Source organism: Strigops habroptila, chromosome 10 (assembly GCF_004027225.2).
Source record: "Strigops habroptila isolate Jane chromosome 10, bStrHab1.2.pri, whole genome shotgun sequence".
In the NCBI taxonomy this organism is placed as follows: domain Eukaryota; kingdom Metazoa; phylum Chordata; class Aves; order Psittaciformes; family Psittacidae; genus Strigops; species Strigops habroptila.
In genome coordinates, this window is record NC_046359.1 from 11,328,969 (window position 1) to 11,473,147 (window position 144,179).

General features: G+C 40.8%; 4 protein-coding genes across 6 annotated transcripts; 2 read left to right on the forward strand and 2 right to left on the reverse strand.

Moving 5' to 3' along the window:
- Nucleotides 1–4,563: 4,563 nt before the first annotated feature.
- Nucleotides 4,564–9,750, forward strand: CCR6 (C-C motif chemokine receptor 6). Its single transcript, XM_030499766.1, has 3 exons — nt 4,564–4,644; nt 7,712–7,785; nt 8,665–9,750. Exons 2-3 carry the CDS (start codon nt 7,777–7,779, stop codon nt 9,748–9,750), a joined length of 1,095 nt encoding a protein of 364 aa, XP_030355626.1. The 5' UTR covers nt 4,564–4,644; nt 7,712–7,776.
- Nucleotides 9,751–24,090: 14,340 nt separating this feature from the next.
- LOC115613768 lies at nt 24,091–54,299 on the forward strand. Its single transcript, XM_030499687.1, has 19 exons — nt 24,091–24,184; nt 25,431–25,526; nt 26,221–26,359; nt 28,107–28,215; nt 29,222–30,641; nt 31,756–31,879; nt 36,025–36,190; nt 38,359–38,574; nt 40,305–40,451; nt 47,114–47,272; nt 48,103–48,217; nt 48,654–48,760; nt 49,024–49,179; nt 49,702–49,800; nt 50,606–50,746; nt 51,454–51,538; nt 51,891–52,011; nt 52,765–52,982; nt 54,101–54,299. Exons 1-18 carry the CDS (start codon nt 24,091–24,093, stop codon nt 52,952–52,954), a joined length of 3,684 nt encoding a protein of 1,227 aa, XP_030355547.1. The 3' UTR covers nt 52,955–52,982; nt 54,101–54,299.
- A 1,757-nt stretch (nt 54,300–56,056) lies between these two features.
- TTLL2 (tubulin tyrosine ligase like 2) lies at nt 56,057–59,403 on the reverse strand. The gene is given in 5 exon segments (XM_030499949.1): nt 56,057–56,145; nt 56,148–56,987; nt 57,764–57,774; nt 58,270–58,331; nt 59,362–59,403. Coding segments are annotated over 5 exon segments (1,044 nt in total).
- Nucleotides 59,404–60,331: 928 nt separating this feature from the next.
- UNC93A (unc-93 homolog A) lies at nt 60,332–78,623 on the reverse strand. Of its 3 annotated transcripts, none has more exons than XM_030500065.1 (8): nt 78,430–78,623; nt 76,625–76,806; nt 75,601–75,830; nt 72,489–72,608; nt 69,132–69,349; nt 67,866–68,001; nt 66,301–66,432; nt 60,332–60,883 (listed from the first exon to the last, which is right to left on the reverse strand). In XM_030500065.1, the coding sequence occupies exons 1-8, from the start codon at nt 78,514–78,516 to the stop codon at nt 60,618–60,620; spliced, it is 1,371 nt and encodes a 456-aa protein (XP_030355925.1). In that variant the 5' UTR covers nt 78,517–78,623; the 3' UTR covers nt 60,332–60,617. The 3 variants fall into 3 exon arrangements, with proteins under 3 accessions (XP_030355925.1, XP_030355924.1, XP_030355927.1); XM_030500064.1 differs by having other exon boundaries at nt 72,489–72,635; XM_030500067.1 differs by lacking the exon at nt 76,625–76,806 and having other exon boundaries at nt 72,489–72,635.
- Between the last annotated feature and the right edge of the window lie 65,556 nt (nt 78,624–144,179).

Sequence of the window (144,179 nt, forward strand, 5' to 3'; positions counted from 1 at the left end):
TACTTGCTCTACCCGAAGATAGGAAATATAATCTGATTTGTAAGCTCAGACTACAAAAGAGAATAAAATCATAAACTGTATAATAACTCATCTGTGCATCTTGATGTTTTTTTCTAAATTGGCATTTTTACTACACATACTTCCATCAAAAAATCCATTAATTTTTTGCTTAAAACTTGTGTTTTTCATCAACATTTTCTCCAAGAAAATATTTTTAACCAGCTTTCTGAAGCCAGTGATTATCAATGGGAGGATACGCTTACTGCTCTTTATGCTTCTTTCTGGATGCCAGGCCAGCTGGGAACTAGACTGGTTCTAAGAAGTGATGCTGCAGTGGAGCAGAGGAGTACTTAGGGTATGACTGTGCTCTTCCTGCAGAAATTCCATGTCCAGTATGAGAAAAAATCACCTCTGAATCTTTACTATTTTCACATGACGATCAAACTGTTTCCCATCAATTCTTTTTAGTTTCTCTCCATTTTCAAATTAAATAGCAAGTGCATTGGTTGAAGAAAACTGACAGATTGTGAGGTTTTACATATGCAGTCTCCGCTAGGGGCGAGACACAAACACTCGTTATGCAGTCTCTTTCCTTCCCAAGTACTCTGTTTAGAACCACAGACCATTTAATCTCCTGAGTCCTATTTGCTCCCATGGCAAAAGCCCTGTAGAAAGCCTTCAGGAGGGCTCCATCTTCTCCAACTGGTTTGGCAGAGGTGATCAAGTAATTAAAACATTGATGGATAGCAGTCTAGCAGTCACTGTGGGACAGAAGTCAGTGATGGGATCATGTTATTTCAGTCCCTGACACCTGCATGAGGAGGGCTGCAACTGACGCCAGAGGCTAGATGGAATCAGGTGGGAGTGAGGCTGAAAATGTGAACAAAAAAGATCAAAGGGAAAGTGAGTGGTACTACAAAATGCAATGCTGGGGGGAAATTATGAACACAAGAGATGGAAATAAGAGAAATGTAGAAAAGCTGAACAAAGAAAGAGGAAGAAATAGGGAGAACAAAAAACTAAATACAGAAATACCAAAACCAGAAAAAACCATGTTTGACAGGGAATGAAAAGCCAGATGCAAACAAAAGAAGGAAAGTTTTAAAGAATTAATGAGAAAAAAACCCTACCATATTGCCAATACAGGATGATAATGTTAAAAAAAAAAAAAAAAAGGTAAAAAATAGGTAATAACCTGAATGTAAATATATAGTTTACATTTTGTAGTCTGGAGAGACTAGAACCTCAGCTAGATGGCTAACTTTCTGAATTAGATCAGACTGATCTAAATTTAACTGAACAAACATTAAAGCAGGATGGAACAGCATGGGGTGTGTGTGCCGACTTTCTTTTAGAATTTAACCCACCCCCAAGTCATTCCAGAAGAAGCATGTGGATTCTGGAATAACCCAGATGATGGTTTTGTTTTCCTTATCTTTCAATATTTTCTTTCCTTAATTAGTAGTGACAGAAAACTAAAGTGGTGAGATTTGAGAAACCACAATAACCATTAGCTAAATGAGTGTAGATTTCCTTTCAGGGCTCTAACATATGAACAAAAACTAACTATATGTGGGGGCTCCATTTGCATAACATGCAGATTTTCAAATAGTTGTGATGAAAAGAAAAAACCCTTTCCACTTGCAACAGTGTGAAGTGAAGCACAAAGCATCTGCAAGGAAGGCTGTCTGGGTTTTGTAACTGGGTCAAAAGAAAACGTGCTGAGAAGGTAAGTTGAACTAATTAACTTATATTAGCTTGGGCATTCACCTACATGGTGAATTCTTCACCTTCTGAAAGACTTATTCATGCTGAATATTGAATATATTGCAGACTAAAAGCATGAGATACTCAGAAAACAGCTGAATACAGAACAAGATGAGCAATAGCTTTTGCAATGGATAAGCTAAAATTCTGATTTATCTTTTAATTAACCATGAAAATTCTTATTTATCTTTTAATGACTCTCATTCCATGAATTAGTGTTGATAGTATTCAGCTGCTTCACAGGCTGGTCTGTCAGTATTCCAAAAGCAGGCTGTTGTCTGAGTGAGGTGCTGGAAGCTGTTACTAGCAGCAGAAGTGCTTGTTTGAATATGGACTACAATCATCATGGATTTAGTCGGTGACTTGAAGTCACATACATTTTTGTAATACAGAAGGATTTTCTACTTCTATTACTTATTATTTGCTGCTTACATGATTGCCATGAGATAGGTTCGTCTGTGTGTAATGAAGTTTGCTTTACAAGATGTAGATCCACTTCTTTAGTCTCAGTGTTATGAGAAAGCAGCTCTTAAAAGGTTCACAGTGAAATGGCTCACAGTGAAATACGGGCAAGTTCCTTTACCAACATAGAATGTACTCTTACTCTGAATTTGCTGTTTTTAACAGGATTTGAGCCCATGTTTCAAAATGTCAGAGACTGTGATGAAAATGTTATGATGGAAATTTTTATGAATTATGAAATCATACAGTGCAAAGTACTTTACCATTGTGATTAAGGATGTCTCGGAAGAGTCATAAGGTCTGGGCAGCTTTCCAATCATCTCAATGTAGACAACCAAAATGCAGTGCAGTTTTTTTAGCACCCTTCACCACATCACTGCTCATGCACCCTTCCCACTCACCCCCTGCCTCTGTGCTGCCCTTTCACATTGCCCAACAGCTCAGCTCTCCTTGCTTATCTTCATAGGCCAGTTAAAGCATAGGTTTCCTTCAGCAACTGCTGCAAGTCACTAAACCTGGACTGCTTCAGGCATCAAAGATGCACTGGCGAGCATGGTGGCTACTGTCCCATGTGGCTACTGTCCCACAGACCACAAAGGTCCATTAAGTGCCATGTCCTGCTTCTGAAGATGGCCAGATACAGACACCTGGGGAGAAGAACATCTGCCTCTTGACTTGTTCATCCTTGAAGCTTTTAGGAATCTGTTTTTTGACCATTACTGCGCTCTGGACTTTTAACTGCAGCTGCTAGTTTGATTTATCAATAGAAATTCAAAATAGAGATAATCTTTCAACAATTGTTTCTCTTGGCCTTCTATTCACCTCTTCTGCTCTGCACTGAAACTTACACATCTTCTTTCCTCCATGTAACTTTACCAGGCCATATTTCAAATACACAACTACATTATGGATTTAATCATAACCTTTCCCATATCTGTAATGACAGGGAACAGTTTAGTCCAAACAGCAATAAGGAGGCCAAATTAATCTTACAGTGAGTTATCTGAACCACAGTCCAGACAGATTTCACACTTTTTTGGCTTTGTATGCATCAAACAGTGAAGATGGCTTTTCAGCAGTAACAATCAAAGCGTGCATGCACTGTGTTCACACACGCTCACACACACTCACACGTATAGGAAAAAACAAAACTTGCATTTCAGGGTTTTTAAGTATCTTTGTGTTGATCTATGCAAATATGTCGGGATTTTGTCATAGCTGCAGTCAAGGTCTTGGTTCCCATGAAAATCAGCCATTGAGAAAATTAAATGTGCCTGCTTAAATTAGAATGAACCATTATGACATGATACTCTAAATCTACTAGGTCATATTTTGACACTGTGCAGCATTTTGGTTTTGTTCCCTGGGTACGGTTAGCAGAAATCAGTGCCATACTGAAGCTGTTAGGAAGCCACTGCTATTGTTATATGCTCAGTTTTGAAAAAGAGATGAGTGTGATATCTAATACCCTGCATTTCTTTAGCTCCAGCATTCTACTAATTTACTCATATCTTACAAGGCTGTCTGTATTAATGCCATCTGGTGTCTCTAACGAGTTCTCAAGCTCCAACTGAAAGTTCACACACACAATTTCTGAAATAAATGAAGAGTTTGAAGGGTTTTTTTACTAGTTGTGTTTTTCCTGCTATGCAACATCTAAGTTGTCATCAGAAACTAAGGTCTGGAAAAGAAACATCATAAAATAAAATATCTTCATGTTTACTTTCAACTAACTTTAACAACAGATCTGAACAGAATGCACACAAACAGCAAATGTTTCTACCAAACAGGCAAATACAATTGCACGTTCCTTCTTCAGCTTGCATATTTTGTGTTAGCAGTTCAGACAAAACGTTGGGATAATGTGCACCTTGAAATGTACCAGATTATTATTTTTTTCTCCAGAAAACCAGCAATTATTCAGTTTGGTAGCTAACACTTGTCTCAGTTACAGTAACTACTGTAAGTGATCATGCTGATTTAAGTGATTAATGATTAAACTGCCTATCTGCATGACATGAAGCACACCCTTTGCAAAAATAGACCATCATTCAGCATGTGTTTTGAGCACAGTGAAATTAACGCCCTACTTTTTATGATTCTAATGCTAGCACATTAGCCGTAGGTAGCCTAATTACTAAATGACTTGCTTCCAGGTTGCATGCTTCCAGCACAGATAAGGTTAAATATTTTCCTTTACGTAAAAAAGCAGGTTATTGTTATTGCTTGTCAGGAGGAAGTGGTGATTATTTCAATTTAACTCTGTACCTTTAACTATTGCTTTTATTTCTTGTTTTTCAAATTAAAGTGTGCTCCTGTTGAGGCTGATGGTAAATGTGCTTGAGGCAGCCACAAAAGAATGTAACAGAATCACACATCCTCTTTCGCATGATCTTCAGACCATTTTCAAATCTGGTAAGTACTAAAATAAAATAGGTGATCTATAATGTATATCTATATATGATGAATGTTTTAAACCAAACACGTTAAGTTGGAGTGTTCTTACAATGGAGGGCAGTGCATAAAAAATACTTCTTGATTCCCTCCAAGTACTGAGAATTTTTTACCTTATAGAATTCTGTCTGTTTCCTGAGGTCTTTCTTTATCTATTGTCTTTTGCTTGTATAGTTCAAATGATGTATTCATATTTAAGATTGTAGTTTAGTCTTACTTTTGAGTACTGACTTATTGCTTTCATAGTGAAAAGAAATATGATAATGTGGATAAAGTGGAAAAATAATAAGTTAAAAAAAGCAAGGCTTCTATACTTAATAGTCAGAACATAAGTATGTTTGTGTCCACATACACAGACATTTGTCCATATGTAGTATACGAACAACGTTAGATCACACACACACCATATATATGTGGAAATGTATTTTTCATAATTACCTAATACATTAATGTTATAAAAAGCCATAAATATGCAGATTATAAATCATAAAGGTGCATATTGAAAGTCTGTTAGAAAGATTTAAATTTAAAAGAAAATTGTGTTTCTAGAGTTCGGATTTCACTTCCTTTGCAGCCAGTGCATCTTTTTACTAACTTCAGTGAATGCTGTTTTAAATTCAGAAAAGGAAATCAGCTCAAGAGCTTTAAATCAGATTCTAAATCTGATCTGTGTGATTCTGGTTTCAGTTGAGTCCTTCTCTACTACTCTCATACCAACCATTCTCATGAAGTTTTGCCGGACAGTGGAAGTCCTTTTCTGAATAAATGTGTTACTGGTGATGCCTTTGTGAATTCCTATGGCATCAGGGAGAGCACAGAGTTCTCCTGTCATGTGTAGCTGTTGTTCCCTGCAGGCTTCTGCTGAGCTCTTCTGAGGGCTAGAGATCCCTTCTTCAGTGCTAATCTGAAGAGACCTCCTTTCTTAGCCCTGCTTGCAGGCTGCAGGCATTTCTTGTAAATGCCTTCACCCTGTCTTCTTCTACACATTATACTTACTTATATCTGGCTAAGTGGAAGGAAGATTGATTGTTTTATAGAGAATATACACTCTCAGGGCTCTCTTTGTGCATTTTAACCATGTATGTCCTAGAAAGATATGAATATTGTATACCTAGAAAGATATTTTTCTTACAACAATAAAATAACAGTTTCTAAAATAACAATCTAGACCAGTGCCCATTTAGTGCTGTCTCACTGAAGAGTTACTGTAGTTGCAGCCAAGTGCAAAGGGTAACAGAAACATCTAGCAAGGGCATGGGCATCTGGCTGGCTGTGGTCAGAGGACGGTAAAGCAGCAGGTGGAGACTAGAGTTGCTCAAAGATGGTCTGGGGGGACCACAGCCCCGGGTGAACTGTACAACCTACCTGCTTGCCTTATCTTTCTACATGTGAGAGACACTTTAAAGTGTTTAAAGCCTGCTTCAGAAGGTGTTCACGCGCTTTCAGGCTGTCATATGCCTGCAGCTTCTAAAAATCAGCTTTGAAAAACCAGCAGAGGAAGCAGAGGTGGTTAAAGATTTATTTAAAGGCAAGGAAAACCAGAGAAGCTGTGATGCTTAAGCAAAATCATATAGTATGGCTCTTTACCCATCTGCAGCCTTCTGTCATGAGCCAGCCTCCCCGAAAGAGTCATAGAGAGTCTCATCCTTACTGTGCTTTTGGAGAGTGTTTGGTGCTTTTCCTCCCCAGCTTCCCAATTATATCTGGGCTGCATCTGCCCCACTTTCACAGATTATCTGTCTTTCTCTCTCTCCCTCAAAATTCAGGTAATTCCCAGACAGGAAGGATTTGTTTAGCTAGACTTAAAGTTGTCCTGTGCACATTCCCTAATTAGCAACACAACTAACAAAAAGCAGACGAAGTCTAGACAAAACTATCATTCACAGCATTAGCAAACACAGGACCTCATGTCATCCAGTCCCTGCAATTACTGAATTGCTGGTATGTGTCAGTCTCACAGAGCAGCTGATGGAAAGGAGGACTGAACTCATGCAGGGGAATGCTGAGGAACTACATCTCCTGCCCGTGGGTTCCTGTGTAAAGTTAAACAAGTCATTTAAGCCCAGCTTTGTGCATGTAGCTGCCAATGGCATGTTCGTCATTTTATCTGTCTGTGACTTTAGACTCTGAGGTCTGATCTGCAGAAGTCTGAGCTTGGCTGCAACCAGAGTCAATGGATTTAATCCTTTACACAACTGAAGCCCTTCATAATGCTAAGCCCTCTTAAAAGTGATGTTGAGGGGGACAGGCATCTTAAACTGAATATTTCAAGTGGATACTTACTCTAATGACTCAGTTCTCAGGTTGTTTCCCTGTAAAATAAATGTAATAATAATTTCTCACCACAGGCTGTTGTGCAAATTAATTACCGTTTGTAAAATATTTCAGTATCACAGTGATGAAGAAATATATTATTTTCATAAAGTGCAGCCTATAACACAAAGACCCGAATGCTGACCAAAGGAAAAACAACAGTAGTGCTCAGTCTGTTCATATGTTGTATACTATCCTTTACACAGAAGAATGCAATTATCCTGGCAGTCATAGTTAACCTCAATAGTGTAATAAAAAACATCAAGTAATGTGATGTTAAAAGTGCTGAGACACACTGATAAAATGCCAGAGCAAAAAATCAAAAAGTAGCAGTGCCATATTACTGTTAAGGCATATACTAAGTTAGTTCTGTTTATTTGTGCTGTATTCCCCTCAAAACACTGATTTCTTGTGGTGCAAAGTCAACGTGAAGTAGAAGTCACATATTCTCATATATCATTTATTACCTCCATAAATAAACATTCCATAGGTAAGACTGTGCTTTCAATGATACTGATACAAATCACCCACTTTCCACAACTGCACGTTGTGCTGCAGAAATGTGTGATTTGTTGGGATGCTCCTCTGTGTTGTTGATACAGTCAAAGTGATGAGATTCTTCTTTGAAGAAAAGTTTTATTTCCAATCGTTGAAATAAATTGTTCACATGTCTTGTGCTGGTTTCCCAATCCAATCTACTTTATTTTCTTTACAGAAATACTTGGGAAAGTATTTTGAAGTTCTCAACATATTTTACTTTCTGAGAGGTGTACTGCCAAAATGAATTGTGTAAGTACTTAATTGATAAACTATGTTAGCACATCAATAAAACAATGGATCTGGAAGTCCCAGCTCTTTGAGGTTGCTGGTTCAAATGCCCTAATCGCAGGAGTGATTAGCTGAAGAGATGTTTCTGACAGCAGAGTTTGATGTCAAAGCACACTGTTTATTGGGTTTGCACTCTCCTAATGTAACTATAGGTTTGGCGTTTGTGGTGTGTGTCTCAGGTTAGCCTTCCTGGTTTGCCTGTCTAGCTGAGTGGAGAGAAGTAATCATTCTGGGGCTTGATTTAGACAAGCTACATTAGTATGAAATGTAGAACATGCTAGAAGATCCTGTTCCCACCCCTTGATGACACTTAAGGAAGTCTAGACCCCAACTTCAAATTCAGACTTTTATACTATAAGGTCTTCTGTGGCAGCAGACTAATCCTTTCTGCATAACATATACAACGATGGAAACCTTTGGTCCACCAAAAAAGATTATCTCCATGTTCGTATTTTAATTCAGGTTTTACGAAATTCCTGAGTTAGTCTCCTCTGCAGTGCTAAATGCGTTTGTAATTGGGCTGTGTAATTGCTGTAAACAGTGTAAAACAGTGTAAAGGAGAAAATAGTGATGTGGACTATCTTTAGATGAGTTTGATACTGGCTTGAAGCTGAGACATGGGAAGGACTGAACAGAAGTATTACAGTTATCATAAGGGAAATTTCACTTGTATTTCAGATCAGCAAGCCCTGTTTTGATTTCAAATCAAAACTTTTATACCAAGTTTTGAAAGATTTCCAAAGTACTGTATTTGTATGACTTTGTTATGTATCATCTTTCTACTATGTAGAAATTAGAGATTAATACCTCTGTGTTAATTGGTGACCTTTTCTTTTACAGACAGAGTCTTGTACCGCAGAATATCAATATTATTCAGACTACGCTTCTCTAATCACACAACCTTGTTCTAAACTGGAAGTCAGGAACTTCACAAAAGCATTTCTGCCAGTTGCATATTCATTGATTTGTATCATTGGCCTAGTTGGTAACATCTTTGTAGTGATGACCTTTGCTTTATACGAAAGAACCAAGTCCATGACGGATGTGTACCTCCTCAACATGGCCATAGCAGACATACTGTTTGTTCTCACTCTTCCACTGTGGGCAGTGAATTATGCTGCCGATGAATGGATTTTTGGTGATTTCGTTTGCAAAATCACCAGAGGTATCTATGCAATCAACTTCAGCTGTGGCATGCTGCTTCTGGCCTTTATCAGCGTGGACCGGTACATTGCTATTGTACAGGCAACAAGGTCATTTAAACTCAGGGCGAGAACACTCGCATACAGTAAACTCATTTGTTTGGCCGTGTGGGTATCATCAATTTTAGTCTCTACTTCCTCTTTTCTATACAGCGAAAGTTACAGCTTCTCCACCAATGAAACCAAAGAGATTTGTGATCAGAAATTCGATAGAATGTCTGAAAGCACGATGTTGAAATCACTGCTGTTGTGTCTACAAGTTGGATTTGGATTTTTCATACCTTTCATATTCATGATTTTTTGTTATACATTCATAGTCAAATCCCTACAACAAGCTCAGAATTCCAAAAGAAACAAAGCAATCCGTGTGATTGTATTAATTGTAGCTGTTTTCCTACTTTGCCAGGTACCTTATAATATTGTTCTTCTTGTGACAGCCATAAATATGGGCAAGATAGACAAATCTTGTGAAAATGACAAGATAATGGCCTATGCAAAATACACCACTGAAGCTATAGCATTTTTACACTGCTGCATGAACCCTGTGCTTTATGCGTTTATTGGAGTAAAGTTCAGAAGTTATTTTGTGAAGATAATGAAGGACCTATGGTGCATGAGGTACAAGAAATACAATAAACGTAGTTCAAGGACAAACTCTGATATTTATCATTCAAGACAGACCAGTGAAACTCTGACTGACAATGGATCTTCTTTTACTATATAATACAATTTGAACCCCATTACTACTGAAGGACTCTTCTCACTGAGCAACCCATACCAGTGTCACTGTGCTTGTGACTGCAAGTCGTTTGAGCTTCTCTGACCTTTAAGGGACCTGCCACGTTCTACAGCTCCTCTCAGGAAAAGAATTAAAACAAAAGAATGACATCGTCCCATGGAAAATTGAAATCATGCTCACCTCTCTAACATTCACAATCTTCTAAAGTGCAGTCTCTTAGAATTATCAGGAAAATGAAGTTTGCAGAGGAACCCTCCTTGTTTTCTAAGAAAAAGTGCATTTCATGTGTCCTACATCACTGAAATATCCCCACAATATGAAGTAAATTAATCAGGTTATGTCCAGGCTCATTCTACTTATGTTTATGTTGTTTCTGTCTACTACTTCTCCTGGAAATCCTATTTAAGTCTAGGTCTACACTCTGCTTTTGCTGCAGACAGGTCACACTGTGACAATAGTAACGTAAAGAGATGGCATTTTGAGCGAAGCATAGTAAGGAAAACAAACAGAAATGAAGAAACAGGCTTAAGGATGCTGACATAGTGGTCTTAGGTGCTAGGTCTCGTAGGCCCAGTACTACGCTCCCCCTGCTCATTGGGACCTTCTTATACCAAGGCTAAGGGTGGTCAAAGCCAACAGAGAATATTAGAAGAATAGAAAATTATTAATTAAAGAGAACATTTAAATAACCATAGAAAGGTTTTATGATATCTCCAGAGAGTGTTTTCTGAACAGAGAATGGGGCTTTGCTTGAGAGATTCTTGTCTTCTTTAGGCACAGGATTCAGGTTCTAGAATAGCTGATACCCTGGTGGATGTCTCTTTGTGAAAAGTTGTTTCTTTCTAGCTGAAATTCACACTCCACTTTTTAAAAGGCAGCAAACTGTACAGAACTGCAAGATTTCTGACACTTTTTGTTGGAACTTCATCAGTGACAAAACTTGATGCATTTCTTGGTATTTAGCTACCATTAGTGAAGTTTTGTTAAGAATGGATTTACTAGCAAAAATGTGCATATATAAAATCTACGTTAGTAGCTTCACAAATTATTAAGGACTATATCTATAAATAAGAACAGCATCTGGCTTAATTAGATCAGAAGTTTTACTGAGTCAGCATTTGGCTCACTACGAATATAGGAATATTTATAATAAATGCAATTAGTTCTACCTAGCCGTGACTTTTCAGCAAATCCTCAATGGATCTTCTGCTCATTGAGTGAGCTTCACCACACCATAGCAGTCATGGTGGGATGGCAAGATTGACAGGAACAGGAACTGGAGGGCAGAGGGGCAGGGTGGAGGGGAGAAGAGGAGCACCATTCTTTGGAGTCTGCTGGAGTACCTGCCAGTCCTCCACAGTTCTGCTGCATGAAAGCATAAACTATGTGTCTGGATTTGCTGTTGTGTGGGATGTTGCACTCCTACACTGTGTAAATTAATGCAATTTGCAGATTGCTGTTTTCCTTGGTTGTTTTGTTTTATGTTCATGGCTGAAGACACAGTGGAGCTTGGATTACTAACTGACTTGTTCAGTGGCAGTGCAAAGGGCCAAGAACAACAGTGATGGAGCTGAACGTCCCTTGAGGAAGGCCATTGATATGGTGCGGCACAAAACGAGTGCTGTCTTGGATGGTGCAATCCATCCTTGCTTACAGTGCAGTGTGAGGTTCTTAAAGATCAGTGCCAGGTGTGATAAAGATTGCATAGATTTATCATGACTGAATAGCAACTCAGGCAAGAATATGATACAAAATTATGTAAATGCAGATGCATGCATTTGCTGTATATAGCACTGATGATATTCTGGAAGAGAATTCAACAAATAAAAAATGTAACTGAAAAGGAAAAAAATCTCCTCAGATCTAAGAGTTTCTTGCTAATGTATTGCTTTCAAAATATTCTCTCACTCAATGCAAAATCACTCATATCTGAACGACATAGCTCTCTCCCTCAGAGGCTTCACGAAGGAGTGTGCCCTATGGTGGGAAGTTGATGACTGAAGCCCAGTGAGTGCTATGGTGGCTCTTGGGCAGCGCCCTGCAAGGCTCCAAAGCATATGCCCGCCCTCCTGCTGGCCCTGTTGCCATGCTTGCATTGGCCTTCAGCCACTGAACAACCCAAACACCGCCCCAGTAGCTGCCAGGGTGGGGTTAGGGGATGACATGGTGGCCAAAAAACAGTCACTAACCCTGTCACTGTCACTTCAGAGAGGGCTTGCTGACAGATGCTGGGTAGAGATCATAGAATCGTTGGGTTGGAAGGGACCTTCAGAGGTCATCTACTCCAACCCCCCACAATGAGCAGGGACATCTTCAACCAGACCAGGTTGCCCAGAACCACGTCCAGCAGGGATGGCGCATCCACCGCCTCTCTGGGCAACCTGTTCCGGTGTTTCACCACCCTCATTGTGAAGAATATTTTCCCCGCATCCGACCATTACCCCTCATCCTGTTGCAACAAGGTCCCACTAAAAAAGTCTTTCCCCATCTTTCCTATAAGCCTCTTTTAAGAGATGGTGACTTCAGGGGCGGGATGAGTGCACCATGACCTTGTGCAGCAGTTCTTGGATGAAAGGACATCTTCCCTTGGGGGTGAGGGGGGAAGGGTAAGAAAGCAAAGCCGGGGACTTCCCCATGGAGGAGGCTGCCTCACAGGTCTCCAGCCCCTGGTAACCATGAGGGACATTGGCAACTTAGAAATGGCAGTGCTGGGATATCTGCCTCACACGGGAGGCAACACAGCCACCTGGCTGTTGTGCTGTGGGAGGGAAGAATGCTCACTGGAAATGATGTTGTAAGGTAGAAAATGGACCCAGCTGTCCCCTGATTCTTGTGGATGAGAAGTGTTGCTAAGGGAAGGGGGAATGTGGAGCATGTGTAGGACTAAAACAGCATGTGGGGTATGAATTGTGCTGATGTTAAGGTCTTGCTGAAAATCCCGCTTTGAGGTACAGCCAAAATCTCAATTGCCATGAATGATTGCCCTGTCTCTGGGAGAAACAGGGTGAAGGATAGGATGGGCTTTCAAGGGGCTGCTGAGCAGGCGGAACAGCAGTTCCAGTATATGGGGTGCTGGCTTTCTTGCTCAGATTTTGAGTGCAACTAGAGAACAGAAGTGTGGGTAGTTAAAAATTCAATTTATGTGCAACACCTTCTTACCACATTTTTGTGAAATCTACCATAAGGTGAAAGTTCAAGACCAGTTCAGAGCAAAAGCAGTGGAGGAGGAGAACCTCACTGCTCAATGTTCAGCAGCAGGTGGCTGCAGTGGCGAGTTGGCCAGTGGATGCTGCTGATGGGCCCTCAGATATTCTGTCTTTCCTTTGGCAAGCATGTCAACAGGACTGACAGGCGAACTGGGGTTGGTGTAAGGAGTTTAGGGCATGAAAAGAGCACAGATTTATAGGAACTTGGGTGTTACTTTCATAGTAACTTTTCATAGCTTGCTATGGATGCTGCTTTTTACTATTTTCATGTTGTGGTAGCTGTGCAGTACACTGCATAGCAAATACATAGTACAATTTTCTTTTTTGTTGCATGCATTCTGTTGGTTATTTTTAAAGAAAAAAGACTTGGCTTATGTAGGTCCTCATTTCATACCAATTTAAAGAGAGAAGTATACATGAGTCATGTCATGTCATGTCATGTCATGCACACAGAAGATGCAGCTGATAAGCTTCGAGAAGACAATACATATCTTCCTTCAACTGGGAGCTGGGTTGTGGTATTGGTTGCACGTACAAAGACTCTGCTTGTTAGTGAGTTCCATTCTGCTTTTGGAGGCTCCATGGTGGCCCTGCTTGACACTTCTCATTTAAGCAGTTTAGAAGGAAGTAGGTCATCAGTGCACAGCATTAAATAAAGGCATAGTATCTCAGTGCAGACAGCCTAAAGCTATATCTGTTTTCTGACATGTATCATCTTGAAAATGGACCTAATTTATTAATCGGCTCTCCATAAAAAGTGTCAACTTTCTTCCCGTGGTAATTAAATTTTATGTCTTACCTATTCTATTCATATATTAATTTTCTTAGAAGAATGATCACTATAATCTGGTGAACCTTAAAGAGAGTCACAGTGGACAGAAGAGATCAAAGTCATTTGGGCCTTGCTACTAGCAAGGAAAGGCAGAGGAAAGAAAATGGAAATTATATGCAAAGATAGATAGCAGTTGGAGATAATGAGAGAGAACTGAAGAGAAACGGGAAAAAAAACAGTCTAAAGAGGAACATTTTCATGATGGAATGTTATTGGTAATGATTAAGTACATATATATCTCTGATTTTATTATTTAGACCAATCTCTGCTTTGGATCTTTGTGGGGCAATCTTGTTAACTAGGATTGTGAAAATTTGGGGGGGTTTGCCACAAAAGTAGCAAGAAGATGGTACTCATAGCTTTCAGAATTTAGACAGAATTGGAAAAAGTAGTTCTAGATTAAGTTAAAATGATAACATTTTAAATATGTCAAAACAGTTTGTCTCATGAAACATCTAAAATGCTTTGACATTTCCAGTTAGTTTTCAGATACTATAATAAAAACTAAGGAAATGATTTCACAAAACCACTGAAAGAGGCTTATAATGCTTTTAATGCTGCTGCTGAGCAGTCAGGACATTATTCCTTCCTACTACCTCCTGCCACCACCTGTAGGTTAGGAGCTCATACCCTCTTTGAAGCTGTTTATGCAAAATACAGCTCTAAAAAACAAAGCAAAGGAGGATGTTTCACACTTAAATTGTACTACAATCAATAGCTCTTAATTCTCTCTTCTCTCAGCAGTGTAGTTGCAGGTCCTTCAGGCTGAAGAAGGAATTAAATGACGTCTCTTCTACTGTAGGTGAATGACATGGGACCTGGTGGTAATGATGTGACTACTAAACAAGGAGCTGTTCTCTGGGCAGCTTTGAACATAGTTAAGTTCCTTTTATGACAAGTTCCTTAAAAGAAATTCTCCATTTTTGGTTGAAAGAAGTCCGTTATCTAACCTGAGTTGAAAAGCATCTGGGTTTTATTTAGTCAAGAAAACAAAAAGTTATTTTGATGGTGAAAGTTCTTATCCACCAATTCAGGATCCTTTTTCCTACAAACTGAAAACCTTGTCGCTTGTACAATTTTCTTGCTGATATCCATAGTCAGTTTTCTTTGGATTGATGGTATCTAGATGTGCCATTCATATTTTTAGTAGAATCATCATCTTCCCTTTATTTTAATTGCCTTATTATTAGATACATACTGAACTACTTCATTGCCAATTTGATCTATATGTATAAATCTGAGCTAAAGCGGTCAAATTAATATTCTTCCAAAGCTCTAATTCAGTTTTAGCATAGCTTTGTCCTTCCTAGACATTTCTTTTAGTTGATACAAATTAATTTACCAATATATATATTTAATCTGTAATCCCACCCCATGGCGGGGGGGTTGGAACTAGATGATCTTTAAGGTCTCTTCCAACTCAACCCATTCTATGATTCTATGATAAACTTGTGATTCACTGAGAATTAGGGGAAGTAGAGAACACTCAGCTCCTTCTATAAGAAACAATGGGTGATCATTGAGGATAGAGCTTCTCTTCAAAATAGAAAATATCTGTGATCTTGGTTTACATCAACCATAGACAGTCCTGATAGTACAGTACACTGTAGTTTTATTTGTGAAGAATTTGTGCTATCTAGTGGTTAGGAATTATAAAGGAAAAAACCTATCTAATTACCAGAAAAATGTGTGATTTATTTTTTTTCTTGTTGTTGTTTCTTAGCCTGGATTGGATGATCCAGCCATGGTCTTCTTGTGTTTTCTGGTCCTGTTTCTGAAAAACTTTTAGAGAGATAAGAAGCCATTAAAGTAGTTACAATTGGAACTTTAATTGCTATCCTTGATTTTCTTAGTTCATCTTTTGTTAGTATTCAGTTTTTAACCTGTGAATTTCTGGTAGATATCAGAACAAGTTTTGCTTCTAGTCCACATAATCTATTATTATTTTTGATAGTATCAAGTATGTTTTTATAAAAACAATTTCTATGTTCCTTGTTACATTATAAAAATACAGAGTGGAAGAGAAAAGCTAATACAAGATACAGATAATGTACTGTTTGTTAGAATGCATGAATCTGGTTTCTAAGTTTGATTTCTAAGAAAGACCCATTATGAAAGTTAAAATAGTCTTATTAATGCGTCCTAAGTGAATTATGATGTATTGGAATCATCTGTCTACAACATATTGTGAGAAACTGAAACTATTCTAAGAATCCCTTAAAATTATTTCAGAGAGCATGCGTTTCTTTTAGATGTAAAATTATTTTTATTATTACATTTTAAAGAATAACCTGTGTGCTTCGATTTTAGTCTGTTTGCTCTCTCAGAACAGTGAAAGATTTCCCTCTAGTGGTTAAAACCCGTACAAACTGTCTGAAAGCATAATGCAGTATCTGTACTGGTTTTCCATCACAAGGGGTGCACAGGAATGTCAGACCTTAGATAGATGTTATCACTTTGTAGATGTCATAAAAGCTTATTTGCACCCTGAATGAACAGAGACATATTACAGAGCACAAGACAGTCACGCAGTTTACTTTTTTTCCCAAAGCCAGATCTTTTTGCATTGTTGTGGGTTTGAATTGCCTTTGTAATTGGAAAATATGTACCCATTTGGATTCTATGATTTATATCAGTACACATTACCAATTACTTGAGCTTTCTTTCTAGGATGGTGGAGATATCCTCCAGTTAACAGAAATCTTGTTTTTCCTTCATAGCAGATACCAGTGTCTGCAGAGCATTAAACTCTGGCCCTTTTTAGCCCTACCTGCAAACTTCTTTTGTTTTAAGACACAGCAACAGATTGTAGAATGGAAAAAGCATCACATGCCCATTTCAGAATTTCAGCTATTTGGTGAATTCCTCTTCTGTCTAGGGCTTAATTTATAGAAATGAACAACAGGAGGGGAAAGTCAAAGTCTGTGCTCAAGCTGCTTTTAATTACTGTTTTATTCAAAGGGTAAAGTTTCATTGAGTTGCCCATGCCTACTGTTTTGTCTTAGGGAGGTATTGGTTCTGCTGCAAAGAGAAAACAAAACAAAACAAACTGATTCAGAAGTTTTCAGCTGTGGCAGTAATTCTGCCATGGGGAAACTTCAATAAGCAATATGCAAGGCAACAGAGATCTCTCCTGTCTTTACAGAGGAGTAAAGACAGGGTACTTTCTCCTGCCTTTACAGAGGCCAGGATAAATTATATGCAGTTCAAGCACCCTTGAGTATCCTAAATGGCAGATGGTAAATGAGCTTTAATGAGAGTAACTCATGTCAACTAGATTATAACATGGAATTGTGGATACTGTTACTAAGTTGCTGGTAGTGTACACTCAAAACTAGTAAACAAACCTTACGAACAAGTAACTGATTCAGGAAGGGCAAGCCTTCACGTTAGGCAGTTGCAGCAAGGTGCTGGGGAAGTTATGAGCTCCACCTGAAGCTGCTTATCCAAAAAAAGTAGGAGCAAGTACCAGAAGCTGAGTACGGAGGTCACATTACTGCTGTGTGCTTCCACGCTGCAGCACAGGCTGGCTGGGGCAGACAGCTGACCATGCTGCTGGCTCCTGAGTGAAAAGGGGTGATTTGGAAAATAGAGGAAAATGAGTTTATGCTCCACGTTTTGGCTGCTTTTACAGACTCCATCTTGCTAGTGAGGCAGCTGGCAGCATCTTGCTGGGAGGAGACCTGGAATCCACTTGGAGAAAGAAAGGAAAATACTAGAAGCACCAATGTTAAGGTACGCAGACTTTGCAGAAAGATGTTGCCACAGCAGAGGCGGTAGCCCAGGGTTCAGCCGAGTTGCTCGTGTATGGGGGCTAGGAGCAGTGCTGCTTCACCGCACAGGAAGGGCTTCAGCACTGTTCCTTTTGACTTCAGTGGCATCAACAAAGTTCCAATAGCAAATATTGAGACAACACATGCAGAACCGACAATAGATTAGAAATAATTTGCCACTGTTTGATGCCAGCGATCACAGTAATGAGTTTTATCAGTCATCAAATAGTAGCTGTCAAATGCACCAGCCATTGTGGTCATATGGGACAAGTAAGAAATGAATACAAGTAAATGGCTATGTTCCTCACCTTAAATAAATGCGTGATTTCCTATTACATCATCAAAAAATTGCGTATTGCATAAGAATAAAAAAATCTCAAAGTATAACGAAAAATAAGCAAATATAAATATCACAAACTCATTAATAACTTTAAAACCCATCATTATCCAATACACCTTCTAAATGTATTTTTCAGCACATTTCTTACAACAAAAGGCTTGAATATTACAATTAAATATGACTATCTGGAAACTCCATTTTGTTTAGGTTGATACCAGTCTTGCTTTTCGTTTGAGTCACTCTGAAGTGTGAAGAGCTAGATACTGCTGTGGTATTACTGATAGCTGTTTTCCCTTGTAAAATGAATTGGCTAGCTTAGTATTTTTGGAAATTATTCAGTATATTTGAAAGAAAAAACATAATGTATTTTTTGTGTTCATGTATATTTTTCATTGTATCATTTTAGACATGTCCCAAAGCATACAGAAGTTGATGGGAATTAATGGACAAACTTAATCCTTTTTATGTTATTGTTGTTTTCTATATTGTATGTTCACGCTTACAGAAGCCAAGTATAACCCATGAAGCAGCTGCAAACTTATGCAAATAAGTTTGCAGAAGATTATAAAATACCTGTAATTTTGTTATGGGGTTGTACCATTCCCAGCAGAGAAGGATCAAGAGCTGTGTCTGGGATTGCTAGGTGTCAGAGCAATGCAGATATAGAATAATAAAAAATTCATCAGGTTTTGGAGAGTCAGTGGGTGCAGGACAAGTTCAGCACTTCAATTCTTGTTGATTATTTTATATTCTGTGCTGCTCAAAAGAAAATTATTCTCACTGATTCAGGTCTTGTTGTTCTGTTTACCTATATGCATCAAGTTTATGGCTGTTGCTCCCCTCTTAATAATACAATTTTAAAAAGCAAGATTTACAAATAATAACTTCTCACTGCTGTCTCCAGTAAGGAGACACTTGGGCAACTGCTCCAGGGTTTAGGAAAATTCTCCTCCCAAAAGTCTTTCAGACAGTGCTATGGAAAGAGGGCTTCCTTGTTGTGTGCCTATCACTGGCAGCTCTGGCAGGGCTGCCAGGCTGGGTCTGAGGCTTCAGCTGAGGCCTGCAGACCTGAGCACATACGGTTAACTTCCTAAAGTTATTTTGGGGGACCTTAATAAAACTGTCAGGGCTTTCAGTTAGATTTGTACTTGTTTTCAGGGGAATTTGTGAGGATTTAGCAGTATCAAAGATCAGGTAACAAATACATAGACATCCTGACTATCTGCAAGCAGTTAACACATTGAGTGCTTTAAAATTACATGGGTGGAAGGCTCTGTGAAAGTGTAAAGTATTTTACTTTTTTATTTTGTCAAATATTTATTAGGAGACTACCTGAGATAAAACATGTTAGTCTTTATAATAGTTTTTAAATGAAAGAAAATCTGCTAAAATGGAGAATCTCCACAGACACTTCACAAGGCAGTCGTCAGCCTGTACCATATTTCCTCGTTTGCTCCGGCCAGCTGTCAAGGTGCGCTGTGCAAAGGTATATCTACCTCACAGGGAGCATTTTTGCAGCTTTGGCCATATTTACTGAAGGATTACTTTGTTGCCTGGAGATGGGGAGGCTTGGCGTGGCTTTGATTGAATGGTGCAGTCCAGGAAGAACTGCGGGGATCAGGGCTGTGGGTGAGAGCTTCTGCTGACTAATTCCCTGCAGTGCTTAAAGTGAAGTATGTGTTTGGAGATACTCTTGGCAAATATTGCTGTTTACAGATCCCACCATTCTTAGTCTTCAGATTATATTTCCTTCGTTTGTATTTTGGAGAAAGCATGACCAGGACATGGAGTCTCCATGCACCTAATACAAAATGTGATGTCAGTGGGACAGGCCACCAACAGTCTTTGTATTGCTCCTTACTACTGAGAGTAACCTTCATGTTGGCAGCTGATAACTGCTCAGCATTTGAACTTTGTACTTCATGAATAGCTCAGTGATTTTTGTGGGTATGTGTTGTTTCCTAAGTTTTAAAAAAGGAAGTCAACCAAACAAAAAAAGAACGCAACAAACTTCCAAATAGCATTATATTCAGAAAAACCCCTTACAGGCTGGAACTTTTAGCTTCACTTGAGTTCGACCTGAGGTGGGGATCTGAAGGAGAAGCAAATTATCATATCCACACCTGTGCAATACCAGGATACAACCAATACTGTTGCTAACAGCAGAGGAACAGGGAGACTTGGGTCTTGGTGTTCCCTCTTAGGCTTTGGAGGGAATTGCGATATAATATGGTCTCTACTCTTTTCTCTAGATGTGATTTCTTAGCCCATCCTTTCTGATATATCCAGTTCTCTGCCTTCACTACACCTGCTTCCTTTTTTTTCCTTTTCACTCTTGTTGAAGATCCATTCTCCAGGGTTCTTATTTTAGTGTATAAGCATCTGCACAGACAGCCTGGACTTATTTCCAAAATGTTTCCAGAGGAGCTGTAGATTACTCTAAACGGAGTTTAAGCCTGCAAACAAGATAATGTTCCGTAGCTACGCATGACGCATCAATCAAAGCAGGTATCGAACCTGGTAGAGTGTGTATACTTCTTACGCAAACCGCTTACATTAAAGTAGGAAGAAGGCATTAAATCATTTTCTTGCAAGCAAATTAAGTTCTTGGAGACTCCACATTTCCCAAAAAGTGCAAATAAACCACCTTTGAATCCCTCCATAGCAAACAAGATGGGGAGCTCACTAGCTTCAGCTGCTGAAATGTATTCTCCTACTCCAATTTGTTAAGGTAAGTAGCAAACGCCTGGCCCTGGCCTCAGAAGGACTGGAGCCAAGTGCCTAAAGGGGGGAAGAAGAGTTTGTAGTGTGCAGCCATCTCAGCCATACTGGTCTCAGGGAGAATGGATGCAAGCTGTAGCCGCGTCATTCTATCTATTTGAAATAAACATTCTTCTGAGCTACTTAAATATCAGCCAGTTTTCTAGTGATGTTTTTGTTTGATTTTTTTCACATGCCATTTGTTTTCTCCTGTTTCCCCCTGTTGTCTCTACTCCTTGCTTTCTGCAGTCATCTTTGGACATTAAGCACTTTCTCTGAATTTAAAGGCTGAAGATCTAGCGGAAAGACAAGGTCAGGATACTTTAGCAAATGCTTCTAGTGGTGAATGAGTTGATTTTTATTTTAATTAAGTTACATCTGTTCCTGTTTGTCTGAACTTTAGGATTTAATAGTGAGAGAGGAGGCAGTACATCTAAGCCATCTTTGCTGGCAGAAGTATTGTGATTTTATGGGGGTTTTGTATTGCATGTGTTCTAACAGTATTTTTATATGTATATAAAAATATAAATATTTTTAAATATACTTATACATATATAAAATATATAAACATAGTTGTATGTTTTACAGTTTCTGAAGTCAGAAGATACTCTACATTCAGCGTGGGCTAAAAAGAATAATCTCTTGGATAACAAAAAAAAAAGAGAAGAAAGAAGACAAATCACAGGATTTACTATGCCAGTGTGACACAATTTTTCATGATGATTTTTACTGCACATCCTTAACATGGATTTCAGAAAGCAGGACATGGAAGCAGATGCTTTTAAGGAGGAAGATCATATGTCACAGCAGACTGCTAGTGATCTGGCAAGCATGGTACCATCTTCCGATATAATAATTGAGAAGGTCATGCCTTCCTTTACCCAAGGTTGGGTTGAGAATAGGAGTGAGTCCTCCAGCAAGCAGTGTCCACTTTTATACAGTTCGGAAGCCAATGGCATGGTGGACAACTGTAATGTCTTAACAGATGACTTGGGCCACAACCAAGCTTTTCAGCATGCAAAGGAATTACATTATTTGGCCAGCTCTGATTTTTTTCCTCAAAAGTTGGCTTCCAGTGTAACCCAAGCTGGAATTCACGATGCAAGTGACACCTTGGAAATGTTGACTCCTCCTCTGCTCCGTGTCTCAGAGCCTGGGGTGAACCACCGTGCTTCCACCTACAAAAACACAGAACAGGTTAGTTTGCAAAAATCTTTTGCCATTTTACAACTCAAAGGGTACACTGACATCGTGCAGGTGTAATGTGCCTTGCCAGGTTTTGCTACTCAGCCTCACATCAGCCACCATTTTCTTCTGGTCTATGTGCTGAGATTTCCTTCCACAGAAGCTAAAGCACAAAAGGGAGAGAAGTGTCCATCTGCATGGACACTTAAATACAAATGTCAATATTCTTTATTAAAACTAATACACTTTAAGAAATACCTACCCCTAAAGTCCAGACATGGTGATTCTTTCTGTTTAAAAACCATCCAGAAATGTAGTTTGATACTATATCTTCATGACATTTTCAGACTCCAGAGCAGCAGGACCAGGTGATGAGGCAGCAGATGGAGCAGCTGCAAAGGCTGGTGGCTAAACAGCAGAAAATCATTGCACTTTACAATCCAGGTACTTGGGGAATCCCTCCTGATGCTGCAGCACCCTCACTTGGTGATGCTTGCACTCCAGCAGTAAAATGCACAGTTCCTTAAAGAAATAGAAGGTTTTATAGTTGTTTTCAGTGGCTGGGGGCTCTTCCTCTGGCAGATGGGCTAAAACATTGATTTCTTTACACACATTACACACAAGCTGTAAACCCCAGAAAACACTTCTTTTCACCTTTGTATATTAAAATTTCAGAACCATTAAGAGGAGTCATTTATGTTTAATAACAGTTTCCTGTGCAGGAGTCTTCTGTTAAATATAGATTTGAATGGTACTGTAGAAAATTACAGTATAATGGTGAGCATTACAAAAAGGATGAAGTAGCCTTTTTTTTTCCTGTACCTATATATGAAAGTTACAGCTTTTAATAGAAAAAAGAAGAGAAAGAAAGTCAATGCACCATGTTTCTGTTATCAATTCATATATTTAATGGTACAGCTGCCTGTTCCTCACACCATGATACAACTCCTTCAACAGCTTCATTTTAACCACACCATACTAATAGCATTGCTAGAAAACATCATCTGCTCAGCAAGCAGAAAAAGAGGAGCCCCCTGCCTCCTTCCCACCCTGTCCTCAGCATGTGACCCCATGGTGAAAGGAGTATTTAGGGAAATCATGTAGACTGGTGGCAGCACTGGCTTGGCTTTGGCAGGGTCGCTTCTACGTAACAGGGAGCATCATAAGGGCGCAGGAAGATAAGGTGATCCTCGGATTGCTGCTGCTCCTCAGATAACCTTCTGAGGAGGAACCTAACCCATGCGGTAGGAGCCAAGGCAGCCTAAGAGATCCCCTGCTTGCATCTGCGATTGATTTGGCATCAGTTTTCTCACTCTAATTTCAAGCCTCATGGTAACACAGACAGAAGTGGCTCTGCCCACCTGCTAGCTGTGTGGTTAGAGCATCTGTCCAGAAGTAGCAAGTTGAGTTTTGGTGTTTTTTGAGATAGTTTCTGACAGCATTTGGATCCACAGAGCAGCCTTCTTTCAAAACGTGCCTTAACTAGGGGTGAGGCAATTCCAGTTGCAGGCACTCTCTACTGTTCTGTTTGAAGTCAGGTCACAGGACAAAGAGGAATCATGGTGTGGAGAAAGAAACTAAGAAGCGAGCCTAATCTTGTAAGCTCTTAGAGGGGTTTCTATCCTGGAACTAGTGAGCCTGGCATCTAGTCCCTCTGCAGAACTGCTTATATCTTTTCCACTTGGAAGTCTTCTACTAAAATATGTAACCAGGAATATCTTCCCCTCTTTTGCATTGAGGAGTGCCTCAGAGATACTTTGCAATACTTAATTTTTATTTGCTGAAGGACTTAAGGAATTCTAGGGGAAAACCTTGTTTTACATGCTCAGAATTTATACATGCTCTTTAATTCAGCATCCCTGTAGGAAACAATAATTTTAGTTATGACTGATAGTTGCAGCAAGCATGTTTTACAATTCAAATGAAACAACAAACACAGAATTTGGTTATTTCACTCTGAACATCAAACCACTGGGTAAATAGAAAGCAACATTGTTTCTGTGCAATACCAGTTCAGCAGGAGATTTCTAGGTTGGTACAAGGTATTTGTCTGACTCTTCTCTAATTTTTCTTCTCTGGTAATTATTTTTAGGCTTTTCTATTTCTCACCTAGTAGCCACAATGCCACCCCTTCCATACTTTCCAGCTACTTCCATTCCTGTCCAGTTTCCAGCAAAAAATTCTTCCCAAGTTGAGAGCCTGGAGCGCTTACAGACCTCTCCCTTGCCAATGTGCTCTGCTCAGCAAAGCAGATCCCCGCTGTTCATGCCAAATGAGAGCAGTTCAGAAATCTCAGGAGAGCATGTGCAGCTCTCAGATTCAGGTGGGTAAAAAGCACTGGAAATCTCAAGTTAAGACTATCATGCAACTCCTGTGAATTTTTGTGCTTGCTAATGGTTGTTACTGATTTTATTGCAGGTCAGGGGAAGGTGTTTTGTTTTGATGGTTGGTTGTTATAAAATGTTTTGGAGTATTTCAGACTTGATTTTTTTTTTACTTTTTGAATCATAGTCATACTGCCTCTCACACTGACAGAGAAACTGGACCTTATATATAAATGGAGCAGACAGTCATTAAATTGGAAAAAATAAGTGATATGAAGTAGGGAGTATGTTATATTTAGGGAGAGAAGAATAAGAAGTAGGAAGTGGATATAGTTTCCTAAGGTGAGAGAACATGTTTCTTTAACTAAGAAACACCAAGATTGATGGTTTTTGTCATCAATCTTGGTGTTTCTCACGTTGATATGGAGTTGCATTTTTAGGAGGAAAACCAATGTAAGCTGCTACTTGATGTCTTCTCTTTGTAACACTTTGCCAGCCTTGTCTTCTGTGGGTAGATACCAAAGGGTGAGAAAGAAGAAAGAGCAATTTGCAACACATTAAAAGTTTATTTCAAAATGGGGGGAAGAGGAACAAAAAGAAGTGGGAATAAAGCCACTTAAAAGGGAAGAGGATGTAATTCAGACAAGCATCCCTGACTCCTTTGAATTTTTATAGCAAGGCTTGCCCGTGATGATGTGAGAAAGTCAGTAGTACAATTGAAACTTTAATTTCATATTCTTCAAGCTAGCTCAGGACTGATACTCTCATTAAAAGAGTCTTGTCTCTTTTCTTGTGCCTGACACTATTATTTCTTGCTGAGTTAACCTGAACCCGGGTCAGTTGCTCAGTGAAGTTTATCAGAGAGCTTCAGGAATACTCCTGCCAGCACAAAATAAGGGGGGGGGGGGGGGGAGTGGATGAGGACAGCATGAACTTGACAGCAAGAACACATGAGGACAGGGGGAGGTATGACTGCTCTTTTTGACAGCAGCACTAACTTAGATCTGCTTCATGTGTGCTAAACTAAGGCTGGAAGGTACAGAGACCTTAGTACATCAGGTTAACTCCTAGCTGGAAGCTGGTCAGTGCAGTTGCCTTTGAAATATGCTTCAGCTAAATGTCTGATTGTAGACTGGGCTGAACTGAGACCTTCCTAACTTGTGACAAGCGTGGGTTTTTACTAAATGGGGATATAAACATGAGCATAACAACAGCCTCTATAACACTTCACATTCTTATTTAAAGGGATAAGCACTGAGCCACTGCTTCAGCATACTGAGAGCTCCACAAAAAAACTTACTGGACAAGAGGCTCAAGAAGAAAACAGAGAAGAAAACACAGGTGAATTCCACAACTGCTTGGACACATTGTTCTTGCCTTGCACTGGGAAGCGCTAGTTAAAAGTTACAGTCTTGGGGCACTTCTATTACATTCTGGAGACAGCATAGCCCCACACATGAGACTGTGAGGAGGGACACATGGGTTCTGTGTCCCTTGCTGCTGTCAACCTGCTGTGTCACCTCTGCCTCCTCAGCTGTATTGTGGTGCAAGGCAGCTGACAAGGTTCATTTTTGTGAAATAGAATAGAATGAAAATAGAATAGAAAATTCTCTGTTAGAAAGGCTCATGTGTACAAATACTGCTTGTTAAACTGTTTAATGAACTGGCTTGCAGGTCGCAATTACAGACACATGAGTAGCTCAGTACAGTCTAGCAAAGTGTCTTCACTGCATAGTTCAGCAATGAACACATTAACCAAGTGTTACAAATTGACAGAGGCAAGGAGTACAAATAGTGCCATCTACCCTTTCTTTATTTCCAGCAACTAGGCTTGAGGATAAGGATCCTCTTTTTTTCCATGGGTTGCATCCTTCTACCTACTTAACTCAATTGTATTCTATGAAGTGTTTTCAAAAATCAAAATCTTGCATATGTTGTTGAAAATATAAACATTTCTAATTTATTTTGTGATGTTTACTTTCATTTATTCATTCTATAAAACTTTGTTTTCATTGACCTTTTTCCTGTTGCTTAGAGAACAGTCAATTAAAAGAAAGGAGTTTCCCTGTAACTTTTTCTGCTGCCAAAGAACAAAGAGAACAAGTAAAGGAGGAGATTCCTCCACCTCCCTTTGGACTAGAGGCAAAGATGAAGATTGGAAACACAGAAGACAGGTGAGAAGTTATCTCAGTCAGTCAGTCAAGCTACAAAAGTTTGTCTGTCTTGTCTGTACACGTACTTTATGTGTTACGTTTGCACAAAGACTCTGCTTTAGAGTGGCAGGTATGCATGGGCATTGGATAGGTCTAGGGACTCACAGCTGATCTGCTTCTATGTAATGGGATGCTGGTTTAGCCAATTTAAATGAACTGGTTTTGCAACTACGATCTCCAAAGAATAGAAGTAAGGCAAAATTTGGCAGGGAAAGATAACTTCTTTTGTTATGCCATCATTTCTTCTGCAGTGGTCATCAGTTTGCAATGGCAGCATCAGTCTGAGTAGCTCATTCATTCTGGTCCTTTCTCTGCCTCTTCATCTGTGCCAAGACAAATTTTTATGTGCTTATATATCGAACAGGCCACCAAAGTAATCCTTGTTAAAATTATCTGGAGAAAGGAGAGATGTAACTTTTAACTTGGATCAGTTCTCTGGTCTGGTTCATCACTGCATTGCAGAAGGAGTTGTACCAGCACACTGAGGTGGTGCTCATGGCTAGGTAAGAAGGGGTAGGTTGGCATTAGTGATGGAAGAAATGCTTGTAGAGTTGTTACCTTTCCTCAGCTGATGAAGACAGAAGCAGCAGCTTTTTGGCACACCAAGCCCTCCATCAAGTATAAAAGCAGGAACTTTCTAGACAGGTACAGACTGAGAGTAATTTTCATGAGTGCGTTTTGGTGCATTAACCATGTGGGAGTTGGGCAGAGGAGGAAGACAGGAACCTCCAGAACAGAGGGCAGAGAAGAGGTGGCAGGACCATAAGCACCTCTGGGCAAGTGTGCCTGTCCACATATGCCTTTTTGGATCAGTAGTGAGATTCTGAAATCTGTATCTCAGTCATCCCCACTTGTTGTGCTTTGATTCACATCATGATCTTAACATGAGCTGGATGAAACTATAGCACAGAATGTATTCCAGGTCTTTGTGACACTTTCTCTGTGGGACCAGGGCACAGCTGGTTTGAAATGAACTTCCCTGAAACACATATTGTCTTAATGCTGAGTCCTGATCAACAACAGTTCTGCTCTACAAATCTTATCCTATTAAGCCATGCTGATGTTAACAGACAGAGCCAGACTGACAAACAAAAAGATTATCAGTGTAAAATGGTGTTAAATGGAGGTGGGATATAGAACGTACAGTAATATGTTGCATAACCAATACTTTTATTAAACCCAGGACTTTTTAATGTTCGGTAGAGATTATTAGCAAGTGACTAAATTAAGGCTCTAAGCCCGTTTCCTATGAAATAAGATCTGTTCATGCATGCTGTATTATGCTTCATTAGAGTCAGAGTTCAATTTGTCCCTCCACAACATTATAGACATTATTTTTCTCCTCTATCACTCTTCACCATCTAATTCAAACCAATCTGTCAGAGAGATGGTGAGTTCTTTGTGACCATAACCAGCTCTAGTCTGCTGAAAATGCCTGAAATATTTTTCCTTTTGACTACTTTCTAATTTTAAGGAAAGATTGATATCAACCAAAAAATGTTAGTTGCTAAAAGCATAGTTAATGTTTAGTCTAGACAGGATTTTTTAAAGTGAGACTTGGGCGTCACACAATATTGGGCTTTTTATTAACATGCTTCACATTTAACAAAGATTTCAGTTCTAAACTCAACATCAGCTCAATGAAAATTATCAAAAGAAAACTAATTGGACAACTTCACAAATAAGTGTCTTCCTGTTCCTTGCCTAGGCCAATCACACCGGCAATTGGTATTAGACAGAATAGTTCTGAAGAATTTGTTGAAGAACAACTTGAAGTGGACAATCATCTCCTAGAAAAACAGCAGAAGGAGCAGCAGGTACTGTGCCATTGGTGCATTCACTTTGCTCTTGACAAGTTCTTATGGTTTTGGGTGTTGAGTGGGCTGTTTTGGCTCACTGTATGGCATTTTCCCAGTGTTCTTTCATGTGGTATTGGAAGATTTTCCCCAGAACCGAATAAACTATATAACTCAGTGACAAATATATTCCCCACTGTTTCCCACTGGTTTTCTCTCTTTCCCCATACTTTCTGGGTCACAGTTTGTGCCCAAGTCTTAACATACTCAGCTAAATTAGACCTCAAGTTGATTCTGTCAATTTATTCCATAATAAATGGTCCATGCCCTCTGTCATGTGCCACTAGTGCGAGAATGTGAGTATTTCCAAATACAGTTTTTATAAAAGGGCCAAGTACAATAATACCGTTCTGGTTTTTGCCTTAAGTGCAGTTTGAGATGATTTTATGTCTAGAGGCATCAGACTCAGCATTTTGTTAGGCTTGTTGACTTGGAAGACAAACACCTTCATCAGGAATTTTCTTTATATCTCCCTGGTGAAATAAAATCTCCAACTGAGGCATTTATATATTTTTGTATCACACTGTAAAAAGCACTCAAACTTCCTTTAAGAACAAAGAAAGACAGAACTTTTGTCATCTTGTATCATACAAACAGCACCATCTTAACCATCTGACTCTATTAATGAATTAATAGAGGTGACACATAGCAAGTGCTCCTAAAAGTTCTCGTACCTTCCCCATAGACTCAAGGCTGTTACTTACATACTCATTATCCACATCCAGTGTCTCCACATCCAGAATTCTGGTGTCTCAGCTTTTTCGGCTGTCATAAATAAGGTTCAAGGCCAGGTTGGACAGAGTCTTGGGCAACCTGATCTAGTGGAAAGTGTCCCTGCCCATGGCAGAGGGTTGGAACTAGATGATCTTAAGATCCTTTCCAACCCAAACCATTCTATGATTCTATATCTTACTTTCTGGAGAATGATTCTCAGACTGTGATTGTCAGGATTTTTGGTGTTTTTCAGAGCAAGGCAAAAGTAACAACTCGGAAGGCTTTTCTGAAACAAAAAGAAGATAGGACAAGGCTCAAAAAAAATAAACAGAAACCTTTAAAAGAAAACAGCAAGCCTTCCAGAAGAGCTGGTTTGGACTGCTGGGGCCATTTCTCCCAGCTTGGCCAAGTGAATGCGGGCATACTGCAGCCAGGGGTATGCTCTCAGTTTAATCTTCAGGCTAGTAGCTCCATGAAGACTGGTACACATGAAAAAAAAGCAGACCATGCTTTAGCTGAGTGGGAGATAAATTCTCAGACTGACTGTGAAGCAAGAGTAGTTGAGCAAAGTTTAGAAGAAAAACAAGTGATCATGAAAGATGAAGACACAAAGAAAAATCCCATTGGCTCACCACAGAGAAAGTGGCCTGAAATCCTGCAACCAACTCCAGAAACATTAGTAGAAATGAACCTACAAATAGGTGAGGAAAGGGAAACTCATCATGTGGATTCTCTTGGGCAAGCATGCCGAACTGATGGAAGACCTGTGCAAGATACCCTGCAAAAGCACCTAAGTAGGGTGGATTCACCTCTGAAGGGTCATAGCACAGAGGGAGTAAAAAACCCCTTGGAAGTCCTGCAAAAGCATTCCCTACTTCAGGATTTAAAATCAGATCACATCAAGGAGACAAAGTGGAGTGCAGACTCCGCATTCACACAGGGTGAGAACCAGGTTCAGGTATGCATGCAGGAACTTGTTTCAGGGAGCCAGAGCTCAGAAAGAAAAAGACAAATCCATACTGGTTTTAAGATGGTCAATGATAAGATAGTAAAAATTACACATAGCTCACCTGAGGCTGTGGAGAAGGGAAGCTCATCCTCAGCCTTGCAGCAGGAGTGGCAAAGGAAAGGCACAGCTGTCTCAATGTGGCATGTTGCATCTTCATTCTGTGAATCAAGCTGCTTATCTTCCAACAGTGATGATGACCCCAAATCTCACCATGCTCAGTATCCCTCCCAGCATGGGCCTCAGGGAGTAGATCATACTGATGGACATTTGGATGTCTCTGATGGTGATTACGCTAGTGATGAGCCCAGCGGAACTGAAATAAAGTCTGTTAAAAAGTACAGCAGATCACCCCGAAGGAAACAAGATATTCAAGTGATCTCGAGGCAAGGTCTCTCCTGCAGCACAAGCAGCAGCGATACCAGTACCGGGGTTGCCAGGCTGAAAGAGAGCAAGAGCTGCTCTTCTCTTCAGCAGCCTCTGTATCATCCCACAAAATTGAAAACGAGAGAGCATGAGCCTGAATCAAAGGATAAGTATAGAGCCAGGGGTGTTAAAAGCCTACATCTGCCATCCTCAACAGTGGCTGATGAGGTTCCTGCTTTCAAGATTAAGGAAACCCCTGCAGTGGAGGAACCACAGAAAAAACCGTTTAGAGACAGATTAGGTAAGTGCTACCCAAGTTTTGATTTATATTTATTTTCCATAGGGGAAGAAAATTTCTCTTGGATATATGCCTCATTCTGCCTGTGCTCCCTAGCTATATGCCCACCTTTGTCAATATTTCTCAGTCCCAAGCTGGGAAAAAAAGTGAAAAGGGGAGAGGTATATCTGCAAGCTCCTTGTTATACTTGGCTCTCCATTGTCACTTGCTGTTTTTCCAGTCTGTTGCTTGAGGCGCACTTTCAGGTGCAGACTTCTGACCCCATGAGATAGATAGGTGAGAGATTCAGTGAGTCCTTGGAGTCAGTGCTAGAGCTCCCTGTAGCTTAGGTATGTTCCTCCCACTGACCCATTGACAGTGAGATGTTCACATTTTCTCTTTATCCTCCTCAGAGATGACTTTAAAAAAGGTGGTCAAAATAATTTCTTAAATTTATATGTTTTGTTCCTAAGACACATAGACCCTTACATCAATGGAAAATTATGATTTCCATTAATGCGGACCCATTTCTTTAGTCAAGCAATTTTCTAGCCTTTTGGCCCGGTGATCTTCTGGCAATGAAATGGTATCTTGCTTGAGCAGGTTTAGTCCTTTTTATTAAACTGGTTCTTGACTTTTCTTCTGTCTTAGTTTCCCTTGAAGGACTTCTCCCACATCAACTCCTCATCCCAAACCTATCGGCTGTCTCTTTGTGTAGGATCAGCCAAAATCAGATGTTCTGCCTGCCACTTCTGATGGCTTTCAATTGCTCTGTCATAGCTTGCTGGGCACACCCCACTCCATGTCAGGCTCCTGTTAAAAAAGGGTTCCTGAGGCCTCTTCAAAAGTGAAATTCAAAATAAGGTTGCCTTATCATGTGGCATCCACATTCCTGAATAGGAATTCATCTATAAACACTGATATATCCCCAAATCCATTTCACTTATAATGATTTGTAGGGCTTGGACTCTACTACTAAGAACTATGCTGGGAATGAAATACCTGCATAATTAGGCAGAGATAGATTCATTCTTCTTGATGAATTAAGCAATAAAGCCTCTTGCACTTGCACATTTTGTGGTTTTAAATGCATAGAGAGCATTCATAAATATTCACAAAATTCTGTGCACTAACATAGATGTGTTTGCAGAAGAAACCCAGAACACCCTTACCAGAGGATTAGAGACTGGCGTACACCACAGAGGAACCCCTCCAACGACTAAGGTGAAGGAAGAACAAGAGAAACCAATGCATCTGCACAGGTAAATCTGTATACATCAGAAATTGATCTGTGTGTGCAGTGAGGCAAATACTTTCTTTAGGATCCTTACAATCAGGCTGCTAAATTCTTACTTATTAACTATCATCTTTTTGAGGGCATCTGTGTTGTCTCAGAACTGAGACACTTCTTTGATTGTGTAGATTAAAAGTAAAGCACCTAACTGAAGGGGCCCAACTCTGGGAATACTGCAGTTTGGGTCTTGAAGCTGAGTAATGATAAATGCTTTTTCTAAATTGCTGAACATCTTCAGATTACACTCAAATCAGTAAAAACTCAGGATAATCTGTCATGTGGGATCAGGCCTCTGACGGAGTAAAGGATAAACTTCTTATATCACATTCACATCAGGCTAGCCCATATTTCAAAAGTTAACAAAAAGTGTGTAGCATCCATTAGTGACAATAGCATTGTTATTCAGGAATATCTATCTTCACGCTAGACTGAAGATACATTTGATTCCATATAAATGAAGAACTTGAAAATTCAGGAGAGTTGCTTTTGTAATTCATAACTATTAAATGCTGAAAATTGTTTTGTTTTGTTTTGGGTTTGTTTTACATCTTCATATTAAAAAAAAAAAATAATTCCTTACCACAAGATCCCTGCAAGAAGCCTTGAAACTATGGGGTTTGGAATGGAAGTGACTCATAACTGTAACTAATTACAGGTTATTCAAATGCCTCTAATAAACATTGAACATGCTTACAACCAAATCAAATACGTATTTTTAATGTGATTAAATTTGTTGGAAATTACTAGGTACCATCTACTGTTAACAGGAGAGATTATTTTCCTCTTTGCCTTTAAGCCTAGTTCTTGACTAGTGCCAATTAGTGTAATTTATTAATTTGGATTTCTATTTTAACATATAATGCAAAATAAGAAATTATTTTTCACATCTGCTTGTCCATTCCTCTTGATTTCAAACGCCATGGGATTAGTGTAAAAAAATATTTCTGAATTACATTTATCAGTTTGTATCTTTTTCTCCTACAGCTGTCTTTGAGCAAGATACTTTCAATATCATAAGCAGTTTCATTAAAGATCCTCCTTTTTCGTGATCTTGCAAACATATTGGAAGATGATCTCCAGCTGACTGCGATAGGTGTTCCAGATGAGAATATTTGTGGAATTTGGCAGTTCATAAAACTGCTAATGAAATTAGGTGCTGGTTTTACTTTTGCTGTAAATTTTGGCTGTGGAGTGATGTACCGGTGCAGAACTACTGCAGTGCTGCACTCTGCCAGCACTGCACTCTCCGACTGCTGCCAGTGCTGCTTCACTGGTGACATGGCTTTGATTTTGTCATAATAGTGCACGTTTTTAAAAGAGCTTTCATTGAGTTATTCGTGTCATTAGCCATGGTAGCCCCTAGCATTTCCACACAGATGTTCATCAAAAAATGCCTGCCTAGTATAATGTGTACATCTTTCACTCACTTTTTCCAATTTATGAGCTAGAACTAATTGTGAAAGGCATCTTATCCTCCTTGACTGTGTTTGCCTTATGCTGATTTATGCAATCCGAGAATCTGCTTTGTATTTTTAAACCAGTAACCCTATCAGGAACACAAGATGGATCACATTGATAGCACTTCACTTGTGCCATGTTAACAACTTGTGCTTGCTGGAAGCAGTGAAAATCCTCAAGAGCTGCGCGATGCGCCTGAACCTGCCCGGTCTATCTATTTTTTTATTTCCAAGAACTTTGTCTTCAGACCTTTGCAGGCACAAATAATTACAGGCAAGAGAGTGAAAACAGTTGGGATGTAGCGTGTTCTGTTCATCTGGTGCCTTATGGAATCTGGACCTATGGCTTCACCCTTGCAGCAGTGAAGTAGTTGCTGCTGGCTCTTGGCATCAGTCAGAGGATTCAGTGATGGTTATTTCCTTGTTCCCTCAACAAGAACAGCTTGTCTGCTTTGTAATACATAATTTCTTTGTAGTATTGAATCTGCACTTTTTCTGGACCATCAGCAGTAGCCAGCATGTTGGGGTTTTTCTCCCATCTGCATTTCCCTAAAAGACTTTTTCTTTGAAAAAAGACTTTTGCTTCATGTACGTTTTTGCCTCACAGCCAGCCTGCTGCCATGTGCCTCATGCAGAGGTGTGCCTGGGCTGCATGCAAAAATCTGAGTTAGCACAATCTGCTTAGCTTTTTTTATGTGTTTTGTATCTGTGTTGTGCACCTAGCTCCTGTTTGCAATCTGTAGTTGAGGTGTGAACTGTATCACTATATCAGAGGCTCCAAAGAAGTAATGTGTGTGCTCCTGATATCCTTGGTTATTACACTTTCTCAGGCCAGGATCTCTTTTCTAGCCTTGAGGCAAAGAGGCTGTCCTGGTTTCACCTGGGATAGAGTTAACTTTCTTCCTAGTAGCTGGTACAATGCCATTGTGTAGATTTAGTGTGAGAACAACGATGATAACACACTAATGTCTTAGTTGTTGCTAAGTAATGCTTACTCTAAATTAAGAACTTTTCAGTTTCCCATGCTCTGCCAGTGAGCAGGTGCACAAGAAGCTGGAAGGGAGAAGAGCCAAGGCAGCTGACCTGAACTAGCCAAGGGAATATTCCACACGATGGTAAACAGCAGAACACCTCCATACAGCTAACCTATCTTACCCTGCAGACCAGAGTGGCTGCGTTCGAGCTGTCTGCTAGATCTGATCCCTGGCCTGACTAACCTGCAGACCTTGCCCAGCATGGTCTAGTTCAGTGCTGGATGGCCAATGTCGGGACCAGAGGTCATGCTATCAACACAGCACTCTGCGCAATTGCACACTTGGGTTCATGCTCCAGCTCTGATTAGTTTGTTTGTACAAATGTAATTCCTGTGCAATTCTGAAAAGGCTGATATCAGCTGAGATGCTGGAAGGAATAGCTACCTGGATTTTACCTTCAGGGTGTAAGAAACTTAAGACAGTACTGTTCAGCCTTCAGTGGAAGATGTTATATATAGATCTTGCGCTTGCTTTTGTTCTAGTACACTGTATTTCAGGACATCTGGTCTGCATATGGAGCAGTTGTAGGCTGGACATAATCACACAGGGCAGGTATATTTGATAATTTAACTGTATGAGGAGAATTAATACTTCTACTGACTATGCTGAGACTTTTTTTATCATGACTTTAACCAGGATATTAAACAGGCTTATTTAGGATAGAAAACAACAACCCCACTCTCAAGAAAAAAAAAAAAAAAAAGAAAGGTAATGAATTAGGATATGAGGAGTTCATTTATCTCTTAGTACCCTTGAGAACTTTCATATATTGCTGTTGAAGGGCTAAACTCTATTACTGAGAGGAAAACATGAGGTCATGGCTGTCTCCTGTAGGTCGTGTTGTGTTTCGAAAAATAGTGAAGGCTAGATGGTGGCTGTAGGTCATGAAGTGAGCTGAAGCAGGAAGCTAACAAATAATTTAATATCATATTAAAAATTAACTAATCAGGTGTATCATAGTCCTATAAATATACTTTGAGGATATGTAAAGATTTATACTCTCCCCTTCTTGCTGAGTTTTTAAGTGCAGTTCCAGAACACTCATGCCTTGAGACATTGAATTCAAAGGCAAAATCTCTTCCGGGCACTGAGCTCCTACATTTAACTCTTGGAGCACACTTGTTTATGGAAAGTAAAGTACTTTATGCCCTTTCATTCAGGTCCATGGCTGTTCTGATTTGTAGTAATGGCAATGTAATGGCTGCTGGATGTATAGCTCAGTACCCAGCCCTGCATGATGAAGTGCTTCATAGGCGCAATGCCAGGGAACCAGCTGTGTCTTCTGCAGGTCTGCCTTAATTTAGCTATCTCTCTGAAAAGAAAATGTGCTTAAAAGCCTGTAAGTTCATGGTCATTATGTTGTCAGAAAATTTCAATACGAATTGTTTCCATCTGCTCAGTAGAATCAATTTTGCAGCTGAATACATACATGAGTGTTCTCAGTGATGAAGGACCTCAATTTTGGCATGTGCTGATAACTTGTTGCCACTCCCAGCAGTACCAGCATATATGGGACATGCCCAGGCCCACTAAAAAACATGCCCAAACAAGACACATCTAAAGACAGCCCTTTGTTATAATGTTTATGCCAAACTCATGTTGTTTGTTTACCTTCTGAACAGAACGCTAATGGACCAGCTCAAGATTGTCCAGAGCCAAGAGCTGATTCACCCTTTGGAATACAATAGGGACCAAATTCACGCACTGCAGAAAGAAAACATTGCCCATAGTGAGTTCAAAGGAACAGCTAGTGTCACTGAAGAAAATGTAAAACCAGAAGAAATACAAGTAAGCTGTCTACTGTAGAATAAATACACAGTTCTCATCAATTAATATCCTCCTATGCTTACGGTAGTACCTGAATCCTTCCATTTGTCACAGATGGCCAATTATTCATGCTGCTACTTGAGGACAGTTGTGCGTATAGTGAAGATTTTTTTATGTTACTAATACATTGCTTTGATTTGTGTTTAAAATGTACTCCCCACTTACTTTCTTTACATAAGAAAAAAACTAGGTTGTACCTTCTATTTCTTGAGGAAAGTTGTGAGGTTCCCATGTTCCTTATACTTCTTGTATTGATTTGCCCAGATCTGGGCTAGCTCTTGAAAAACTTCCAAGTCCTGCCACTGTGGGTTTTACATCTTTTTCATACAAAAAGCTGTTGTGCCAGTAACACAGAGTTATTGACCATCATTCTCTGTTCTCATCCCTGATCTGGGAGTTAGTTGATTTTTTTCTTTGAACTATCCTGGCCTTTGGCTTTGAGATATTTTGATGCTATCTAGCTGTGTATCTAACACCTAACCTGCCTAATAACAACCCTAAATCACATACTGTGGTTTCTTCTGAGTTCCTTTAGGGGATTCTGTTTGAATCCTCTATTTCAGCCTCTTTAGGGATAAAGTAATCTCTGAATATCTGTGGCTATTTTCGCTATTGAAACCAGCTAGACATATGAGTTTAAGTAATTTTCTAGAAGAATCATGGATAAAGAGAGGGAAAAAATGGTGATCCATGTGAGACAGTGATAAACAAGATGGAGACAACTAAACCTATATTTTATAGGATAAAGGAGTAGGCTATGGTAATGCTCAGAAATGTCTGGAACAATGTTCTGCTGCAAAAGGATGTCTGAACCAAGCTGACGTATTTGACACAAGACTGACAATTTCAATTATTTTCTTGACCAGAAAAGTTTCAGAACAAATAAAACTGGCAAGAAAGTATTTTGTTCAAACTTTCTATACATTCTTTATTTGTCATTTGTACATTTTTGAAATACATATTTTTGTACCGTACACATAACAAGTGTTTTCTCTGATCATGTTCCGTATTTCTCTAGAGGTAACATTTAAAACAGGAAATGATTAACTCTTTCAGTGAGGTTATTTTAGTACTTTGAATAAAAATATTTTGAAACATCAGTTTTATTTCCCCCTGGGATTTTAAAAAAAAAAAAAGTTAGGATTTTTGCCAGGGAATAATCATGTTTCCAGTCTAGGTGTAGCCCTAGAGGTGAAGTTTGGTGGAATAGTTTTAATCTTTTTTTCCACCTGATAGCATAATGAGTGCAGGTTCAGAAATTCAAATTTCCACAAAACAGTTACAAAACACTGAGTTACTATCTGTGTGATCCCCAAGTTCAGAAGTCTCCCTTTTACTGAAAGTGGCCAATGGGTGTGCAAAATACTGACCAGGAGACTCACAGCAAAGAAAGGATGGTGATTAGAACACAAGCCGGCAGATACACAAGTGAAGGGAAAGTAGTAAAGGGGTGTGTGTGATGGTTGGTTGACTACAGAGGAAACTGCACATTTCCAGTTTAACTCCACCAATATTTCATTTGCAATACCCAACATGAGTGCTCTGGGGGAAGAGGACTCAGTGTTGGCATCAGCGCAGGTGAGGGAAGGAGAATGGAGGAGGGAAAAATAATGGAGATGCATGTATATGGAAAAGTCCTCTACAAAATGCACCAAATTTCATTACTTTCATTTACCTGAACTCAGTTGAAAATTGTCTTTGCAATTCCCTGCTGTTTTGTAAGGATCATTTAACTATTCATGTGCCCTTGTCACTACATGAAGATCTGAAGAACTGGCATTTTTTTGCTTTATTTTGGAGAACATTCACATTTAATGTTGTTTGTTTGCATGATGAGTTTGCATTTCCTGATTTTTCCTTCACACAGCAAGGACTCCTCTCTGCTCACCTTGTAACAATTGGTTTGGTTTAAACATAGGAGCTTGCGCGGTAGTGATTTTTGTTTGCTTGTTTGTTTGTTTGGAATTTTTTAAGAAATAATTTCAAATGTATTCTTCTTCTATTGCACACCTTTATATTGAAGACCTTTAAGCAGAACAAAAGACTCCATGCTTCCTTCCGGATGTATAAGGTGAGCATGCCTAGTCCGGAGCAGACAATAACATGGCACACATTTTTTCTGCTGGTAGATGTTAAAACAGCAGATTGCTGGACTCCAGGAAGAATTCAAGAGAAATGAATCCTGCTGGCACGCTGCCTACAGCAAGCTGAGAGAGCAGGTTGAGATACTGACCAGGCAGAACATGGAGCTTCGAGATGATCTCAGAGTTTCAGAACATCAGAGACAGAAAGAAGAAAAACCCCCAGAAGCTGTGAATTTCATGGACAGAAAATCAGAGACTCCGGTACTGGATGATAGTATCTGTTTAATACTGTCTGAAAAAATCAGGAGTAGTTTTTCTTTGGAGCTGACATGTATGAACACTGTTCCTCCATTCCTGCCATGCTTAGCCTAAAGGGGAGGAAATCAGCTCTGTAGTAAGCCATGTTAAAATATAGTTTTTGTGTGGTCCTCTACCACTTAGCCTTACTTGTCCATCAGGTGAATACCTCAACAAGGTGTTTCAGTGAACCTATCTTCGAAACTAACATAAGTGCAGATGTCTCCCTCCACTAACTAGGGAGAGACTCTAGATAAATAATTTAAATTCAGTACATAAATCAGACAACTAAAGTCTCCTGAAATGAATTCTATTCTTTGTGTATATAATGCTATTCATCTTTTTAATAAAATAGCTTTTCAGCCAGGTGCACGCTGGTTTCTGCAATAGGTATAGTGGCACCTCTTATTAAGTCTCAGCTCAGTTCTTATTCTGTTCTGTAAGCTTTCTGGGACAAAAACACCATCTGTGACCTGCCTTACAAAGGCATGAGTTGCACTCCTTATTGGGAGTTGCATGGGAGTGGAGCAGGAAGGACAATCAGGGTGGAAAATATAGCTGGCTGGTGTAAATGTCTCTGGTGATCTCCTGTAATCAAAACTATTTAATCATAGATGTACAGATTCTCTTGTCATTTCTCATTCAGTGTCTCACACTTGTAGGGTTACTTGTTACCTTACTGTATAACCAAGTACCTGAATTTAGGGGAGTTAGTTAAAGGAAGGGAGAAGAATGTTGTTACCCATGTCTTACGCAGGATACAGTGAGTCTTGGTAAAATTAAATGGGTCAGAATAGAATTCAAAAGACAGAATTCTGGTTTGAGTGGGTCATTTCATCTCCTTGTGTATTCAAGGGATTAAAATATATGCCTCTAAGGAGGGATCAATTCCATCTTATGTTTGTCAAGGCAACTAGAACAAATAATTATCTTTTAGATGGTACAGACTGGTGAGATGAATCCTACTCTTCCACAGTGGTTGAACCTAGGAGAAAATAAAATCAAGCTATTTACTCCTAGATATTTCCCTAATTTGAAAATCTAATTTCTAGTAATGTATCCTTAAAAGATGTTAGAACTGCCAATTAGCATGTCCTTTGCTTTATGGAGCAAAGAAATTTTGGTTCATCTTTTAATTTGATTTTAATGTACTTTTTAAGTAGATTTTTCACATAACACTGTTAGGTTCCATTGCAAATATCATTTCAAGTTACATTTCAATTTATTTTTAATTTTCCCAAACCTACCTGTTCATATGACTTCTCGTTTTACAGATTGTGAAGGTCAGAAAAAAAGATTAGGGTCATTTGTACAGAATGAAAAAATACAAAAAATGCAATAAAAGCAAGGATAAAACAAAGCTAATTGACTTCTGTTGTAGGCCAGATTTCTGCATTATTTCTACTGCTTTGGGTCATTTGGTGATGTATAATTACTGCTCAAGCCACTGAAGATTTTGTGTGAGAGCAATATTAGGATGCTCTATATATAGATGCTAGAATGCCATATCAAAGATTGTTGTGTCTGATACTGGGGAGTTTCAGTTCCTAGCACAAGATGTGGAATTTCATATATTGTATTTAAATATAATAACTTTTATTACAACAGAAAACCAAATGGCTTTGAGGGTTGTTTGATTATACTAGCTGTGACTTGAACTTAAAATTATATATTTATAACAAATTCTCCATTAGGTTGCAGAAGCTATTCTGCGAGAGACAGCATCTTCATCCAAACAAGAAGAGAGATCATGGAGAGATAATCACAAGAGCTACCGCATGTCTTACATGGGACAGAAGACGTCTTTGCAAAAACACTTCTTCAGAGATGCGAATAGTGAAGTATGCATTCCTATTACCAGTAGTCATTTTTCCACAGTTTCAAATATTTATTTGAGAGAATATTCTTTGGAATCAAAATTTGTGCAAATTAAAGTGTCTGTATAAGCAGGGTCATGTTTTCTTGCAGTGGGCTTGTGCTGTCATTCAGCATAACTTTGCTTGTAGTTTTTCTTCTGGTTTTGCCGTAGCAGGAGACAAACCTTCTTTCTCCTTTTCTAGAACTAACTCAATTGTTTGCAGGTATGCTCTGAATTCATTGTAACTGCTACTTCAGATTCGTTTTACAGGGAACTGCCATACCTTGCCTCAGAAAGCCATAAGTCCAGTATGTTGCCATTCGAGGCTTTACTTGCCAATAAACACTAGTGGCCTTCTGCCTGATAAAGTCGGTGGGAAAATCACTTAGCTTTTTACAAGTTATGACAAACTAACCCAGTATGTCAGGTGAGATGCTTGTTTCTGCCTGGTATCTCTATGACTGCTCCTCTACAGCCAGCTTACCACATTTCTTATGCATCTCACTGTTTAGAATATACAGATATCTAAATATCTCATTGTGTTTTGCTTTCTCTTGGCTATGTATTTCTCACTTCTTATTTTGAGCATCTTCATTATAACAAGTCCTCTTTCTTCCTTTTGCTCGCATTTAGCAGAAATCTGTGCTTTATTTAAATGAACAGTCGCTCTGAAATCCCTCCTACTTACTTGAAACTAATCTCCTGGTTCCGTTTGCTAAAGCAAAACTTAGCTCAGATTAGCCAACACTCTGCTCTCTCTGCCTGTTTAGAGACTGGAATCAAATGTAAAACATGTCAGATGAGAAAGGAGGCAACTATTCCACTCCAGTGATTATGACAGTGTATGTCTTGAAAGTCACGAGACAGTGGCTTTAATGAATCCTACATGGTATCAGGCATGAAAAGAGACAATGATAAGAACAGCTCTAAACTGAATATGCTTGAAAGAGCAGAAACAGTTACGTGTGAAATAGCAGCTTCCAAGAGGATGAAGATATTATGCACCTGTCTTCACAAACAAATATATAGCTATATTTCTAAGCTATATGTTGTTTATAATCAGAAGGCGGATGGTTTAGCTGCAGCAAATTGTTTTATTTGTTCTATGCTAATGTCAGATCTCCCCAGTCTCTTCTACAGCTGGGATCTCTCCATTCTTCTGTGCTGTGGTGGACCAAATTACTACCCAGACAAGAAGCGCATAACATACTATCTGCAGTTAAAGTGACCAGTAAAGTAAAAAATCTATCCTTGGTAGCTTACTTTGGAAATTTTCAAGGCATGAAAGAGTTTGTTTCATCTGAACATCTAAAGCAGTCTTCTGAAATGTGTTAAAACCTGAAACATTTATTCTACATAGAGACTCCCTAAGATTCATTGAGTTTCACTGTGGCTTCAGCAACAGTTCTGAGAAGGGGGAAGTTGAGGATGTTTTCTGTTATCCGAGCTTTCACCATCTAGCCAGCACTGGAACCAATCCAACTGGAATCTAGCACAAGCATGATCTAGACTGGTGGGCATAGTGCCCATATATCCTGAGTGAACTCTGAAATGTTTGACAAAGGCACATGCTCTTTATCTGATCTGATGGCAGAAGAAGGGCCTGCAGTAAGTAGGGTGGCTGCTGATTATGTGAATGTAGAATTGAAGGCTAAGGTAAACAGAATATTGAACAGAAGCCCCAAATCTGTGTCATAGTGACAGATCTGAACATGGTGTCTCACTTGTGTTTCCTTTGTATGTGACCTCTTTTGCTAGCAGGTGGATGATTTCCCTCAAAGATGCTGCAAATATGGACAATTCTAAATTTAGGATATAGATAAAACAAACTCTCTCATGCCGTTTCTGTCCAGAATTGAGAAACTGCATGTGGGAACACATAAAAGTGAATGGGAACACATCACAGTGAATTGGGATAACCTTTAGCAACAGAAGCAAAGATGCATGCCACAGGGACATGTGTGTACCTGTATAACATATTTAAGTTAAAGGTAGCTAGGACTGGTGAGTTTCAGCAGCTGTAATTAAGAAGGCAAAACAACACTTAACACTTATTTCTGTCTTATTTCTGTCAAAGCTAATAGAATTTGAGGATAGGTACAAAAACAATTGTGGAGCAAGTCTGGATAATGATCAGTAGAGATTAAAGTCCAGAGTTTTGGAAGAAAGGATTTCATCAAAAACAAAACATATCTGAGAGATGTCTTAGCTCTCTGAAAAAGACATATTCTGGTTGCCTATAGTACTCCAAATGATGATTCCTATTTGTACTGTAACATGACCTAATTGATGAGGAACTGTCCACTTCAAGCTGTTCTTTAATGAGACAAGATAAATGTCCATTTTAACTGTATATCATTAGTGATTCTTTCAGAATATGGTTTAAAAGATGTATAGATTGGCCAAAATGGTTAATATTTATTATTTATTAATATTTATTAATATGAATTCTCTCCAAAGAAGCTTATTTCTGAATGTATCACTTAGCAGGAATGTGTTGTCAGTTTCTACCTGACGTGCAACTATGGATAGATGTTAGTAATTTCTATGAGAAAAGATACTTTCATTTGCGGGGAGAAGGGAAGTTCTACGGAAAGATATACTGATTAACATTTCTTACTGGTTTTGCTGGAAAAGTTTCAACCAAGGTCAAATGTGCTTACTTTGAATCTTATTAGAGGGATTTTGCTGTCTAATCTTGCAAGGGATTCTGCTTGCCTTTGAGCATGTTATTTCCTTGTCTACGAATGTTCTTCTTGACCATTTTCTAACTGAAGCAGGGAAGAATGAGGTATGGGAATGTGTAGAAAGACATTTGTAGCATTTGAATTTTCACTGCTTTAGTTTGTTGCTTTTACTCAGCTTTTTGATCCGTTAGTGGGAATGTAAACTCTACATGATGTAAACTCTACATAACACAAACTGTGATATTTGGAGGCTATAAAGGGTCCTTATTTATGGAAATTGACAAATGACAGATTTGATTTGTATCATAATGGTGAAGAGATGTAGGTATTAACATCTGGGAGAGAAAGCTCATTAGAAAATTTAAAGGATTATTGTTGAGCATGAGGAGAACATCATCTTTTTAAAGTTTAGATGGGCCCTGACTAACAACACCTCCTCCTGCTCTCCACTTCCTTCCTGATAATATAGATCTGTAGGACTGGAGGAACTTTGAGAGGTCACATGGTCCCTCCTTTTGCTGAGAACAGTATCAGTGTCACTGATTGTTATTCAATCTGTATGTTGCCAGCTCCCATGAGAAAGATCCAAAATGAGCTGGCATCCTCTGCTGCCTACCTGTGCTAAAATCCATCTTTTTTGTTGTCACCAGCTAATCAGCTGATTAATTTTTATTCTGTTTTCAGTGGAGATGGGAAACAACTGGTCTATCCTGTGCATGCTGGAAGGCTGTTTCTATCTCCAACCCTGCAACCCCTTTGTATCAAGGGTCTGCATTTAATGGAGATCCATGTGTTTCCAGTGAAAAAAAGTAAAAAGTTTTAATGAGATAATTTGTTTATGCAAGTGATGGAATTGAGAGAATCTTTATCAAGAACCTCATCACGTGTGATTAACCCAAAAGCTTAGTACTTGAGTCTCTTAAGAAGTGTAGAGCTAAACTGCAGTGGTTGCCAGGGTTACAGTGATTGCTATGATTTATGAAACAATCTCTTAGAATAACATCCATCTATAAGAAAACAGAGACCACACGTAATTCACTAAGCCTGTCTTCATTAATCTGACATTATTGCTTTAAAAATAGGTATGCCGGTAAATAATTTTAAAATGTGTAATATGTGTGATGCATAAAATATGAGATCAGCAGCTTTTACAATGGCATATGTGACTAGCTGGAGTACCTTTACTAACACTGTTCTGCATGGAGGCTCCCTCAACTACATGGGTTGTTCTTTTGATACATCATGAACAAAACTCATTATGTTCATGGAAACAACTCTTCTTTCTCCCTGGCTTCAACTTGCTCCTTCACTTTTGCAGTCCAATACGCCCTACTTCATGAGCTCATTAATTAAATTACAAAGAATGAGCATGTGCCTCTTCTCATCATATTTTTAAGGCCTCTAGAGGTCTCTGTCCCCTGGCAGAGACGCAATGCATCACCCATTGCGTTGCATCCATAAATGTTGACTTCTGAACATTCTTTTCAAAGGTGGCTTTTTTAAAATAGGCTTTCTAGGAAGCTCTGTGTTAAAACTTTTGTCATGAAGGATTTTCTATTTACAAGTCTTATATAGGTAGTTCTTTAAAAGCTTGAATTGCAACATTCTTTCTATAGTACACCACAGTAAAAGTGCACCCAGGTCCTTGCGCAAAAGCAATCCCACAAACGGGTTTATCCTTGCCTGAAGCAGGAATAACCATGACTCTTTTCCCTAGCATATTTTTTTGTGCACTACAGGAACCTTATCCCATACTACAGTATGTAAAAGTTTTGATTGGACCAGGCCAAACCTGTTGGCAGATCCCCTACTGTTGACTAACCAGGTGGCTTTGCTAAATTTGTGTCCCAGTGTTTGAAGGTCCCAGCACCCGTTGCTCTCAGGGCAGTCTTTAATGGTCCAATGTATTGTTTGTTTTTTTCTGGAGGCTGGTGAACTATAGGGGATATGATATACCCATTCAATGACATGCTCTTTGGCTCAATTGTCTATGAGCTTGTTTTGGAAATGAGTCCCATTGTCTGACTCAAGTCTGGGGTACTATGTCTCCATAAGACTTGCTTTTCAAAGCCCAAGGCCACATGTTAATGTCTGACTGAAGCTGATGAACATTTGAGCTGCTGTGGCCCTCTTGGCACTTTCTGATGATCGTGAGCTAGCTGGCTCAACTAACCAGGCAGAAAAAGCAGCTCATTTTTGCCTGATTCTACCCACTGAGCAAGGTCAATCCCCCTCTGTGGTTGCAGGTGCCATGTAAGGGAATGGCTGGAGACAGAGGAAGAAGAGTGGGGCTCTAGTAATCTGGGCTGAGATTTGCTTGAGCTGCTGTGAAACAGCACTGATGGCTTTTCAAGTTCTCTGAAATTGCTTGGTAGTTTCAGTCTTGAGACCTTTAACAATAAAATGATGGATTAGGAGCTCTCTCCTTCTATCAGCCTGCAATTTCTGAGATAATAAATCTTCATCAAAAATAGTTTTAAAGGTCTTTAGTACTATACCACTTGTCTCAAGCTGAAGTCCCAGGCATATTTTGACAGTTTGCCTACTCACTTCTACTTGAAATCATTATTACATCTGGAGAACTCAGGCATATTCACAGAATCTGCATGCAGAAAACACCTCCAAATTTAAAATAGATATCATACTTCTTTAACAATGAATTCTATTAATTTATGTATTTTTCTGAAAGTGCTAATCAGTCGCCTGCCTCCTGTTCAGAACTGTTTTATGCTTGGAGGAAAAGATTTAGTCTTTTAAAGTTCTACAACTTTCTGCTGCTGCAATAGGATTTATTTATTGTCTCCCTCCTTGTAAGCATGTCCGTAAAGTTGTGATGTTATTTATTAATAAGAATAAGAGATCACCATCCACAACAACAATGGATCTCCTAAATTTCATTGATGAAGCTGATGGCAAATACATTCTTTGCATGGACTGCTTACACTCACCTTCCCAAGCAGCCCCTTTCCAGTGCGTGAGACATTTCAAAATCAGAGTACCTGCTATCGTTTCCATGGGGGTTTTTGAATGTTTCTTTTTTTCTGACCATCATGTGCTCACTCCCTGTCGTTCACCAGCTCAATGCATTAGACATTCTTCTGCTATCAATCAGTTCTAATAGACATGGACATCGTCCTTTGCCATTTCTGGGATGTCTTCCACAGTGTGGGCAGTGAAACTATGCGTTTGTTTCATACTGCCAGCCATTTCCATGTTAGGTTTGGTACCTTAAGAGTTTTGATTAGGCAAGAGTATATCCTTAGTTTTCCTGTTGTACCAGTGTAATGATTCCTTTGCATTTGCCGACCCCTGGTAGTCATTATGCAAATCCCATATATCTCATGGTGGTCATGCAGGAATATTTTATGTTTCCTCTGTGCTCTGATCAAGGGTCTCCCAAGAAAAATTGAGGAAGTGCTTTTGAGTAACTGTGATCTTTCCAGTATAAATGTCTTCTATAGTTTCTTTGAAACTGGTCACATCTCATTTCCTTTCTGTGTCTCACATCTGTCTTAGAGTACTGCAAGGTTTGTGTCAGCCTTGATTGATGGGGAGGTATGAGGACAAAATGTAAAAAGGGTGGACATCTGGCAAGTAAAAATTAGCTGTCACGCAATATATTTTACTGGGGTCATCTCAGCTGTTGTATCCCAGAGAGGGACATCTTTCCTGCTCTTGGCAGGATGGTTGGCGCTGAAGGGTGAGAACCTGAGAGCAGCTGTTGGCCTCGCACTATGAGCCTTGGACTACCCTTGACATGCAAAAGTGGGAAGCAAAATAAGACCCCAAATAGGGATTTATGTATAAAATATGTGTGTCTGTGTGTATGCCCACATACACAAATCAACATTTTCCTAAAAGTTTTAAATGTTTAATGATTCACCTGTTGTAGAAGGATTTTAAATGCTATTTGAAGATGTTTGTATCAACTTAGTGCAAATGTATTCAAACCTTTTAGACAATAAAAAGCACTGTGCAAGGGGATGATCCTTTGAGATTGATGACAAAGGAACATCAGGAAAAGAAACCATCTAACTGCCCCTTTGGCAGAAGCACAACGCCGACTGGCAGGAGGACACCTCACCAAGGAAGACTGACCCCTTTTGAACCAGAAAAAGTAAGTCAGTAACAAAATCTATTTAGACTGCCTTTATTTTCTTTTTACTGTATTATTCAGAAGCTGGATTTGGATCCTGATCCCCACATAGCTGCTGCTTGGTCTTCTTTATTTGGTCCTGAAGGATTTTTGCCAGAAATTATCTTAGAGACTGTTTATACATATATAATGTATAAATATAAAATACATTTTTATGTATTTTGCTATTTGGGCACCTGCAGGCCAGATCATGGGTTAATGCTTTGAAAACTGCACCCGTTGCCCTCAGAAGAAGTTCAGAGGTGATCCCATTCACTAAGCATAAAGGCATCGCATAGGCTAGCAGCTCCCTGGGCACCAGGGGCTGGGAGCATCAGGGTCTCCCCATGGAGTCTGTTCCACAGCCCCAGCCAGGGACGAGGCCAGGCTGGGGATGGAAGTCAGAGTCAGGCCAGAATCCCAGTCATCAAAGCCCATACTGATGAGGGTGAGGGTCGCAACAGGAAGTCAGCCCATGGGTCAGGGTTGGGATATGGATCAATGCATGGCCAGGCACAGGCATGGCTGCAGCGCAACCTGACATGGACTGAGGGTGAGACCTGCTGAAATGCAGCTCTCAAGATAAGGGATGGGGTGGGAAGAAGGGGGATGAATCTGTCTGAGGCTTCTTCCATCTCTTCCTCTCACGTCTCTTTCCAGAACAGTCTGAACCAAGATTAGACACCGATACAATACCAGTGCACAGACAGCTAAACTTCTAGGAAAGGGAAGTGCACTATGGCCATATCACTAATAGCTCCCATGCTATAGTGAAGCCAGCTGTATGTCAGGACATCTCCATTTTGCTTCAGGTGGTACATCAACCCTCTCCTGCTGGAAGAAGAATAGATGACAGGAAATCACCTGGAGCTGTCTCACATCTGAGTGTTGGTTTTAAGGAGCCTAACTCATCTTCCTATGTAAAAGGTAATATTTGTGGGAAATTTATGCCTGCTTAGAGTGGTCTACAAATGACTTGGAGACACTAGTCCACAACTCTTGGTTCACAGGCAATATATTGTCACTAAAACTCTCTTACGATTTTTAGAAGGATTATAAAAATCATATTTTACAAGAGAGAGAAAGCAGATTGTGCTGTTGCCTGCTCACTCACAGAGTTTGTTGTCCTGGAAGCCCAGAAGATGAGAGAACAGATGTGGTCTGCACTTCACTTTGGTCCAGGACAAAACACCTTCGAGAGAATGGGCAAGGTGTTAGCAAACATTATCAGTATAGGAAGTAATGTTTTGCAAGAATCTGAGAGCCAGGATCTTTAAAAAACCTTCTGAGACAGGTATGGAAACATGATTCAGCAATTTTCATATGCTTTCAATGACCTCTTTTACTCTGCTTTTTCTTACAGGCAGGTCTTTACCCGTTTCATATAGCTCAGAAGCCATGCTACTCTCACATAACCACAGCAATGACACTTGCAGCTTTGCACCCAGCAGTAACAATGAAGAAACAGAGGTATTTCACTATGTAACTCTATAAAATCATTCAGCGAGTCTGTGACCTTAGTTTTTGTATATAGCATACTAACTCCCATCCAGCTGAAAACAGTACTCTCCTGGTTTTATTTTCTTGTCTCTACTCATGATAAGTACACTCTTTAAAACAATATTGCAATATCTTATAAAAAATATAGTAGATTTCTTTATCAAGATGTTCCTGCACAACTGTTGGACATTAATAGATTTATGTTGCTACTTATCTTTTTTATTTTGGCTCAGAAAGAAGAGACTCTTAATCTTATAAAGACAGAAAAATTTCTAAAACCTCAGAATAAAGGGGCTTTTGTGACCACACACAGGAGAAGTGGCATAACTGCATATGACAGCAAAGTATCTACAGACAGTTCTCCTGCTTTTCTGGATGCTGAAGCAAAGGTTTGCGCAACTTACAATTCTGGCTTTTGTGTGATCATGAATGTCTTCATTCCATTTGTGAACTGAAAATCCTGAATAGCGCTTAAGTTACACAGTTAGTATTACTTATAGCTAAGAACCACGTAAATTGTTTTGGAAGAGTGGATTTAGCTAATACAGGTACATTTATTTCAAATTAGTAACTCTATTCAGAGATAGTCTCATTCTTTGTTTTTGTATTTATTCTCTCCATTTCCTATAGCGTAGTTTCACCAGAATGCACTCTTGTCACCTCATTTTTGGACTTTCTTTATGCTATCTTTTTCTTTGCTAACTGAAGTTAACTGGAGTTAATGTGCAACATTTCTAGTTATGACTAAAAGATCAAAATTGGTTACAAATACAAGGCAACACCAGAAAGAAGGGCAGCTTTCCTCTGTGTGTGTGCAAGTAAATATCGGTTTTGCACAGTTGATTAAAATTCATGGAAATATTTTTAAAACATTTCTTTTTATGTAACACTATGATGTTTTCATAATATAGCCTCCAAAATCAGTGTTATCTAGAAGGTCAGTGCTACATCAAGAAAGAAGAAAAAGTGAGGAAGAGGTGCAGGAAAAAATAGAGTATCGTGATGGAAAGGTGAGATAAAATAGGATGCAAAAATACTTGAAGTGATCATCAATCGGCCTGCAGCACAGATGGGAATCACTGCTTCAAGCAGCCATAGACAATTACTTCTCCAATTAAATGTCTGTTCCTTAAAGGAGAGATGAAATATAAAGTTCACACCATGAATGATAGGAAATATCTATAGCTGATGGACTGAATATCAAGTAAATTAATTGTTTTCTTATTTCCTACATGGATTTGCTCTGTGACTTTTACCAAATCCATTTGTTTTCTCTCAGTTATGGGCTGGGAGGAATTATATGCTTACCATTACAAATTAAAATGTGCTAGTGGGGTAGGGATGGTGTTTGGTAGTGCAAGATTAAAGGCCATTCTTTTCTTTCCTTGGATGTGAACCTAATGGTAGTGAGATGTGCCAGCTGGACACATCACTGTGGGAGAAGCCTTTCATTATACACAGCTGGCTATGCCTGGAGTAGCATTAGCGGAGTCGGGCTCAATGCAGCCTGTCCTGTTTGCTCAAGCCACCTGTCAAAATCCCCAGTGATTCCCCAGCTGCATCTAGAGATTGCTTCCAGCTGCCCCTTTTCCCGAAGTCCCATAGCTCAGCTTGGCAGCTGGTTTCAACCCTTTCCTGGAAGTCCCTGTTTTCCAGGAGGGCATGAGCAGGCAATTCTTGCTGGCTTCCCACTGTGTCCCTCAACTCCTTGCCATGAAACTAGACAATTTGTTTCTGAGCGGCCATGTAACCTTTCTCGCACAGCACCTCAGGTGCTTTGACTTCATTAATATTAGATGCTCTATGTGTTTGAAGGTAGAAGAGGTGCTTACTGATGGACGTCGAATCATCACTTTCCGCAATGGTACTAAAAAAGAGATCAGTGCTGATAAAAGGACAATGACAATTAGCTTTTTCAATGGAGATGTAAAGAAGATCATGCCAGATCGAACAGTGGTGTGTAACTTTTTTGTTTTCTTTAAGTAAAATAGAATTATTAAGTGATTTTCCAAGAGTGTCCTATCATTTACCTTGATCTATCAGTTCTGGGAGAAATTGATGAGGAAGGATGTTGGTTTAACAACCCTGAGCAGTGAAACTGCTTCATTTATGAGGACAAAAGTGGAGATGAAAGTAGCTGGCAAAGAAGGAACAAGCAGGTAGCTGGGTAAGCAGATTAAAGGAGACTGAAGGAAGGCAAAGGGCAGGGGAAGCCAACTGAAGCAAGGACTCGGTTTTGTATGTCTGTAGGGCAGGTAGCATAGGGGGTTCTTCCCTCTGGTGTTATGTAAATATAAATAGTTAAAAATAGTGTGACCTAGAGTGGAAAAAAGTGAGGCCTTGGCAGCAGCAGAACTATTTTGAATTAATAGTGCATGGCTGGGAGCTGAAGCAAAGAGGTGGGAAGATGACTTTCATGCGTGCACTGTTCTCTTGTATGCTGCAGAGATGAAAGAAGCATCATCTAGACGCAGCCATGAGGAGGGGGGTGAATGAGAGGAAGGAACAGCAGTACAAAAATAGCTACATTTATGGATGTCAGAGGCAGAAAATGACCTTGAAATTACCTTTCTAAGATGGGTTATTTTTAAGCACATTTTTATGGTTGAATCTGCTTATGCAAATATTGTGAACATGCTACAAACACTTCCCTCTCCTTCCAGATTTATTATTATGCAGATGCACAGACAACCCACATTGCTTATCCAGATGGCCTGGAGGTGCTGCAGTTCCCTAATAATCAGATAGGTATGCAAGAGCTGATAAATGTGAACTATACATGCAGGAAGGTTTTTATTATGAAAGTGTTGTCTGATTCTGACTCCAGCAGATCTCATTTTGCTTTGCCTTTGCATTTCTCTTCCAGTATGTTTCATCACTTTACTGCTCAGTTACCTCCTACAAAAGAAAGATAATAATGGGATGTAAATGTTCTTTTTCTAATTTTGATTATCTGAATATTCAATTCTTTGATTTCTTTAGCATTACACTGGATATCATTTCCAATTTCACTAACATGTCCCCAAAAAATCTGATCTAGCCCTGTGTAAAGAAACATGGAAGAATACCAGACAGACTTTTTACATTTTCTTTTCCACAGAAAAACATTATCCTGATGGCACAAAAGAAATTGTGTTCCCAGATCGCACAGTGAAATGCCTCTATTGCAATGGATTCAAGGAAACTTTTTTCCCAGATGGTACAGTAGTAAAAGTAGAAAAGTAAGTCTCATGTTAGTGACAGGTACCAGGCATTGGACACAGGTACAAAGATACTGACATTTAAAACTCTGGTTGGATTCTGCATGGCTGGGAAATTTCCACATGAAGGAAGAAAGGATTTGTAAGATAATGAGGGATTTGCTACAATGAGGCACTGAAAATTGTTCACTTCCACCTTGGATGATAGGTGACTGAAATTTCCCTCATTTAGTTCCATGTAACTTTATACTGGCCAGGGTTGCTGGGAACTCACCAGCTGCCTGTGTTAGCTATGTGGTACTAAAGGACTCAGGATGAGGACTCCTGAGCTCTATTCCTAGATTTTTGTCTGTCTTTCTGACCTTGGGCAAGAGACAGTCATGCAGTATCTCTCTATTCCTCCATATAAAATGAGGAAAAACAACAATAAGGCTTTCTTACACATGCTCTTCTGGGCTTAGGGAGGATCCTGTTGTAAAATAGATTTCCTGCTTGCAAAATGCCTTGAGATCCCTTCATGAAGAAGTCATGTAAAAATGCAGATCTCACAATTTATTAGGTATTATTCTATGCACTGAAGTTCTTTGTATTGAAATCTTATTGGAGATCAGATCTCATGCCATTCCATGTAAATTCTGAGGCGAATTATAGCCTACCTGAGAAAGTTCCCACTTGACGTTATTTTCCACTTTCATTGTGTCACATTAGACAGCTCAGTGAGATTAATAACAGACAGTGCCTTCTCACCACTTCATTCTTTGCTATTTCTTTCAGGAATGGAGATAAAATAGTGGTATTCAGTAACGGCCAAAAGGAGATTCACACTGTGCAGTTCAAGAGGCGGGAATACCCAGACGGCACTGTGAGAACTGTGTACTACAATGGCAGACAGGAAACCAAGTACTCCACTGGACGAGTTCAAATCAAAGATGAGGAGAGTAATATCATCCTGGATAAGAAGTGATTCCTCTCCTCAAGAGGCTACACTCTACGTAAGTAGCTCAACCCTTTTTCTTGGCAGGTCAGAACTGCTAGGAAGATTTAAACCTTGTGAAAATGAATGGATGGAGCTGTAGGGCTGAAATTCACTTTGTCTCAGTGACTAGTGCTTAGTTCGGAATAAACTTACCCAAAGGAAATGTCTCTTGGGTGACACTTGAAGGAGATGCAGTCATGTCCTCTTTGTGTATGTAACATTAAAATAAATGCCTATAGTATTTCTCATCAAAGTCTTTGTTTCGTTATACTGATCACACTTTCAGTTGTTCCTCTGCTAGTTAGTTACAAAAGTGACTACAACAAAGGAGCATGGCATAAGAACCTCAAATCTACAAAGATTTTTGAATTTTAGATAAGTGTTGCCTTATGCCAAGTAAAACAAATCTATGTGTTGGGTTTTTTTTTTTCTCAGTTAACCATCACAAAAAATGTAGAAGCGATTAATGTTTTCAGTTCGTTTGGATTCTTTGGAGCAGAAGATCCCAGCATGTATCAGGCCTTATCATGAGCTGTATGTTAGACCAAAACCTGAGCAGGAGCTCTGAATGTCCCTTCTAACCTAAATTATTCAATAATTATATGTTCATAATTTAAAAGAACTCTGTCTCATGCATTTGAAGACAAAATATAATGTTTATTACGTCCTGGTCATTACTCCGGATGAAATACCCCTTTCTTCTTCTTCCAACAGTCTTTCCTCAGACCTCCTTTGTGTTGCTTTGTATTTGAATTAACCTCTCCCACTCCTGCCTTTATTCTTCCAGTAATGCAAAAATATTTCTGGTCAGTGAATCTCTCCATCTTTAAGGCTCTTTGGATGGCACTCGATACCTAGGGGGATTAATCATTTATCAGATGCTGCTTTCAAATGCTTTCCCTACAGACTGCCTGTCCATCATCTGTCTTGAATTTTTCTGAAGCATTGAAGCATTTCCCCTGTAGAGCTCAGCTCATTACCTGCCCATTGACTGAGATGACCAATTATCTCCTTATGCCCTCCATCAATTCCTGTAGCAACAAACATGCTTTCATAGCATGCTGCTTTAGCCACTTCTCACACCTAAGTGCAAAATAATTTTAAGATTATGGAATTGCTCTTTCTTGTCTTCAGTTTCCAGTGGATCGGGCTACCAATGAATCACCATTCAAGTTACAGAACATCTTTGGAAGAAAAAGATTGAATAGAGCAAAAAGTGTTGCTGATATTGATCATACACATGCTTCAGTTTATGAATTTAATTATGATGCTGGGACAATCCACACAGTTTGCTGTCAGCTGGTGTGATAATGAAATGCATTGTTTTCCTTTACTCCCGTGTAACAAAAGAACAATTTTTAAACCTGTCTTTTTCTCTAGTGAAATATTTAATATATTTTATGTGCTTTGTGAAAGGAAACTCTAATTAAAATAAATCCAAGATATCATTCTTTTCCATGTGTTTCAGTAAGAATTTCAATTCAGTGCTGCATTATGCTGACCAAAACAAATCTGTGTTGATTTTTTTTCTTAATTAACCATGCTGAAAAAAAAGAATGTGATTAATGTTTTCAGTTTGTCTGGGAAGCTAGAAGTGATACTAATGTCTTTTAAAGGACCACTGTTTTTATTTCCCGGAACTCCTTTTAACGAAAGGTCCCTGTTCACCAGTTAATAAGCTGACATTCTCTTTGTTTCTATAGTAATACGGAAAACTGGCTTTGTTTGCAGCTTTTAGCCTAAAATCACCATTTGCCACTCAAAAACCTGTGTATATAATCCCTTCTAATTGTAAATTAAATAAGGAACAATTTTGTTTGTATCCTGCTTGCTCCTTGCTTTGTTAAACACTCTCAACTGCACTGCATTCATTGGCATGGTGAATGCACACATCAGCAAGGTGTTTCCGTGTATGCATCGCTGCATGCATGGTTTTAGAGACTGACTTGCACATATCCCATGTGCATTACACCTGTGCAGGGGTGTAGGCCAAATTATTCCAGAATCAAAATGCTTCCTGCAAGTACAGCTCCACTTTCTGGCAAATCAGAGGCAAACCTTCTACTGGTGAAATCAAAGGGTGAGACTACTGAGGATTTCACAGTACTTTTGCCAACCTGTGTCTGGCCATTGCTTTTACCGACATGTTTTTCAAGTGGTGTTTTATAGTATAATAGCAAATGGATTATTGAAATAAGGGGCAAAAATTTGGCTTGAAAAGGAAGAGACAGAAAAAACATTTACATAAACAACAAGCTCTGTCAAGCATGTTATAACTGGGAATCCTTCACAGACCAGTTATGACACAAATCACATTATTTTTCACAGGCTGATTCTCACACCACATCTCCTCCACCTTCCACTTGCATTAGTTAACCAGAAGCAGTAATGGCTCTACCATCCATAGCTCATACTTGTAGGAACACAAATAATCCGAATTAAGTGTGACTGCATACATAGTTAAACAGTAGCAATACACATACCTATGTTACTATGGTTTTTGTCCTAGAGGGTGAACAAATTTTTATGAATCCTTCAGGGAGACGGAACACAGGTGGGAAATGCCCATTCTCATCTTTCCACAGGTTTTCTGGCATTAGTGGAAGCATGCTATAACCAGTATTTGGCCTCAATTTTGATTCAAATTTAGAATACGGTGTGACTTCTGAACAGTATTACTTCCATTCAGACACTTGGGGGCAGCAAATATGTACAAGGGAAGGGCAGTATTTTGCCCATCATCTAGAATGCTTCAGCTCAGTGTAGGTATTTTTCCATGCACAGCTGAGCACCAGTTTTATTACAAGCAAAACAAAGCTGCCTAACCACTGTACCCATCAGGTGGCATTTCTGAGGATGTTTTGGGAAATGCAATTCTCCGTTTTTATTCTGAGATTACTTTAATATTGCAAGAATTCCTTAAAAAAATTAGTACCTTAATTTAAAAAAAATAATCTCTCATGGTAACTGATAAATCACAATTTTCAAATTGTACATTTTGGCATATCTTTCTAATACAATTTCAGTGTATGTTTACCTCCTTCCAGCTGAAATTGTCATGATATATCTATATAACCTAATGTCATGAAGTTACGCAGAAGTTAAATAGCCTACCCTTTTCTTTGCGTTCTGCTGATTAGATGGTAACTGTTTGCTCACTAATTTGTTTATTTCCTTATGATGCTCTTTATATCTGTCCTTTCCCTGGAAGCTTGAATTGCAGCTTCCTTGAAAGGAAAAATAAGTACAAAATCTTCTACATGGGGGATAGGCCTCTGTTTTGTACTAGAGAGGATATAGAGGTATATGGTAAACCTGTAGTTGCAGAAGTCAGATGTAGGTAACCAGAGGCTGAGTTGGGCAGAATTGTGTGCAGAATGCCCACTTTCTGGGAATTGGTTATTCTTAGTTTCAGCTTTTGTTTGGGAGGGTATCTTTGGCACGCTCATCCTTTCCTGCAGCTGAAAAGTCAGTGTTTTTCCTGGATGTGCTCTGGCAGTTTTCTTGGTCCGGGTAGCCATCTTTTGAATTGATGCACTTGCAGCCTGCAGGGCATGTTGTACAGAAGAAGCAGCAGTACATTTAGCCACTTGTTTGCAAGTGAGGAAGCCAGGAGTCTCCTCAGTGGCACTCTCACCAGCTGTACTCCAGGGCATCCACCTTCTGCCAGCCTTTATCCCGGACTCTTGGTTTTGCCTCAAAATGTCAATCTGCTTGTAGTTCAGCAGTACAACAATATCATGAAGCAGTTTTCTTTCCACAGTGTCATCAGTGGAACAGTCTAAACACAAATCTGGACTGTAGTTGACTTCTAGAAGCCACAGCTTGAATTTGTCATCAATCAGGATGTCAAAGCCAAAGAGCTCAAAGCAATTGGAGGCCACTGGTAAGGGTGTTATAGCAAGCAGGGCGAGAATCACTGTGTTACTGATCTTCCAGTGGACCATGTCATCAACCCCAAATACTCAAAAGTAAGAATGAAATTTGCTGAAGGTCCATTTGCAGACACAGCCAATCCCTTCTTTACATATTTAGATTTCAGCATTATTCTTTCTCTCAGTTTTGATTTCCTGAAACCCCACAGATCTGCTCCCTGAGGATTAGGCTTCATGTTCAGAACAGAGAGCGTAATGGACAGGAGAAGTGTGTGCTGAGGACCATTCTGACATAACATTAATATACAGATCTCTGTCTCCTTTCTGAAAGTAGCAAGGAAAAGAAATAACAAAATCGGCAGAACGCATGCTACACAGGACCCCTTCATATCCTATTACCAGAGTGACATCCTTGCTCTTTCTTTTCAGGCTGAGTTTTAGATTCCAGAATGAGTAGCCTCTGCCTTCCAAACTATAGAAACTAAGGGAACGTGTCACATTTGTGAATTACTCTATTCAGTGTGTAGCTGAGTTGGCCAGGGATACTTTTTCTGTGGAAAAATTACAGTTTGTTGAAATGGAAAGCTTTTTTCCAGAGAACAAAAGTAATCTTTTGCCAGCTTTTTTATTTCATCTGAATTTTCTCATTTTGAAATTGTTACAATACCTTATTTTCATTTTTTAAATGACAATGGTTCTGATTTTTTTTAACGCTAATTTAGTTTTAAAATGAAAAGGCCAAATGTGGAATTAATTATCAAAACGTAAATTAACATAATTCACAAGTTTTGCAAGTCACAAAACCATTTAAGATTTTCATTATTATTTTGAATGTGAAAAACAATTCAAAGATTCTCGCAGGATGAAAAAACATGTTTCTCTCTCCACTCTTGACATTGGGTGACTCTTTCATATGATGTACCTATGTCTTGGCTGTCCAATGCATTCTGCTGCTGCTAACAGACTCCGAGGAAGAACCAGAAAGCAGTCACAGAGCTCTTCTACAAGCAGTGCTGTCAAGTCTGTAACAAGTGCTTTACAATGCAGAGAGCAAACCCAAGAGTCTCAACAGGGGCTTGATGGGAGGAGGGTTTTAGAGAAGGGAAGGCTGGGAGGCATGGCAGTGGCTGCTTCACCATAGGATTCTAGTGTGCAGATCAAAAATAGCCCTGGATCACCTTATATTCTTTAGTGAGGGAATCATGGCCTAAAAATGAAGGGGTCTGAAGCAAGCTTTGGTTCAGGATGTGAGGAATGAGGTTTCTACTGAAAAGGCCTCATTAATGGGCTCTGACTGTGGCCAAAATTTGAATTTCTATATGCAATGACTTTCCATGTTACAAAGTAATGTGTAATTCTATATTCCAATAGTAATATGTATATTAATATAATTAGTGATGTTTTACTGTCACACTTGCAATACCTTACCATCTCAGGTTTAAGCTAGTGTTGGAAAGGAGCAAGTTTGAAACTGCACTGGGATTATTTCTCTGAATCCCCTTAGAGATCCCTTTGGTCAGTCTGTTTCAGCTATCCTGGTTGCCTTACCTCCCAATTTCTTGAGCACCTGCAACCTACTCACTGGGGGGGCAGAGTGGGGAAAAGAGAAAACCTGTAAGCTGTGCAAGCATTGCTCAGTAATAGCCAAAACACTGGTGTATTAGCAACACTGTTTTAGTTACAGAAATCCAAAACACAACACCATATGGGCTGTTATGAAGAAAATTAAACCCATCCCAGCCAGACCTAGTACAGCAGTGAAAAGTAAAACTTATCAAAGGATCCCTCTGAGGGAGGATTTATCATCTTTTTTGTTCTGAGGTTGTATAGCACCTCATGTAGTGAGATCCTGATTTCTGCATTGGGCTGTTACAAGTGAACAATAAATGATTATGTTCATACAGATCAAATTTTCACTGATGTTGATCTCCAAAATCCTCTTTGCTTCACTTGCTGTTGAACATTGCTGTGCAAAAGAGAATTGGAGGAGGATTTGGTGTTGTGTTTCACTGCCTATTATTGACGTGAAATCAAATTTCTACATCAGATGGAAGCAGGGCAGGGCGAGAATCAGCAGCAGCCTAGCAAATCCATCTGTTATCTCTGGACGGCTGGGAGGCCATCAGGATTCTGCAGAAACAGTAGTTTTGCCGTTTATATTTCCAACATAGAGATTAACAGCATGCCTTTGAGCTGGCAGGGCAAAGGCTCAAGAGAAAGGTGGATCTGTGAGGGAACCCACCTACTGCCTTCTTTTCTGCAGGACATAATGAACTCTACGTAATTGTATGAGACCTGGAAAAGAAGCTTATCATTTGAAAAGCCATGAATCAACACAGGTGAAGTCTGGAGTGGAGTCCAGATGCTTGAGAACAAGAAATGTTAGAGAGATAGCAAAGTAGCATGAAAGGTTCTTTGTTTAAAAGACATAACAATTTGCTTGGGGGGGGTTTCCACATAAATTGTATTATTTATGTCTATCATGTTGTTGCAACATATGGTGCCTCATCCTCCCGTTACGGTTAATAACTGAGAAGAAGTAGTTTCAAATGTTAGCTCCATGACGTGCAAAAGCTTAACTAGCCATGTAGTTAATTTCCAGGGGCAGCAATAATCTTGGAGATGAACAGCATTTGCCTTCAATTGCTTTTATGCTGTCTGCCTCACACAGAGGATCTGATCATAATGTCATTACCAGTAATGATCGTGATATCTGTACAGTGTTTTCTCACCAAGATGTAGGGACACTGCATAGTAATTGCACTATAGCACTCTTCTCCTTGCAGCAAAACCACAAAAATCCAAATCTGGAAACAATATATTATGGGTAAAACTCAACAGAAGTTGAAATTAAATGAGGGAAATCCTTATCTGAGACCCTACTAGATGCATATAGGTCTCAAGGAGATATAACAGCATAGGCACATCATCCTTTTCTCCTCATTTTGTGACTTGCACTGTTATCTGCATCCTCTTTGTGGCTGCGTTACCCAAGTAACATGCCCTGGCCACTTCTCTTGAAAACAGCTCTGTCTGTGGATGAGAAAGTGAGGAAAGTTCATCTTGACTGAAGTATTTGGTCATCTCTTTTGGGAGAAAGCTGCTGTAAGTGGTGATGGAAAAATTGGAGACAGGAAACCCAAAAGGGAAAGAGTGCTGGGATAGAGGGGTGATATGGGCAGAAACACAATTGTCTGCTGACCTAAGACAAGTTGGTGGACTCGGTGGTTGGTGGGTTTTGTGGTGTTCAGACGGGAGCTGTAGGTACAGCCAGTTTACAACTTGATGTTATTTACAACAAGTGTTAAAGAATGCAGGATAAGAACCATATAAATATTTATTAGTGGTTCCATGAAATGATGTGAGTTGTCTGCAATCACCTGAGCAATCCCCACTGCTGCAATCTTCTGATTTTGCACACGGGCTTTTCGTGTTTAATTGTAAATTTATGGTCTGATGCACAGATACAAAAATGTGAGGACCTCAGGAGTCTTGTTTACATTTATTAAGACTTTATTAGTTAAAAAAAAAACAAAACCCAAAACAACAAAACATTTAGTTGGTCATACGTATGAAAGGGTGAAGTCAGACAATCTTCCCTTATAAAGCTGAGATTTCAAAAGAGGTTTTTACTCCTAAGACATTTGTATTATACTGGCCTTGAAAGCTGTCCCTTTACCATCTTTCTGGAGATAGTACAAGCTGGAATACCTTTGGAGACATGCCTATAGGAGCTAACCAGTTTGCTTTGCCTGCATCGCTCTGACCCTGTTGGATTACACATGTGTATCCTGGGTGAGGGGTCCTACATCTTCCTTCTTTGTAGCAGTAGGTGTCCCAGGAGAGCTCTTAGCTTTGAGGTATTCAACTGCTCCATAAGTCACCATAGACAACACAAGCACAGACAATAAAATGTACAGTTTGATGTAGACTTGCAATTTGGTGCTATAAGCAAAGGCGATGACAAATCCTAACGATTCCCAGAGACGGTAATTTGCGAAGGCAGCCTCCTTGTGTTTCTCAAATAAAATGCCATAGAGTCCTAGAAGGAAGGAGAGACATGGCTTGTGAAGATTAAGTCTGCAACTATGTATTTTCTGCAAAGGGAATAAATAGATGACAATCTCCCTCATAAATGTCAGAGAAAGGAAAACACAAACATTGTTTTAAAACATACTTATGCTCCTGTGAATTGCTGTAAGTGAAATAACAAAACAAAAATGACAGAATAGAGAATATCAGAGAAAAAGAGAAAGAAGACAGGAGGAAGAAAGAGAGGATGGGATCTACTGAAGTGAGATGACAGGAAGTTAATTTCTCAAACTATCAGCCACAAAAAGGAAGGTTCTTGCACTGATGAGCAAGTAGGTAAGGAAGAAGAGGAGATGGCCAGAAATGGCCCTTGACACTGTAGACATTCCAGGTAACCTATTGAGAAGGTTATACCAAGTCCTTACAGGCTTCCAGTTAGTTTTGTCTAGGGACAACATGGTCCTTAGGGACCAAGTTGCTCTTTCACTGTGGGGTAAAAAGGATCAAAGAACTATGAGGACCTCCCACTGCCATTCTTCACCACTTTTGGGGGCAACCTGCATGGACCCTGCATACACTATCTACCTGTTCTTCCAACCATTTCTTTCACCTGCCTAAGAACATGCAGAGACTGTTCATGTAAAATGCATGTCACTTGTTTTCACCATAGCTTGGCCTCAGAAAGCCCCCAGGTGAGGCTCCCAGTGTTGCCAATGGTAGTAACACATGTGTAGAGGAGATTTGCTCTGAGATAAATAGGTTTTCGAATTTTCAGCTCCTGGATGATTTGGCAAAAAGAATATCTTTGATGCATACAGAAACTCTGGCCAGCAACTGGAAAATGTTCTTGACACAGAAACTTGGTTACACTGGTCATCCTAATGCACTTGTGTTCACTGGGAAGTTCCCACTGGGTTCAATCAGCTGCACACCCACAGCTGGGAGTCAGGGAGGGATACCCAGCCTCCAGGTCTGACTAGTCAGGCACACAGGGAAGGGAAGAGAGCTTGCTTTCCTCTGGGTGCTGAGCTAGCACCAGTGGTGATAAAGAAGCAGGTATTTCCACTGACTTAGCTGTGGTGTGCAGGGAGGAGGGCAAGGAATATAATGAAACTTGACTCTTCTCATCCACTTCTCTACCTAACAGCACATCAGTTTGAAATATGCACATTTAGCCAAAAGGCACAGAGGAGTACAAAGTTCTCTAAAAATGTGGGTTGGCTCAACTAACCCTTCAATTTTGTTAAGGGGAGATATCATCTGTATGTAAAATCTTACTGCATCCTGATGACTGTAAAAGGACATTTACTGAATTTTTCAATTTAGACATGATGGAAAATCTGGACAAGTGCATCACAAAATGTACTTAGTTCATTAAACTGGCAGAGTGTAGTGTAGTGTGAATTATTCGATAATAATTCATTATTATATGCCCTGTGCTATCTTCTGGAAAGGGATTATTGAGGAGAGTTATTACAGGAAGGTTTCTGATGCCATGGTAATTCTATGTGTTGAGATTCTGGCTTGCAGCTGGTACCTATTTTCCCTTGCTATTTTGAAGCCTTCTTTTTTGATCAAAGCAATGGGAGAAAAGAGTGAGGATTTAGTCCAAGGTTCAGCTATAGGAAAAGCTGATTTGGCAGGAGAGATTTCATTTCCAGGGTGCAAATGTGGTATTAACTAGCAGTTATATAGAAGCACAATGGTGGTTTTGCCTCGAATCTGAACGTTTGTCTTTACCACGAAAAGTCAAGTTCAGTGTGGTGCAAGTTGCCTGGCTGAAGCTTTAACAGGACCTGCGGGGCTGGCTGAGTGGAGAGACTGCTAGGTCTGAATTTTTGCAGCTCACTTCCATGGCAATTATCCTCCCTGTTTACCACCAACCATTTTCCCACTCCTTCCCCTGGTACTAGTAGGCATGGCTATATAACACGACTGCTGGAAATTACTTGAGTCCAGGTATATAAACCTTCCAGACTGATTTATATCCTTCCTAAAGATACATGTCAGCCTGGAAAGAACTTTATTTTACTGTAGTCTACCCAATAGCTTAGCTCTGCACTATACAATTGTTACACCCCAAGCATAGTTATTGCCGGGGAGATAATAATAGCATCTGTGTTCAGGATAGATAAGAGAGGGCACTACACACTCTGACATGAAGTAGCTTTCTTTGGAAATAAAGGAGAGTGTCCACACGCATACACAAACATGTTAGGAAAGCTTTAAAAAATTGATTCACCTACTGTGAGCCTATATATCCTCTAGGGGGAACTCCAGTATTACCTATCCACAGCAGGCCAAAGTGAGCCATCTTCAATTACGGTAGAATACCTTAAGCATGTGGCACAATGCCATTCTGTTCATTCAGTGGTTAATATACTGAGGCCCAAGCAGCAGTCATGGGAGCTTGCCAAAGGAAGGACCAGAAGCCTTAGTCCCCAGTGCTGTTTTAGAAGTCTTATCTCACCTCATAGCCTTTGGAGCTGGGAATTTCTCATGTGATGTGTATCTGTATAAAACTGACGAAGGGGAAAAGAGATTTAGTCTTAAATGGGTATGTCAAACTGAAGATCCTGTTCTGGGATGAAGCATTATGGAGTAGTGTCACTGCACCTCTCTGATAAGATTTCATGTCATCACTTGATGTTTCGATGTGACGATGTGACAATATGACAAAGCAAACTCTGTATGATTTTAGAACTGGGATCTGTGGAAAAGCTGAAGAAGGTACAGACAAAAAAAGATACTGTGCAAGCATAAGGAGCATCTGAGGTTTTTCCCAGCTAATGCAAATGTGGAATTTGCACAAGTATTCTGCAGGGATCTGGGAATGAAGATGACCTGTTACAGCGCTGTAATGGAGGTCAGTCTTGTCACACAGCTGCAGACCTCACTCACCATTGAGTAAATGCGAAGCATTGTCCACAGTCTATGCCTCATCTGGGGGTTGGGAACTGCAGCCACTTCCCAGTCACCTCTCTGACACTTGGGTTCTCTGCACTTACGCCTTTTTTCCTAAGGAGGTCATCAGGTCCGTCTTTGTCAGGTGTGCAGGAACCTTACTGAGGAGATGTCCTTCTCATGGGACATCTCAAATGAATGTAAATTCCTGAAGGGAGGTGCAAAGAGGGTGGAGGCTCTTTTCAGTGGTGTCCAAGAAAAGTGGACAAGAGGCAATGGGCACAAACTGAAACACAGGAGGTTCCCTCTGAACATCAGGAAACACTTCTGCACTGCAAGGGTAACTGAACACTGGCTCAGGTGCCCAGGGAGGGTGTGGAGTCTCCCTCCCTGGAGATATTCAGAAGCTGACTGGACACAGTCCTGGGTAACTGGCTGTGCCTGTGTGGCCCTGCTTAAGAAAGCGGGTTGGACCAGGTGACACCCAGAGGTCCCTTCCAACCTCAACCTTTCTGTGATTCTGAAAGAAGCAAAGTGTCTGGTGGCAAGGCTTTCTGGAAAAGAGAGAAGCAGGATACAGGGTAGGTCCTTTATCCCAGTGGGAGACTGAGATATGGCTCTCAAGAGTGTTGGGAAGAAGCCTGATTAGCAGTCAGGAAGGCTGTGGCCGAAGAAGCAGGAAACAGCTTTACTTCAGGGAGAGCAAATCCTCGCTGATGTTCTCCTTCCATGAACCTGAATAATGATAGCACAGATTTAAAATTATACCAAAGGCACAAATTTGTTGGTTGAGATGAGAGAAGACGAGAGGATGTCCCTTGATATATGTATTAGGTCTCCTCTTAGGGATATGAGCTGGAGCTGCTGGAGGGACAGAGAAGTCTGACTGGTCACTTCCTTGGGTGTAGAGGCGGAGACTTGAGATGAGATCACTGTCAATGCCAGGCAAAGGACTGTGGTGTTTTCCCTTTGGCTTTTTAGGAGGAACATGACAATTTATCTAGTGCATAAAATCATCTAAGCTACTGAAGCATCCAGAAGGAACAAAGGGAGGGAGTCCAGGAAACATAACCTGATGTGGGCCCGGGTGAGCTAGTTCTGTCACATGCATATTCCTATGGCATCTGCTAAATATGAATTTGAGGCAGAGAAAAACAACATTCATGAAATAAGAGACAAAATATGAGAGCAGATGAAAGAGCACTTAACTGTCTTCTGACCCAGGCTAAGGCATTGATTTAAAAAGAGTATGACTGATAGTCATGAGCAGACTTTACTTCAAGTCCTCACAATATATATATAGCTCTTGCTCTCTTCAGCATTTTTAGAGTCTGTCTTTAGTGTTTATAAGAGAATATCCTCTAGTTTTGATTAAGGGATATGTTTAAATAATCCCTTGTGGAAGTCAGTTTGTATCAGCTCATTATCTGAACTCTAAGTACATAATAATTGCAATATATCACACAGCAGAAGAACATAAAAGATTCTAGGAACAACCACAAAACATCACAAAAGTCCAATGGTATACTTCCAGTAACAGACTCCTAGGTTAAGAGTGTAAGAACTGAGGCAAGTACACAGTGATCTTCCCCTGCTAGTGCCCTCCTGACTCTGGCAATCAAAGACGTAGGGACTTTCTGAGTTGGAGATTTCCTCTGAACCACCAAGCTTTAAGAGCCCCCAGGAACATCTTCCCCTGAAGTGATGTAATTCTAGCTTAAAAACATTTACATTTTGGCAATGAATTCCACTCTTTGATTATGCATTGTGTAAAAAAAGCATTTCTTTTGATTTCTATAAAGCTGCTGCCTGATAACTTTATTTGGTACCATTAGCTCTGTTATTAAGTGAAATAGTGAATTTCTAATCAACTTTTCCATACTATTATCTTACTGACTGTTTTCCTCACTTATCACTTGTCCAGGCTATAGTGTTCTAGTCTGTCAGTCTTCCTTCAAGTGGAAGTCACCCATGACTGTTCCTTTTTATTGCCTTTTTATGTCTTATCACATTGTATTAAGATTTTTGAAATGGAGCAAATTAGAGCCGCATGAATTTATTTGGTTGCATAATGTAGCTTTCTGCAGTTTTCTCCACTTTTTTTCTAATAACTCCTAACAGCCAGTTTGCTGTTTCTTTTGTTGCTGAACTTTGAGTTGATTTTTTTTTCATCCAGAGTGCTCTCCTTTATTGCAAAAGACAGGCTAAATTCATTCATTCTTAGTGTCATTCTTCTTAGTTTTCCAATTTTCTTTGAAATACTTATACTCCTCCAGAACATTTGTTCTGAGTACCCATTATCATCTTCTACAGTGTTCTTCTCCATCTTGGAAAAATTTATTTAATTTTTACTTTTTTATTCCCAACTTGTTCTTATTTCTTTTACTTTCCAATGAGCTAACATATTTCTTTCAGATGCTGCCTTAAATACATTATCATTTTTATGCACACTTTGTTTTATAAATACAAACATGCAAAATTTTGTATCTCAAGAGAGTACATTTCATTGTCACCAAGACTTACCATTAGTTTGTGTCTGCCAAATGGCATCAGATAGGCCCCAAAGAGCAGGGAATATGAAAAACACAGCAAGCTGCTTAGGATGGGGTTTCCACAGCAGTAGTGCTATTATACAGGCAGTGTTTGTAACCGCAGCTGTTGATTTAGAAAGAAAGAAGATAAATGTAAATGCAATTACAAACGCTACAGATAGTAGTAGGTAACACTTTCAAATTCTTCCCTCAACTAGATCACAAGGCAATCTTAAGTCTTTCTGGTTCATTGACATTTGTGCTGACAGAGTTGATATCACATGGAATACAAGACAATGCAGTCCTTTAACAGTCTTCAATTAATAATTCTGAGCAGTGTCCTGTGCTGAGAGATCCTCATTGCTGATTAGCCCAAAGGACAAAAACTGCCCCTGAGTAGGAGAAGGGGCAGCTGAAAGACTTGCAGTCACCATGTGAGGTGTGTGCGAGGGGGAGGAAGCACCCTTCTATTCTCCCTACCAAGTCCTTAAATGTAGGTATCCTTTCAGAGCCAGAGGAGGCAGTTAAGGATATCTACAGGGTCTGGTGACTTTTTGTCTTTCTTTTTAAAAGCAGTTTGTAAATGATTCCTCCCTTCAGAGGTGCACCTTCACCAGTTGAATACAAAGACCATTAAACAGAACTGAGAGGTTCAGAGGTCTTGTACTGTTAACACTATTGCTGTGTTGTTGTTCTTGTTATTGTTTATTCTAAAATGAGTTTCATACACCATACACCTAGGACAGACATATACAGAAGAATCTCTGAACTAGTGACTGTAGCACAGGCTTAAAATTTCCTATGGAGGAAATGCCTAGAATACCTAGATGCACATTGACCCAGTCAGTGATGATTATAATAGTACAGATTACTCTGTAGTGAAAGTCAGGTATTAGTTCTCTTCAGCATGCTTACTGGATACAGGGATGCAAATGAAATATTTCTTGTTTTTTTTAATGCCTCCATTACTCTGTTACTCATTTGAGTCTTCCATGGAGAGGGAGATGTTCTTAAATATATACATCTCACAGCAACATGAAAATTACTATCCCATACAAGCCCTCAATTTATTCTAGCCTGACATGCTGTCATATGACTTTCTTCTCCTTTTCTCCCTGTAGAACAAGTAGTGAAAAGAACACCAGGCCAACCTTTAAAACTCCATAAAGGCAAGGAGGTTTCACCCCAATGGAGAAATCCTTCTCAGGCATAGAGTAGGCCTCAACATCTGTATTGTAAGATGATTGATCACTGGTTGCATTAGAGCTATAAAGCATTAAGGCTGTAGGGCACTTTCTGAGTAGATAATGCCCTCAAAAGCAGGATGAACTACACCACCAGCAAAGTGATGTAAGGTCTTGATGATGTGATAATGACCTCAGTACAGTGGTTAACTGTGCTGCCTCTCTTCTCATGAATGACATTTGCCTCCAGATTGACTTTGGTTTTAATTGCTAGCTGACAGTGAGCTCTCCATTTCTAGTGAATGCAAAAGGGAGAGCACTGGATTTGATATATTACATGAGGTGATTAGTCCTTCAAATTACCTTTACATACCTGATGCAAATAGAAGTTTTCTACCCGTGAACTGAGAGATCTTTCCGAAGAGCAGAGAGCAGAGGGAATTTACAGCTGAAAAGCAGATCATCACATAACCAACATAATGTATCCCGAGGGCACAGGTCACATATGCCTGGAAGAGAAAAGACAGTGATACCACCTTTTCTTCGGTGAAAACATGCAGCTAAAGTTCAAGGGTCTTAGCCTGAGTATTCGGTAAATAGCCAGCATGGACAAGATCAAAGGAGCACAGCTACAGAGTTTATTGACAAGTCCCTAGTGTATTGACATAGTTGGCCTTCAGCAGTTATATTCCTAACCAAATTCTCAGTCAGGCTGATGCCATGCAAACAGAGCAGTAACAAGCAGAAGAAATCAGAGCACTGCTCACTATGCAAATAAAACTCCTGGCAGTGGCACTAGGAATTTTCTGCCTTCCCTTCATAGCCCAAGAGATGAAAATTCACAGTCAGCACTATGGTCATTACAGAGCAGCTCCCAAAAAAAGAAGAGGACCTCACCTATAAGAGTATACAACCAGTGGAAGTGGCCATGGAGTGCCCCTTCCAATCCATTCAAACACAGCAGCAAATTCACTCTTCCTTCTGCTTATATGCAAGGTTTGAAAGCTTAAGTGTCAAATAAGCAGCTCAGAAAGATTGCCCCCTTGCTTTGGAGACTCTCTCAACAAATGTCTGGAGAACACACCTGTTGTGTGTCTAGGTTTGTAGAGAGGCTGGAGGAGCAGAGGTGGTTTTAATCATTTCAATTCAGAGTTTGGACCTGTTGCACTAGTGACTGGCAAGGGCTTTCAGCCACATTGAGGATTTGCCCTGTTACCGTAAAGGTTGTCAAAATAAAATATGTGGTATGTGTGCTGACTTGCACTTATACAAACTCTAGGGAAACCAGAAGGAAGGAAAATATAAAAGCTTTGCAGACTGCTGGCTTTTGTCCCAGTTTGTTATTTACAACAAGCTGAAGAGTTTGAACCTGTAGCTCTCTGCTGTGGCCTCCACTGGTGAGTTAAGCTCTCTACAGTGTTCTTTTTGAGGCTGTTCCAAGGGAGATATTTATTGCTGGCCTCTCCTGTTTGAAGATGTCACTCGGAGTTCATTCGAGAAGTAAGCAGTAATTTAGAAAACCACAAATTGCCATCAAAAACATCTTCGTTTAACAAGTAAATATAGATCAGATGCAATAACAAGACACAAAGGCACAAAAAACAGTCGGAAAGACATAGATTTTCATTGTCATCCACACCTTTGTGTAGTCACCAGAAAGAAATCCCTGTTCCAGCCCACTGTAAATTGTCAGAGGGATTAGAAGACACTGTCTTTTATCTTTAAGATGTTGGAAAGTTGCTAGGAACGTAGACCAAAAGGATGGTGTCTCTAGTATTTCTTTCTCAGCCTCTGCTTGGTCAGATTTGATCTGGTCCAGAAATGTAACAATCAGCAACACAGCTAGCACACCACTAGCTGCAAAAACAAAACAAAAAGTTCATGAAAAACTGAGGAATGCTGCAAGAATGATGGGAAGTCACTTGCTGCTGTTATTGTTCTGACTTAGTGCTTAGCTCTCTGTGGGATGTTTTGGCAGATGCCTCTGATTCCGCTTCAGTGTAAAGGCCATTTCTGTGTAAACAAGAAGGCCTGATCTACATCAACATCTTTTGCTTACAGCTGTGCACCTCACAAATCCCCTCAGCTTAACTGTGACTGGCCTGTTGTGACAGCCGCCGGAGCAGCTGTGCGGCCACAGAGGGTGATCGCTCACCCTTCCAGGGCAAGCCAGGGGCGCAGGGATGGGGAGCTGGCCACAAACAGCTCCCTTGGGAGCTATCAGAAGGCTTTAAATCAACATGAGAGAGGAATATTCACTTCCAGTGCCAAGGTTTTCATGGCTAGGGGAGATCTTCCTTCAAATACATGGAAAGAATAATAAAGGGTTAGAATGATAACTGCTGTCTTGCATCCCAGTATATGCCGCCTTTTTTTTTCTTTTTTTTTTTCTTTGTTAGCTCAGACCCATGCTTTGAGCACAGAATATTGCAATAGGATGAGGGGTAATGGTTTTAAATTAAAAGAGGGGAAATTCAGGCTGGACATGAGGAAGAAATTTTTTACAATGAGGGTGGTAAAATACTGGAACTAGTTGCCCAGAGAAGTGGTGAATGCCCCATGCCTGGAGACACTCAAGACCAGGCTGGATGCGGTTCTGAGCGACATGATCGAGTTGAAGATGTCCCTGCTCATCGCAGAGGGGTTGGACTACATGACCTTTGAAGATCCCTTCCAACCCAAACTATTCTACGATTCTGTGTGCTATTTTAAACATGACAGACGGTAACTCTGGGGGACTTGAAAAAGATGTAATTTACAGCTTTGATCCTATAATTTCCTAGCAGAAGCAGCGTATGAAAGAATACATGGGGTAGTTAATCAGAAAATGATCATATACGCATCAGTCTAGGCTTGTTGCTTGTGGACTGAATCAATACCATCTTTTTCATGTTATCAAGAAGATAACTGTCTCATAATACACACGGAGCACCCACAGATTCACAAGCAATTGCTTCTTTACAGACGCAAGGCATGATTATGTTTCCTTTCTTGCTTATGCTGACTAGAACTCCATCCATGGAAACAAGTGGAGTTCAGAGTAAGAGGAGAACGAGGCACTTCTTCCCATTCACATTGCCTATTTAATGAGCTCCTATGTTACCACGTATGGGTGAGCTCTCTTCTTTGAACTTTTAATGTCCAAATATGTTAGCAGATTTACATTAAATTGCTTTAATTTTTTATTGCTTATTATTTCTCATTCATGCCTCCTAGAACGAAATTGTATTCTCCAGTGCCCTGATTCTCCACTGTGGCTGAGCTATAAATCCTTCCCCATTGTTGGTTCTGCCAGGCTGCTTATTGGTGCTTATGTACTGACTGAAGGACTTACATGGATGAGAGCAGGACATCCACATTTACAAGACAAATAGTCTAACAAACATGTCAAATGAATAAATAGCAATTATAGGAGATAAGTAACTTAATACTGGTTGGTATGAATATAAATAGAGATATCCATAGTCTGTGAGAAAACTAAACAAAAGACTTATTCACTATTGTCTCCACCCAAGCTGGGCAAAATATGTATACAGCAACCAAACAGAGGAAACATATAAAAGATGTCTGTGAATGAAATAGTTAGTTAGCTATTTGGTTTCCCTCAAAGTCAGAAAAGACATATCTTTTATTAAGAGCTTAAAAGAAAAATGAAACCCTACTGACGTGGGGTCAGTAGACAGCAGAGTTGCATTCATTTTGCATGATCACAGCCTAAGGGAGTGCTGTATATGTTAGTCATCAAATTTAAATTTAAACTTGTGAGCCAAGCCTGCCTTTAGCAGAAAGGCATCAGCTCCAGCACATTCTGGAAGGGAAGTGGGGGGATATTCTTTACATTTTCTCACCAATTAGGAATGGAGCTTGGGGAAGGAAGGAGGTTTTTCTGCGATGCCCAAGTCCAGTGAGAGCTGGCTCTGACTGAGTCACATTCTGTTTGAGCATATGACAAATTACGTGCATCTGTCTCAGCAAAGAAGGTGTATCTATGTTCAGAGACTGCAAAGATATTTTATCAGAGCTAAGGTGACATACTGCCTTTCCAGATACTTCCACTTCATCCAGAGAATAACTTGTTTTGAGCCGGATACTTTTTGAACTTTCATCACTGAATGAATCTTTGCACATCTATTTTTGTCTTTCCAATTTTGGATGGCATCAGCCTTCTCTGTCCTTGATTCCTTTCTAGCCTTATGCAAGGAACGTCTATAGCAGCTGTAGTTATTGAATGGGAGATGTGCCACTTCGTCTAGTGCTTCTTTTCATCTTTGCCTTTCACTCTAAGGTATTATAATTCAGGCAACACAGATGAGAATTGACTGAAGTTGTAAAGTCTCAGTGGGGATCCAAAAACCTCCCCGAAAATGACAGCATGCTCTGGGAGCCCCAGTTCAGGTCCACCTCTAATTACAGTGCAGTTCTTGTGCTAAAACTGTTTTACACATGGTAGAACACCAGCCAGTTCTGATAGGTATCCCCAGATGACTAGAAGCTGATAAGTTCAAGTACCACTAGCTGGGCTGCTCTTAGCATCTTGGAGCTCTGCATGCATATATAAATCTGCCCAGTGCCATTAGTAACTAGTTCACCATTGATAATCCTGAAGACAGTGAATTTAAAACTATGTATCTCATGCATAACTGGATAAACTGCTGTAATCTTCTAATTGCAATATGGGCATACTTTTGATTCTTTTGATTCAACACAGACTTTGAGTGAAACAGAGGGGTCACCATGCTGGGCTTCAGCTTTATTCCAGGTGAAGAGTGTAAAGAATATCTTGCTCCTTGCAACAAAAATGATACGGCACTGGCAGAAAGCATTCGAAACTATTTGAGAAGGAGTTGTTTACAGCTATCACATATCTTATTTCCTTTTAGCAGATTGGATTGAGGGAGGAAGTTGGAAACTTTATCATCTGCAAAGTCACACTAGGTTTCACAAGTAGTAGGTTTCCCATCAGTGATATTCATTAAAGATTGTGTGAATTACTTACCAGTGTAGATCCCTAGCAGAATGTAGATTAAGGAGTTGGAGGGTTCTGCTGACCCAGTGGTGTTAGTGGTATTAGTCATGCAGTCGTATGCTCCACAGCACGCCACTTCTGAGATTTCCACTAATTCAGTAGGAACCAGAAGAAACACTGGTCAGGGAAGAGATCAGATGAATGCATGCTATATGTAAGGATATAAGAAGGGAATCCAATGCTTGGTTTCAAATACTTCCTGATTAGAGATGTTTAACTTCAGAATCTCAGTTTAACACATAAAAATCTGATCTAACAGAAGCAGTTGCTCAAGGCAGAACATTGAATTGATGGATAGATGGAGACATGGATTGAATCCAAAGGCTGAAATGTGAATCCAAGCTCAATTTGCACTATTTAAAGTTCCAGTGTGTATCTATCTGTACTCTTAACCATAATACCTAAGACAGGTCCCTCAATTTACACCACCACTGAACTGATGGACTTCAGTTCTTATAGCCAGAGCACATTATCCCTTTCCATATAATTTCTGTATGCGTTATGGGAATGGAAACCACCTTGAGGCATCTTTTTGTTTTATAAATTCAAATTACGACTACCCACAAACACAGTCTTCCAAGAAACCAGCTTTTCCTGGCTTTATTACTTTATGACTTGCTTTATCACTCTTTGAGAATGTACTTGAAACTAGAACAGTTTGGCAGGGTTTGGAGTAAGACCTTTGCTTTGTTCAATCCCACCAGTGTTGTGCTGGGCGTACATCAAAGCCACAAGTATGTACTCACGCACACTGTGTATTACCACAACACCATGCCCACTTCCTCCAGTACCCTTTCTGTAAAGAAAAAATACTAACCCAAAGTGTAAGCCTGAATAAGCTGTATAGTGGGGAAGAATGATCAAAAACCCATACAATTGTTTCAATGCTTTCATTGCAGAATTTGTCAGTGGTCCAAGCATAATAAAGGGCAATACACTGTACCTTTGCTGATTCCTTAAACAGGACTTGATCTGTAATTTTGCATTTAGGGTTATTGTGTAACTACTTTTAGTGTGTTTTTCTCCATTGCTTCCAATCAAAGCTGCTGCGATGTGAACCAGTTGTTTAAGCAGCTTCATAAGCAACCTTAAGTTTAACATCAGATAAAACTTAATAACATGAAGAAAATCATTACCTTATTATAGCCACTGGCTACCAGTACACAGTTTTGAACAAACAGACCTGGAACAAAATCACCATATGCAAATGGTGAGTCACTCTAGTAGAGTGTGGAAGTGTGTAAAACAAGTTTTCTATCTGTTCATGCACCCTCTGAAGATGAACATGCACATGCAATTAGTGATATGGAAGTTGCAAGGCAGGGTTTGCTCTGTTCCTCTGGAAATAAAGCTGCAATATTGATGAGTAAGAAAGGATGACTCTTGTATTTTACATTCTTTTGTAATATTACCTCATGATGTAGCTTGCCTTGCTGTGTCTGGATGCAGTGATGCAGGCAATATGTCAAGCGTATGTACGTGTCTGAATTTTATGCATTTTGATTCTGCAGATACATACCACATCTTTCTGACTGCTCAGTGAAATTATACATTTTAAGAATATGAGCAATAGAGGTGGATGTCTTTGCTGTACTGTCAGAGGAGAGTGAAAGGAGTGACTGGAGATGCTTATCCCCTCGCCCCCAAGCAGCTCTCTCTAGATTAAAGCTGAGTCTCACTGAGAAGGCACAGTTGGGAAGCTTATGGTACGACTGTTCATCACTGTTGTGCAGATAGGCAAGGCCTTTGGCTTTGAGAGCTTTTCACAGCACACCTCCCAGGAACAGAGCATTTCCTGAAATCCAATGTAGTTGGTAAAAAATAAGTAAAAGATTTTCTTTAGAATTTAAAGGAACATCCTCAGATGTAAAACTAGGAGGGGATTTACAAGGTAAAAAAAAAAAAAAACCCAAACAAAAAGGAGTATTTTAATCCTCTTATTAGTATGATGTGTGCTGTGAGGCAGAAGAGAGTAAAATGTTTGCAGTCTGTGCAGACCCCACAGCTGCACCACAACTTCTGCCCTGCAAATGAAATCAGGACAGTCCCTCCTGAGACATTGTGAGGATCAGACCATCAGATCAGCAGGACGCTGTTGGACTTGATACAGTCCTTTCACATTCTGCTTTGATGGTGTTTCATCTATAGTTTCTTAGGTTTAAAGGAAGCATGATTCTCCGTAAGTATCAGACCTTGTGACAGCTACTTTGCCATTAATCCAAGGATTCAAAGATTAAAACGTGATGCCAGCTCCCTGACATTTAGTTTTAACCTAATACCTATCTGAATACATTCTAGAGGACATTCTGCTGAACTGAGTTGGGGGAGAGAGCTAACTTCTTGCTATTCATAGTAGCAGTGTGTATGGAAGGCTTTTTCTATGTCCATCTTGTTCTGACTTTGACAGGATAGGGAATGCACTGGAGACTGCAATGATAATACACCTTAGCACTTTGAATCTCTACAGTGGCATCCAAGTATTAATTTATCTCCACAACTGCCCTTTTAAGGCTTATACCAATTACAAGCAAGGGAAATGAGAGCAGCACTGTTGAGTGATTTCTTCAAGCTACATTGGCATCTGCTGTCTGAGCCTGTAATACAGCAGAGGAGCCCTGGCATGCAGACTCTTGCCAACAGCTACTTCTATTTCTTCTTGACAATTCTGTAAAGCACTCATTTTCAGCAAGCACCAGCATCGGCTTGACTAACCTTGAATGTTTAACAGCAAATTAATCCAGTACTACAAGCTTTGTGAAAAGGCTTCTTCAGTATTTTGCCTTTTGTTTTAATGCACTTTAAATAGAAGTCAGATGTGAAAGACTGCCACTGCTAGATCCTATCTACGCTTTACAACACAGGGATGGAAATTGAAAGGAATTCAATAGAAATCTATTTTTGAGGGAGTTGTCTGAATTTTCTTTATAGCTGATGAAGAGATGATAGAAAATAGACACTTCCAGAGAACAAGTGACTGTTTCCATTGACTGTGAAGTCTCAGCTACAGAAATCTACCTTTTAACTATCTATAACTAGCTGATGTTTATAGAAAGAAGTGCCAAGATTTTAAAATATATTTTACCTTTGGTGGAAGCTTGGCTAAATATCAAGGATGAGATAAGATTTCCCCAGATGCCGGAGGACTGAAATATCAGAAAGAAGATCCCAAAGTATTGGTTGATAATGTCTTTCCCATTTTTTCCTGCTTTCTTAGCATGTGAATTGCCAGCAATGGTGAGGTAAGTGCATTTGGCAGACCAGAGTGGTGCTCCTCCTACGCCCAGGATCACAGAGGTAGGGATTAGTGTGTACCTGCCAAAGAACACTTTATTTAGCATAGTTATTATCCATCACCATAATAACCATTTGCCCAAAGATCCAGATGCAAAAATAAACATCAAAGAAATAGATTTATCCTTTGTGTGATTCAATAAATCTGTTACACGGAACCAGGAAAGGGGCAATTTTATGAACTTTAGGATGTGCAAGCCCTCCCAGTTGTGTCCAGGTGCTAGGCCTAGGCTAGGCTGGCTAGGTCTGTGCTCGTGTGTCTTATCCCTTTGTAAGTGAGAATTAAATTGCACCTGCTCTTCAGAAGATGGATCAAAACAACCTTCCTCTGTAGAGTTGTGTCCCCTGTTACTGGAGAGCAGAAGTTGTTCCTCCACCTCTGAAAGGGCAAGGCAGGATCTGGCATCCTCCTGTGGTCCTCTGTTCCCAGAGCCACTGGCTGGAAGACAGCCTTCTCTTCAAACTTCTCAAAAACATTCCCAAAAGTAGCTTGGATTTTAAATGAAATTTATGATTTCTTTTTTTCTTTGTTTTTTTTTTCCTGAAGGGAAATCTCTGCTACACACACGAGGTAGAGAAGCAGCTTCAGGTGGGTAGATGGATGCATTCATTCTGGCTTTTTGCACATTTTCACCTTTCTACTTCACCTGCTAATGGATTTATTTATCCCTCTTTCTTGCAGGATCCCTCTTTCTTTTGCATCCAACTTTAATTTCTGCAACACATGTGGAGTAGGAATTGAGAAAAAGAACGAACTTTGCTCTTACTGATTTTGTTCAAACACAATAGAGAGGGTTAAAGTATTTAAATTGTACCAGCTAGCATGGAAGTTCCCTAAGAAGAATGCGATGTAGCAGCACATAGAGCCTGCAATGGTCCACTTGCAGCCGACCTTCTTGATGAGTATTGGAGGGAGGAACATGGATGATAAGATGAGCGCAGCATAGAGAACACTTAAGGATGCAACACCCAGGCCTTCTTCTGAGTGGAGACTGCTCTGCATGGACAACAACAGCAGTTGAGACAAATTTTATCACAGGCATTGTGCTGTTTGTGTATCATGTTTTCCTCACAATGATAACCTATTTATGAAAATATGATACAAAACCAGGTGAGCACTGTGCAGATTCAAAGCTTTCGTAAGTCAGATTTTATTTAATGTAATTCACTTGAGTTTCTTTTTGAAAGCAAGCTGAATGAAGGATGACCTCTTTTCTTGGACTTCACTTCTTGTCTCAGGCAGGAATATCCTCAGATCTGCATTGCAAGTGCTGACTTAGCAACAGTGGAAGATTCTTTGCTTTAAACTACAGGTCTGACAATTTCTAAATTTTTCAGAGGCCAAGGTCCAAATACCATAATATGCTCACAGCAGCCCTCTGTAGTTGGAAGTAATTGATTCACCCACATTTTCACAAGGGAGGAATAACATGTTATTGATCTAACCAAGTTTTATATTTTTTATACTTAAAATAGTTGTCCTCTTGTCTTGATACTGTGAAAGTTGCAATGAGAAGATCAAGATGCTGCTTATCAACATTTTCCTTATCCTTTTCATTAAAAGCTGATGCAATCCAGTAAGATTTTGGAAGGGGGAATGGATGCTGGGAGGGTAGCACTGGAGAGTGCTGGTGGAAAGCAAGGCTGCCGGTAGCTGCACTGAATACTTCCAAGCCCTGTGGTGGCTGCATGGTCCAGCCATGCAGGACTATGATGGCAGCCACACAACACCCTTAGTGAGAAGCAGGCATCAGGACAACGAGGTGAGGAGATTCTCTGCCGAGCAGGGTCAGTGTATCTGAGAATCAGAATGGCTGTTTTGTAAACAGGCAAAGAGGCTTCCTGGTCACAGAGGTCTTATCTCTGAAATACCACAAGCCTGGTTTTGTCATCTGCAGCTTCCAAAAATTAGAAGCCAGGCCTGCAAAATTATATGATTGGCTTTATTCATGCTGCTTTTTTTTTTGTTTGTTTGTTTGTTTTTGTGTGTGGGGGGAATCACAGAATCTCAGAATGGTTGGGGTTGGAAGGGACCTCTGGAGATCATCTAGTCCAAAGTCCCTGTTTATCTACCCTGAAGTATTCATAGACAGTAACAGTAACCCATGAAGATGTTAATGATAATACAAGGCAAAGCTGCCTTTGATTCAAAATAGTATTTTTTATTGTTATATCATCATGCTAGGAATTACTGTATTATTTTATACTTAAATTATTGAACATTTTATATTTTACATTGTTGTATAATAATAAAGTTATGGAAATTCAGAAATATTCAAAACAAACCCTTTCCAGAAATGGTATTTGTTTTCCATTTTGAGAAAAATCTCAGAGAAATTAAGTTTTCAGTCAAGCAACTAATTTGTAGACCTAAAGTAGTCTGACACAAGTATTCAAACTATTTGAGAAGTACTAGAATAAAATACTTAGTAAATACTGGGGATCTGAGTGAGGAATACTAATCTGCAGCAAGTTGATGTTTTAACCCACCACATAAAAAATACTGTGCATGCCTTCCTCACAGAAACCATGGAAAGACTGATGGGTCTCACACTGCCAGCTGGCCTGATGCCCTTCCCTGCCAACTGTCCTGCCAAGCAGAGGCACAATCTCCTCTTACCTGTAGATTCTGGAGTCCTCCATAAGCAGTGAAGAGAAGTAGAAATCCGAAAGAAATTACCAAAACATTCTTAAGATTCCTTTCCATGTTGATTCACACAAGACAAAAGGTCTGGTGGCGGGCAGAGATGATCCAATTATTCCAGGGGATGATTTGAGTTGGAGAAAAACAGCTTATGATTTATTAGAAAAGGTCACTCCTCACTGCATGTGTAGAGGAAAGAGTTGTTAATTATTTAAGGATTGGCCAGTGAACTTTACTTTTACTGATACTGAAAACTCCTTACGGAGCTGTTACTCATTCACCTGTTGTGGCTGAGGCAATAATGAGTGCTCCTGTCTAGCAGGTTTTATTAGGTAGGTATGTAAGTCACTTGCAACAGTTTGACTGATTTTAGTATTGCAGTTGTACGTTACATGGTTCTCTCCTATGACTAGCACAGAAGAAAAAAATTGCAAGCAGTGAAACAACTGTCTGGTACAGAGGTACGCTAATCCATAAAGGGCAAAGATTAAAAGATCGTACTGAAATCTGTGTTAGGTCTATTGCTTAACTAAGGTTACAGAAGCATACTAGGAAATGGGGTTGTGTTACAGTGTTGTCTGCATACACCAGCCCTAAAGCTGTGCAAACCAATGCTGCTGGCTGCTTGGCAAGAGGAAGGGAGAGTCTTAATCTGTGGTGAACCCCGTGGCTTTGGTGTTCCAAATTTACCAAGTCATACCAATGAAAATCATTTTCCCCCATCTTTCCCATCAACTCAGAAGACAAGAAGAAAAATGGATTAAGCAGATAAATGAAAAATCTCCTCCAGCCCCTGCAAAAAAACAGCCTTCATGGGATGTATTTTATCTTGCCAGTGCTGCCTGCTCAAGGAGTGAAGTTTCCCCCTAGCCAACCAACCTTGCAGTGTTTGCCCCTGCTTTCCCCTGTTTTCAGAATCTGCCCTGTGAAGTTGCACTGTCTGTTTGTTCATGACACACTCGCTACCATGCAAGCCCTGAGTGAGTTTTTGAATATTCCCCTTCTAAGCGCATAATGTCCTCTCTGCCCCTAAGCCTAAGAACCTTCCTGCAGCTGTGGCAGAGGAGGGATTTGAACGTGGGAGCAAAGTGGAATACAAAAAAATCCACTCTACAGTGTAAACAGATTCAAGCGGAGGTAGTCTGTAGGACGTCCGTTGTGTCTAGTGGGAATGCACAGCTAAGACTTGGTCTAAATCCCACTAGATGGCACAATTTTGCTTTCCATAGGGACATTCGAGGGAGGGGGGGAGGACCCTTTAATGCATTAATTCATTTAATACTTTAAAGAGGTCACAGCTAGTTTCTACTTTGGAGAAAATTCCAGTATGTGCCTTTTCATTTTCTTCTTCTGTCTTATAATCTTCTTGAATGAAATAATGCAGAAAACGTAATCTTTTAATTCTCTATTGTTACAGGTACTTCTATATTGCAAGTCTAGATAGTGAAATACTGGCTTTTTATTTTACAGACTACTATGCTCAGCATGCAAACACTTTCAATTAGATCACAATGCTGCTCTTGTTTTGTGGTGTTTGTAATCCTCTACAGGGCTTCTAATCCAAACTGGTAGTACTTTTTCCAATCTTTTAGGGTTTATGGACCCTTGCAGTTTTCAGGTGAAGACATTTCAGAAGAACTTACACCTAGTGATAACATGGTTGTTTCTGTTTTGCACCCCTCAGAAATAGTCTGCAAAACTCTAGCGGTTTGAGGTCACAGGTTAAAACCACTGGAAAAATGAATTAGAAAATGTAAGAATAACGCTTACCATAAACAAAAGTGTAATTATCACCTGCTCTGGCAGAGGCAAGAACCAAGCTAATGTAAAACAGACTTAGTTATAAAAGCAATTATTTTAGTGCTCTTTCTTGACATTAGCAGTAATAACAGTGGAGCTTTTAAAAATCAGCATTAACTGGATGCTATCTTTAAAATGTGGTGTTGGATAGGTTACCTGATCAGCTCTTCTGCTCTGGATGAATTCTTAACTCCTAACTTAGTCATGGCCTCTCAGCAGCACAGTATTGGAGAGCATTTGGGGGGGGGGGGGTGTTTCGTGGAGTTATTTCTTTTTTCTCTCTCCTTTCAACTGATCAAAGACATTTCAGTGTGTTCCACATCCCTTGCCCAGAGCTTTGGGTTATCCAACTGCCTGGTCCTGAGCCTCTCCTTAGGAATGTGCGGAGTCTTTACCAAGGAGATCTGATAAGGCCGAGGATCTCTTCCTTTGGTACCAGGCAGCGGGGGGCTCCAGCAGGCCTGCTGTGTATCACCCTTGACACCTCTTTCATTCTTTCTGCCAGTATAAGATTAAGTGATCCTCAGAAACTGTGCACGGCATTTTGGGTTTAGCTTTCACACAGAAGACTGCAGCCACCAAACTGAAATGTCTCTCAGAGAACAATCATAAAAATGGGAGATGGAAGAGGCTGGTTAAATTCACCACTGCATCCCACAGCTGATAATGTTTGTTTTCCTGCATTTTTTTTCTCAGTGTAAATGAGGGCAGCCTTTGCTCAAAAGATTATAGTACCAGAGGCTAACCTTTGGGGGGTGGGGTGGGGGGTGGTGGTGGTGTTGTGCTTCATAATTATCATTTCCCTATTTACTTTTTCCTGGTTAAATATATTGTTTAAGTAGTTCTTTTAACTACAGCAAAACACCACCACCACCACCACCCCCCCCCCAACAACAACCAGAATACTCACCACAGGATTTTCTGTTTTAGGAGGCTTTTAATTAATTAGGTCCTTGGTGGTACACACTATCCCTTGAATCTATCTCTAGAAAGGATGAGCAGTTTTATATGCCAGCTGGCCAGTGGTTTGGCCACCCACATAATATGGGCAAATGTTGCAAGAGCTATTCTCAGAGCTTGCCCTAACTGGCACTGGTCAGGAGTGGCAGAGGACATGTGCTTTTCCATGGATGCCTCCAAACACAAGGATAGGGGAGATCTGAGAGTAGAGACAGAGCCTGCATATTCCCATTTGCAGAAATGAAGCTGATTCCTGTCCTTTTTCCACGGTGAGGGCATTTCAGATATACTAGAGGAGAACATCAGGACTGAGCCTGTGGTCCTGAGCTGTAGCAGTACTACAGAGCCCTTGTATGCTGTCTTGTGCTGCTCCAGTTTGCAGATGGCATAGGAAAGCATGGCTGACCAGGAGATGCCCAGAAACATCTAACTCTCCTACAGACACTCTTTTTTTTCCAAGTCCTGTTGTCCCAGGAAATCAGCCTGGGCTGACATACCTGCAATGTTGCCGCCTGCCAGACTAATGGCTGAGTGCTCCATTTTTATTAGCCCTCTCAGAAGAAAAGGGGGCTAATTATAATTCAGGGCTGTCTGGTCCAGACTGCCTACACAGCACTTCCTTTCTTGCTGTGAGAGCCTGGCCATGTTGCTTTGTTCTTCCCCTCCTCCTTCACCTGTGTTGGTGCCCTGCTGATTTTGGAGTTGAAGCAGGAGTGGCTAAATGTGACACACATGCCTTGTGAATGCCAGCCGTTCTGACAAGGGCCTTAGAAAATATAGGCTGTTACATGTTGAGAGAATCTCAGACGTGAGATTCACAACACTGAGCTGAACGGATCAAGTAGTAAAAGCTGCTTTCTCCTGGGAAGGGGATGCGAAGGGAGTTGCCAGTCAGTTAACACATTCTGCCGTCAAAGTTGGAGTAAAATAATTTTTGTTGTGTGAAAGATTCCAGCAGTGTGAGTTGCTCCTGTGTGCCTCTAAGGGTCTAAACATCTCCCCCTCCTCCAGCTTTTCAGCTCTCGTTTCCAAATTTCCCTTCTCTCCTTTCAAATACTGCTCCTTTTCCACCATGCAGTGCATCCACAGATATTGTCCTTTAATCTGTTCCCCCAAGACCCTTGCACAGACATCAGTATGCCACTTCTGTCTGAATTTTACCTGCAGATGTCCTCTGTCTTTCTCTGGAGGCACTAAACTGTCTATTTCAATCTTCCTTTATGTCCTTGATGTATGTTGTCCTTCCTTACTTCTTTGCTGTTCTCTAGCCATCACTCTGCCTTCGTCTCTCTGCTTCCCCTTCCTTGCTTCATGTCCTGAGCGCCACTAGAATTTTTGCTTCTTAAGGAAGTCACCTGAAAACTGCTGGTTGTATTCCCATCTCACAGGTTGTTACACTACTTTTAGCCTCACTGGCTGTAAGATCTCTCTCCCTCCTCTCTCAGCACTGCTCTTAATATCTCATGAGGCCCTTTTCCAGCTCCACTACCTATTCCTAAGACAGAGGAGAGACACCTTGTCTTCTGGGCTGGGAGCCAGCTCATGGTAGAAGGGTGACCAAACGAAGAAGGAGCAAAGGTGCAGGCCACAGGCTGAATAAAGTTGTGACTTTTCCACCAGTAGGACCATGCAGGAGACTTTCTCCACAAGACACTTGTCTGCTCTGCTGAATGCAGCTGTCCAAATAATGAATACTGTCTCTATAGTAAATGCAGGACTCTGCTCAGGGTAGGATGGTGTGATGCCAGTCCAGGCTCACTCATAAATTTTTATGAGCCAGAGAAACAGTTCCTTTAAGTGTTGGATTTCTTATAGATGTTACTTTCCTACTGAGATTTGCATGTCTCTTGGCTGGAGCTTTCAATGCATGAACGTATCTATGAGAGTGTTCATAGATACTAATTCTAGCCTAGGGAGAGATTCAAGCATTTTGAAGGTAAGACACTGCCCTATGCAGCATCTGACCTCTCTGCAGAGGACAGCTAAGAAGATCAGGCTCTCCAGGCTGACAGCTGTCCATAAACAACATCCTGTTTCTCCACCAGAGTTGTCTTGCATTCATTCTCTTATAAAAAAAGTGTTTTCATCTGGTCCAAACTCAGCCTATTCACATTTTACCATCTTCGAACTGTTGCCTGAGCACTGACATTGTACATGCGCCTTGCCCTGCATTTTGGATGTTTCAGAATAGCTGGAGCAAACCTCTTTCTAATCCTAAACCAGCGGCTGTGACTCAGTTGGTGAGACTTAACACCCTGCTAAGATAAACATGCCACTGTTGTGATCTGTGCTTTTATAATGAAAGGGTAGGGAGGCGGATCTTGCATATGAACAATAGACTTTTGTGTCGCAGGGGCGCTGAAGTCTTAAGAGCCATTTACTAGAAATTGCTCGACTGCATACTGGTTGTTCACATAAGCATGCATCAGAAATTCCTTGCACACACCCATGATGCGGGCTGGGAGGATGGGACTCAGCAACCCAAACCATGTACCTTCACCTTCCTTTTTTGGTTCAGAGGTGGCTGCTCATGTTACTAATATCCACTATCAAACTAGCACAGGAAAACAGTCTATAAGGCTCATCCAGGAAGCCATTGCTTTTGAAAAGCTATCACAAAGATTTGTGACCAATTTATCAGCTTGTGGAAACAAAAGGGAAAGGAGAATGGGGCTTAATCCCAGAAAGTAGGGTTGCTTAAAAGCATATTAGTGTAGACATCCGAGGATGTGAAGGTTTTCACTCTCCAGTGTCTTTCACATTTCATTTGTCCATTGGTTGCACCCATGGCTGGAGACTAACATCAGAGGAATATTTACCACCTATTTACCACTCGTCATCAACATAAATATCTATGGCAGATAAAATGAAAAGGGAGCATGAGTATTTTCATCTGTAAGCCTTGCTCCCACTCGCTTATGCTCTGTTACTGAATATACTATCCCAGTGTATAGGAGCAGGAACTACCAAACTACAGAAGTGCAAGCAGGGTCTCCTGAGAGTGAAACATAAAAAAAGGTTTGTTCTGTACAGACTGGTGTGCAGTACAGCATGAGAGAAAGGGTTTGTTATAGATAAAGAAGAAAATCTACTAGAATGAATCAGAATATGCAATTTTGTTGTTTTTTCTTTCCTTTAGTAAATTTTGATGATAAAACTTTTTCCTCGCCCAGTAGATATCACCAGGTGCCTGGGGCAGGTGATTACCCATTTTACCTGGCCTTTTCTGTGACACAAAATATGGGGAAGCTACATAACTTTCCCATAGGGTGACAGAAAGCCTCTTCCAGGTCTGAACAACAGACTCCTTTCCTTGCCCTAGTATCAGTATCAGTAAATCATGCAGCCATCCAGGACACTGTTTCTTTACCAGCTGTCCCTGACCCTTTTCCTCCCACCTGGAGAAGCCTTGGCTTCTCCCACACAAATCCCTCCAATCACAGGCCCTTTAGTCTGTGTTGCCTTATGTTCAACCAAATCAAATTACCTTTTCAAGTGGCTTCCTGTACTTTGGAATTATGGAGCTGTGAAAGACCTCCCTGGAAACAGGTACCAGAGTCCAGCTGCGAATGTCTTTGCGGTTGCTGGTCTAAACAAGCTTTACATTTCCTGTCCGTTTTAGGGAGATTAGCATGCTCTCTGTGCATTTCTAATCTTGCATCGATCTTTACGGAAACTGCGCCAGTATGCTCATGAGGGTTGCAAAACTACTATCCCACCCTTGTTTGGAAACTCGTCTTAGTTTTGTCAGTCTTTATGCAAGCTTTGAACCAAGAAGCAAACAGTATTTAGGAAAACAGGACACATACAATTCCATCTCTTGCTTATTATCTGAAATAAGAGTAATTACTATTTTGCTTGCATTCTTGCTTGCATATCCATTTCTTGTGAACTGTTAATATTCTACCAAAGTGCTCCCGCTTCCAGAGGAGTGCTGAGATTTCTAATCAAGGTCACTCTGTCCATTTCACAGAAGCCATTCCATAACCAGGATGGTGAGGACCATCAGTAACTTCCACCATGGTGTGGTGGGTACATAGTGGGGACCTGAAGGTGAAAAGTGGAAAACCGGTTCCCTAGTCATTTATCAGTACCACAGGAATAGTCACTGCATAGATAGTTTCACCCTAAATTGTATCACTGGAAAGTCATCCTTGTTGGTTTTTTCCTATGAAAAGTCACTCACAGAGTCTGTTCCAGGATCGACCACAACCACTGGAAGACTGCTGATTTTGGCATCAGTAATTTCAGTCCTCATACGCCAGTGGATGGATGCCCTTGGCTTTCCCACATGAGAGAATTAAAGCTTGGTGAAGTCAGATTAAGCAGGAGGCTAAAGACTTCCGAGCATTGTAGGGCAACTCTGGAGAGATGTGGAGGAAAAATTGTCAGAGCAGCAGGCAGGAAATCTAGAAGCAGTATCTAGTTCCTAACAGACTGCTAAGTTCAATAGGTTCTCTGTGAGAAAAGGCATTTCTATTCTGTTTGCTAGATTCCCTAAGGCCAACAAGCAGACCAGAGTGGACTAATACGTCTCCCGCTACTTTAAAAAAAAAACAACACTTCAATGTGCTTGACTGCCAAAAATTACAAAAATTATGCTAACCATGGATTCCTCCATGCCAGCCCTCTGGAGGCATGGTAGTTTTAATTATTAAGCATTAAATACTGACTTAATTAAGTTTTATCTTAGATATTCTCTTTCAGAGATAGCTTTTTAAGTGACTATAAAAATTTTTCTTAAACAGGCAAATAAAAAGAAATTCAGAGTTTACTACAGAAAATTTCAGTGTCTTTTCATTGTGAGATCCCTGGTCTGTAAGGGAGGAGAAGAAAATTAAGGAGTAAAACCAGATTGTAAGGAGAAGTAGTGCCAAGGAGTTTACTGGAGCGGTTTGAGAAAAGCAGACAAACTAGTGGCCTGTTTTTCTGATTACCAAATGCTTAAATAAACAGAATCTTCACATCTTCTAATGATCAGAGGCGGAAGATACACATCCACAGCTCTTTATTAAAAGAGCAGATCATGCATGAAGAGGCTTTCAGTAAACATACAAAATCCATGCTACAAAATCCTGTAATAAATAGCAATTATTTTTTATTTTCAGCATGAATTGTTCTGGCTTTGTGTGTAAATATGTTCAATTCCCTCTAGTACTGGCATCTCCTTTAAGCTGAACCTTTATTAAGCCTTGAAGCTGCTTCAAGCTATGGTCCCTTGGAATACTCGTGGTGCTTTTGACCAGCACAGTATTTAGGTTGTGCAGGGTGCATGGGCTCTTTATCCAGAAGGCCCTTTTACAGTGAGGAGTAATGCTAAAAACGAGTGTGACATTGGTATGAACCTAGGTGTTCATGGTAGCTTTTGGCTGGAACTGGAGCTGCAGTGAGACACGGTTTGGTATGTAATGGCGCAGCCCATAACCTAGCTGTCTGCTGTGCAGAATCCCTCTGCAGAGATGAAAACCCAGCCAGGAGGAATCATCTGCTTCTTGTCGTTTGCATTGCTGTTGGAGAACCACCAGGACACTAATCCCAGGGACTGAAAGCATTTAGGGCTTGGTTTTGCAATGAGTAGAGCTAAAGCCTGTGTTTTGGGTTGCAAGCATTCTTTTACCCTTTACAAGTCAAGGTCCTGATACAGGCTTTTAGTTAATTATACTTTTAAATCTTCCTCTTTTCTATTTAAGTTTCAGGTGTAGGTGCAGAATTCCAACAGAGATCAGCTTCTGCTAAGACAGAGCACTTTGGCAGCCTGAGTAATGCAGACCTCACAGAAACAGATTAAATATTGCAGCCTAAAGAGTTTGCTGAAATTACAATTCAAAATAGGTAAACGTGCTTTGTGCTTTTAAAAAGAAGCACAGCTCTCCTAAAAATGTAATCTACGAGGCATGTCAAAGGTTTTTGACATTTGAAATTATAACTCCAGCACCACAGAGAGGCTGCCCATTTGTAGCTTTGTGCTTTTTCTCCCTGTAAATGTGTGTAATTTCTTTTAGCCCTCAGTACATCACCAGTATATTGTTTGTGGAGCCGCTTGGATTTAGTAGATGAGAATCAATAAATAAACCATTTACTGGCTGTAAAATCGACTTTTATAATTGAGAGACTGCTGAAAATGTATCTATATCTAAGGGAAGCAAAAACTAAACTGCATTGTATGAATGTTTGCTGCAGATCTGAAAGAAGCTGGACCTTTTGGATAAAAGTCACAGAATCACATAAATGTTGGATGGAAGGGACCATGGGACTTACTCCAACCTCCCACTCCCAGCACTGTTGCCACCAGCACCAAGTCAGATCAGCCATGACTTTGCTTTGCTTGAGTCTTGAAAAACCTCCAAGGATGGATCCTATACAGCTTTTCTGGTAACCTGTTCCCATGCTGTGCTACCCTCACAGTGAGGAAATGTTTCCTTTCTGTAACACAAAAGTAGTAACTTGCTGTTTATACTTATTTTCAATTTTATGTTAATATTATTCTGCCAGGAGAAAAAAAGTCCTATCTGTACAAACTATAAGGGAATGGGAAGGAAACTTCTTTCCATGAGGCATCTCAGCTGCTTAACTCTGTCAATTTAGGCTCCCTGACAGGGGATTGGAACTAGATGATCTTTAAGGTCCCTTCCAATCCAAACCACTATATGAAGTTAGTGTTCCTGTACCAAGGACAACTGCAACATTTCTCTCAAGTGAAATAATACAGAATAGAGGGAGTTTCCAGCAGACAGTTCTGCTAATGAATCTTACCCATCAGGCAAGAAACCCTGCTGCTGAGGCTTATCCCAGAGACACACATGAGCAATATGTTTAGACATGAGATGCTTATAGAGAAAGACTTATTTTACAGACTGCTTGGGTACCTTATGTAGCCTTACACAGAAAGTACAGAGTATCCTCATAGAGAAAGGAGTAGCTGGTCTACAGAATCCATTACGAAATTTATGATAAGTAGATGGTAATATAAGCACTTGTTAGAAATTACTGTAGTGCAAAATTAGGCTTATAGTCAGAAATTGTGTCTTAGTCTTCGTTTTGGGTTAATGCCTCGAACCTTTTCACAGGCAATGGGCCTGTGAAATAGCTTGTTTCTTGAAGGACTGAGAATTCAAATCTAGATGTAGAGTTAGAATACCTATTGTTAGGCTTTATGGTATTTATATACTTATCCTACACAGTTGTCACTAGGCCCTTTTTCCTTGAGTAGAGCATTCTGGTGCTCCAAATGCTATGGGATTTTAGGAACTTCCTTTAAAAATTCAGAAGCACTGTTTGACTTGCTTCTCAGGTTTGATGTACTCTTTCTGTCTGGTTGAACTCTTTCCATCTGATCAATTCTCAGGTATTGAACTTATTTGACACCTTGCCTCAGTAATTTCCCTGGACTTGCTCAGCATACTAATTTTTCTCACTGATTCTTCTATATCTATTCAAAGGCTGAGAGCACCACCTTTGTCATGGCTGATTTTTCTTCTATCCTGCTTATTAAACCATCTTCCCCAGCTCCAGTCTCTGAGCCATGAGTTGATAAAGAGAGAAGCTGTACGTAGCAGATATGGTTGACCTGCTCCTTCAGCATCTGAAGGCTTTTTAACAAAAAATGGATATTGCAAATTACCAAAGGGAGTTCTGCCTCTGACTTCCTGCTTTTCCCTAAGAAATTTCTCTGAAGACCTATTTAGTATCACAAAGCATACAAAATTAAAAAAAAAAAATCTGTCTTCCGAAGGTTCAAAGGCTCCCTTAAAAGCATGTTGGCAGAGGCTTCATGAAAAAAGAAGCCAGACATCATGTTAAAAGCTGCAAAGTCAGCATGAAGATCCATAGGGGCCAACGCAGCTTTGAAAGGACAGAGGGTGGGGATGAGTAATGTGTAGGTACTATGCCATGGCATTCTGTATTTTTAAGCACTTACTACTTTCAGAAACTAATACAGAAAACCCTTTATAAATTAGGGCCAGACCAATCAAGTGACCTCATTTTTATCTAATTTAGATGAGCTATTGAGTTTAAAAACCAAGGCAGGAATTTGACAATTTGGTAACATGAAATACCACTTTGTTTGTGTGTGGCTACTAAAATTGCACTGTATTTAGAAATGAGGCAACCAAATAGCATTTTTGGATTCTGTTGTTCCCAAGGACAGAGAATGTGGGCACCAAGGAGAAAGTCATGCGACTTGAAGAGCTCCTTCAGTTTATCTGTCTGTCGCAAGGCAGGATCATGTCTACCTAGGTCATTTCTTAAATATTTGTCTAATCTCTTCCTAAAGATGTCCAAATAAAGACGTAGTACAGACCTCCTCTGGCAATCTGTTTCAGACCTTTTGCAGACTTCACTGAATATACAATTTGAGTCATTCTTGCTTCTGAAGGAATAAATTACAGGGCCTCACAAGTGCCAGGCAGAATAGAGAGGTAACTTTGTGTGTCCTGCAGATGACACCTCTGTCTGTGAAGTCTTGGATGACACTTATAAAACCAACTTGAATTCTAATCCTGTCTTATTTGTGGCCTCTTCCAGTGTCGTATCTTCTGCAGACGTACTCAGCTCCTTCTCTATTCAGGCCTCCAGGTTATAAGTGAAATCATTAAGCAGGACTACAAAACCTTGCCCAGTAACTCTTTCCACTCCAATCATGAATGAGGGTATGTAGTCTCTGAGTGTATCTCTCTGTGGGTTTGTACACAACCTGCACTGGTTTCATCAACACTCTAGCTCAACTATGAAAATGTCATGTCAACCAAGGGCAGGAACGTAACAGAATAAAGATATGTGACTCCTACTGCCTCTTCTTTAGCTACAAAGCCTGTTACCCACTATAGGAAGGAAATTCTATTGGTGTGACATAAATATATTTCTGGCTGCTACTTATTTCCATTTTGCCTTCAACAAATATTTTGCAAAAAATTAGATCTCCTTTTTTTCAGGTGGAAAGAGCTGGCTTAGTAGAGCAAACCTTTGAAATGAAGGTTATTAGAAAATAACTTAAAAGACCTATATATTAGAGCATGAAAAGAAGTACTAGCAGCACTTCTCATCATGAGATATCAGTGCTAAATTATGAATATAGAAGTTACTGCTCTTGATATTGGCAAACACAACTTTATCTAGAAAAATGTGGTTTTAATTATACTTATTTAAGCAGTTTCTTCCTTCTTGTCAGAAAACACCAGGCAATTTTTAAGACCTTTTTAGGACAATTTATTCTGAGTTTTCAGATGAACCTTTGAAAAGCAGAGTCATTTCTGCATTGAAAAGATATGCAGGATCCTGGCAATCCATCCTTTGACAAGATGCATATGTTTGCTATAACAGCAAACCCTCTCTCCTCCTTGGCAGGTCGCAGTTTTCCATTTGTTTCCTTCTTTTCTGCCAATGTTTTCTGAAATACCATGTAGTATTTACGATGTTATCATGTATTTGCACTACAGAATACACTGTCCAGGAGAGCTGCAAGGAGCTGGTGTAGAGGAACTCCCCAGACTCAGTGTTGTGAAAGGAGCTACAAAACTGCCCTGTTCTGCATTCTTCATTTCCAACCATAGAAGGTCGAGCTTCTCTCTGGGGAGAAGGGCACTTTGGGCCAGATGGAATCTAACATGGTCTGAGCCCTGAAGCTGGGCAGCAATGGCTTTGCATAGCACTATCTGTGCCATCTCAAATACATACTCATGCAGACTCCCCCTCTATGAAAATAGGTAAGTATCTATGTATCTATTGCTTTGGATGGTCTTGCTTACCTAGGCAGCATTGGACCTTTACTGATTCGTAGGAAAGTCACCACTTGATAAGGTGAACATGTTTGTTTTCTCCAACGGAGAACTTTTAAACTATCAAAGAAGTCTTTAATGCCCGGTGCCAATGGAAAAAAAATATTGTATGATTTCTCCTTATCCTTGGTTTTCCAGAAAAAAATATACTCTGCAAATAATTGTGCTCATCAATACTCCAGGTCTACTTTAGACAAATTTCTTATTCAAGCAGACATCTAAGGTTGCTTTATAAGCAAATAAAATACAAATGATCTCTTCATCCCAAATATAAACATATTTAAACCTTCTGGGAATTACACTCTGTAATCTTACACTGACTCAGATGCTCCCCAAGGTAAGTTTTTACTGATTGCCTACAACATCCTTTTGCACAGACCACACTCATTTGGGGTGTTTGTAATATGCAAGCCAGTAAATCCAGCAAATTTGAATTAAGAAGGTTGAACACCACCAAGTGCACAAAGTCATACATGGCACTTCCTCTCTGTTTCTCTTAAAAACTAATTGACAGGAAGCTGTATTGCTGGCTGATGAGTTGTTACTCTCTGTGGAAAGCCACTGTTGCCAGAGTGAAGTCTTAGAGAATCCGGTAAGTTTGTAATACGAGGAGCAGAATCCAGGATAGTTTCAGGCTTAAAGATCACATTTGTACCACTGTGAACCAGTGTACTTTCACTAAAGTCAATGAGTCTAGACTGATTACAATAGCTGAGCATTACTGCCTGTATGTGATTAATCTGTGGGGTTTCTTCTGCCTGATTTGGCATCCATTGCCAGCAAAAGTACATTAATGAGACTGTATGAATTGCCTGTATAGGCAGGCATATCTTCTCTGAAGCTTCTGCCTTCCTGATGAGTGTGTAGGAGTACTTTATTGCTAGTCTATCCAAAATTATTCTAAGAGTAAACAGTCCTCTCCTTTTATACTTGACAGGAAAATATAGCACGGGAGAAACAGCATATTATGAAACCTTTTTTTTATTTCTGGAGAATTAGAAGCAGATCCAAAGAAGAACATTAGGCTTTGTAATTCACAATACATAACTCTTATGGTGCTTGGGAGAGGAGACCCAGAGCTGGTCCCTGTTCCATTTGCTATTTCGTATTAACCAGTACATACAATAAAATACAGGATCCAGTATCCAGTCTGCCTGTTTCCTCTTTCCCCATAGAGTAAATATCTGTGTCAATGGATTACAAAATCATTCACATGCCTACTATTTTTCCCCACCTAATGCATCTTCTGGTCTCCAGAGGTGGAGGTGGATCGTATAGCCCATAAGCTAGTAGGCTGGGCACCCTTCTTGCAGGAGGTGACAGAAATGGGCTTCAGTCTCTGCAGAAAGAAGAGGGAATTGAATTTGTTCTCATAGCCAGTCCTACATGGGTTTATTAGGCACATCTTAATATACTTAGGTAAAGTCACTCTGAGGAGATAGGCCCTATGGGAAGCATTCTCTAGCCTCTTATTGCTAATTATAGGTATAATCTATGAAATGCAGCCATCTTGGAAGTGATATATTTCAAAAACTGTAAGACTTTCTAAGTCTGGAAGGTACTGTGTAAAATCAGGTGCTATCCTCGTTTACACAGACTGTGCTTAGCTATCCATAAACTGCATTGGCTGTTGGGTGGGACTTAGGTTTTAAAGATTTCTGCATCATTTTAAGGTGGATGATTTAAAATCTTAAATGATATCTTCCTTTTTACTTTGTTTAATGACTTCAGATTTATGCTGGGCTATCATATATCTGAGTGTTGTGAGCTGGGATTACTTTTTTTCTTCTTAAAACCCCCAGAACCTCAATGTGCTGAATTAGAAGAATACTGATGACAACTCAGAAAAAACCCAAGCCCCTCCTTTGGAGACATCACATGTGATCGCAGTCAACCATGATGAAAAGAAAGGCAAGAAAGGGGGGAGGGAAGGGGAGGGAGGAGGTGGAGAAGGAGTGAGGGGAGGGAAGAGAGTGTGTGAGATATGAAGAGACAAAGACTGCAAAACAAAGGCTGAGAAGCCATGTGCTTGCTATCTACAAATAAACAGACTACAGAAGGAGATTTATGTAGGTTAAAGGACAAAGGTGGTGCAAGATCAAATAACTACAAAGAAGCCATAGTTGAATAAAAGCCGCATATAAGCAAGCTGTCAAACCATCAGAGGAACCACATTCTGGGGTATCTATCAGAGCAAGTGACCTGAGAGAAACCCAGGTAATTTAAAAAATAATTGTATCAATTTATGAAAGTGACAAATGGCACCTGTCAGACTGAATTCAGTAACCCAAGATGTCCTGCTTAGACCCATGTCTCGTGTCAGCCTTTCAGTAATAGGATTGTCTCTTGCTAATTTTCTGTGAGGTTTATTTTCTCCTATGATGGAAATGGGTTACAAAATGTGCATTCCGATTGTTGTTCAAGTTGCAAACTAAAATATTCAGGTTCAGTGTATGTCACTCATTCAGGAGTGCACATTCATGCAAGATGCTGTTCTAGCAGCTGATAAGCTGGAGGAGAGACTGTACTGCTTTCAGCCCCAGGCTGTCTGAAATGATTTTTCAGTGTCCTCCATTCCCTGTGCTCATGAAATCACTCATAAGAAGACAGCACCACCAATTCTAAGTATTTGAAATTATAACCAGAACCCTTGCTGTAACTGCTAACCATCATTTTGTCTTCAAGACAGTAGGATTTCAAGAGTCAGAAGTACAAGATGTCATTTGCTGCTTGGTTTTGGAGATAGAAGCTTCACTTTTTATAGTTGTAACAGCTTGCTGTCTTTTTTAAAATGAGAGCTGAGATCTTTCTACATAATTCTAGAAACTGGGACTTCACAAAAATAGCAAATAACATAGAAGGAGAGAGAAAGAATCAAAAAAAAAAAAAAAAAAGCCTCCATCAGCATGCCACTTCTTTGTTCAGACAAAAACATAAACCAAACCGTCTACAGAAAGTGCTCTGGTGACATGAGTATTTTTATAACCCATCCTTCCTAGCAATGGGGACAACAGAAAAAGCAGCAACACGGAGGTGCAGTGTTAAAGGAGCACTGTTTTGCCGTGGGAGCACGGATCAGGAAGGGCATGAGGGCAAGAGACTTCCACATGCAATCTGCATTCCTGGAGGCACCCAGGTCTGACATTGCCCAAGCAAGCAGAAGAGGAGGGACTATCCTTGGAGCCAAATAAGGAAAACTTCGCCCTTGGAAGAAGCAGCAGGAACCACCTATGACTTTAAATACTTGTTTTTAGTAAAGCAAATTCAACTGCCACCAGTGCAGTCTGGAAACAAAGACATTTCTACTTGAGCCAGGCTCAAGTACTCCCCAGTTACTTGTAGTGCTAAAAGTAGTGATGTTGGAAGCCCCTCAATTCTGGACACCGTGTTCCAGTTAACAAAAATTAGCCTGACACTCCTGACCGTGTCCAAACAATGGGGGTGCCTGAACACTAAGTTTTGTGTTCAATTAGTCAAACATAACATTGCAAGGCTTCTTGACCTTTCAAAACTGGAATGAATTTGCCAAACAGGAAAGAGTAGGAATGAAACGGAACAAGTAATTCAGAAACCCTCTGGGCCTAATCTGCCAATGCCTTGCACCTCCAGCCTCATTTCTAGTCTCCTAGCAGAGGAATTCATGAGTGTCAGCAGATTTCCAGGAGTGAGAGCAGAATCCTGCACAACCTGCTCTGCCACTTCTGCTTGCATGAATTAGAAGAATGTGGTGTTTTATCCCCATTTTACACTGACAGGAATATGTGTCCCTGTGTACCTCTGGCAAGTGCCAGAAGATTATTAACTGAATGTTCATTGTGCGTGACTGATGAACAGAAGTAAGGACATGGGAACAGCCACACCAGTTCAGGCCTCGGTTCCCTCCGCCCCACGATTTGATTCTGGCTGTGCCATAGGCAGAGGTGTGGGAAGGAGTAAGGTTAGGACAAGAGCATACGATGCTGCTCTCTACACTGTATAGTTGTTTCCAGGTTATTTTCCAAAGTCTGACACAACACTTTTTAGTAACCCTTAGCTGATCTCATCTTTGGGTGTTTAGCCCCCCCCAAAAGTACAAAAAGTACTTTTAGCCCTCAAACTGTAACAACATAATGATTTTTTTTCCCTGCTTCATTGTCTGTCTCTTTCCTAATAATTCCTAATACGTGATTTACTTTTGTAACTGCTAGGCCAGCACTAAGTTCATAAAATACACATGGAGGAAAATTCACGGCTGGGTGGCACAGCTTTTACCATCATGTTCTTTGAAGTCACCTTCTCCCTCTTCAAACTTTACCCTGGCTATAAATACTTGAATACTACCCGAATTAAGGGAGAGATGCAAGGGCTTAGGAAGCCACAGGAGAAAATGGGGAGCAGTAGTGCCTTTAAGTGGGGAGGCAGCTAGGGCTGTGGGAGCTGGAGGGCAGCATCTGGCTTCCCTTCCAGCTGCCTTCACTCTTCGTTCAGCAGGTTCTTGGGGAAACAGACAATGAAATGCAGAGGATGAGGTACAGGAATGGCATCAGCCCAGCCCCATCCTCCAGTGGTTGCTGAGGGCAGGATGCCTTTTCCCAGAATTTGCCTTTATATTTTTTTTATCACTGTGATTTGCATGTTCTTACTTGGTAGCTGTTGCCTTCTCCTCTGAAATAGCAGTTGCAGTCTGTTTGCCTGTATGTTATACTTTGGGAGTATTTGCAATGAAGTCTCCAGGGCTGCCCACCCTAGTCCCTGCGCCCTGTTCCTCCTCTGCACTCTTTGCCCCTGGGCTTCACCCCCTCCGTGGCCTGCTTCTGGAACCTGCAGCACCCCCCAGGCACTCACAGAGAAAAGATATAAAGCAAGGTAAAAAGAAGAAGTAGCTCATGAATAAATAAAGCTGCATCCCACACTGTCTGGCAGTCGTGCAACTGCCTTTCCTGGCTTTGGAGCAAGATGCAAATCCCTTTTGCTGGTCCGCTCCCGGGGCAAGGCTGCACAGGGAACCAGCGAGGGCACCCTGGGCACTGGGACTAGAGGGTACACTAATCCCCCGTGCCAGATCAAAGCAGTCACTCAGTAGGACAGGTGCTGCTTGGTGGGCTACCAGCAGTGGCATGAATAACACCATGATGATCATGATCTTAAGGAAAGCCTCCTCCCTCACAGTGTCAGTGTGTCAGCCCTTACCTGAATTTCCCAGACTTAGGAAACTTGGCTACACAATTTGTGGTAGTCGGAAATGACATTTGACTTGTCCCAGGGAAAAAGAAAAAATGAAATTAGAATAAATAAATAAATAAAAGCAAAACCTGGAGATAGATTTTATGTTGAATAAATAGACCTGAGTGCTGATTTGGGAAGATTTGAACCTGATGCTTGGACTGACCTCTACCTCAAACAAGCACAGTGAACATTCAATCAAATTCAGTGAAAACTTGCATTTAAATGCAGATGTGTGGCTTGATTTTTTCTCTGCAGGGAATGAGTTTTATTTAAGTAATACAATAGTTTTCTGCCTAGGTATTCAGTGAAAGGGACAGTAGCAGATTCCCTGGGGATAGGCCCTTTTTTAGTTGCCTGGAAAAAAATATTACTGCTGATGAATCCGTTAAAGCAATAGCTTGGCCTTAAGCCTGTTAATGCTCAGTGATATGGGTTCTTTTGTGTATTCACTAACCATTATCTTTGCTGTGAAAGCTCTTCACTGACACTGCATCTTTTGTACTGGGGAGAGGTGTGTACAAGCAGAGCATCTGACACTGCAGTCAACTGCATGACTGGAGAAGGTCCAGCCTTTCCAGACCTGCTGCTGCACTGATATTGTGCAGCTCCTAATATTTTGCTGCCCTGGGCAACCACCTGTTATGCTTTCTTGTTGCAAAGCCAGCCTGCCATGGAAACACTTCCATCCCACCAGCAACTGCCGTTAGGTCATTACAGAGATGTTAAAACTTGGATTGGTGGATTGCAGATGTATGCATTGGGACCTGAAGCGTGAAGTGCCGTATTGCTTTGGGATTAGACTGCCTTCACTCTTGCTCTTGCTAGCAGAGCCTGGGGCAAGTTCCCCTGTATCACATGAGACTCTGTTCATGCCACAGCAGGTAGAATTGTGCACCCGAACCCTGGCTTTAATAACTATTGATGTCTTTAATGAAACACAGTACTAAATGCTGCATATGCCAGCAGAGTGACCACCCTGATAACACCAGCAGCTGCCTAGAAGCCAGGGTGAGCGTGCTGCATGAACCGCAGGATGACCAGGGACAGAGAGCAACGCTTATGAGCTGTCAGTGCAAGGCAGGCAGTGACACAGAGGCATTGTTTCATAGGACTGAAAGTCTTGCTCCTAAGCAGCAGCGGAAGGATGACAAGGGTTTGTCGCACTGATTCCGCACACACACGGCTCATGGCCCTTTAAAGCCACCGTGTCTGACCTCAGTGACTCAACACAAGGGACAGCAGCGAAACGGAAAGGAAATACCTCAGCGCCACACAATTGTTTCCAAGCGAGAGGGTTTCTGGTAGACAGCCAGGTGCTCATACCCTGCCTCACATGGCAGCCAATGGTGTGGTATGGGGGCCAGGCACTGCTTGTTGTATGCATGTCAGAACATGGCCTGTCCTCACGCAAACCGAAACAGGCTGTACGTTTCTGTGAGCTCAGGACCTGCTATCTGCTTGTGTGCAGGATATACAGTACATCTGGAATAATTAATTTCTCAGCCTATTGTTACTTTCCTGTGGATCAGACGTTTGCTGCTTCTGAAGCCTGTTGACTGTATTCAATATCTCTTCCTGTTTAACTTTGCTATTCTGACCTCTACTATTTTTTTTAGCGCCAGTCTTTTCATTTTTGTCTCGAACTAGAGAATTTGCCTGAAGAATGGATGAGTCACAGATACTGTATTTCCTCTTCTCTGAAGCACATTTACATTTTTGAGGAATTACATCTGACAGTGAACAGCCATACCTTCCAAAATACCCTTTCAGGGAGAAGAAAAGAGGAACAGTGATGCTGAAATCAGCCTAAAAGGTAAATGACTGAAAGAGAGAGCGAGAGAGAGAAGTAAGACACAGACAATCTTACAAGGGCAGCCGGAGGCAGGCACTCATTGTGCAGCATTTGATGGCAGTGCCTCAACTGATAGCATTCCTATAATCAAAGACACCCTGTCATACCTGTCAGCAGCCATTCAAGCATATCACAGGCAGTTCTAAATACAAATATCAGAATCAGAAGGGATAAATATCCAGAAAGTCAATTCATTTCCTCTGTTTCTAGCCCAGCCTTTTCTGAAGTGAGGGAAGGTTAGTTTATAGGCTGTAAAAATGAGGCGTAAAAGATGCTGCCAACCCTGCATTACCCCATCAAAGCCATTGTACTCATTTTAATTGTGATAGAGTTAATTTTCTTCATCATAGCTGGTATGAGGCTGTGTTTTGGATTCATGATGAAAACAGTGTTGGTAACACAAGGATGTTTTAGTTCTTGCTGAGCAGGGCTCACACAGCGTCAGGGCCTTTTTGCTTCTGATGGTGCTGTGCCAGCAAGTAGGCTGGGGAGCAGCAATAAAGAACTGGGAGGAAACAGAGCTGGGACAGCTGACCCAACTGACCAAAGGGATATTCCATACCATGTGGTGCCATGCTCAGCAATAAAAGCTGGGGGGAAAAGTTTGCCAGGGTTGCTGTTGCTCCGGGACTGGTTGGGCATCAGTCAGCTGGTGGGCATCAGTCAGCTGGTGGTGAGCAGTTGTTGGGAGTTTTGGGGTTTTTTTGCTTCACTTGTTTTTTCTTGGTTTTGCTTTTGTTTCCTTTTTTTACTTACTAAGCTGTCTTTATCTCAACCCATGAAATTCCCTTCCTGATCCTGCTGAAGCCAGGGGGGGGTGAGAGTATGTGCCTGTGTGGTGCTTAACTGCCTGCCGAGGCTAACCCACAATAGCCACACAGCTCTGGAGGTGTTCCATGTTGTAGCTCTTACCTGAAGGATTGCCTAATGTATTTTTAGAGCCTTCATTTTTGTCTCAGAGCTCAACTGAAAATGGAGGTCCCCAGCTTGTCTTGTGTCCCAAGCTTTTTCTTAAAGCATGTCTTGTGGGGGTTTTTTTCTGATGTTTCCATGGGATTTTTTGTGGAAGTTTCTTTTCATAAAGCTGTAGCAAGAATTTGCTTCATAAAGAAATTTGCTACTGAGGTTATTAAGAGGTAAAGTTTACAAGCCTGCTATAGCCTCTGTCTTTCCATCTCTGAAGCGTGAGACCATGTGGGACTCAGAAGTCCTTTCTATGAGTATCAGAGTGAAAATCAGGCTTCTCATATGCAGCTATTGACAAGAAGGGCTAATTCTAACTATCTTTTTCCATCTATCAGTGTACCTTATGGAAAAGCCCATCAAGCACTCATCCGTGGCAGGGAGTATTTGTGTAACGATCAGTCATGGCACACTGCAGCCGTCTGGAGCCCCAGAAAGGGTCATCCCGACCTTCAGTCACGACTGGAAGAAGATCGTGTTACAATCTCACTGCACTGAACAAGTTGTTCCAGCACATCCTTTGTAAGCGCAAGGCAGGCTCTGTAGCTGCTCTTTTGGAGAAGCATAACTGGGAAGGAGTCTGCTCTTCGCATCTGCCCCTCTGAGATTTCACTGCACAGCTGAAGGGTGCAGCTAGCAAAATGCAATGTGCATAATCACCCTGCTTCACGGTTATCTCCTCCTTCCCAGTGTCATGCCTTGTCTCGCCTGACAGTAACCAATATTGTGCTCGCTGCTTCCAGGGGGTACGTGGGACTGACAGGACAGGAGATTGCCAGCACTCAGATGTTGCACTATGGGAGGCTGGTCTGCTAGAGGTCTCCTTGGTGGGGGACTATTTGGGGTGGGAAGGATAGGACAGCAGAAGAGAGTGACGTACTCATTATCCATAAAAAAATACCTCTGTGTACTTTCTTACTTGTCTGAAGATCTGCTGATAAACCTCAGAATATCGAGAAAAACAGTGATGGAGTAGGAAACACTGACTATTTATTGGTTTGTTTTGTGGTTTTTTTTTTAATTTGTATAGGAGCCTTATTTCCCAAATCTGTGTTGGATAAGATATTTCACTTCAGTAGAAGATGTATTCCCTCAATTCTTCAAGGGCTACCTTCATCGTCCTGTAGTTTTGGGGAAAGCGTGACCCTTTAGTCTGTCTGCATGTCTCAATGACATTTCCATGATGAGAGACATTAAAGTAGTTCTAGGTGAATGGCCTTCTAGCCCTCCATTTATTTATGAGGGACAAGCTGCTTTAATATGATCACTGCAATATGATCACAGTGTTCAAATGAGGTCTTGTTACCTGTGGACATAAGTGGTCCCCAAGCAGAGTTGATGAAATTGGTAGCACTCTGCTAACAGCAGATGATAGAATATGTGAAGGAAGGACTAAGGGATGAATAGATAAGAGATTGAGGCTTCCAAACTACTTGCAACAGGAAAAATACTGCCTGTGAAGTTTGCATGGCCATTTGCTACAGTGTCATTGGTTACAGTGGAGAAAAAACACGGGTGCTTTGAACCCAGCCCTGCCGGCTGTGATTAGTATCTGTCAATGGGTTACATTAATAAATGCCCAGTTGCAATCACTCCCCCGCAGTATTTTGCTTTGTTTGCTATCCAATTTATTTATTTATTTCATTAGCCACAGCAGGGCTAATGAAAGATACTGGATCCACAGCTTTAGAAACTAAGTTGGAACTCCAGCAAGACATGTATTTCCTGATGGTTCCTTGCCCAAAACATTGGAAGGGAGAGAAGGGGAGGCTGTTGTCCTACCCAGTGAATTCCTGCTACTTGGAAAGTCCCTCTGGATCATGAGCAACCGGTGTTTAGAAGAGTGTTTGAGTTCAGAACTGACTGAGGAATAAGGGGACTCCTTCTGCTGAGCTTGTAAATTCTTAGACATAGCTAAAAGCTATCTGTTGTTTTTTTAACATAATTCACTTGTCAATAGTTTGTCCATTCCTAGTCAGTTTTATAGAAAATCTTAAGATTAGGATAAGAGCAGTGACTGTGGTGCAGGCCTTTAAGATCAACTCAATGCTTTCAAACTTCAAACAGCCAGACATCTGGGTGCCTTGCTAAGCACGGATTAGCCAGGTCCAACTCTCTCCCTAACCTGTGTATTCCGACAGCTCTTCTTCAATGAAAGTATGAGGAGTCTTACCATTGAAGTTCACTGCCCGTACTAATTCACTACACACCCCTGCCTTTTCCTTTCTTTGAAAGATACCAATGACCATTCATGGGCCCCATGCATTAGTAATCTAAAGTAGAATCCATAGCCTCTATTCTACAGCCAGCAATAGTGAAAGTGCAAGTGGGTATAAGCTGTCAGCCTTTCAACCACCTCAGCTCATGCTCTTGTTCAAACTCACTTTTGGTAGCACAGTAGCAGCCAGTGTCTTATCTACACTACATTTCCTTCTTGGCAATGCTGGAGTTAGAACATTCAGAAGTCTGAAGAAGATAAATCCAAAGTAGACAAGGGCAATCAGTTTTTTTCCTGGAATTTAAACCAAAACCACCTACTGCTGCCAATTGTCATGCCCGAGTAACTTGATATAAATCACTGAGGTTATAGATAGTGCAAACTATATGAGAGAGGAAAGAGCCCTAGGACTTTACAGTTCACAAATTCTTTGCAATAACCCCTTGTTCATTGCCTTTGTTGTCTCACTTGCTATAGTGCTGAGAACCCCAGTAAAGTGCCGAGATATGAAGGAGAGGACTCTGGTAGTCTGAGATGAGGGAAGTGGAGCCAGAGCAAAGGCTCATGCAATGCAATACAGCAAGACTCAAGGCAGAGATGATCTTGTCAGCATGCAGGAATGCCAAACTCCCAGGACTGATGGCAGAGGTGCTTGACAGGATTTACTTTCAGTTACTGAGGATACCAAGATAAAAGCAGGCTTCAGTGTACCCTCTTTCATTGCTGCACTCAACATCCTTTGTGTTGATGCCACTGTGGCCTGTACCTCTAGTTTTGGCTGCTTTGCTACCTTGGAGAACAATGTGCCTTCTCCAAGAGGACACACCAGGGGGCCTAGCAGCCAGGATAAGCTTTTGTGCCTGAGGTTGCTTTGGATGATATCCTGCCAAGGGACAGCGCTTGGTACTATATCCACTCTGGCACTGTAAAAAATGCCACCATGATAGATATTTTCCTAATTCTGCCAGTACTTTTTGGGACACTGATTGTATTGAGGCATCAGCTTGCAAGCCAATCAGTTCCTGCTTTTGCTCTAACATTTACCTGTGGTGCGGTGATGTTCTGCAATTGTTGGCCAGATGTATAATAGGATTCTTTATAAAGTAATCTCAAGGGATGTCCATTTGGCTCCTTTTTTCAGGCCTGCTGTTTCTCACACTCACATACATGTATCCCTGCATGTATATAAAATCCTGAATGAATTCCTGGTGACAATATACACTGAAGGTGTACTTGGATACTAGGGCACAGCCTCCAAACAAGACCTCAGGTTTTTTGGAACAACTTTTGAAGTGTTAAGTTTTGCTTTCTCTCTGCTTTGGAATAAATTCAAAGCTTTTCAATTGAAAAGATAAGGTTTTCAAGTCAGGCTGTCTCTCAAGAAATGGATAGAGTCCACCCTAGAGCTTTGAGACCTTCTGTTACAAACTTCCTTAAAAGTATATCTTGGTGAAACGTTTCTGCTTGGACTTAATCAGCATTTTTATGGAAAGTCTGAAAACTAAAATGTTCTTATTAATTGTGCACATCAGTCAAGGTATCTTTATCTTTAAGATGCCTGTTTACACTACTTGTTATGAGCTTACAGATCACAATGATGGTCAAATAGTTTAATACTCCAGATTGAAAGACTTTTTGAACTTCCTGCTCTGCACAGATTCTATTCTTCCCTTTTAAGTGGAAAAATTAAAGCAGTGATTAACAAATGTACATCTGAAATTAGGAGCTCTCCCTATAGACTGCAGAGCCTGCTTTATGCAGGAAATGTTGTTTCCAGTAATTGAATATAGTGATATAATTTATAGTTGCTCAGCCGCAAGTTTGCACAAATCAGACATAATGCTCTTGATTAATTAGATTTTCTGTTTATCACAACACCACAATCTTCAGGGCAAAGATGATAGTTACCCTTTTATTTACAGCCTTCCAGGAGGTGAAAGGCTTCCCAGAACTGGAATTGCTCGGCTTCTCGCTTCTCACATCTCTGCCAGTCATATGGGCTGCCCTTCACACTGAATTAGCTGTCCTGTGATCCTGGGATACATGCAGCCTGTGCAGGTATATGCACATGAGAGTGTGCCCAGGCATTTGGTGCTGTTCTGTTTGAAAGAGATAATGTTGTTTGGGTTTTTTTTAATGTGAATTGGGAAAGCAACCCCTAGATTATGAGAGCGGGGGTTTTGTAGATGATCCAGGATTAGTTTGGTGGTTAGGTGTTTTATTATTTTTCCCCCAGCATTTAATGCCCTCGGGCAGTATAATCTCCATGCAAAATTTTATTGCTTGTCTGAAACAGCTCCAGTGAAGCAGAATGCTGATGTAATAGTCTATTATTATTATTTTCTGTGTTTTTAAAGCACTAGCACTGTGTTAGCATTGACTGAAACACAGGAGATAATGGGCAGCCTATTGACTGTCTCTGAGCTCACTGCTCAGACAGAGGCTGGGGTAGGAGAAGGTAATCTGTCCAATTCCTCACATAACACTGCAGCCTTTTTTTCTGCTGAGCACTGTAGCTCACTCGCCATGTCATAGGTGCAGATGTCAAGGTGCTTTCCCACTACATGACTATCATGGAGGTTTCTGGAAGAGGGGCGTACTCTTTGGTTTCCTTTTGTCGGAGCAAGTGGCAGTCATGACTAAGCTGCAGCACTGAAAAATATTGGGGTAATATCAGCCTTTTCAAAGCAAGGAGGGAAGAGATAAAGAAAATAAAGGTGGTTGTGTGGTAAGTTTTGCTGGTGTGTGTAGAAAAGGTGGAGCTCAGTTCCATAAAGATAATAAACTAAGATGTGTAACATTCACTGTAACATTTCACTTTGCTATTAAGGCAAGAGCCTTTTTGAAGTCTGTGGGAGTTTTTCCACTACTTTCAGGGGATTTTAGATCAGGCCCATCCAATCGTTTGGGTTGCTGACATATATCTGGCCCTTTACCTGTTGCTTTTAATGAATGCTGCATGGGAAAAGTATCGGTATCCCCTCTGCTCAGAAAGCACCTAATGTATTGTAGCTGCACCCCAATGTGTTGAAGCGAACGGGTGGCCCCAGCAGTATGGTGTTTATTTACCCACACTAGTTTTGAGTTTACTTCATCAAAAGAGTTCGTGCAGAGGACATGGCTATGAGGCAGTCTCTTGGAAGATGAACCCCAGGAAGGAATGATCTGTCCTGCCAAGCAAGTGCTGCTTGGGAGCCAGCTCCATGCTGGGAACAGAGGCATGCCGTAGCTCTACCCCCTTACAGTACAGGCTCTTCTGTGGCACCTGCAGCTTTTGCAGAGGACGCTGCTCTATGCCAAGCAGAGGGCTAGGGTTTTTTGCGAGGTTTGGGGTGGGGTTGAGGTTGTGCTAGTCTTTAGAGATCACAAAACTCCCAGCAAAAAACCCCCAGCTGCTCTACAAACACAGGGAAATACCATCCTTTTCTCTGTCCATCTACAGAGGAGAAAGGGGAGAAGCAGAGAGGAAATGCTCGCAGGGCAGGTTAGCAGCAAGGTCAAACCTGTGGATTCCCTGAGGGTGCCCCTGTTTTCAGTTTTCTGGACAGACCTTTATGATTCTGAGTATCCTGGGGAAAAAAAAACCAAAACAGTATGGAATCCTATTAATTCTTTTAAAAACAAAACAAACCAAAAATAACTTAGTTTTTATTTTTAATGGCTAAAAAACAAGAGTGAGTCCCAATGCCTATCTAAATGTAGAATCGGCCAGTGCTTTAATGCGCCTAAATTTAGAAGTGAACCTTTGTTTTTCCTTAAGGTCAAATAAGCTATTGAGTGTGCCAGGTGGGTCTTACTGGCCTGCAGTTCCAGACTCTCCAGTGCTAAAGTACTCTGTTGCAGTGCTCCCTTTACAAGTTGTTTTTGCAGTGTCCCTAGTTTGGAATTTTTCATGCTGATATTTTTGTGTGCCCTTTCTGGGATGCTATTACTTGGAATTTCACTAGATGCTGTTGAGTTCAGGCCAGACCAGCAGCCTCTGAAGTAAAAAGAATATATCTCTCAGGATGGGTCCACTGTTCTGACAAAACAGGGGGGACTGGTGTCATGACTGGGGAAACATGCTATGACTTCTTGGTAGTAAATATGGAACTATTTTTGACGAAGTGTTTAGATGTGTAGTGAATCAAGCACAATACCCCCTACTCTCACGGGAACAGAGGTGAAAAAACAAACAGAGGCTTTTAGGATGTAGCTTTGACAAGGTAAGGGCAGTACCTGACTGGCAGAAGAAGAGAAACTTTTGCCCCTGGAGAGAGAGTCTCGGTTCCACGAGAAGAGATTCCAGGAAAAGTTCCATGAACGAGAAGTACTGAATTGCTTAAAGGGTATGAGGTAGCCTCAATGAACACCGAAGAAGACACTGAACTGCGTACAGGTGTGCTTATTTTGAATAATTGTGAGGGCCACCTCTGATCTCAGGAGGCCCAACAAGTAGGCTAACACAGGTCTCTTCTCTAGGGTGGTTTACACACATCCAGCTAAAGAAGGACGCCAGAAGTGAAGGACAGCACTGTTACAGCAGCCTCTGCACACTCTCACAGGAAGCTCCAAGGGCAACAGAAGCATGTTGAATGTCCAGCAAGGGATTTCTACAGGGGTGGTCACAGCTCTGCTGGGGAGCATGATGTAGGAGCGTTGAATGTGCATTAGGCATGGCACTCCATCAATGCACAGGGGTAGCGGAGTTTTAGGAGCAATATTTCCATCACCATGTACACGGGTTGCAGCAGGCAGGCTCCTCTTTAACTAGCATGCTGCTTGGCTTGTGAACCAACAGGCTATGACAGAAAAGCTAAAGATTGCAGATGCCCTTTGGTGTAATATCTATCTAGTTTCAATGTATTAATCTCTGTGCTATCTGAGCACACAGTTTCCAGCCATGGCCCTATGAATTCTTGTCTCTCACAAGGTGTGGTTGTGTTTTACAAGTAACTTCGAGCTGGCTGGCTGAAATATGAACCCATGGCATTTAGGCCAATAACACAGTAGAAGCTGTAGTGTTTTCCTCAGACTCCTGGGTATCCATTAGCTGCAAAGCTGCCAAGGGGCATTCCACAGTCAGAGGAAATTGAGTGTAGGTGGGCAGCCCAGAGCCCAAGTGCATACTTTATAAACTCTCATTTGTTACACTTATAGGGGTGAGTCACACAATAATCATCCTAATATCAAATTCAGGGTTGGGTGTGTTGGGTTTTTTCTTTTAACTCAAATGTTATGTGAAAGTTGCCAATATTTTCCAGGAGTTTAATTTCTGAGAGTGGGAGAAAATGAAGCAAAGCTTCCTAGCTGACACATTTAAATGTGTGCAAATACTGCTTTAGATGTGCACTGTTGTTTTTTTAAGTGCCAAGAAATATTTTAAAATACTCTTGTGTTATCTGAAGCTGAGAGACTCTGGAAGAAAAAAGAGGCTGGGACATCATTATTGTCTGATGCCAACCAGACATCTTTCAGCATCAGGCAGGCCTTCAGTGCTGGAGAACAAGTGGCTTTCTATCTGGCCAGAGTCATTAGCCAGGTAAGTAGGCAGTCACTCACCAGAGGCATATACAAAATATTTATATATTATGCATACATACAAAATATTTTGCCCACAAGGATTAACCCAGTCTGGCATAAGATAGAAATTCTTTGGGTTTTGTTATGCCTAAATCAAGATTTTAAAGCAGAGAATCTTTTCCAAGAGACCTCTTAGGGTAGTGTCTGGTGCAATCAGCGTTGGTTATGCTGAACTCCAAGTGACTGGCCTGTGACGGGTGCCTCCAGTCTGCGTGCTGCTCTACACAACCAGTGTTTCTGTGGGGTTTGCTGACACCACAACTGAGTGGACCTGGAAAGAACTCCTTAGAGATTGGGAAGATATGTGCATCTTGAACATCACCCTCTGCCCCATATCTGTGCCTGTCCTTTTCCAGTGCCTGCTATCCATGTTGCACACAAGAAAGGTCCATTCCCTACAGTGAACTGTCCCAAGGAGGGTTTTCTGCCAAGGGATCCTCAGGGTTTGTTTCCTCTATGTTTGCCTCTGTGGTGTTTCAGGCAGGGGAAGGGTGGATTTATGCCCTGGTCAGGCATGTCTTATAGCTCTTCTCCTGTGATGGAAGAATTTTAACTTGGCTTCTAAGGCCACCAAGGTCTTGCCCAGCCCACTGCAGGCTAAGTCCTCATGAGTCATGGGCCAGCACCAGTTGACATGTCTCCTCCAGCTGTCAGGAAATGGCTTGTAGTTGGAGAGGCAGAAATAGGAGGATACAAGGAGTATCAGTAATGCTAGTCCTCTCTTTGCACTTGGCTATTTCTTGGATTAACCAGTTTTAACAGCCAATAATATCCTGACAGCATAAATGAGGAGAAGTGTGTTTCGTTTAGATGATGTTAGGAATTCATTCTCTACTTTGAAGCTATTCTTCCTGCTCTCTGCTTTGTCCTTTAAAGACATCCTGGAAAAGGCACACTGCTTTACTCACACTGCACAGTTGCCGTGTAGTCCTGTTTCTTTTTTGCTGAACTACACCCTGAGGGAGCAGAAAGGCTATAGAAGTGCTACCTAGTCCTGAGACAAGCCAGAAAATAGATGCCTTCCTCAACCATGCACCAGTCTTCATTTGTAGAAGTACTGGCCCAGAGTAATTTTGTTGTTGAAACAGAGTGTCTTGCAGACCACAACAATTGTGAGGAGTGGGGAGCTGATGGCTTTTATTGATGAAGATAAAAATTATTTCTGATAAGTGTAATGCGATAATTGTTAAGAAGGAGACAATCACTGTCTGCGTATTGTGCACATAAACAGCGCCGCAGGCCTTGACTACACATCGGTGTCCCTTGATGGCTACCAACACAGGCGTGGCAACCCCAAATGCATATCTGGGTACTTCTAAGCCTGTCTCCCCTCCATTTCCTTCTAGTGCTCAGGGGCCATATCAGCAGGCAGGAACTATTTCCCAGTTTTTTGTGACTCAGCCTCCCTTCTTCCTAGGGAAGCTGAGCAGCATGCCAGGTGATGTACTGTACAGGTGTCTTTTGGATGCTGGCTTGGGCAGCTGGGGCTTCCCAGTCCTGTGCAGTCACAGAGCGTTTCCTGACATTGTTCCCTGGAACAGCTATTTGTTCCATCATTTTTCCACTGAAACTGCCTTTCGCCACTGCCACTGAAAACCATGTTATTCTTGCAGAGGCTGCATTTCAGTGGTTCAGTGACCCATGTATAAACTAGCCTTTTCACCAAAATGTTCAAATTACTGTTTTGCAATTTGAAATGAGCAGTGCCACAAAAATGCTAAACATTATCAGTTGCTGTTTTTATTTCCTTCCTTTGGAACAAGAATGAAACAGTTGTGATAAATAAGACTATGTTACTCATGCCTTGTACTGCTATCTAATCTGAACCTCAGATGAGTGTTTTTCCCCTACAGCACAGATATTGCTATCTCTCTCGCCAATTTGCAACTTGCGTATGGCATTTTGTTTGTTACTTCTCCCCATGGATTCAATCTGATGAGCTGTTCTCCTTTGCTTGCCCCTCCACCACCAGCACAACGCCTTGTCTTACAGGCAGTGCTTTAAGACATTACCTTTTGGGTTTGCCTGCCTCGCAGTGCCTAGCAAAACTGAATCATCAAGGACTCTGTCTATACTGCTGAAGATAATAAAAGCTTTTTCATTAACATTAATGGGATTTCAATCTTCTTTTGGTATGCTGCTGCACATCCTGAATTCCTGATGATTGCTGGCAGGACCAAGTGGCACACAGCCACTCCTGTGCAGGCGAATAATGTGCTCCTAGCTCCCACCGATATGTACTGGAACAAGACACGTAGTAGTTTTTGAAGATTTTGTCCTTAGATTTGCAATGCATTCTAGGAATTTGGTATGAAAGGTACTGCAGATGCACAGCTCAGTACTATAAAAGTAGGAAGATAAATATAGTTGTGGTATTTAGCTAGCTCAGTGACTTCTGTTGTCTAGTACAGTGTATCCAAGAGTGATCAAAATAAACCACTTCAAAGAAAGGTGCAAAAAATCCCTTCATTCCACATTAGGTAGTTATGGGATAATTGCTGCTAGCGTTTCTTCCATCCCATCATATTTAATAGCTCACTAGTGCACTGAGGCTTACAGAGGTACATATCTTCTAAAGCTCTCACATTGTTTTTGAGAATATTTCTGGTGCTGGATGTTCTTGTTTTCTGTGTCAATAACTGATCCTTTTGTCTCTGAGGTGTTTGTGGGGCCATTAAGTTGTGCCACTGAAACATGTCCTACTATAAAAACACTTGCTGCTGGTGCAAAGCACAAATATCTTCCTGTGATCTCAGAGGCAGGGCCCAACAAGCAAAGTGAAAGTTGTTGAATGGTGAGCAGAGAAGTTATTAGGGAACCATGTTTCAATTCCAATCTTGCATGAGGTGACTTGTAAAAGCAGGGAACAGAGGTGATTATTTTAAGAATTTTGAAAGACTTCTTGTCTTTGTCCTTTTAAATAAATGCAATTTAGTTTATTCCCCTGCCTCCCTCCCCCCCCCCACTCCCCCTGCCCGCCTCACTCCGTGTAATAATCATGGGCTACTTCTGCTGTGCTTGCGAAGTATGTTCACTCTTCTACCAGATGAAGTTTACCTATTAGTGCAACTTGCACTAGACATTATTCAGTGTAGCTGAAACCCAGTTCTTGCCCATTTTGTGGTACCCTGCTCATTAGGAAAGGTGAATGATGTTGTCTCTGTAGAAGAACAGAATGCCAGTGCTGTCTCATTTTCAGTTTGTATCTCATTCCAGACATCCAGTTTCTGTGGTCACCGAGTTTCCCCTTGTTGCTTGTTAGCTTTCCTTTTAGTGTTATCTCCTCATCTTTCAAGGATTCAGAAGTCACCTCTGCAGGGCAAAGGATCTCAGTAGGTAGATTGTTTTGCTGAGGGAAAAACACACACATAGTTCAGCATTTAATGAGCAGACTCTGAAGAGGTGCATTAAATCAGCACTTAGGGCTGAAGGTGTATGGAGAAAGAAAGACAAAATATTGTCATCAGTGGCAAAACAAGTTATATGAAATAAGGACAGGAGGACACCATCCTGTAAACATACAGCTAAAATGCTTAGATTTTCTTGTGGTTTATGAAACACTAGAAGACCTTTTGTAGAGCTAGTGATGAATGCAGGTGTGATAAAGAGCTGCAACAAGGTATGGCTGTTCCTTCCCCATGTGATGAATGTGCGTGAGGCTGTGTCAGGAGATATTTCCCACAGGATAATGGAGTGAGAGAGGCATTGCAGCTACAGGCTCTTTACACTCACACACTGGGCAGATGATGTCTAGGATTTAGACTTGTCATTCCTCCTTCTCACTGTGATATCTTAGTGTCCCTGCCAATGGCCTCATGCCATTCCCCTGCTAATAAATGCCCATGGTTCCTTCCCATGCCATCCCATACCTGCACCCAGCTCTTTAACCCCTAGAGATTCCCATTTCTGTGCTATGCTGTGCTGACTATCCTCAAGTTGCATGTTTCTTCAGGCAGGAGGAGCCTCTTTCTATATGAAAATTCCATAGAATCATAGGATGGTTTGGGTTGAAAGGGACCTTAAAGATCATCTAGTTCCAATCCCCCTGCCATGGGCAGGGACACCTTCCACTAGACCAGGTTGCTCAAAGCCCCATCCAACCTGGCCTTGAACACTTCCAGGGATGGGGCAACCACAGCTTCTCTGGAAAATTCCAAATTTCCTTCTGCATTGAAGCAGTCGTAACCAACTCTTCTGCGAGGAGGCAGTCTGGGCAGTGGTGATGCAATTTTACTTCTTTTATGTGCGAAGGTCAAAACCACTCATGATGTTGTTTGCCTTTCTAAAGGGCCCCTGACCATCAGGAGCTGAGAGCTTGTGCATTTCTGGGAAGCAGGTTCTACTAAGAGGTCTCAAGTGGGTAAACCACAAAAAGTGATGTACTCCAAATCTTCAGATGCATGTTCTAACCCTTGATAAACAAACTGAGTTCACTGCTTCCCTTCACTCTCCATACACTCTTCACTTTTCTTTAACAGAGTCCACTTCTCTTGCCGTGTGTCTTTTCTAGGTCATGCCAACTAGATGTCTGCATATCATCCTCCTTTCCCTGAACATTGCTCTCCGAATAGCTTGTACACATTTTGACTCCCTTGCCTGAGTGACTTAGTTCTTAACTCGCTGCTTTGCCAAAAAATACTTCTCTTTTTCCTATAGATGTTCCTCTCTTGGTCGTGACTGACATTATACCAACTGTGTTTTCTGCAGGAGGCTTTGTTTCCTCTCCTCTTCCCACAGCAGTGACAATTTTTATGGTTTTTCAAAATGAAAGTTTTACATACCTGTAGGTGTTCCAGGGATCATACTCTTGACCGTCAGCTCTTATTTGCAGTATTCCCCTGTAGGAGGAATCACTCTTGAACATACAAAGTTTAACTTAAACATGGGCCGAAATCAAGCATGGTACCTGCGCATCTGTGCATGTTGAGTGACAGTTAATTTCTGAGCCTAAGTCCATCCTTATTTTGAGCTGATCCAGATCTGCTGACTCAAAAACCTGTACCCACTGGGATACATTTAAATCAGGATCCCATTCTGAATTTTAGAGGCTAGTTGTGTTCCTTCTCAGGCAGCTGGAAGCAAGGAGAATTTCAGGTGATCCAGCTTTGCAATGCACTTTCATTCTTTTCCACTCTTTCTACAGCACAGAGAAACCAATTGCCCTTCTGGTCTCAGGAATAAGGATCAAGTGAAGTGGTAACTTAACAGGAAGGAAGAGACTTGGCTGTTTGACTGTATTCTCCAGCTGTTGCCATCTTTCAGGTGGCTTTTTATAGCCTCCTGTAACTCAGACAGGCTAGAACATCCTTGAACTATCAAATAGCTGCCCCTAGAAAGGCAGCATCCATGCAGTGGCAGAGTCCTTTTATAGAACAGGGGGCTAGGGGGTAGATTAGATTGACAAGTATTTTCACCAATGTGCAATTATGCTATTTAGGTATCAGTGAACACTTTGAAGAGCATCCTCCTCATGATTCTGCATATCCATGCTGTGTTGCTTAGTGAAGAGGAGTTAGGGCAAGTTGCCGTTGCCAACATTCATGTTGCAATGCTACATTCATGTTGCAAAACAACTGTAGTGGAGATGAGTGGGGAAATCTGTCCAAAATGCCTCTTCTACTTAGTGGTGAGAAAGAGAAGGGGCAAAGGAGAAACCCCTTTACAATGAAATATATTTTTTACCAAGCTGACTACAGAATAGAAAGAAGACAGACATTAACATGCCTATCGTAATGTGCATTTGATAGAAAAACCAAGGAAAGTTCAAAATAATTTTTCAAGGTTAATTGAACAGGACTGGGTTTTTAATTTTTTTCTGTGCAAAAGCTTCTCTATCTCTTGTATTTGAATATTCTCCCAATGTGCTGTACAAAGCCACTGTATCTCCTGCCTTTAAAAAGGGCTATTGGTCTTCACATTTAGGATGGGATTTCTTTAAGTTCATGTTTACTCCATTCTTTTCAATGGACTTTCATCTGTCTATGTGGGTGCACTGAAGCAGATGTGCTTCCCCTTCTTTTTTTCTACTTCCTGATAGAACCGGAGCCAAGAGCTGTGTAAAGTGGCAGCGAATTTTCATTTTCCAGTGCCCTTGACAACTAGAATAACAGCCAAGCTGTGTATCTCTGGTCTCCCACTGTAAGTCATGTTGAGATCAAGAAAAGGGGCTACTTCAGCAATTAAATTGGGAGACATCTCAAAAATAAGTAACATCTCCACGGATCCCAGCCCCAGTGTCTCCATATGGACTCGCCTAGTTGGGCATCTGTGGCTTTTTGGCTGTAGTTCAAGAGACACAACTGCTATTCACATGTGTGTTTCAGGGTCTCTGTTTCTGCACCATCCATCTCCATATACCTACAAGCCATCCTAGAATCCATGTCCATTAAGTTTTAACACTGGCTTGCTGCAAATGAAATATGGCCACCAGCCCCAGCAGGTCAATATAATCTCCTAATAAAACATCCACTGGTGTTGGCAAGTAAGCCCTAGGGAATCTATCCTCTGTAAAGAAAATGATTAAAAGAGATGGTTGGGGTAATAATGCGTGATTGAAGGAAGAAATACTTTTTCTAGCAGAAAAATGAACACTTAAAAATGTTCGGCCAGCCATGGACAATTATCTGGCTGGTGATGCTCAAGTACAGAGGGCAGTAAATTCATTTTAAATCTCTCTTGCTGTCAGGAGAGTGACTGGAAAACACCACCATGCTGGCTGTTGCTCTGGGTGCTGTCAAGGGGACGATGGTGATGGTTGGGACCAGGCTTGTTGAGTTCAAACCCTCTTCCTTGTTGTGACTTCTCACTGAGTGTATTGAGTGGGTATTCCACCTTACAAGCCTGCAGAGGTAGCCTGGGGCCTGAACGTGAAAAGGGAGATTATTCTCTCCCTCTCGAAGTGTAGCCTGTAATACACAATCTGCTTCCAAGGTTTAGCTGACAATGCTCTGTTGTTTCAGGAGCCTGCCCCATATACTGACTGCCTACTGTGGAAGCACTGGCCCCAACAGGAGAAGCTGTTCTTCCTGTCAAAGAAAATATACAGGCGTGACTGAAGTGCATGCAGAATACACTGGCTGAGGAAAACAAAGCTGTTTCCCTGGTCTTTCCCTCCACTGATGTGTTTTAAATACTGAGTCACAAAATCTTTTTTTTTTCCTCCACTTGGTTGCACTAGGATGATGAAAGGAGAGTGAGCTGTTCTGTGAGTGATGATACAAAAATGGGAGTTTTCTAAATTTACTCAGAAGCCTTCAGAACCTGTCCCTCCTGGGATTTGCCTGCAGCAAGAACCAAACCACTTGCTTGGATTTCCTTTAACTTGTGTGAGTAAAACACTTCAAACTCACTTATATGTTACAAAGAGGGAAGAAAAGCTTGAGCACTGGCATACTTCCCTGCTGCCCCCCTTTCCCTGTAACTGTGAAGATCTGAATTCAAATGCTTGTTTGCACCAGCACAACAGAGAGAGAAGCCTCCTGGTTTTGTCTCATTTAGGAGAATTGCAAACCAAGGAAACGCTGTTGTAGAGTACCAAAGGCAAGCATTACCTCATCACCACGCAGTGTTATTGGCTGGAGATAACTGGAGGCGGGGTGCTGGTGCCTACCCACTTGGTGAGCACTGGATTTTCTCATTATCTCTTTCTCTTTATTTCAAAACTGACCCTTTTAATGGATGTCACCTATAGGGACAGACTGCCTTTGTGGAAGCATCTTATAGAACCTAACAGGAGCAGCCCAAATGTGATCATAAAGGGATTGAATGAGATCAATAGAAACAATATAAAAATAAATAAATAACTTTTTAAATGCAATGAGCAATTGTACATTTGACATGGAAGTTTTAACCATTCTTTTAAAATCGCCATTAAATCCCACAAAAAGCTCTGAAATTGTGTAGTCATTAGAATCCATAGGGCTTCTTGGTTTTTATTTTTTTCTTAGGTCTCTGTATGTTTCCTAAGGCTAAATCATGTAATTTTTATTCATGACCACCCTTTGTCATTGGTTTTCAGAAAAGTCATCACTGATTGCAGTGAGCATGAAAAGCCTGGTGGTGACATTACTTACCTCTTGTGAGGACCTGGTTTCTCAGTCATTGAGAACATATTGCCATGTTGGGAGACACCAGGAAATTAGGATTTCAGCCCTAAGGTAAATCCCAAAATACTTTCTGGGGGAGGAAGTTACCTCTCCTTTTACAGACAAGGAGAGCAATAGCAGTTCATGTCACCTGATAATGTGATAGCTGCATGAAAGCAGCAAGACTAGAGGCATTGTGTGAATCCAAACAACGCTCTTGCCACTGGCCTTGGCTTTCACTTAGGTCTTACTTCTGTGAAATTCCTTTTGACATAAAAGCAATTCAATGTAAATTAAGCAAGGATCTCAAGGTTTGTCTCTTGATGAATAACATGGCCAGGTGCAGACCCAGCTCCAAGACCCTCTTCAGCATCTGTGCCATACAAAGCTGTATGCCATGTGTGCTGCGAATGGCCTTTAATCCTTTATTTCCTTTATGGTGGTTATTAATAGGGGACTGAATTCTCTCTCTCTTTGTCTCTCTGATGTTGTTTCCTTTGTTTCCTTTCAGGAGCAGCACAAGGGGATAGAGAGCAGACAAACTGCATTATCCTGATAATTAACTACCTCAGCAATATAGTAGCACCATGGCAGTGGTAATGCTGTGTAACAATTTGCATACATTAGTTTTCGTGTCCTAGGGAAGCAATTTCTGTAGCATTTAAGAAGAAAATAAGGAGGAAAAAAGGGAGGGAAGAAGGGTTGAGCTGTCATAAATATATGATTTTAATTCAGAATTGCATTCAAAGAAGGAGAATGAGTGAAGCTCTGAAAGTTCTTGGAGTCCTGTTACCATGGGTGTAGTTATTCCTGAAGCAGTAAGTTGACAGTGCTGATCCAGTTTGGAGCAGTGTAGGGTCCAGTTTAAGACCCTCTGATTTCAACCAGTACTGTGAGTGCTTACTGTCTCAGCTGCAAGCAGCATAGTGTCCCTGCATGTACTGCACTCATGATGCTGCACAGCCACTGCCCCCTCCCTGCATTGCTGCCTGGTTTGTGGATTTCAATTCCTGCAAGGAAAAGAGTTCTGAGCAAAAGAGAAGACCTGCAAAACCTGTTAGCATATCAGATGATCAGGTACTAGCAGTGTTGCCATTGGAGAAACAGAAGCTTTGGCAGTGAAAATTTATCTGCCACTGTCAAAATCTTTAGCGTCCTGGGCTGCTTTTTGCACAGGCAAAACCAACAGCCCTATTTTCCTTTGATCTAAACCACTTTGTGGTTGTAGTGGTGCCACACTATGATTATCCCAGCATGCCTTTGAGCCCAGATTGTTTGAAACAATTAGATCTGAAAGAGGGGTCCATGGTCTGTCAGGCAGTAGGGGAGGGGGTACCCCGAGCTGGTTTCAAATTGGCGGGAATCTGCAAGTGTGTGTTATCTTCACAGATATGTCTCCACCTTCATATCCGTGTCACCTGGCAGCATGTGGCCCTTAAATTATCTTCCTGTTCCTTTTGATAATTTACTCTGTGACTCTGGGAAAATTACTTAGTATCTGTGTGCCTGAGTTTGCCCAGCCATAACTTGGGTGTATTAATTAAAAAGCTTTCTCAGAGGAACACGGTGAGGTTTAATGAATTCATGCTTGCAAAGTAATTTAAGATTTCAGATGAAAACTGCTAGAGAAGTGCAAAATGCATTATAATTAAAACAGAGAGGATACAAAATAATAATAATCAAAAGGCCCTGATCACTATAAAGGGGAAATATTTATGCTTGAAGTTACTAATAAAAACATCAATCACTGTATTACAAAGTGAGGGTTTTTAGCTACATAGCATTAGTTAATATTATGCTAGGTATTATTCAGCTTAATATTTCCACTGTCTTCACACAGAAAGAAAAATCTATTGAACTGATTCACTTTGGATTTATATCAAAAGGAGATCAGCGTTGTGCCCAAAATATGTCAGAATAGCGTAAAGCACTGACATATTTGTTCATATGACTATCTTTACTTGCAGCAGAACTCCATAGGATGACTCACCCAAGTAAGTTCAGAAGCTTTTGTGGAATCGGGGCCTTAGTGTACAGGAGCAAGGGAATGAAAAATCATCTTCATGCCACAAAGAAGTCCACACAGAGTACCAAATCCTTGGAAAAGAAACTGAAATTGTGAAGCACATGCCAAAGCCTTTTCAGCAATCATAGATTTCATTATATAACACAGAAAACACAGCAATTAGCGTGACCTCACGAACCTATAAAGTAACTGTTATCTTTGCACATGCCCAGCCAAAAGCCGAGGAAAGGAATGCAATGATTCTGTGAGGTATTTCAGAGAAATCAGTTGGAGAAGCATCAGGGCAAAACCACAGAAGACCAAACAAGAACAATTCGCATTCTGGATCTATGTACTGGTTTCAGCTGGGATAGAGTTAACTTTCTTCCTAGTGGCTGGTACAGTGCTGTGGTTTGGCTTTGGCTCTGAGAACAATGCTGATAACACACCAATGTTTTAGTTGTTGCTAAGTAATGCTTACTCTGATCAATGACTTTTCAGTCACTCATGCTCTGTCAGTGAGGAGGAGCACAAGAAGCCGGGAGGGCACAGCCAGGGGCACAGCCAGGACAGCTGACCTGGGCTAGCCAAAGGGATATTCCATACCACAGAGTTTCATGCTCAGTATATAAACTGGGGGAGTTGGCTGAGAGCTACCGATTGCTGCTCAGGGATAGGCTGAGTGAGCATCAGTCAGTGGGTGGTGAGCAATTGTATTGTGCATCACTTGTGGGGTTTTTTCTTGGGTTTTATTCCACCCTCTCTCTCCTTTTAATTACTATTATTATTATTGTTGTTACTTATTATTATTTACTTTATTTCAACTAATAAACTGTTCTTATCTCAACCCATGAGGTTTACCTTTTTTTCTGATTCTCCTCCTCATCCCACTGTGAGGAGGGGAGGAAGTGAGCAAACAGCTGTGTGGTACTTAGTTACCGGCCTATACCAGTAAACTACAATGATAAACCATGATAGTCCTTTCAAATCCCAAAAGGGAGACCAAGATTGTTTAAGGTTTACACCAATTGGCTCAATTGTAAACCCTATAAACCACAATCCTTGCTGTGCATCCTGCAAGGCCTGTATCCCCCCTTCATTACAAGGGAGGCAGCTGATCCATTGGCAGGGAGGGTAACCTGCCAGTAGGTCAGTGCAAGCTGTCAGCCTGGGGAGGAGGTGTAGGAGCTGGCCTACCTCACAGGTCAGGACAGGTCCTCAGACAATGGACATGGTCATTGGTTTCTGTGCTTCATGTACAGCCAATACCAAATGATGGGCTGTGCAATCATTTAAATAAAGATGGCTTTCCTGTTATGGGGCAACTTATGCATGCTCTGTCTTCAGAGGTCGGTGCTGAACTGGGGGAGAAGAGATAAGAGAGTATGTTGGCTACACAGAAATGTAAGAGCCTAAGACTTTGAATTTCAGTTTCCTAGGTGTATGTATGAAACTTGGCTCTCACGTGAGCGAAAAAATAAACATTTTTAATGTGCTCTAGGCACTGATGTTGTTTTCATGGAGCTGATCCCTCATGAGAGGAGATGGGCATTTGTCTTGGTGTGAGAGAATCTCAGAAGCTGCTTGTTCTAGGCACCGCAAGCCTGAAGGGCCCCTGGGCAACTATCACCATCCTGGCTGACACCAGTTTGTCAGACGCTTTCTGAGATTTGAGAGGTCTCTGGCCTCAGCTTCCCATTTTGCAGCTGGGCAACCCAGGAAATGCTGGTCTTGGGACAACAAACATAGAGCGCCTTGTTCCTGTAAGCTGATTCCTGGTTCATCCTCAGACATGAGCTCCCAGAAAAGCAGATTATAGCATTTGGTTTAGGGAGGACGGTATATGATGTATAGCCCTTAACATTCTTGCACATTGTGTTTCAATGAAGTACACATTTTTAGGGACTTAACAGAGAATGAGAAAGAAAGTGATAATCTGTCTCTATTGAAAAGACAAAAGGAGAAATGTGGAAAGTATTCCAGCCCTCTGCCACAGAAATACTTCAATGGATTAGTCATCTGAGTGTTTGCAACATGTTCTGACAGTTCTGATGCCAAACCTGTGACTGAAATGCTGAGGAAAGCCAGGTGTCGATAGTCTTTCTAGCAATAACTAGCATCCCAGATATATTCGTTGAAAAAAGCCAATTCTGTGTTAGATAGCTTGGGGTTCAAATGTTTACAAACCCAAACTCTGAGTTTACCCACACTCTGGGGAGCATTTGTGGGTCTGACAGCAGCCGCATTTCTAGAGTGGTTCAGAAAGCCTCAGCAATGCTGTGAAAGTAAATGTGTGGGTGCCTTCATTGAGAGCAACTTCACAAAATAAAAAGTTTCTTAGTGCTGTGGGCAGATGTGGCCCAGCTGTGGAATTGGGACTGTGTTACATGAAGTAGTTCATGCCTGCAAACAACTGGTCTGGTCTGAGGGAAGGGAGGAATAATTTTACCATTAAATCTATGGTGAAAGAGGTGGGAATAGGGTCCGTATGTTCCCTGTGTACTGGGATGTTCCAGGCTCCGGAAAGCAGGTGGAGGCTGACGAATGAGCTGGACACAGCACTGTAATAGTGGGCTCTCGACTTGCTCCCCTGCTGAGTGTTGGAGTCCTGTTCTGTGCCAAATGAGGAAACTTTGGAAGCTCTGGAAACTTTGGAATTCGGAACGGGTACCAAAGCACATTAAGTTATGAGGAGAAGTGATCATAAATATCTCTGTAGTGGAAAACATAGTTCTTGCTTTGAGGTGTCTGAATTATCAGAGGGTTTAGTGCTCACTACATTGGATTTTTACTTCTTTTGAGCATTTCAGGTTGTCAATAAAGTACTTATGTATGTACAAATATGCTGACTGTGGGGGACTATAGGTGTTAAACCAAAAAGGACCATGAAATATCCTGGGTTTGACTTCCTCCCTATAAAAGGCCAATACACTTAATCTGCTTACTTGCATACCAATTTCAGTAACTTCTGCTTGGCTAATGGAAGTTTGAGGATGTCAAAGATGCCACCATTTCCTTTGGTAGTTGTTTCCATGAGTTTGTGTCTCTTACTGGACAAGTTAAAGATGAGCTTGGCAAGAGGAAAGACTGAAAATAAGGTTTATTTATACCTAACTGTGTAACTTGAATGTTTGGCCATTTGCTCTAGAGGTTTGCTACCTACTTGTTTATCCCAGGGAAATAATTTCTGTATGTTTTGTCAAGTCATTTCTTGATGTTTGCCATTTATCTTGACTTCCTTGTTCTAAGCAAGCTGAGCTTCTTCATTCTCCCACTGCATCATATTTTGTCTGACCAAGTGAAAACTTTTCTGCCTCCTTTTTGCCTTTCTTTCATTTTTTGAGTACCTTTTTAAAGCTTAAGTAACAGATTTGTCTACAGTATGCCAGCATCGGTCTTGCCAGCCTCACATTCTCTTGATAAAATTGTTTGCTCACTCCTCCTCCATTTAGATACTCCTCTCTTCTTGTATAGGGTCAAGAACCATGGAAATGAAAGTGAAAATTCCTTTATTCTAGTTCCAAATATAGCTAATTGTTTGGAATTACATGGTGTGGATTTCTCCAAGTAGAAGATGAAAATATACCAGATAGGTAAAGGAAACAAGACAAGAGCCTGAAAATAGCTAACTGTGCTAGAATAGCCCTGATAATAGCTCATTTCCCATATCTCTAAACCTATTCTTAGGCTAGTCATTTACTGGATGAACTCTCAGTGTACTTCCCTCAATAATGTAAGGAGATCTAAATGAAGTTTGAATAAAACACAGTCCACCCCTGTTGCAGCTCTATGCTTGCTGTGTCTGCATCACTGTTGGGATTTATACTCTTGTGTGTGTCATTGCACAGCTGCTGGTTGTTCCAGTTATCCAGTGTTTCATCTTCTCACTGGTCTGTGAAGAACATGGGTGGAGCCTTTCTTTTCACTTGGAGGAAATGTTGAGCCATGAATGTGTCTGCATTGCTAACAACTTCACATAAAACTAAACACTATAATTTTATCACACTGACAGTGATCCACCTGTATTACTCTTCAAAGTGTGAATACTGAAGCACTCCAGTTTAGGATTAGAAACAACATCTACAAGTAGATGTTTAAAGACATATTTTCAAAAAGTTGTATTTCTTCAGTCTGAAAATGAGACTGGCCAAACTGATACTGATCAGCCAAATTTCCAGTGGAAGTTTTGGAGAACCCTCGAGACTCTGGCAAATTCTTTGAGGCGCTTAAAGAGAAACAAAGCTCTTCTGAGTATCTAGCCAAAAAACCCCAGAGCAAATGAAGCAGAGGATTTCATAACTTAATTAAGAATGGGGTAAGCCAAAGCTGATTTAAGGAAAAAACATTAAAAATTTAGAGTCTGAAATTGTGTGTATACCAAATTTTTACATTTATAATAGGTCAGTGGATGTTTTATAATATTTATAATAGGCCAGTGGACCATCTCTGCTCCCACTGCAGCCAACGCAAATGACTCCAGGAAAAAGCAGGACTGGAATCTCATTAATTGTCCTTTTTTTTATATATATGTGTGTGTATGTGTATGTATATTTAGATAGTTTTCCAGCAAACACAGTGCCAATAAAGCCAAGTCAATCACAGAGTTCTAGCCATCTTTTCTTGTCCCCCAAGGAAGCTGTGGACTCCCTAGCTCTCATTTCTCTAGAGCAGGAGAATGAGGGCTATAAGCCAAACAGGCTATTATTTATTACAATCTGTAGTGGGAGTTATGGCAGCTGTTGATGGTAATTTTTCATTAGCAGTTAAGTAATGCCAATAAATGTTGTAACACACTGCGCAATGGCAGATGGTGAGCTACAGGAAGAGTTCATACCTCGACCAGTGCTCCATGTTCATCTCCACTTTGAAATAAGTAGAATAGAGTTTTAAAAAGGATCACCTGTCCAGCTACTAACTTTTACATGTCTGGAAATGTAGTGCAAATATATACTGCTAGCATAAAACAGGCTGCTTGCCACCAAAAGGAGAACAGAAAATATCCCTTTCCACTGACAATTTGGCTCTTACCTACAGCAACTTTTCAAGCTTATTTTATGCTTGGGTTTTGGTTTTTTTTACAGAATTGGGTGGATGCCCACGCCTAGAATAAAATACCAGCCCATGCTAAACCTCAAACTTTTACAATTCTCTTTTCCAGAATCAGTACAGGTTAGGTAGAAACACTCTTTCCACAATGTTCTTTATGTATGTCCCACTTGGCATTTCTCCTGAAAACTTGCCTATGTTCTTGTTGAGTTAGTTTCCTGTTCAAATTATATTTTAGGCAAAATGTGACCTCACTCAGAGAAGCCTAAACCTGACTGTTTGAAGTGGAATAATCTGAAAGAGAAAGGCAATATTTGGTTCTTGAATTTCAGCAATATTAGCCTCTCTTTTTCTACCAGCATCCGTTTCTACAAGGTTTATGATTACTGGCAGAAAGTTCTTGCTGGTACCAGCAACTGCACTAATTTGGATACTGTCATGATGGCTACAGTACAGGATCTAGAGAAATACTGTAAATAGTTTCTCAGGCATGTTGTAGTGTCTTGCATATCTGATAATGGTAATGCACTTCTAACACTGGAAGTTTTACATTGAAGAGAAAAGAATATAAAGAATGGATTGGTCCAGGGTACTAAACCTTTAAGTAGTTCCCAAGTCTGCTAATGGTCCCTAACATATTGAGTCGGGAGCTAGTGAAAACAGCAGTGCACATATAGGCCCTTCCTGCCCGTAAATAGGTTATTTGATGCCTGAAGCACCAGTGCAGTTTCTGTATGTTATTGCTGTTATATAGCGAGAATGATGCAGCACCATATTTCCAAGTGAATGCACAAACTTCATGAGTCATAGCTATGCTCTGAAGGGAGGGACAGAAACTCTTTTTTGGTTTATCTGTACTGCAGTGATTGGAAAGTTAAAGAAAAACAACCAAAAATATATAGTCAAAGTCTGGTAAATAGATATGCTGATGCCCATATGAAAAGATAACTTAGTGCAGAAAAGTAAGTTGGATTACTGCAGTTGAACCCATGTGGTCCAAGAGAGCTGCTACTCCAAGAGTGGCTGGTAACAGCAGGTATATTTCCCATGTCCCAGCAGCTTCACTGCTATTGTTTGGTGAGATCATACCGTTTATAGAAAAATCACTATAAACATCAATCCAGCCAAAAGGCACTGCATAGAATCTCTGCAATACAGCAAACACCTCTCAGCAGGATCACTAGTGCAAAGGTGGAGTTAGATGTCGAATGCTGTAATTGGCATTCTGCCTCGAGGACTGAACTGAAAATGTTCTGCTCTCCCTCAGTCCCTTGCTGCAGCAGATACGGAGTGCAACTGCTTGCAATGAAGGCAGTGTGCAATCTGGAAATGCCAATACGTTGTATGCCACTTCTTCATTCAGCCACTAGGAAGTATTTATGAGCTTTGCTCACTTTTGCCTCTTTGCAAATACTATTTCCATTCTTAAACCATTAAATGTGAATTGTGGCACTTTATGTACCTATGAAATGGCAGTTTTCCATGGCTGCTAGGAAAAAATCAGTAGCAAAATGTTTTATGATGACACTTTAAAGACTAAATAATGAAAGCATGTCAGGATTTTTCTCAATAGGTGAACCTGTGGAAGCTCTTGTGGATACACCTTGGACCTGCACAAACTACAGAGAACACATTATGCCCACTATGACTCTTTTTTAGATACAGATCTTAAATGTGAGAAAAATATGCAGAGGCAAAACCTTAATTTTGGGAGGCACTGTGGTCTGTTACAAAGTGAAGGGACATGAATGTCATGTAAACCTCAATATTGCTCCCAATTGATGAAATCCTCTATATCATCATCAACCTTGGTATACTTCTTTTCACAAAAAGAACATAAACTGTATTTATTTACTGTTTTCTATGAGGAAAGTCAATGGGAAAACAGAAGATAGTTTTCCATGGGGAGACTGCAGTGCATTTATTTCCTCCCGAGTGGTTGCAGCAACACTATCAGAATCGTGCCTGTGTTGTCATGTAATTACAAACAAAATATCTGTAATCTCAAGTCAAAAGGCACCTCACACAGATGCTTAAAACATCCCTGTGGGAGCTACCTATGCTGCTTGCACAAGTGGTTACAGGCGTTTGCAGTCAAACAGCAGGAGCCTGGGACACTATAGAGGTGGTGGCTCTGATCCAAAGCACTCGGACTCAGACTGGAGGTCAACCCCAGGCTGTAGGAGGTCCCTGTCTGATTCACAGGTAGATATCTCATTCTTCTTAGTTTAAGAAACACTGACAGTTCTATTAATTTCCAATATAATTACATGTTCACCTCCTATCTAAAAAACTCCTCATGACTGACATCAATAGAATGGATATTAAGGAGTTATTTCCTTCCCCTGAGGTGGCATTGCTCCTTCTCCCGTGGAACTCATGGTCTCCTCCCCACTGGGAACTTCTCAGTTAAATCTAGGAATTAGCACCAGACACCCTCAGTGGGTTTAGCATCTCTCCTCAGCCTCTGCCAAGTATCCAGCCCCGTGCCAGAGGAACAGCATACATCTGGCCAGGTGTGCAAAGCCAGTAGATGCTATAGTGTCTGCCAGCACAGCCATCTGCTCTCAGCCTACTGGTGTGTGGAAGGAGGTGTGCTGGGCTGAGCTCACGGCAGAGTTCTCAGCTTTATAAAGCACCCTGGTGCAATTCCTCTTCAGTGGCTTTTGATTTGGCTCGGAATGATGGGGGGAAGGGAAAAGGGTTGTCCTGCTTTTTGTTTCCTCAGCTGGGGACTTCCAGCGTATCATTTTCTTCTGCACATCTTAAGTCTCCAATCAGGGGCAATTATGATAGCACATTATGTAAATATTAAAGACAATTGCAGAGCTTTAATTAAAGCCAACTTTGTTTCTTTCCCCCCTCCCTCTCTCCCTCCTCTCGATTTAGGCAGGAACACAATAAACTTCATCAGCTGCCCCAAATTATGCATGCATTAGCCCGTGAGATTCAGCAAGGCCAGGCTTCTCAAGGACAAAGAAATATACTGAGCTCCAGCATCTCACTTTGTTTTCTCCAGCCATCTTTTGTGATGTGTCATGGGAAAAATTCTAATGAGTCTCTCCATGCCGCTGGAGAAATTCCTGTCAGGCACAAGCCAGTTGCTCTCTCTACTCTATTTTCCAGATACAAATTTCTGCTAGTTTTCCTCTTGCAAAGAAGGAAAACTGCAGCAGGATAGACTGGACTGGCACTGACTGATCATAATCTGCAACAGTTTTGCTTTTCTGGAGCTGATTTTTCTCCCTTCTCACACAACTTTAAGCTTTTTGGCACTGCAGCACACTGATGAACACATGTTAGTTTGCATCTATAAAACAGTTCCTCTACATCTGATTTCATTGTGCATGGATTTGATTGCGCTTGTCACAGAGTGTTTTTTTAAACCTGCCGTGAAGCTGCTGATGTGATACGAAGTCTTCTGCTTCTAGGGAGATTTCTGGCTCAGTAGAGATGCAGAAGAATTTGCTAATCCACCCTCCCTCTAAATCTTCCAGCTAGCAAAACTGCTCAAATTAACAAAGCTTCAGGAGGGAGATACACACTGTCCTTCTTACTTATCTCCAGGGGGAGAGGTTGCATGCTGACCTGTCTTTTTTTCTTATCTTTCTTTTGCCTTCTCTCTCTGCTGTGGGTTTAAAGACAAAATGATTTTCAGCTCCAAGTCTGGGTTCTTTCTGGGCAACCTGCATGGCTCTGCTTCGTGCTCCCTGACTGTTTCAAACATGAGTGTGCTTCAGATTAGCCTGGTTCTGTGGCTCTAAACAAATGAATTGTTTCCTGACACCAGGGTCCTCAATCAGCTGCATGCCCGCATGTGTGCATCACAGAGAGGAGGAGGAGGAATGAGGAGGAGGCAATGAGAGGGGGCAGCTGGGGAAGGTGGCCATACTGTCCTATGTCTGGGCTAACAGAGCCACCTGGCAGCATGAGCTGGTGCTTTGGGGTCTATCCCCAAGCTCAGCCATCATTTCAAGCATGCCTTGTGTGATAGCGGCAGGAAGATGCTTTGACCAAATGGCTGTGGGTGTTCTTGTTTTCTCATTGACAGAATAAGTTGCTGCTCTTTGTATTGGGGGAAAAACTCCTAAAAATGCAGCCTTATGGACATACTTGTGCTTATTTATGTCAGTGCAGCAATCTCATTTTAAGAAGACAAAGCAAAAATAGAAATTAGTCCTGGTCTCTGGCTGGCTTGCTCACCAGTGTGCCGCATGTAGTTTAACAATAGAAAGGCTCAGTGCGTGCCTGGTGAGGGAAAGCACTGAGAGGAAATGAGGCTGTAATGTGAAGCATGACATCATCCCATCATCCCCAAGCTCAGCTTCTCCAGGTCAAAGACAGATATTTACATATCTAAATTGAAGACGTTTGCCATGATAAGAATTAAATCTAGGCCATTTAACACCTTTCCAGAGACATTATCCACTATTTTTTAGAAAATAAATACCTTGAGCTTAGTTTGATATTTGTGTGCAGCCCACGGACCAGGAGGGTGGGAGTGCTCCTTCTCTGAGATACATGGAACCATCCAAGAGTAGGACCCTTGCAAGAGACTATCTCAAGAAGGGAGTCCATCTCTGGAGCGGTTCAAGGGAGAAAAAGGGAGAAAGGAAAAAACACTTTGTTTTTTTCTATGTAAATCAGCTTCTGCCCACCAAGATGAATTAAGAGAGTTTCCCCAGGCAAAGCTGAGAATTTGTTATCCTATTTCTATTGTATCCTACTCAGGTTTTGTTTTCACTGCCAGGAAGGTGTTAATTTTAGCGTAGATTAGCTGACTTTAGTTTCCCAAGGTCAGTTAGGTGTCAGGTGTCTCCCACTAGTTTGGGACACACCACTTACTTTTTACCTACCTAAGAACAAAATCTACAGGTGCCTAGGCCCTATGGGGATTTAAAGTGACTTAGCTGTAGCTTACTAATGATTTCCTGCTAACACTACTGTTTTTCCTAGTGAAGACATGATCTTAGTTTTTTTACTGCCCCAACCATGCAGGAATATACTATGAATATACTAATTACTGACAGCCAGTGGATTTATTCTTTTGGCTGCAGTGTAGATAATTTTAGCCATGCCTTAAGTCCAAATTTTCTAAGCCCATAAAATCTTAGTTTATTTGGATACGTATTCCCCTTCCTTTGCTGTAAGGTATATTACACTTCTCAGCAGAAAATGCTGGCAAATGAGAACAAGCAGGGAAGTCGATTTTCAGTCAGAAAAAGAGAGTTAAACTATTTAAATTAGTGAGACCAAGATGATTTTAAGCATACGGAGAGTAGGAAATTTTGTATAAGTTTACCTGATAATTGACTTTCTTCTTCTTAAGCCTAGGACAAATAAGAATACAACAGCTAGTAAGTCTTTTGACAATCACATCTCCAGGTTTTAAGGATCTGCCATTCAGCATTTACATTTAGTCTTCTATTTCAGAGGAAAGGTACCCTTTGGTCTGGCTGACTGTCTTTCTATGGAGCAATCTTTAGAATTCAGTTGTAAAGAAGAGAAAGAAAGTCTTCCTTAATAATAAAGTTGCAAACATTCTGCCTTTTAGATCTTGGCAATGCCTGCTTGCCTGTTGTGTAGTGTATTAAACTGTTATTTGTTTGGGGGTTTAATGCTCAGCTCTTGCTAGCAGGACTGATGCAATGAAAACCCAAAGGATTTGACTTTGTTGTGATAAGCCAAAGTTTCTACTGGAGGAAATGAAATGCATTTCCTGAATCTCCGGACAAAAGTTACCACAATAGCTTTAGTGCAGTTTTGTTAAAGAGGCTTATTGAAATAACACAGTGGAGAATTGTCCGGTGTACTGCTGCACAGTTAGAGGGGTAAAAGTCCTCTGCATGCTACTAAGCAGCCACTCTGATGAACAGGTCTCCAATATCCCAGGTGAAGCTAACAGGAAGCAGGTGCCTCACAGGGAAAATGCAATAGCACTACAGGTATAAAGAGAGACCAGAGGTCTGAGCACACAGTGCTATAGAAAATGGGGAAAAAAGTGTTCTTTTGTGTGCCTATGAAAGGAGGAAAGAGAACAAGTTGGTGTGTGATAGCTGAATCCCCCAAACCAATTTAGAGGAAAGATAAAGATGATTTAGAAAAAAAGCATGGTAAATGCTAGGTCTGCCACATACAGTGTTATGCAGAGGGTTACTGGATAGCAAACAATCATGCACCAGGTACAGTACAATTAATATAAAATAATAATATATAAATAATAGTACAGAACAGTTAATATTAGCTTTGATAGATGGTTTATGAAATGACATGACAATCATAAAACATTGTAACTTGCAGAAAAGCCCTCCTGTGTGGGAGGAATAGGGTAGCAGGAGTATGAGAGATGTGTAACAACATTATTACTGTGATCACAAGGCGTAGGCTAGCTGGTGAGAGAAGGAAGAGAAGAAAGGGAAAGGAAAAGTGTTTGAGGCATTCAGGTGGTTCTTGTTAGGTCCTAATGTCCAGCCATTAGGAAACTAGGGCAAGGGACCCATTTCTTCATGATGAAGCATTTTCCCTTTCTGCAATGCACTGCTGAGAAAACTGTGTAAAGTTATTGGCATTGTCAGAGACACAAGGAATTGCTTCTGTATTTTCATAAAAAAAGAAGGCAGGAAACATAAGCTTATCTGTTGTGAAACCGAGAGAACTATTTTGGGGAAGGGGGGGGTGTCAGAAAACAGGGCAAAAGAGGGAGAAGAAAAGGGTTCTGCTTCCAAAAGGAAAGAAGTGTGTGTTGGAGGTTACATCAGATGCTGGACTCTCTGACTTCAAGACAGTAGAAGAGATCATCTGGCTAGGAGCCAGGTAGGATAACTTGAACAAAAAGCACTTTTCCATTGAACTTATAGTTGGGTTATGCCAAACCTTCATGAAAATCCATCTGTCTGCAGAACATAATGGTTTTGAAGAAACAGCAAATTTTAACAGCTCCATTTTCCCCATCTCCCACATTCCTGGTTGTAGTTGGGCTTTACACTAAAATCTCTTTATTATCTCATGCTACATCTCAACTCTTCCATTCTTGAGACTGCTAATACAACTGCATCATCTTCACTCTAAGTTGATAGAATTGCAAATAGTATCATGCCACCAGCCATGGTCAAGCACAGCCTGAAGAGCTTCCCTTTTCAGTCAGCACCAACTTGGAGCTCCAGATCCCGTCTGCCTTTAAGTTAAAGACTTTCCAAGCCTTTTGGACTGCTAACATATATGGGTGAAGAAAATCCCCTGTGACCTGATGCAGAGCTTCAACTTCTTGCTACTTTGGGTTTCTCTGTCTCCGAGATATAAATGCAAACCATAATGGTCTCTCAGATGCATGTGGAGCAGATGCAACTCTCACAGGTTTTGAATTAGTTTTCTTAAGGTCCTGTTGCAGTTATACATTGTGGGATGAAAGTTTTAGCTCCTCAGATTCCACTTTAGCCCACAAACTCTTTTTTTTTTTTTCTTTCCCTATTCCTTCTTATATTGGTGATATAAGATCTACAACTAAAATAAGAAATCTTTGCACCACATATACTACCTGGCTCTGGCCTGCTTCTATATGATTTCTGTGAGTGGGATACAAAGGTACAAGCATGTGGACTGTAGTCCACTTGCAGATGGGCCAAGGAGGAGAACGTAAGGACGAGTGGTTTTCAGACTCAAGAGAATATTGCTGGATGACAGCAGGCGGAGATCAAAATTTCTAGGGGACAGTAACCAATTTGAACACTCAAATATGTTTATATTTTGCAAATATAAATAATATTGTAAAGATAAGTCTGAAATATACTTGTAGGAAACAAAGAATTGAGCATTGAGATTAGCTGCCTTGACGCTTTGATACCACTCCTATTGGGGACCTATAACTACAGGCCTGCAGGACTCAAAGGATGTCTTTTCTTATCCAGAGACTTTCACTGTTGGCTAAGCTTTGTAGGTTTCTGGTTTACACATACAGTACATGTATGCTAAGTAACTTAGCTGAACAGTTGGCTCATCAATATTTACATCAGAGACCTTTATAAATAACCCACCAGATTTCCACGCACACGTTTGCTAAGCTTACAGTTATGACAACTACCACAAGCCCCAAGAGCTTGCCTTTGGAAACGGTTGATGGAGGCAAGTTTGTACACTGCTTGGAAGAAAAAAACCCCGACAACCTTTATTGGTGCTTATCTCTAAAATCTGCTTTCAGAATTACTCCATTGTTTCAGAGTTGTGCTGTGGTGTTGTCAGTTCTCATTTGGCTGTTTGGGATAAATGAACATGAACTAGTCAATGAAAATGCTCCCTGGGTTTTAATGTTATCAGTAGAAATGAGAAATTATCTCCTGTTATCACAGAATATCCCAAACCAATACACAAGATGCTTATCATCACAGAGAATAAATAACATGCTGAATTTATTTCATGATTTTACATAAGTTGATAAGGAGCTCTTCCAGCTGATTTGCAGGTGGTTGTGATCTGTTAGTATCACTCTCTTTTTCTTAATGGGAATTGTTAATCCAAGGCTGCAGCACTTCCTTTGGAATAAGGGATGCAAAGGGCAGCATGGGCATAAATCTAGAATAGTTGATTTGAAGGCAGTGGCATTGTGCTACCTGTAATGGAGCCTTGCTCCCTGGATTCTTTTCAGTGACGCTGAGTTGAAAGTTGCATGTGTGGTGTAACATCTTTTCTGCCTTTCTGTCCTGGGTTTGAAACCCATGTGCTAATTCTTTACGACTGCAGTAGCACCTCCTGCTGTGTGCAAAGCTGATCAATCTTGCCTGCCCTTCCTGTTGATTTCTATCTAAAGCCTGCTGAGGAACTCAAAACACTAACTGTGTAAATGAGGTGGAGGAAGGGGTAAGAAGGGAAAGCTCCATAAAAGTGACCCTAATCCAGGGGGACCCATCTCCCTAGACTCTTTCTCCACTGATGGAGAGAAGGGGACTTTTTTCTGAATATTCCTCTGAAAACCTAACTTCAGGCGCTGAGGAGCATGCCCTGAGGGATGCTGTTGGAAGGACAATGTGCCTAGTGGAGTCACAGTGACTTGACAAGCACTTGTCTCAACTTACTGAACCTGTGCATTGACTGTGTTGCGGGTTGATTTTTGTAAGCATCACAGTAAGTCAGGGTTTTAAAGAGGGATTAAAACTCTGTAGATGTTTGTACGGAGCTCCTCACAGGCAGCAACCTGAAGAGGACAGAGAAATGCTGTCTCAGGGTATCTGCTTCCTCCCATTGCATCTCCATGGCTTGCAGAACAGAGGCACATCACACGTGTCATGTGAAGCTGAGGCAGCCTTGTACCCTGCCATGGGAAAGGGGCCTGTGGTTTGGGACATGGAAGAATTGAGCATCCTGACAGGTAGAATCCTCAGGAAGGAGTGAACAGCACCGCAGTTTGTCTCAATGAGGTCTTTGATGAAGTGAGAGTGACGATAATGTTGACACTTTAAGGAACTCTTCTTGCCCCTGGCAGCATTTCCGCTGGCAGCAGAGCCACTTTTCAGAGCAGATATTGTAAACAACAAACACAGTTAGCTTGTTCGGAGCGCGTGGCTCACTGAGGAATTATCCCTTCGGAGGAAATGATCGTACACCGCCAGTGTGCACCATGGCAAGTCATATTCAGTATCACAGGCAAAAAATGAGCTTTCAGCTGAAGTAGCTTTGATCATTGCTGTTTGCTGTGATGCTAAATGTTGCTTGCTCTAGATCAGGAGCAGCCAACCTTCCAGAGCCTGACAGGCAAGAAAATAAAATGTGTAAAGTCAGAGAATCATGGGGTTTAGCACTTGGCAGGTATTTTTAGCATAAAAAATATTACAGATACACTATGCAGCATCAAATATATCCCACTTATTCCTTCACCACTTTAATAATTGTCCAAATGGGCATTTTAGTAAATTATATTTGCTTGTCTTAGTAGCCTAGCTATGACTTATTATTAAAAATTGTTATAACAATAATTACAAAATTTTGCCCAGAATCGGGCCAGTTCTGGCGTCAGTGCCTGTATCTCTACCAGCAAATAAACCAGACCAGGGCTCCTTCTCCAGCCCTGACAGCAAGTTGCACAGCTGACAATCACATCTGTAAGCTGTCTTCCTCCCAAAACAAAGTAACCTCATCAACACTGCCTATTGTGAAAAATCCCCGACACCAAAACATGCCCTGGCATTGCCTGGGAGAGCTGGCATAGGCAAAACTGTGCCAACACGCACACCAACAGTTAAAGAGTGCAGGCATTTAAACAGTGCAAACTCCGGTGCCAATGGTTGGAGCCATGCCCTGGACCATTTCAGTTTGCTGCTGCAGTTGTAGCCACTGTGACGTACAGTGCTGTTTATGTCCTGCAGTGATTTTCCAGAGAGGTGGCTTGTGTTCTGCTGTGCACACATAAAGATCTGCAGAATGCAGCACCTTTCTGTAGTGGGCCCATGATAAAGAGCCCACAGGAAAGTTATTATACCTTGGCTAGCCACAGAAAATGAGGCCATCTCCTCTGTTGCCTTTGCCAACTGGTCCCCAGTCCCTGCAGAGGGCCAGACACCATCCATTCCCTCCTCAGCTGGTTGGCAGGTCTCTGCACAGCATGGTAACAGGCAGTCCCTGCTTTTCATCCTCTGCCTTACAGAGCCCATTTACATGTTCTGAGAGACACAGGAGCTCCTCGTATTGCAGTGGCTCCTTGCCCCTTTCAAGGCTTCCCTGGCTGCTATTCAGTGGGTGCTGCATGCCAGCAGTGCACAGAGGGATGGGGTACTCTGCCCTGCACAGCTGGGTCACCCCACCAGGTGGTCTCAGCGTAGACTGGTGGGCTGGGCAGGCAGACAAAGAAAAGGACATCTGATATACCAAAGAACTGCAGGCAGCTTGGGACATACATTTTAGCAAGGCACTGTTTTAGCCTGGTTCACATCTACTCTTTGAATGCCATATGATGGGGTGTGGAAAGCCAAAAAAGCAGCAAGCTCTCTGCCTGTGGAGGAGTTTCTCTTACTGTGTTTATCTAACCTGACCATTGCCTCCATTCAATTTGCTTTATTCATGTTTTACAGAAACTGCCTAGTAAGGTCTAAAGAGCAGCTCAAGGATTTTCGAAGGAATTGATTAGGCACAATTCATGTCAGGCTCCAGCAGGCTTAGCTATTCACTCCAGTCATGCCCATTGCGGGGAGCAAGACCCCTTGGCAGGCATGTCTGGGTAGCATTGCAGCAGAAGCTGTCCGAGTGCCTCCCATCACAAAGGCATCCAAGAGGTTGAAGGATGAGTTTAGCAACTTCTGAAAAAAACCCTGATTTTGTAGAAGCTGCAGTCCAACTCCATGGTTTAGAGCCACTGTCAAGGATGTGATTTAGAGGGCTGTTTGAGCAGGTACAGTGAAGGTTCTCTGCCAGATTGAATCTGTATCTCTCTAATGGGCTGGGGAGAAAAGGCATTTCTGCTTTCGATCAAGTTAATGAACCCTCATACTGTGCTGGCTGGAGGAGACAAGAGGATACAGATACAAACTTTTTCTGCCTTTTCTGTGTGCTGTACAAATATCACAGCACGCTGTACGAGAAATGGGTAACTGAGACCAATATTGCAGGATTTGTCTTTCCATTTCTTTTCAAAGGACTATTAATAGTAAATTAAACATCAATTTAACATAAACAAAATGGGTGCCAGCTCTCCCTTTATAGCATAGCTTATGCAGTCTTCAATCCACTTAAATACCGTTATGGTAGCATTGAAGCTGTAAAGAAAGACTTCACCAGCATTTTGAAGGTGTAAAATCCTGTAGAGCCTTGATTTCTGCTGGGCTATTTGGAGTTCATGGAAGACTTCAATTCAGTGGAAAAACAAAAACCTTTCTGTTGTCCACTGAAACTTGATTGTTTGATAGCAAGCCTGGCAAAGAACCAGGGAAGTGAGACATTCCAGTTAAAGAGCTTAGGCCTGACTGTGGCCAAGAAACAAAAAACTATGTCCTTGTCGGACAGCATTGCTGCATCTTGCTCAGGGCTGGTTAGAAGGTTGTTATGGGAAACCTTGGCGAAATTACAGAACAAAGTCTTGTGTGTGCTGCTGCTTGACTTCTAACTTGCTGCCATCTCTTTCTATACAGAACCACTACTCCACGCAGCCATTGAAAATATGACCAACACATGTGGTGCCTTCAAGCTGAAGGGATGAAGCCTGGTGGGTGGAGAAACAGCAAAACAGAGCAGGAGAAGCAAAAGTTCTTTCCATGAGTTGTTGGATTTCAGGTTTTTGATGCTTTCATAAGCTGCTGACTGCCAAGAATGGTCATGGGTTTGGACCGCTTCTCATTTTTATACTAACTGAAGATGTAATCTTGCAAAGTCTTAGGCTTCACAGAAGAATAACCTTTTCTTCCTCGGACCTGTTTAACTGCTTATAAAACTAGATGCTTTCTTTCATGTAAAGAGGTTTAGAAATGATGGTCTGTTTTTTAAGACTTTTTTTTATTCGAATCTTATTCAGGGGGTTGTATTTAAACTAGTAAACGTTCAGCTTTTCTCTTCCTTTGAAAACAATAGTGCTTAAGAAGAGAAGAGCATCCTCTTGGCTAATTTTTAAGAGCTTTATTTTAATTGTACACTCTCAAAATGGCAGTGGCAGGAAGCAAGTAAATAGGGTCTAATATCAAGACAATGTTGTTCTCTTGGAAAGCTTGCAAACCTACATTTCTCTATCCACAATCTGTATTTACTCCAGTAAGGAGAAAATACGTGAGGGAAGAAATAAAAATCTACATGACTACATGAGAGCACATGTGTGTACATGTATGTATGTGGGTGTGTGTAAAACTGCATGTAAGTTTAGAAAATCCCTCTGGATAAAATTTTCAAAAGAATTCTGTTATTTTTTCAATACAGGAAGATATACAGCAACTTCTTGCAACTTTCACTTGGATATTGACACTTTCACCTCTTTAGATTGAATTGGAGATGAGCTTTGCGAGTAGGTCATGCGACAGTAACACCGGTTGGTTTACACACTGCAATTACAGATGTGGGAATCACAAATTAAAATGTGTGCCTCTGACTCCTGAAAGTGGATGTTTGTCCTTGCCTGCACTTTAAGCTAAGGAAATGGATGTCTGTTAGTGGGCCTGATCTTTTCTCTTGAGAAGCTACCAGTGGGGACAAAATCACATTTTCCTGCCTATATCCTACTCCACCTTGCTGAGTGCAGCTGTACATACACAGCACTCATTATATGTACACAATACTTCATTACTGATCAACAAGGTATGTTGGTTTAACACTGTAATGAGCAACTTGAAAGAGCTTATCTTTGGTGATGCTAAATACGTCCTGGCACCTAAGGAGGGCTGGGTAGAAGCTGTTGAAGGAAGACCAAAAATGGTGCTACTAGAGAGGGTGAGCACTTGGTGGGAGGGAATGGCCAAAGCTAAAGAAGGAATTGGTTCAGTGGTCAGACAGAAAAATAGAAGCGAAAATATAATTTTGACTGGAATAAAATGTTGGTTGTCATTTTGGAGATGTTTTGGTGTCTTTTCAGAGTATACTTCACAGTATTTTTATTTCTAAATTCATATCAGAGATGCCTGTTGAGGCTTGTTGAGACATCAAAGGGAGACAATAGAAAACAATTCTCTCTAGGTATTTTTGATAGAGAAAAGGAAAAGGACAGATGACTAAGGGTAAATACAGAAGAAGGTAGAAGAAGAGAAACCACGTGCAGCAGAGAAGGGAACAGAATGGACTTTCAAAAACATCTGACCTATGCTTAAACACTAGCTCAGAGTGATGAGGAGACTAGAGCAGGAAACAGTATGAGGATTCATTATTGTTCTGGTCTGAGCCTTGTATCACCCAAAGTTCAGGGAATTTGCATTAGAGACCTTTGCAAAGGCTGTGTGTTATGTGTTTCCACTTAGTATGTGGGCTTTAAAAAGACCATAAAAGATTGTTTCCCTTTCTCGTAGAGCTTGGCTGCTCAATTCTGCACATCCATTCCCTGTGGATGTGCAGCACAGCTGTTTGCTTGACCTTCTGGAGAGCACCTAAAGATTAACCTGGGGAGAAAAGTTTTCAGCCAGGTCCATTTCCTGATCTCTCTGTGGCTGAGCTGGCTTGTGACAGTTTAGAGCACTCGTCATTGTGCATATAATATGATTGTCCACCATGATCATACACCACACACCCAGCAAGGCGGGAAAAGCTGGTGGTGAGGATGTGTCTGCTACTGGGGTGGTTCATGCAGCAGAAGTGATGGGCAGACAGGTGGAGGTGGCATTGTCTCAAACTTTTGTGCCAACATTTGCCACAGGATGTTTTAATGAGCACTGGTACATAGTGTACAGTATAAGATGTAACCAAAGGAATATTAAAAAAATTTAAAAATAGTCGAGTGGCGTGTGGAAAAATGTTAGCAAGGACTCATATTCACATGATTTTTTGAGTAACTCCTTTCTTTTTTGAGATTTATTCCAAAAGCCGTGTTTTTCCTCTCTGCACTAGGGATAGTGTTGCACTTATTTTGTATAATAAATGATATATTTTTACTCTCAAAAGCAAGTAAAATATAGTCCTTTTCCCTAGAATGATTCCTTGCTAGATAGATTGTTATTTTGGTTCCATTCAGCTAATGTTATATATACTTCATGGGATTTTGTCCTCCTTTAAAATTTGTGCAACTGAGATAGGTTTGTTATTTGCATATATATTATGTATATAATATATATTATATGTAATATAAGTTCACAGGAGCCATAATACAGGAGTATGATGACACAAAATAATTCATAATTTTTTTCTTTTAGGCAAACAGATCCAGTTGGCAAGTATGTCTGTTTGCAAGGATGGCTGGCTGTCTTTGTTCAGCCCGTAGCAAGCCTGAAGCATTAGGGAGTTTTAAGGCGTAGAAGGTTCGGACAGCTGGCCTAGTCATTTTCAGACCAAGATATAGAGCAGAAAAGTCCCTTTCCTTTCTGCTGAATATATTAAGAATAACACATTGTTAGATGGGGGAGCCACATACTAGAAATAGGAAAATGTTACTTAAAGGAATGAACAAAGGAAGGCGATGCCGGCTTTAAACCCTGGCTTTGTGGTCTCCTGTTCTTTCTCACTCTGAAACCAGGGATAAAAATATCTATACTCTCAGAAGAGATTGGAGGCATCAAATATTTTATAAAGCTTATTCAAAATCAGTCTAGGCAAAAAAATCTCTCATCCTACAAATGCAAACCAAGAACCAGAAAAAGAAATTGAACTTCTTGGACAGAAAAAATGGCCAGATTCAGTGTGACTGAAACTAGATATTAAATATGTTAGATGGTGATGTTCATTTTAGGTGGAGTGAAGAAAGAGAGAGACCTTTAAAATGAAGTCTAAATACTTATTTTCTCTGTCTCAGAAAGTTTCTACTTTCCATTTTGAAATGGTGCTTTGTTCTGAAGCTTACCTAATCTAAATTTTTCTAAGAGGTAAGATGAATGACGTCATTTTTTTGTCTAACCAGTCATCTGAAAAAAACTTATATTCACGCAATTGCCTCCTTCCTTGTAGGGGCTGTGTGCTTAGGATCCTTTCACCCTTCCACAGAGCTCTTCTTACAGCAGTGGAAAAATGGCCTGGTTAGGCACAGGAAAAACCCTTCCAATGGTGAGAATTAACATTAAAGATGTGGGCAGGCTGGAGAGGGTCCAGAGAAGAGCCACAAAGATGATCAAAGGACTGGGAAGCCTGCTGTAGAGAAAAGGCTGAGAGAACTGTGTTTGTTCAGCCTAGAGAAAAAAGGCTCAGGGGAGACTTTATCACCATGTTCCAGTATTTAAAGAGTGGCTACAAAGAAGATGGAGACTCCCTTTTTACAAGGAGTCACATGGAAAAGACAAGGGGTATTGAGCACAAGTTACACCTGGAGAGGTTCCAGCTGGACACAGGAAGAAAATTTTCTGCAAAGAGAACAATTAGCCATTGTAATGATCTCCTCAGGGAAGTGGTGGATTCCCCAGTGTTGGGCACTTTCAGGATTCAGCTGGACAGGGTGCTGGGCCGTCTTGTCTAGACTGTGCTTTTGCCAAGAACGGTTGGACCAGGTGATCCATGAGGTCCCTTCCAACCTGGTATTGTATGATTCTGTGCTTGTAGGGTTGTGAGTACTGGGGGAATGCTGGTTACATTCAGTACAAGGGCACAGTCTACAGAAATTAAATATGGATTTCCTGTATCAGTGTTGTGGGTGCCTTTGCTCACAATCTAACTTACAACTTCTCTAGTGGCTTGACAATTATATTTGTCTACTCAGTGACCTCATCTCCTCATTGCTGCCAAAAAAAAACCCAAAAAATGTCTGAACTTTTGCTTGTAAAAAATAGGAATGATGACTTTTCCATCTAGGCTGTGTAGATCCCTAACTGTCACTTCAGAATTTCATAATTGTTGCTGAAAAATAAATTTGTGGAGCAAATTTTTAAATATTCTTGTTGGTTATACTTCACTTTTCTTTTAAATGGTGTCTCCACATACTTCTTTGAGCTAGGCTCAGGCTTGTGTGAGGCACTTGATGTGGAGGTATCATTTGGATTGACTCCGACATAGATCCTCTTGGGTTTTTTGAGCTTACAGAAATATATCCAGATATTTTTTTCTCCGAAAAAGGTGCTGATGCCATACCTCATTTATAGCATTTATAACCGTGGAAGAAGATGTAGCCATTTAGTGTGTGCGCATCACCTTCATTCTCCCAGCTAGCAAATACTGCAAAGCACTAACACTTGGCAGTGCTCCTCAGGGGTGAGAGATGGGAGGCAAAGAGGGAGGAAAGGAGGAAGTGAAGGAGGGAAAGAGTGAGTAGGAGAAAGACTGGGCTCCTTGGACAGGGTCAAAGACACTCTGCTGCCAAATAGTCCTTATCGCTGCCATCCTCTCAGGACACAACACCCACAACTGGACCCTGGCTCTTCCTGGTTTCTCTCTTTGGAGGCGTTTGTGTAAGAAGAAAGAGCCCCTTAAGAAAAGCTGTCTGAAGGGCACTGGGAAAGGAGAACTAGCTGATGAACCTCTAAAAGAAAGCCCAGTAGTGATGTGAGATGTTAATGGAAGCTTCATTTGAGGAAGGCCTACGTGTCAGCTGTATTATGCTACTTATCCCAGTCACTGGTGCTTGTTCATATAATTAACTTCTGCAGATCCAAGAAGATGACAGGAAGAAAACTGCATATGGTGAAGCCTCAGCTAGGGATAAAGATTAAATTAAGGTTCTGTGAACTACCTAGCAATGAATATTACGGCACTGTGTTGGGAGCAAAATAAGGGTGGAACAGGCAAGGGCTGGGCACGTTATCATTTCTGGCATTAGGTTAATTGCATTGCTGATACTCTGCAAACTGCTGAAGGAGCAGGAGTGGCTTCTTGCTGGACTCTGCCCTTGTTGATGCCAGAGGGGAAAGTCTGGTTCCCACCTCTTTATAAGCGTTGCTGAGTGAAGGAGATCACTGGCAAATGATTGGGATTATATGCAGGAGACACTTTAAGTTCACATGCAGGGAGATTTTTCATCAAAAGAATGGTAGAGATAGTGCCAGGAGTTAAGCAGGATATTGAAGAGCGTGGGTGAAAGGGGAGGAAGGAAATCATTGCTATGCAAGGAAGCCTCCTTCAGATACACTGAAGTATCTGTGGGGCTCAGCTGTAACACCGTCTTCACCATGCTGCACTAGAACTGTGGCAATTCCAAATTTTGCCGGGTTTACCCCTGCATGCAGTGTGAGATGGTCACTTACAGTGGCTGCCAAACATAAGCTAAGGGAGGTTCATGCCAAAGCTATGAATTAGGCAGGGCATTTCTAAGATGTTAATGAGAACATGGTACCTTATTCCTTCATCGAGACATCTCAATCTGCTCTCTGAAAATCAGACATCAGGGATTTTGAGGTTAGTCAAGCCTCTACAGAGCAATACATGAGCTAAAGAGAGCTTTTTACCCCACCTTGTCAATCACCCAGAGAATCAGAAGGCAGCTTTGCTTCCCCTGCTGCTCAGCCATGGATTGGCATGATTTTATTTTGGCTAACACTGCCTGATTTTGGTACTATGCCAAGTAACTGAAATATGAACACCTCTTGGCAGTGGAGAGAATAACCAAAATTCCTATCGTGGAAAGTGTGATGATCAGTTAAATTATCCAGTTATAGAAGCTAGGATTTGAACCGTTTAGTTTCCAAGACCCATTGGTCTCCATGAGTTGCACCAAAGAAGAAATCCCACTGTTTTGAATAGTAGCCTGACCCAGACATCTTCTGTAGTCAGTTTGCAGATGGTAATAAGACTTCACTGCAACAAGCTATGATGGGAGAAAATATTGTGGGCAATCTGTCTGCAGGGCTAAAGAGCATCTGTGAAGACCATGGCAAAAAAAAGGGCTTGTGACTTGCAAATTTCAGATGGAGCAAAAAGTAGCACTCAGTTGTTTGTGAAGCCACACATGAAGCACAAGGCAGAGCTAAATGCTCCGAGGAGAGGTCAGCCCATGAGATTCTGAACCACCCACACCAAGACAAAGGGGGAAGTGCATGACTCGAGCTCCTGGGAAATTAGGAGGGATTTGGGACTGAACCAAAATCAAGTACCAAGCTGAACTTTAGACTGTTCGAGTTCCAACCTGGATCTAAGCTAAGCAGCTCAAGCCCTTTTCTGAAAAAGAAGAGCTCTATTTTGCACACCATATAAAATTGTGTGAAGGATTCAGCTCTTCTCCAAAGTATGTTTTTATGGAGTTAATTTTATGGGCTGATGTATATGGAAATCATGTTATAAAATATACATATAGAAGTGCCCTGTAGGGTATTAAAGTTCATTTTCTACAGGCACTTTAATGATGTCAAGGATTAGATCTGTCTCCAGTTCTGCTGAACAAAGAAGTGAAACCTGTTTACAGTCAGAAGCATAAAGTGTTTTGGCACAAGGGTCTTACAGGTATCACCTGAGACCAGATATAAAGTGGCAGGTGATAGCTCCTGAGTGAAAATAGTATATCCTCCCTCTCTCTTTAAAAAGCAGAATTAATTACCTGTTTTAAAACACACATAGAGAAACAAAGCGTCCTTTGCAAGCAAGAAAAGAATCAATTTGAGCTGTCAGATGACAAGGTGATCCCTTTGCATTCCTTTTCAGTTTTAAATCATAGGTTGTGTTTAGAGCAAATTCCCATGTTCTTCTCTATCTGAAAGTAACTCTTTGAAAGGTAGAAATTGAGAAGGCTGTCACTATTTATCCAGCTAATTGTGTACTAATTTGGTACAGTACAACAGGCTCATAGTTTTGGAAGGAGAAGAAAAAGTCTAGAAAAAGGATCAGATACACCATGGATAATGTCCTGGTGAAATATACAGCCAGATATCAAATATTTTTTTTTATTCTTTTTTATTCTTTTTTATTGGAACACACAAGGAAATTGAGTCATGGAAGAACTGTAGATACCATGACATTTTGCATGTAAGCAATTGAACCTGAACGAGATCAAAACATCCTTGTGTCCATATAGTGTGTCCTGAATATCCTTTATGCAGTGCCTTGAAGTTCCATTTATAACTGTACAAAATGAGTATAAGTACTTCTGAGGTAGTGATCTGGGTATTTTTCCCCAGCCTCAAAAGAAGTCCTTGTAGAAGGTGGCAAGCACTGCAGAATAAGGCCTGGGGATATTAAGTAGCTTGTCACGCAGCAATCAGTAATACACTGGGAACAGAAACACTGTGGCTTAGCTACTAAAAGTGTTTCTTTAACATCTTCCCATGTTGAAGAAGGTGGGGAGAGCAGAGAGGAAGTAGAGCTGGTTTCCAGCGCAGGGGGCTGCGTGTGTGACTGCACATGGAGCCTGGTGAGGCTGCAGGGGATCTGGCTTTCTAGCAACACTGAGATGCCAAGGAAATAAAACTAGGTTTATTAATTTGGCAGGGGCCAGAAAGGTCATGACAGACTTCAGTGTTCACATGGTCTATGTAGGAATTTCAGATGGTTCAGATGTAGGGATCTTGCTTAGGCCCTGTGTAAAGGAGCATTTCACTCAGAAAGCCGAATCCTACTGCACAAATCTTGATTAATTTGTGGGTTTAATCTGCTTTTATTGTTCACACCCTTCCTCTTGAAAACCATTGCCTGTGTATACATGTTGAAACAGAGCAGTTATTTGATTGTGATGATTTTCCTTTCCAACAACCATTTATTGACTTACTTTGAATTACAGAATTGGAAAAGAGATGACTGTGAGGTTATGAGAGCAGATACTGCGTTGCACAGTAAAGTGAAAAGTAACCGGAATAAAAAATCCCACCCTGAACCTTTGCTGAATGGTGCTTGCGAACAAGAGTTTGTTTCTGTGCAGTGCAGCTGGTGTTTGACATACAGTGTGTAAGTTCAGCATGCACTTTCATTTAATGTACAGGTGCTACATTTTCCTTTTCTTGACCTTTCCCAAGTTTCAAATCTGGCTTAATCCCTCCCTCAAGAGAGTAGTATAGCAGCAAGAATCGCTTAATTTATGCCCACCCACAAGTGGCCACAGGGGAACTACACAAGAAAAACTTTCTATTGCTTTCATGGGAGAATAGGAGAAGAGATTATGTTAGACAAGCAGGGAAAGAAGGAAAGACATGCATATGTTTTTTCCATATTGGGGTCAGTATGTATGGCTGAGAGAAGAAAACAAGGAATTCTCAAACTTTACTGTACAGAAGAAAAAAGGTTTGTCTCACATCTCTGAACCCTGGTATTTTGCATTTGAAAAGCATCTTGCAGGTGGTTTGTGCCAACTGCAATCAAAAATAGCAAAGTTTCACCTGACAAATCTTTTGTAGCAAAAGTCAGAACCCCAAACTTTTGGCCATTTCCTTTGCTTCTTTTTGCTCTGACCTGCAAAGTCTCCAAAGGCCGTTTTCTGAAACCTATTTTTTCCTCTGGAACCTTCCAAAATGAAATCTTCCAGGTACCTATAAAAGTGAAGACAGTGTTTACCAGTGCACAGCATTGCTCATCGATTGAATTGCTATGTAAGTAAGTGGAAAAATATTCTAAAATACTGGTCATGTCCTATCTTACAGGCAAAGTGCATTAGATACTACTCACTGTATTTCCCAACTGTTGGTTTCTTTTTTCTTTTTTCTTTTTTTTTTCTTTCTTTTTAATAATAGTTGCTTTTAAAAAGTTATATGCAGTTTTTATCTTTTTTTTTTTTATTCTGTTGAAGTCTTGCTCTGTCATCACCAATTCGGAAAGCAAAGGCCACCTGAAAAGCAATCATTTGCAATGACACTGGGATATACAGAGAAAGTAAAAATGTGCCTTTCATGGAGATTATTACATCAAAAGAAAAAACTACAGAAAAGAACCCAAAACACTGAAAGAGCCACTTACTTACCTTTTAAAGTTTCACAACAAATGTGTCCTTGACAAATGCATGGAGGGTAGCTACAAAAGAAAAAGTTATCTTAGTATAGGAAGAACTAAGTGCAGAAACAAGAGATGCAGCCATTTCACTGCAGGGTGTTGCAAGGGAAATATGGGGAAAGTGCTGAGGACAAGCCATGTCCATTGGCATGTTGTCCTTGAGGTTCCCTATGGAGTTAGGACCTTAAAAGGACCTTAAAAGAAGTGGAAATGCACCTAGGAAGATGTGCTAGCCCAATAGCCATGTCTGGGGCAAAAGCCTGATCATGGTTCCCTGCCAGAGCAGCCTTTTGGAAGGAATAAGTTTGCCAGCACCAGAAAGCCACTACAAGGTTTCATGTGTAAATATGAGTTTTCGTGAGTATACGCCTTGCCTGCAGATAATTTCCCAAAGATAAATCATGTTTGTGAAGACCTATTTTATGCAATGTCACTTTGAGCGATGGTCCTGCTCCCCTCACTTAGAAGAAAGCTGGAAGGGATTGGCTTGGGTAACCCTCCTTCATGGGTTCAGAAGTGGGACTGTCCTCCGCACCTGTTTTTACCAGGCAAGATAGTTAGATTATTCTTCTCCACCTCCAAATATTTTGTTTTATTTTGAGACTTGCCACCTCACTTTAGGTGAAGGAGAAGCTGAAAGTCACAAGATATCAGAGTTTTCTCAGTCCAGCCCCTTTGCTTTCCTTCCCTCAAGTGTTGCATATTCCTGTTTCATTTTAGAATAAGGTTCACAGAATTGGCTCAAGACAGCAATCAGCTAGCAGAGAACAGCATGAAAACTATCCCAAAGGGCCTCCAAGGGCCAACTTTGCATCCAGGAAAGTGCCAAAAA

What these genes read in the sequence shown, in the direction of transcription:
- UNC93A (XM_030500064.1), bottom strand. Translation starts at nt 78,516, where the DNA reads ATGGAAAGGAATCTTAAGAATGTTTTGGTAATTTCTTTCGGATTTCTA. An exon ending in TCTGCTAGGGATCTACACTG is followed by an intron (nt 69,350 to 72,488) that starts GTAAGTAATTCA and finishes TTGTTTTTGCAG; the next exon opens with CTAGTGGTGTGCTAGCTGTG. An exon ending in TTTCTGGTGACTACACAAAG is followed by an intron (nt 68,002 to 69,131) that starts GTGTGGATGACA and finishes TTTCTCTTCCAG; the next exon opens with GCATATGTGACCTGTGCCCT.
- LOC115613768 (XM_030499687.1), top strand. Translation starts at nt 24,091, where the DNA reads ATGTGCTCTGCTCAGCAAAGCAGATCCCCGCTGTTCATGCCAAATGAG. An exon ending in ATTGGAAACACAGAAGACAG is followed by an intron (nt 26,360 to 28,106) that starts GTGAGAAGTTAT and finishes TTCCTTGCCTAG; the next exon opens with GCCAATCACACCGGCAATTG. An exon ending in GTTCCCTAATAATCAGATAG is followed by an intron (nt 51,539 to 51,890) that starts GTATGCAAGAGC and finishes TCTTTTCCACAG; the next exon opens with AAAAACATTATCCTGATGGC.